Below are 144179 nucleotides of genomic sequence, written 5' to 3' on the forward strand. Positions count from 1 at the left end.
GTGAGGTAGAGGTAAGGACACGTACCCAGGCCTGTCCTGGCACAGAATAGAGTCATGGCCAGGTTGAACATAACTCCACAGTGAGTTGGAGTCCTGAGAATCTGAGAGCAGGAACCCTTGCCACCTGAGTTGAGATGATGTCTAAAGTTAGGAAATAAAAGGCATATGATGGTCTGCAGTAAAATAAGTTTCAGGTTCTTTTCCGGGTGCATGCTCATCAGTGAGGCATTGGAACAGCAAGAGTATATCCTGAGCCTAGGAGATGGACCTTTGCCTAAATCTCATCCAGAGTCAGATCAGAACACTGCACCCTTGACCCTGCTTCATGCACCTGGCTTTGGTGAGTATGGTTCTCAAGTGAGAAAATGAAAGAACTGTGGAACAGAAATGTCAGCATTTCTTGGGGAATACATGCCTAATAGTATATAAGAGGTTAGTGTTATTTTAATTTCAACAGTCCTTGATGGATTTTGCTTGGTTAGGTTAAAAAGTGGAAGTAGTTTTTTCCCAGTTCCCTTTACCTGATTCAAGTGCCTTGTGGGTTACATAAAAGATCAGGAGTACTGAGTTCCAGGTCATAGTTAAATACTGCTCTGGTTCTAGTTATATTCTTCCATATTCTATCAGCAGGAAAATTTATCCCAGAAGAGAACAAACAGAAACATGACAGAAAAACTTGCTTACTGTCTGGTATGCACCTTGCTTATCTCTTTTTTTTTCTTTTCTTTTTTTTAAAGAAAAATGATATGCTATAGAGTGACACCACTTTGAACATGTTTTCCCATCACTGCTCTACGAGCGCTAAAAACTGCTTTTGTTTGGATATTGTTATTATCTGCTAGACACTGATAGGAATGTGGAGTCGCTCACTGAGAAAGGGAAACATGGTTCTCATTCAGAAGGAATGCAGCTTCAGCCATGCAGTTTACAGCTCAGTTGTATTTGAAGCTGAGTTGTGGGATCGTGTGGCAGAAAAAATCATTGTGATTTATAGGAAAATGTCACTCTGGCTGTCTCCTCTATAAAATCTTTTTACTACTCTGGTTGAATATAAATCAGAATTATTTGTCCAACAATATCATAGTTTTGGCAAAATGTTGTGAAGACAAAAAATAATCGTGTTTGAATTGTCTTGGCTTTATTCTACAGAGAGATATTACTGGAATCTTTTGCCTTGCCAAGATCAATATCCTTGTCCTTAAAAATAGGTGTGTGCAACTGTATGTCTAAATTAATATACAAACTAATTTAAGGATGTTCACCATGAAGTTTACCTTCAAATTGCAATCACAGCAGATCTAGCTGCTTGAAATGAAGGTGACAGAATTTCAAAATCCCACTCTGACCATATTTGTAGCACTAGACTTCAAAGTCTTTGGGGTATTTTTTCTCTTTCCAGGGTGAAATCTGATCTATCTCAGTATATTTGACTCTTATCAAAATTCACCCAGGAATTTTAGTAGGAGATCAGCCTCTCTTCCCACACTGTATATTAGTTCAATTTCTAAGGAAAAATACTTGTGTGGCAAGAAGTAAATGATCAATTAATTGTTTGTCACAGTCCAGTTTCTGCCTCTGCAGTGAAGCCAGTAGGGGAATGGATGAGAGTTAAAGGGAGGTTAAGGAGGCCAGGAGACAATAAGAGAGGTGATATTTAAGGCTAGACCTGAGACACCTCTTTCAAAGCCAGTGCTAGCAAGGGGTTGCCAGCCATCAGTATTTTAGCTATTAGTTCATGGGTGTTTTCATTGTGGTTTCCTGAATTTTCCTGAGAACAGACTCAGGCTACAGGAACTGCAGGGACAGTATCTCCAGTTTGCCCTAAAACCCAAGCAAAGTCCCAGCTTTGGCTGAGTGGAGCAGAAAGATTCACGGAGGCCCAGGGACACCTCTCACTGTTAGATGTTTGTGGAGTCCTCTGGGGATGGTGGATCTTGGCCAAATGAAGATACTGGGGAAAAAGGGTTAACTTCCCTTGCACCATACAGGAGACTGGGTTAGATAGAGATTATAACCCTCTTTCTGGCCCTTATGAGTTCATGAGTTCACAAAACCTTCCCTGTACTTAAAAGACCTCTACTGCTGCTGGGTGAGCATCTGTGCATCTTCTGTTCAAAATTAGCTGTAGAGCAGCTGGAACAGGCAGCACCCTCCTGACCCATAAATTATTCAGCATACCCAGTTCAGAGTGGTGCCCTGGTCAGAGGTACCAGCCAGAGATGCTCAAACCACAGAAGAGCTTGTGCATGCAGTGAAGGGCAGAAGAGACTCACCTGTCCTACGCAGCCAATTCCTTTTTTCTTAGAAGTCCACATCCCAAATAATATTGAACAGTATTGTACAGGTGTATAGAGGGCAAAATAATCCACCCCTTGCTTCTGTATCAATGTCAAAAATTTTCTAAAAAGTGAGATATAAGGAGTAGCCCAAGGCTGGGCATAACTTGTTCTAAGGGTTTGTTCTTTGGTGGAAAATATGTCATCTAGCTGAAATAGTGATCCACAGGTAGCTCACAAAGGGAACAAAAATATTTCTATGTCAAGTAATGAATAAAAATGGGCTGCAGGAAGATTTAATCAGAAATGGGTACTGACTGTATTAGTCAGAGCTGATATGGACTTCAGAAGCAGCATATAATATATTTAATATTCAGAAATGTGACCATATGTTGGTAAGAAGCCCTGATATACTACTGCTCCTTTCTATGTTCTGTGTATGAAAAATGCAGATATATCTCTGTTAAGAGTCATTATGGCATTTCTGAAGTATCCTGGTCCACTTTCACTGCTCTGCTGAGTATTCAGGATTAGGTGGTACAGATTTCTGGCTTCTGAATTAGAGGTATATTTTGTAATAAGTTCTATTTTTGCCTCAGTCTTCCCACTTGTGCAGTGAAGGTAAAGCTATCTACTTTCTTTCTTCAAGGAAGGCCTGGTAAGGTTAAAATATTTATTTAGGATTTTTAAAATGGAAAATATGAGACAGGCACAAATTGAATTTATTATAAATGTGCATTTCTTGCCTTACATGCACAGTGAAGGGTGTTTCCCTTTGCCACTATTATGAGAAGATTGCGACAGCCCAGAACATTCAGGAAAGCAATCACAGATGTAGACTACACCCACATTTTTCTGAAGCTTTTGGTGATAAGCACTCAGTCTGCATACTACAGGAATAAGCATGTACTGGTTCACATAGAAAATGAAGATACAGCAATTTAAATCAAGTGCTGATGAATTGTGTCTATCCCCCTCTAGCTATTTTCTAGAGTATGAAAAAATCCTCAGTATTTTTACTTCCTACACAAGACAATAGGCTTCCATTTCTCTTTCTTCTGTTATGTCAGTGAGTCAGAGATGTCAATGTGATATCTTTCAAGGTCACTTCAGTAGGTTCAGATATCAAAAATCAAAGTGAGAAAGAAATTGGAATAAAACTCACATTGAAATTTGAATGATACAGAGAAATTTAAGTGTTAAAACTGTTAAAAACCTGGAGGTTTATAGTTAGCTGCTGTATTTTTCTGTATACACAGTTTGTTAGCCAATACTTCTGGCAGAAGGAGAAGCAGAAATATGGAAAACTATTATAATATGGAGAACTATTACAAGAATTCACTTAGTCTTTCAGAGACAGGTTCATGCTCAAATTTGCAGTGTGATACACAATAGATTAATATGAGCACACAAAAATTTTCCAGTTTTGGCCTATAAAGTCCAGCTTTTCAAACAGAGAGTTTTAAGTCTCCAGGCAAGCAGATCTCACTTCAGTACTTCTAAGACTCTAACATTAGGAATGTATATTTATTTAGCAATTAATTTCAGGATTTTGGAAGAAAATGTTACTCACCAAAATGCAGAAACTCTTCACCATAGCTTAAGATGCATCTTGTTTTCTCCATAACTGTCTTAGCTTTCAAGCCTTGTCACTGAAAAAGCCATGTGAAATCAGTATAACAGTGGTTTTGCAATTACTGAGTCCTCATTCTACCAGTGGATAGATAACCAGGTGCAAAGCTCTTGTAGTCAGTCACAGCCCTATCTGAGCCCTCCTTTGCTCCTGTCTTTGCCCTGGGCATTTTTTAGTCTGTTTGGCATAGAGTTGCAGTCCTTATGCTTTAAACTTCTCCAAGTAGCACAACCAGACACTCGCCCTGCTTTGTGGTTGCTGGTGCAATGCAGAACTTCTCTTTCTTCCTCCTGAGGATGAAGATTCCAAGAGTGACCCATTTGCAGAGGCAATGTCTATCAAGTCTAACTTTGTAGAGAAATGTGATAGCAGAAACAAATGAATTTAGCAAAATTACTACTTTGACTAGTAAAAGAAATGTACATCTTCAGATAAAATAATAAATCCACAGGTGCCATCACCAGTCTTGTTTCTTTACTTTTGGAGAGTGTTCTGGGATTTTGAACAAACAGACATTACAGAGCTTAGAGTTCCTCCCTTTCCCAATGTCTGCTCTAAATGGATTTTCTGGTAACATCTACCTAGGTGCAAAAGGTCAGATGAAGGTTATTTTGGAATAGTTCCTCTCATGCCTATGTTGACACTATAACCAAGCTATCCTGTCTTGAAACAAGCCGGTGCTTCCAGGAGCTACAAATGCTTACATATGGATATGTATAGATACGCATATTTACATTTATATCTATTTACACTGCTTTTGTTTAGTCTGGATTAATGAGACACAGAAAACCTGAATAGAGGCTTCAGCAATCTGTAAACTTTAGCACTGAGTGTCAAGTTTTCCTATGAAAGATTTCTCCACTTATTCTCTTCTGTGGGTGACTTTTCTGTCTGCTGTCAGCCTTGTGGTGTCACTGCAGGGAGAAATGCATAGGGGAAGAGTGCACCAAAGGCTGACGCACCAAAGGCTGAAAGCAGAGGAAATACCCAGGGACTGTTCCACTTTATCAAATACAATGAATTATCTCTGAAATACTCCAGAGCGCAATTAATGTGGCCTTAAGGCCTCTTGTGCACAACAGAATAGATGTAACCAATGGGTCTGTGGTTACTCACAACCTTAAGTGCTTCATATTTTAGGAAAAGGTAGCAGAAACAGTGAGAAAGTAGACTGATAAGATGATGTCTGATATCTGTAGAGTTTTAACAGAATTTGGTTTACTAGCAGATGACACCAGGATCTTCCAGCTAACATTGAGTCAGATATGAAGAGATAGATCGAATAGGAAACGATTTCTGCCCAAAGTGCTAAGAAAAAAGAGAAACCATTGTAATCCCCTGGCTCTGTCCAGGTTTAGAAATGGCTAATAAATATCGGTGAGCACCACAAATTTTTTTGCTTGACCTTCTGATGGGCCACATAATTGAATTGCTTTTAGCTGTCCTGGCATTCCTCACAGGGCTGGGTAGGGTACACATAGGCTCTGCCATTAAAAATAGCCCTATGAGAAAGAAAATAGCATTTTGGAATCTGAACTGAAAGAAAAATACATGTGTTTTGCCATAAGTTGACATAATTTGTCTGTCTTATTAATCTTCATAAATCAAGTTCCACAAATAAATTCACAACATGATTCTGCTGGTAGAGGGAGTCTGACATATAGCTGATAAGCATCCAATCTAGAGACCTGTGCTTTCAGTGCTTTCTTAATTACATGCTCAGTTTTTCATGCCTCCAATTAGATGAGCTGCAGCTGAGAGGAATTTTCCCAGTGCTGAGGTCACATCAGTGGGGAGAGCATGATTTCAGCTGTACCTGCAGAAATCCCCATGCACAGTCACACCTACATCTGCTTTTCACTGTACACGGGATGGAATTGCAAAACACATTACCTGGTGTGTTCAGAGGCCAGACACAAAAATGGGAGGCAGATTCTGCAAAGACTGAGACAGAAAACTCAGCAAATCCAGGTTCTATCTTAAGGCAGGCTATGAGATGGCCCACAACTTCACTTTGCCTGAGGATCCCAAAACAGGAGCCATTTCCTCAAGCTCTAATGGGTACACAGCAAGCTTATTCAGCTGTTGTGCTGACCTTCCTTCATGACCCAAAACCCTGGAAAAAGGGTTGAGACCATGCCTGCAGTCACAGATCTTTTACCATCAAAGCAAGAGCTGAGAGGACTGAGAGGACCTAGTTGTGTTTCCCCTGCTCTCTCATTCATTGTGTACTGCTGGAATCTGGAGACACAGTACAGGCAAGTGTCTGTGTAATTTATGCTCCTTTATGTCCCTGCAGCCTCTCAAAAGGAGTAGTCACAATATGATCCCCTGTTAAAATGCCATCTTAGAGCTATTTGTTGAGAGTTCTCATGTGCTGCTGTGTCACTTGATTTGTTTCTACCACCAATTCAAATGGAGTGCTGGGCTGCTTTCCTGTCTCTATTTGGATTTTAAATCCTCTCTGGATCCTACTGAAATAATCTCTGCCAGAGACAACTTATCGCTAGGTATTACTGAAATGCTCCCAAGGAGCACATTTATTTCTTTCTTATTCTTGGCCTAGACCAGGTCACAAGAAATGGGAGGAATTTAAAAGAAAATTCACATAAGTCGATGCCAAAATACTCCTCCTTTTTCCCCAAAATCTCATCTTCCCCAGGTTTAGGGGGTACAAGCCAAGCATGGCTTGCTTTGCCTGTATCCATGGTCTATTTTCCAGGAACAAAACATGAAGTGATGTGCTTTGTGCAGGTCAGATCGCCTCCTGTTTGGGAACAGAACTGGGAGAGCTTTCAGGTGTTGTGGATGGCTGAATAGACTCTCCAGTCTCCCAAACATCCTGGGTAAAAGCAGATGGTTGTTACTGGAAATTTGCTTGTTTAAGGTGTTGGCACTAGGCTTCTGCAGACTTGGGGTTTTATATAGATTTAGCTATAGATATAGATATAAAATAAGTGTTACACCTGCTGCATTTTTAAAGCCCTTCATAACTACTTCAATTTTCCTCTCTCCTCTGCAAATCTATGGTCAGGAAATTTGTGCAATACCTGAATTTAAGCACTTTTTTTGTAGGCAGCCCTCCCAGTGGCTTTTAGCCAGTTCTGACCATTCAGCAGATCCTTCCTCTAGGGCAGGACCCCAGGGACAGCTGCCAATGGCTCCACCCCAACTTATTTCCTCTTCCAGCCTCATCAAGCATCTGGCTTACAGTGGGGAGCTTATGTACCTAGTGCTTAACCAGCATCCAGGATAAAGTGTTAAATATTTGTGATACGTAGAGAATTAATATAAAAGTAGGCAAGAAAGGACTGTTAGCAAACCTTCCTTTAGACTAGTGGAAAGAAAAGGGTAAGAGTAAGTGGAAGATTTTCCTAGAGCTGGTATCACAAAGCCAGCAAGTGTTTGACATAAATTAGTAATAAAGGACTCACAGATACTGAAGACATTTTTAAAAAATTAACGTGGTAGATTCCAGTGTTTCAACTTTTTTAGAGTTAAATCTAAAATGCTTAGAGCTTTATCTCCTTCAGCATTTTAGCAGGATATACTGTATGTGCAATGAACAGAGGTTTGTATTCCTTGTAAGGAGTTGTTCAATTTTTTGAGAAAATTTGTTCTCAGGAAAATAACTGTGGTTTTCTCAAAAACATGTTTTTCTTTACATGTAGTAAACCAGATTCACTAGAAGCAGTTGACATAAACTATTTTCCCCCCCATATTTTTCAGTTCTTGAGACTCCAGGTTTTGACCATCAAAGGGCAGGAAAATGTGCCAAACTTCCACTATTCAGGATACCATCTGGTAAAGTCTCCCTGCCTGGAGCAGTTGAGAGGCTCCAGTCCAAGGGTCTGATCTGCATAGGGAGTTGCTGCCCCTTCCAGAACTCCATGGAAAGCAGTAAGAAACTCTGTGGTTGTAAAAGTTTGTCATCACTTCTGATCTTAGACTTGCATTTCAGAAAATCTAAACCTGTGTCAGGCTGTTGTTTAGGAAATTAGCATTGTCTCCACAAGAAACTGAAAACAGTGATGCATATACTGTATTCAAAATGCCAGGGGAACAGGAGCTGCTAGCTATTTTAAAGAAATGTAACCATAAGAATATCATAGGCTTGATTTTTCTTTGGTGTTCCTATTCTTCCCCAATAAATAAACTAAGCCTTAATGTATATATAACAGATTTTACTAGAATGCAAGTGTGCATGGAAAAGTATAAACCATTTACTGAAGGAAACTTGAACTGCCTGTGAAATGGAAACAATTTGAGAGCAAAATATTAAGATCATTCTTTTATTATATTTATTGGCCTTAAACTACTTATTTATGGACAGTCAGAAGAGATGGGAGAGGTGTTAGACATATCCCAGCTGCAATATGTACATTTCCATTATTGATGCTAAACCCCAAGCTATTTTAAAGAGGATTGGTGCCTTCAGCTCACCTTCTGCTTTTAATAAAAATACTATTTTCATAGAAAAACTAATAATGGCTTCCTGTCATTCCTCCAGATTCAGATTTTGCTGTAGACTTTGGTATTAGAGTAGGCACGAGGTACAAGGTAAGGCTTCCTAATGATTGCTTTTATGCCTAGCCATGGCAATAAAATCATGCTCCTTTTATTTATATATACATACACACACACACACACACATAAAAGTACCATATCCTCTTTAAAGGTTAGGAGAACATTTTAGGAGTTATTGATGTGGTGGAGATACACTCCATGCACTGTGTATGTTCTCCAGGCCTATGAAAGCCATGGAAAATTCCAGGCCTATGGAAAGACTGTGGTGTTCCTTGGGGGGAACTGGAGCAGGTTCTATATGATTAAAGAAATAGATTAAACATTTCTGTTGCCCTAACTCACTGGATATCAGCAATATAGAGAATATCACTGAGTGATTTTCTTTGGTAAATTTCATTTATTCATTGCACATCTAACACAAAGCTCCTGAGAGTTGTAGTTACTGCAAGAGATTAAATGCTTACACCTGAAAAAAATCATCTGATGAAAAATCAAGAAGAGAAATATTATCATAAGTGATACAGTCTGAATTTGACCAGAAAAAGGGAGGAAAATCCCTCAGTGGTATAGATTTGGTAAGAGAAATACCCCTTGAGAAATGCCTCTTGAGAAATATCCAAAGGAGGATTAGTAAGTTGAAAATAATGTGAGTTGCAAAGCACTCTAAGGGAGACAGTAGCATTTATGGGTGGCTGATTTCCATTACCATCTACACCCAAAGGTGCATCCAACATTCCCTAGACTCTGCAGAGAGGAACTTACTGTGATGATGTTGCATTTTCAAGGCAGTAGAAATAAAACAGGTGTGTCAGAGACAGGCAGCCACTGGGACAGTCACTGGGACACTGAAAGTAAAGGGAAGAAGACGAGGAAAAGGTGCATGCTTTTGAGCCCAGAGGTTGCTGGAGGGCAAATTTTGATGGGGGATAGTTCGCTGCTGTTCTTTATTTCAGCTGTGAGTTTAGTGAAAGGAAGCTTGAAAAAAAAGAGAAAAAACCTGTTGTAAATAAATACAGCTTTTTTTTTTTTTTTTTTTTTTTTTTTTTTTTTTTGAGTGCAAACTTGAACCTTATTAACTCTTTCTCATTCTAAGGGGAATGACCTTTGGTGGATTCAAATATTGGCTAAGTGCTCAGATTAAAAAAAATTGTGTAACTTAGGAACATGAATAGGATAGAGGATGAAACCTTACTGAAAAATAAACTGTAAATTATATCCTCTTGTCATAAACCTATTTTCCTGGATGATTTTCTCCATCATATCCACTAAAGGCATTAGCAAATGCCAAGGACTTCATTGGAAATTATTGGACACTGTGTCCTGCTGTCACTTGCCTTGGAAGCCACGTGGTGTGGCTTCTCTGCCACAATATCCACGGTGGCACGTTTCTCACCATCATTCTAGAAGATTACTCTTGACCAAAGAGCAAATCTTGGTTCTATTCCAGTTCCAGGTCAGACTCAGCCAGCCAGGGGGACACCCACGTGTGCTCTGAGGATGCCTTGGGGGAGTCACTGCTCCTCTGCAGAATGGACTCAGTTTGTGTGAAACTGGTCTGGTGTGTGAGCATATGGCCTCTATAAGTATTAAGTCTTGTCAGCCAAACTAAGGAGCCATGAAATACAAAGTGATTTCAGCAAAGGCCAAATGGGGATGGAATAACACTGGAACTGGGAGTTGGTTTTGTTCTGACTTGTGTGCAGAGCTGTTGGTGTAAGCCCCGGCATGAGCACTTGGCAAGGGAATTGTACAAAAATTACTTGCCAGAGGCTTGCAGTTTATGCCTGTATACATTTCTGTGGTGAAATTTCACACCTGCTGGCCAAGCCAACTTGTACTTGGCACTTCATGGGAAGACTCCTCACAAAGGCGTGCCTGTAGCCTTCCTCAGACGCCAGTGCTGGAGCTTTTTCCATTGGCATCCCAGTTCTGCTTTTTATTCTGGGACACTCAGTGTCTTGGAGCATCTCAGAGTCAAATTCATAACCAAAAATGTCTTTTTGGTATTCCACACCAATGTGATTTTGCGCTAGTTTCCATCATAGAAAATGTTGTGGTTTAACCCCAGGCAGCAGCCAAGCCCAGGCAGCTGCTCACTCAGCCCCCCTCCAGTGGGACTGGGTGGAGCATTGGAAGAGTAAAAGCCAGAACACTTGTGGGTTGACATTAATATAATATAATATAATATAATATAATATAATATAATATAATATAATATAATATAATATAATATAATATAATATAATATAATATAATATAATATAATATAGAGAGCAAAAAACTGAAAAACTGTGCACACAAGCAAAGCAAAAGAAGGAATCCATTCACGCCATCCCCAGGGAAGCAGGTCTCCATACCATGTAACAGTGACTTGAGAAGACAAATGCCATCACTCTGAAATTCCCCGCTTCCTTCTTCTTCCCCCAGCTTTATGTGCTAAGCATAATGCCATAAATGATGGAATAGCCCTTGGGTCGGTCGGGATCAGCTGTCCCAGCTTTGTCCCCTCCCAGCTGTGCTTGTGCACCCCCAGCCTCCTCTCTGATGGAGTGAGGAGTACAAAAAGCCTTGGCTCTGTATAAGCACTGCTCAGCAATAACAAAATCATCTCTGCATTATCAACCCAGTGTTCTGCACAAATCCAAAACACAGCCCATAGCAGCCACTGTGAGGAAAATTAACTATCCCAGCCAAAACCAGCACATAAGTGCTGAGCCTTAGAGCAGACAAATTGTTAAGAAATTCCCTGTGGAAATATATTTTTCTAATCCTCTTTTCTTCCCATGACTTCTGATTAAGGTAGATGAGGAGATGCTTTGGAAAAGTCAGAATGTATTAATGATTTGTATGCCTAATTTCTGTCCCTAATAATGAAAAATTTTCCCTGAAATATCTAAAGGCTGATTGTATAATGGGAATTTGGCTCAAATAAAAACCACAGAAGAATTGCTGCTGGGATCTGCAAATGAGCAATGAGGTTTCAGGGGGTAGAGCACAGCATTCTATGAAGAGAGCTTCTTCTCATCCCCACGATGTTCTGCAGCTGTCAGTGAATATGTAGATATCCTCCAAGATGGTCCTTTGGGATTTCATGGTCTGACTCCTAGTGAGACAACAAATAGAGTCTTTCTGCAGAGCAAAAGGCATGTGTGAGGTCAGTATATAGAGCAGTAAGTCTTTACTATTGCTGTAAGGTGAATAAATAGTTTGTGCCTTGCTAAATAGTACAGGACTTCTCACAGCAAGTCTTCCAACTCACCGCAGTCAGCTTCTGAGTTGTGGTCTTGTTTGCCTTGGAAGAATTGTTCCCAATAATAGCTGTCTGCCGACACATCCCACGGATTGTCCCACAGGGTGACGTAATTCTCTGACAGTGAGTTCTGCAACAGCTTGAGGGAATAATTCACCTTATTTAGCACTGGTCTCTGCTCCAGGTCTTCCAGTGTAGCACAAAACCACATGAAATTCAAAAGCTAGACCTGATGCCAAAAGGAAGAGCAAAATAGGGTATTTCCTACTAAGCTGCACCTCAGCATCACTGCTGGGTGTGGCTGAGGGGACCTGTAGGGAGCAATCTATGCACAGTCCTTTCCTGCAAGCACGGGGTGATGGGGATGAAGCACTGTGGTGATTGCAGCACCCTGTGCTGTGGAAACTCCCCTTGAGATTAAAGTGACATACTGCACAGGACTGTTCAAATTAGGAACAGATAGGGAAGCACAGGTAGCAGGTACTGCCTTTTAGATATTTGATGGGTGCTTCCTCATCCCTTGCACCCCTTTCCAGTGTTTTGGGTCACATTGTACCTTTAAAATGAAGTGACAATTAGCTATGAACATCACAGTGTCTCCATTGGGACACTTTACCTATCTTCTCATTCTGAATCCAGTTAGGAGACTCCAGTTTAGGTACTGACCATCCATATTTATGTGTGGCAAGAGTGGTCATAATTTTGGCCTCTGTGGAGATGGCCCTTCATGACTTAAAAAGACAAGGGATTTTTAGTCTTTCATATCCTATACATGGTTTAAAAAAATTAGCTCATGTGGCATGTTGCTACAGCTGATTCACTACATTTTCTCATCAAAGTTTTATGTTCCTCTGTGAATAAAGTTGTGAAGGACTACTTGAAAGCTGAAGTACAGTTTGGTCACCAAGTGGCAGCACAGCTTTCTTCCAGCATCCTAGAAAAAAGCAGCAGTAAATCTCAGGCCAAGTGTCATATGAGGTAAGAGAATCTATCTGACATAATTTCTTTCTTAGAAACTTTCAGTGTTGAAAGTCTTTAGACTTTGGCCTTTCACCAAAATCCACAATCCCTACCACAAAATTAGAAGATATTTAAAAAAGAGGTCCCTTTCCAGGAATGACACAAACAGAAATTAATACAGTGAGAGGAAAAAAATCTCCCACTGTTCAGGATAGATTAGACAGAATATTTCACTTTGAAATTTATGGAGCACTAGGGATTTGATCTTAGAGAAATGATTATTTTCCAATTACAATTCTCAGACCTGAGTTCTGCTCTTCCCACAACTTATTATTTCCCAGAAGTCACATTTTTTTTATTTTTGCTTGCTTTCTTTGATACTGAACAAGATGAAACCAGAAGTCTGAAGAGGAGAAAAAAACTAAGACACTTAGCTCTAAAGAAAGGCCTTTTCCCCTTTCTGCACTTAGCAAAATTTAGTAAATTACCAAATCTGCTATAAATACAGCATTTTTAACCCAGGTAAATTCTATCAATGTTGATCATCATTCTGTTTGGCTGGATTTTATCATATCATTTTTAGGCCACTGATTATAAAAGAATCTGCTCCTGCAAAAAAAATGGTGCAGCTTCAGTTCACATTTACAGCTCATTTGCTTGTGGCTTTCACAGAGAGAGCTGTTTTTCTGTTCTTTGGTGAAGTTTATTATACTGTGGGCAGAACATCAAAGGGGAGTGCTGGGCTGAGCTGTAGAGTGAGCCACAAGGGACTCACTAGTAGACTGGAACAGTCTAGATTTTTTCAAATGTTAAAGATAGGAAATATTTTAAATCCTTTTTTTCCCCTTTCTGCTGGATGTGCTGCCCAGTACACCCTGCCCATGTCTGTGGAGAGAGAGAGAGCTGCCAGCCCCCTTGGGGACAGGTACCCTCCATGGGGCCAGCAGCCCAGGATGGGACATGCAGTAGCATCCTTGGGCTGGCAGCAGCAACCAGGGTGGGGATGTTCAAAATTGCCACTGGAAGCAAGCTCACCTGAGACTACATTTTGGGACAGAAGTCAGCACACTGTATGCTGTCAGAAGAGTGGAAAACCCACCCAGGCTGATAGTGGCTATGGGTACTAGTAATGACATAAGAGTCCAAAGATTTGACCATCTTCTAAGCTATTAAGATTTTAACCTGTAGCCTGTCAGAGATGTTCTATTCAGTGGTGTTTAAGGATCTCTTTTGACAGTGGGAGAGGTGAGTTTAAACCCCTTAGGTGAATGGAGGATTAAAAGACCAGTAACTTAGGAGAGCTTTCATCACAGGAGAGTTATATGAAAAGGTGCAAAGGAAAGGACTTCTTCTTAGACCTTGTTTTTGGTGAAATTCTCCCCACTCTAGCTACAGGCTTTGTTTATATGTGTTACCAGCGCAATAGCATGAGCTAGAAGGTCACTTGTCTCCCTTTGGACTTACATGATATTACTGCTAAAGCCAGCAGGCTGGAAAATGGAAAGATTTCCAGGTCTGCCTTGCCTCCTGTTAAAGACAATCCAGGAAGCTGTTCAGCCTCTCTGCTGAGATTTATAACCCAGAGATATATGGCATCCTGTGGTTACTTGCTACCCTTTAATGGATATTCAAATAAAGAATACTTTCTGAGGGAAGAGTTTTATTGTGAACCTCTGAAACATTGGTGCTGAAGTTTGTTCTGTCCACCTGCCCCTATATGCTTGTATCTCTTTCAGAGAGCCATTGGTCTTATTGTCAGTTGTCCCTCACCATCCTTGTGATTGCAAGGTAAAGATAAACTAAGCATAAGGGTTCAAAAGGAACCTTATTAAAGACCAGGTTGGATGCTCAGCTGATGTGAGCTGGTGTAGCTAGACAAGCCAAGACAGCTGCTCCACAGCCGCAGGAGAAGAGCTCCTCAGCTTCAGACCTCCAGGAAAGTGGTACATATGCACAGGGAAAAGGGGTACTTTAAAAGTGACAAATACTTCCCTCAGTATGAAAAGCAAACAGTCTCATTTACTTCAGAAAAATGCCATTTGGATTGTAATTGAGAAAATTTGGTCATAACAATACAAGCATTTTCCAGTGATGATCATGCAGCCGGAATTTTGTCAAAAAAAAGGCAGTGGTGCTTCAGTGTCAAGGGGACTTGTTGGTGTGAAGGCTTTAAAGATGCTATGGTCAGAGTAGGAAGAATTGCCTATCAGTAAAGATATGTAACGCTTTCCTTTGAAAGGCTTCTTCAATTGCTGATGATTTCCCAGATTTTAAACCAATTCTGCATGCTGGTTGCTTATTTTCTGCTGAACTGTCTGGGAAAAGTTTCATCAAAAGTCATTCAATCCTTTCAAAAAGAATAACTGGGAAAAACTGCTTTTGCCTATAGTGAAAAAATAATCCTGTATCCATATTACCAAGCAGCCACATGCTAACAAGGGAAAGGCAGGTACCTGACCACCTCTGAGGCCCCTCACCCAACACACAGAATAGTGGCATGTCCAGCAGAAGAGTGTAACTCCTTGATTACCTGAAGTCCCACAGCCCTGCTCAAGTCACTTGGAGCATGACATCCCTGTCTTCTGTCTTAACACAACTGATGAGTCAGTTAAAGCCTGACAACAGCGAAGATTAAAACATGACACAAGGACTGTGAGAAGAGATGGGGATGAAACATCAGCAGGGCATATGGGACCTGAGAACTCTACACCGAGGAGACTGAGACTGCCTTAAAAGAAAAAAAAAAAAAAAAAGATGGAAGAGAGAGAATGGCTGAACCAAGTGGGATGAGGAAGTGTATGTGTTTGCATGCATGAGCATGGAGCATGTGTGCAAAGACAGCCCAGCCCTGGCAGAATCATAGAAGAAAAGGTAATGAAATGGGGAGAAAAAAACAGGCCAGGAAGCATCTAGGAGATAACACGGAAATTTCATTAATCTTTTTTCAGTTACTTTGTACATATAATTAACTTTGACAACCAGCTTTCAGCTTGTCACTGCTGAAAAATGTATTTGGAGAGAGTCTGAGGAGCAGTACTGAAGGGTAAGGTAGAACCTCCTCAGCTGACTTGGGCATCTTAATTGTACCTATTTACTGCTCCCAAAACTGTGTATAAGAGCACAACCTGGTTTTACCTCTTGTTCTCCCATCACCTTGTGAAGGACCAGGAGCCAACACTGTTATTCATTTGTACTGAATCAAGCAGCTCTGTTTATGGTAGGACACCATAAGTTCCACCTTTTCCAAGAAATCCTAACTTATCTGCCTTGATTTTCAACTATCAACTGGCCAATGAACTCAGTGTTTTGGTGGTTTAGCAAGGACTGAGTGTGCAGAGGAGCCTGTATCCCACAGGGGGAACTTGCCAAAGAAAGAAGTCCCAAGCTGCATATGAGACAGCCTGTTGATCACATAATGAGCTGCCTCACCCACTGCTCTGTTTCCAGTGGTGGCAAAAAAGAGATGCTGTTTAGGAAGACAATGTGAGGTTGGCTATGTCCTTTTCCCTAATAAGCAGCATTCATAACTGTTGTATTAGCAATACTAGAGGGTATGTTCCTACCTTATCCTTTTAGTATACAACCACATTAATTTGTCGAATCCCTTTCTGAACATGCTAACACTGTCTGCCTCCACAAGCTCCTGTGTTGGCAAGCTCCAGAGGTTCACTGCTCACTGTGTCAGCAAATACTTTCTTTTATCTCTTTTAAAATGATCTTTTGGTAGTTCCCTCAAGTGTCCCCTAGATCCCATACAAAGTCCTTGTAAACAACAGTTACTTGTTTGGTTTAACCAACACTTTCATCATTTGGTAGATCGTCATTACCTCACTCTATTGCCTCCTTCACTCCTGAGTGGAGTCCCAGTATTTTCAGTCTTCATAAGGGCAGCAGCTGCAACTCCTCAACTATTTTTGCTGCTCTTTACAAGAAGGCATCACATGGATTTTTGGAGTTTTGTTTGTTTGTTTGTTTGTTTTTTATGTAGCAGTAACATTACACCCTCTGTCCTGTTCCTAACAACTTTGTTATGAGAGCCAACATTTTACTGGAGTTTGTTTGCCATTTCATACTGAGCTGATGATTTCAGAGAACCATCAGTAATGGCTCAGAGGTCTTTTTCCTAAGTTATAACTCTCAGTTCCAGGTCTAATGTGGGTAGTTTTTTCCTAGATGCATTGCCCCAGATTTATCTATATTAAAGTTCATCTGCCACCTTTGAGCCAACTCAGTTTGGTGATATCTTCATGGCCTGCCCAGAACTTGACTGTCTAAAAAGAATCAGCCCCAAAAAATGCAATGACAGTGACTCCATGGTATGAGCTCATTCAGCTGTCATTTAATATTAGTTGACCTGTTTAACTTTTATAACTCCCTAGGAAAAAGAAAACCTTTCAAAACCTCCTTAAGGTTTGAAGGCTAGTTTCTGTTTCTCTAGCCTAGTGGAGCTCCATGGATTTCAACCACAAATGATTTACAGAAGTCAATTAAGCCAATTGTGTTCTGCAGGGAGAAGAGTGAAGAATACTGTCTGCAGCTACTTCTTACCTTCACAAAAAGGGACTTTTCAATGTATTGTGTCCTGGGATTGCCCTTGATAAATATTAAATTTGTGATACAGCCGTAACAACAGAAGTATGAAGTCATGTACAATGCTAAGTTGCTGCTTTGTCTCCATATAATAAAAAGACGAAAAAGCAAGGCTGGTTGTTTCAGATGAATCATGTAAACTAGAGTGAGGAGCCCTAACTGCAGTCCTGGGAGCTTTGTGTATTGCTGATGACGCTGGCAGGCGCTCCGCAGCGATCGCGGCCGGGCGGGAGGAGCGCGGCCGGGCAGGAGCGGCTCCCGGAGCTGCGGCTCCATCTGCCGGCACCCACCGCCCCGGCCCCGGCAGCTGCTCCCTCCCCTTCGGGGCTCTCCTCTTACCAAAAAAGTTACAGTAAACTCAGAATGGATCTCTTCTCCTGCTAGCTTTTCAGCCAGCCCGTAACTTGATGATAAGGTGGAAGCTTTTCATCTTAGGAACTTTATGTGACATTGTCCCTCATATACCCTGCTCAGCATTGCTGACCCTAAACCATTGACAAGCTGTAAGTCAGGTCCTCCAAAATAATGACATATGACAAGTGCTGGATTTTTATCTTGGAGTCTTCACACTTTTTAAGTCTGCCATGGCCACAAAGGCTATTTGTCCCTTAAGAGCAGCAGCAAAGTACTCCAGCAGCAACTCACTCTAGCAGCAGGATCCTTAAGAGAAATAGAAAATGACACAAGGCCAAGGAATTCATAATTCCATTTGTTTCAAAGGTCAGCTCTACTTAGTGCTGAGGGGAAATTCTGCTCTTACTTCCATTAGCGAAATTCCTCACTGGCAACTAGACATCAAAAGAAGTTGCATTTATATAACTAAAAGAACAATTTGGCTTCTTGTTCACCATTAAATTTCTCTCTGAGAAGTCAAAGTGCATGTTAGAAAGCTAAACTGTCTTTTTCTAAGAACATCTGTTCCAGCTAAGACTCAGGCTTCTTGTTTGAAAATTTCATTATTTTTATTTTAATTTCTTATTAATTTATTTTATTGATTTTTATTATAGGTCAGGGGATGGATCTTGGACTTGACCCAGGAACAGCTGTCGCTGCTGTGGGTAGGTCAGGTGAATCTTAGAACTCAGATTATTCTGTACAAGTCCTCATCCTTTCTGTCCTGCAGCTCATTCTAGGTCCATGGTGATTGCAGCCAAGGAATGAAGGTAGAGGAAAACTATTCCTGCCCTCCTCTCAGCTGTTAGAGTTGGTAACAAGTTGAAAAAGGGACTTACAAACAATTCTCTTTCTCCTCTGCTCCTAAATTTTGAGTTAAAGTATCTGGTGATGACTCACCTTGCCTCTTACTCCAACAACCCTAAGCTCTGAGCTGGCCCTACAGGTTCCCCAGGGCTTTAGATCCCAGGCCAACGTATTGTTTGAAAAACAGGTATATTCAGGAGCTAAGTGCTGGATTTGATGCCAGATTTTATACAAGAAGCAATTGTAGCCAAGCAGTGAGCTCGTATGCACCTTTTCTATCCAGTAGGCCTCCCACCCCATTTCCCCTTTTGCCATAACTTTGTATTTTATCTTGGTGGAACCACCTCAAGACTGGCTATGCTCATGAATGTTACTGAAGAGTGAATACACCACATTAGTTTTCTGAGTTGTCCTGCCTTTCTAGATCATGCTTTCTTTTTGCTTTCCAAAAATGGGGAAGAGGCAGGGAAAAGGGAAGATGCTGTTTTAGGTCTTACAGAGGCATAGAGATGCAACCTAGCTGGGGTGTTCATCTGGACCCAGGAGTCTGGAAAGACTTTCAGGCCGGAAGTTTGTGAGGAGTTAAGACCTGTCATATCATTAATGACATCATTAAATTAGGCTAAAGTATGTTTTGCACTTTAAAAATAATAACGAAAAAAATGCCTGTGATCCCCGTGTGGGACAATACATGAATAAGCAAATCTTCCACACTTCTCTTTTATATGGAAATAAAACCCTTTTTGCCTCATTAGTTTCTTTGGCAAAGCTTATTGAACCCTAACCACTTGTAACAAAGTGACGTTAATAGCCACTCACTGGTGAGCACTGCAAGCAGAACTGCTCAGGCAGGCAATCAGATCACTGGGAAGTCCCAGTACCTTTGCACAGGGGAACACAACAGTTGGAGGTCCCAGCTCTGCAGCAGGAGTTCAGAACCTTTACGATCTCTTCCAAGGCTAAACTATTCTATGATGCCTTTCTCTCCGAGGTAAGCAGAGCTTTTCTCAGGTTTGTTCTGATCTGCTGTTTCTTGTGTCACAGCACTGGTCCAGTGACAGGAATCAAACCTTGCTGAGACGACCAGGAAAAGGTGTTTGGATGAGATTAATACCCACAGTCATTCTTTTAAGATTACTAATAATGTTGCAACCATAATCAAACCCTGTATGGATACATAGGGTTCAGTCCTTAAGAGCCTCTCTGTAGCCAGGCACAGTAACTCTGGACGTAAGTGTAAGAATATATAGTCCACAATCTCCAGAATCTTTACCAACATTTACAATTATCCCATGGCAAGAAAGGTGTTAAAACCACACCTAGACATAACCTAGTTTGATCATTGTGTTCCTTTGAAAGGTAACGTGACAGGTTAGCTGCCAAAACTTAGCTCAGGTTTCTGAACTGAAAGGTGCTGTGTCCTGGCAGGCAGTATTTTGTTAGCACCAAGAATTTAGGGCTCAAACATGTCATTTAGCAGGGAGTATCTGAAACCTACAGATACCTGAAGACCTTTATTTATCCTCTTTTTAGATGCAAAGGATAGATCAACACCTCAAACAGGAACTCCACATGTACGTACAACTGGATGACCAAAAATTGTTAGAACACCCGGAAACTATGATGTTTGATCTAGGAATGCTGTTTGGCACTTTAAACCTCCCTTTGACTCATAATCCTCCACAAACATTCATTCTACCTTTTAACCCCATGTAACTAATTGCCAGAGTAATGCCACCATGACAGAGACAGGAGTGGGATCAGATCACATACAACCCACACTACTGTGGGCAGCAGTAGAGACTGCCGGACAAGGCACCAAGAAACTCTCACTTGAGAAACCAAGTTTCCTCTTCCTGCTCCACAGATCTCCTGAGACACGCCTCTGTCAAGCAAGTTGTTCTTCAGTGTCTCTGCATCCAGGTTTCCCACTTGTGAAATGGGAACAGCACTTACCTTTTTTACAGGAGCACCTTGAGCATAAATACAGTAAATTCTGAGCTGGTCAGGTTATAAGGGTGTTTAGATAAACACCATAATTGAGCAAAAGAAGATGGGAGAAAAGAGGACAGTCATGCTGAATTCAGCTTCATTAAAAAAAACCAAACCAAAACAAAAAACCCAAAAAACAAAATCAACTTTCCATTTCTGTTTACTAATTTTAGTACATAAAATTTTCTTTTTCTTCGTTTTTTTTCTTTTTTTCTGGTTTTCTTTATGTCTCAACAAAGACTATTGTGTCGTGACCAATTGTACAAATACAGCTAAGAAAGTATGCAACATGCTCTCACTTTCAAGTTTTTCTTTTTGTAAGACTGAAAAGAGCAATGCTCTCTTTGCATCTCAGTCTGAGAACTAATGGTTCACTGTTATCTTTGGTCAAAAACCAGGGAAGCATTTCTGTACGACTTGGGCAGCCTGGCAGAGGAGCACGAAACACATCAGGACACTTTTGTTCAGAGACCAATTTTGCAATGTCTAGATAAAAATGGAAAAAACAAGTTTTAAGAGTTTTAAGCTCTCTTATTTTTTGAAATTCAGGTGGAGAAATTATGCATGTCAAAATTCTTTAAAGTTATAAAGCAAATGCAAAACTATAATAATTAGAGGAAGTGCAACAGGAGTCATCATTGTCATCTGGTTTTGGAAGTGAAAGAGACAACGCAGATCTAGTGATTATCCAGTGGTTTTTCTTTTACTTTTATGAAGGCCACAGGTTTGTGTAGGCACTGTTTCTGCCTGTCTCTTTTAAAAGCTGTGGTTTACAGCTGTGTTTTAAGGAAACATTTTACAGTAGTGCAACTTTACTCACATCTGGAGTTATAACCAATATACACAGCCAGAGAAATCCCAAGAATCTGAACAGACTGATCCCATGCAGATCAATAATCCTGCAGGACCTGTGTTACTTTGGATTATTTCCAGACATTTAGCAAGGCAGAAGCAGAGTCAGGACTTCAGTGAAGCACGTGCTGTGCATATTTTCTGCCACAATTCTAACAAAATTTTAGCTTTCTAACATGCACTTTCACTTTTCTTTAGAAAGAAAATAACTGCAATAACTGTTGCTTATCTCTGCACCCTTTGAAGGAAAGTCTCCTTTGAAGCTCATTCTCCTAACTTACCAGCAGCTACCACACAGTGCCATCCAAAACGCCATGAAATATTTTCTAAGAATAGGGACCTACATGGTACCTTAGATACAGCTGCACTGAAGCTTCACATCAAATAGAGATGTTTGATGAAAATGCTATTTGGCATCTGTGGTCCTGTTCCTTTCACCTTAAATGACTTGAGCTGAATTATCTCCCTATGCCCCTCCCCCTATGCCTTCCATTCTTTGGAGAGGTCTAAGCTTGTGTCCTTGAAGTTCATAGGCTTGGAGGAATTTTCTTACAAGGAAGAAAGATTTTTTAGAACCAGCCTGCACATTTTCCCTGGAATACCTATCACAAGGATTACATATTATACCCGTATCAGTATTTGCATACATCCAGCACTCACATACCATTTCTAAGTCACACCTAACTTTTTTAGCTCCCAGTATAAAGTAATACAAAATTAAAAGGACTTTTTTTTCCTTTTTTTTTTTGAAAGAATATAACTGCATATTTTGGTTTGACTGATCCACAGATCTTCCTCAAAGTACAGCAAAACTTTGTCCATGCTAACACAAAAATTCTATTCTTTCACTCCATTTTAGCTGTGAAAGTTGTCCTTCATTACTGTAGTTTTTACCTTTATCTCTTCTTTGTCCTTTGTTTGTCTTTGATACTTAAGAGGGAAAGTTCAGCCTTTCCTCACTGTGCAAATAGTTTCCATGCTACACTAACCACACTCTGCTATCTGCACTTCCATGAGTAGATTAAGAGACTTGAATAGCACTCACCAATCAAGGGGTTTACACCTCAGGTTTGAACTTGGAGGTTAGATACAAATGCCAACTAAGCTTGGACAGCTCTTTAATTGACTCCATGTGTGGGATTCATACTCTGTAGGTTTAAATATGCAAAACATTAGGATCTGCCCTCCATGATCTCAGCTGGCTGCACAGACTGCTGCTGTGGTAGGCACAGCCAGGTTTCAGGACACAGGAGAAACCAAACCGAAGATCAGCATCTGTTTGAAGCGTTGTACCTGACTTTACTCTTCTCACCAATATTCACACAGTGTCACATAGCAAACTAGCTGTGAAAGTAATTAAATATGTGTGAAACTAGCCCCAATGTAACTGTGCCTTCTCATGAAATCTTAGCCTCAATTTTGTATGCCTAGCATCAGGTGAGTCAGAGCAGCAAGGTAATCTTTTTGATACTTTCCAAAGACAAAATTAATAACCAGACTACTGCCATAAATATATAAAGTAACTTTAATGCTTCTCAGCAGAAGTCTTTGTTATATACTTTCATCCATATACTCCAGTGTAAAGGTATTTTATACAATATGAAGTATTTTTTAAAGTATATGGCTCTAGATAAAATGTTCACAAAAGGTTTCAATGCAATGAGAGAATTAGGGGAAACAATCAGCCAGAGTACAAAATCTTTGGGAGAAAAAAACCTTCAGAAAACAGATCTATGACAGCATCCCATTATAGTAATGCAGGATGACCAAGTGGTTCCACAGTCAGAACAGTGCCACTCACTGCTGTGCCACCCACAAGAACCTGGGTCAGCAGGGCACTGCTGGGGGTGGCTGCCCCTCAGAGATCCTTGTACCTAACAAGTTTGATAAAGTAACCTCCATAGCAGACACCCTTGCTGGCTCAAGGAGAGTGAGTAGGCCTGGGAATGAAGGAAATCCCATCTTCCCTTACGCAACCACTGCTGGTCTCTGTAGAATAATCAGGTGTGCTGGCAAGATGTAGTGAACAAGTTGTTTTACAAATAACAGGGAGCCTTTATTGTCCCGGCTTATCTTTTTGGCACTATTCACAAAAGCAAAAATTATTTACTAGCAAAATAACAAAAAGCTTCACCATGTGCAAAATGACATGAGTGTCAGGGAGCAGAGTACAATGCTATAGTTTAGTTTTGCTAAATCAATTTTCTGTATATAACATCACATGTCACCATACACCAGGACATTCAAGAGAGGCTCAATTAAACGTCATTCATGTGAAAAGCAAACTCCATAGTGGGCGGACCGCTTTGCATTCCACTGCTTTCAGCAAGAAGTTGCATAGGCATCTCTCCAAATAAAAACACCTTTACAACACTGCAGCTTCAGAATGCAACAAATAACACACTGTAAGAATTGAGGTCAGACATTATTCACTATTTGGTAACATTCCATTCAAATGATATTGACTCACATAATACCTAACAAATGCAGCACTTGAAGTAGCAAGAACAAAGCTGTACTCCAACAAAGTTAAACAGTGCAAAAATTCCTGTTAAACAAAAATATACCATGTATATACACACACAACAAAAATGCACTGTTTTGTTTTGTAGTATAAATAGATCTGATTAAGCTAAATTCCTAAAAGTAATAAACTACTGATTGAAAATCCCAGTTTTCATCTAGTATGGAACACAGTGAGCTTTAAGGCTCAGGTGACCCTAGCCAGACATAGCCATAAGAGAATATAAAAAGATTTCACTGGATGGTTTCTTAAAACATTTTCTCTGTACATCAAAGTTAATAACATACATTTACTAAGTTGGAATTTCAAAGTCAGCTTGGGTTCTGATCATGCAAAGGGCAGCACACAGAACACCCCTGACTCTACCAGAAGCCTCAAGGCTCTAACTGTGTGGAGTGCACTGTAATGCTGCAAAGCACCTAATCCCAAGGCTTAACAAGAGGGGAGCTTTTTAGCTGCCTGTGCAGTTAACATCTTGGCTTGGTTTCCATTTTCTTCCTCTTCTGGTGTAGCACTGGAGTTCTGTTGTCTGCTAATGACGTATCTCTTTATCCCTAAACTATCTAATACCTTACAGTGAGTACACAGTAAAAGTAAATATCAGAAGGGGAAGAGATGGAAATTTTTTTCTCTCTTGAAGAAATCCTGATTAGGGGTCACTTGCATTTAAAGCAGATTTTAGGCAAGAAAAAAAAAGTCTTTTTAGAATTAAATTACAGTAAAACAGACAAGTAGCACTTAATTTGATCTGAAGTAGAACACGTGGGCATTAACCTCTCTTCAACTGTTATTTAGCCTCCATCTCCTTAATGCCAGGGCTGTGCTGCAACCATAACAAATAGCTGTTGCAAAGGCAAAAATCTAGAGGAGCAGAGGGAAAAAAAAAAGAAAAAGAAAAAAGAAAAAAGTGAATCACACATATTGTTCTACCATATTTTTCTATTCTAAATGAATACAGGAACACAAATGATTCAAAAGGTACCTCCCCCAACCAAAATGCTTAATAAGGTAAAGATAGGTTTGGGATCCTCTGAAGTTTTCTCAGGAGCTTCTCTGTAATAACCCCATTTTACTACTACCTCATGTTACTACTTTTCACTTGCTTGCTTCAGTAGACATTTAGAAATAGAATATGAAATAACATTTCTGCATAAATTATGACAAAAGCAAACATGTGTATGTACACTGTGTATTTCAATTCTCCTATCTAGACTGAACAAACATCAATCTCAGATGTTTCCAACTGAATGTCTTTACCCTAGCAAGCATCAAAGAAGACATCCCTCTAAACAGCAGAACTCTTTTACTTGCAGAAACACAGAAACAACTTCCATCTGGCCTCCTTGACCACATATCCAGCCATCAGAATAACTTCTCAGACAATGCCAGGGAAGTTGCTCCTGTGCAAGGACTGAACTGGATGGATTTGAACTGAAGGTCATGCCACAATGAAAGTGAATACGTAATGTGCACTGGACAGAAGAAATGAGAAACTGAATTTCTGAAAAAACATTTCTCATATTGTCCAGTGATAACAATTAATTCTTTCTCTTATATTCTGTAATATACCAATTCAATCATCCTTTGCTTTACATACAAGTGTTAATTTGACTAATTAAAGTTTTGAATAAATGCTACACCATAGAACCATCACCTGTAAAAAATGAACATTTATACATTTTCTAATCATGGTATATAAATGTCACCTTAAAAGACAGAATGTTAGCAACCTGGGGTTTTTTGGCTTTTTTTTTTTTTTTGTCATGTAGCTCACAGGACTGTTTTAATGAAATATTTCAAAGATTCAAAATTTTTTTCTGTATGTTTTGACTTCCTAAATATACACTTCTGCAAAAACTGCAAAGAAACTAAAGACTACATTTATCTTATTCACTGTTCTCCAGCTGCTCTTAATTAAGATACTGAGGCAAGTTACAAAAGTGTCTTCTCCTCCTCTATCTTGACAGGGATTTGAGGGACTTGAAGAACTGAATTCTCCCTTAAAAATTAGTATAGAAGCAGGGAATTGTTTCTTAGAGTGCCCAGTATTCTGTTGTCAGACAAAATGACTGCAGTGACCATATATTCAGTGGGATCTGAACACACTAAACTAAGACTGAAGAGGTACACTTAAGGGTAGAATTTAAAATACTTGCTTAGCATAAAGAACCTCCCTTAGACCCAGATGGAGCACCACCTCTGTCCTTGTGCCACCCAGGGATCAGATGTGCTCCAGTGTGTTACTGGCAGGTGGGTGATGTGAGGAACTCTGGCCTTGGGATACTGACACGTCCACATCACCTCTTCAGGGCCTGGCCTGCCAAAGCTAAAGGCTTCTCCTTTCTATTCTGCTCTTGCAGACAGAACGTGAACCTTACACCTTCCATTCATCTGTTTTTGTCTTAAGATGAACTGAAAGTGCTTACTGTGCAAAAGTTATGGTGTACAGAGTTTTAGGGACAACACATAACCACAGAGGGTTTAAAAGCTTAATATATATACAGCTCCCTGGTATGAAAGTCTCTGGATGGAACAAAAAATTAAAAGCAGTGGATTTGGTTCTTTAAGTTAAGCCTGACACACCTCTATTCATCCCTGAAGAGCCAGGATGAAAACTAAACTCTGATATATTTTCTGACTCAGCTATGTACACCCACGTCACCAAATACATTGATTCAGTGATGATGCAACTAGTGAGAAAAATGCATTCTGGGCTTAGGCTATCAAGAAAAGAACTCTAATAATTGCAGTAAGAGACAGCAGGGTCCTGATGTAGTAACTACATATGTGGAGCTTCAAAAAGACCTAGTCCAAAATTTTTTATCTCCATGGCATTCAGGACTATCTACATGGTATAAAAAAAGTAACTGAAATTTTGAGCACAGGTGTAAATTTCATACCTTACCCTCTGATAAAGGCTTGTTTTCTTTTTCTTCTAATAACCAAAACTGTTTTTACAAAATACCTTGCCTAAAAATTATAAGCTGTAGTGGTCATGTATTTAAAGCACTACAGTGAAGAGTATCAACTCTACACTATACTGAATAGTAAGTAGCTATCCCATATGCATTAGCTAATACCAATATTTTTGCAAGCTTCTGTTAGATACTACTTGCTGCTGTCAAAGGCAATTCTTTCTCTCACAGCTCCTCTTTCTATTCCAGTTTGCTGTTAAATTCCCAAGTTGAATGGCTGGCTGGCTACAAGTGCTTGCTACAGACCTCTGTTCCCCTGATACAAATATATGAAACACATACCGAGGCTGCTATGCTTATGTTATATTCACGACCACCTAGAATCGTCTCCTGTGAGGTGGAGTTGAATTTGCGGGGAAAGTGATGCAGAGATGTAGTTGCTGCTTGCAGTAGAAATGCTCCAAAATAAAAGACAAAAGTAGCCCCATGGAAAATAAAATCCTAAAAAGCAAATAACAGAATCAGTCTGGGCTCCAATACATATCCAATTCTTCTCATCTCAGTACAAATGAAATCCAACACTGAAACATGAAACAAGAACTGATAAGACTAACTTGAGATAAGCATCAAGATAATCCATCTGACAGCTTAACCTGGACATGTTTTCACAGCTTCTTGCAATTATAAGCAGCTCACTAACATTATTAGTGATCAAGGGCAGCTCTCCCTCTCCCCAGATCTTATATTCTTTCAAATTAAGAGGCACATCTTTATATACACATGCTGACATTTTAGACCACCTTAAAGTTAGTGGAGTTTACAGAAATCTCCTTTCAGACAGATAAAAAAAGAAGACATATACAGGCCAACTTGATCACAATTCAAGCAGTACAATACAGTCTTGCAGTCCCGTAAGTCCCTTCTCAGATATAACCAAAGCTTCAGAAATCTTCCCTCCGTGCTTAAATTTTGCTTCTCTAAACACCCAGAAACAACTCAGCTTTGATACAGGTAAAATGTCCAATGTCCCAATACAATGAGATCGAAGAACTGAGGCATTTCCACAACTCTCTCTGACTTGGCTCTACCCAATAGTCAGTAACCTGACAGTTCTTCACGATACTGTGGAACAAAATGTCCAAGACTTGTGAGGACAGGGTTTAGGATTTACTTCAAATATGCTTCTCTCCTGGCCCTCTCCAGGCAATTCCCTCCTCTATGATGAATGCTAACTGAACGTAAGGTTTAAACACCTAACACTCATTTCTGGGTTTCATTACTGACACACATAAAAAAGGTCTGGTGCCTCTGCAGGCCCTACTTCAGAGCCCAGTGTTCCAGCAGCAAGATCTAAGGCATGTTCCAGTTCAGTTTAAAATATCTAAAGTATTCTTCCAACATCTCCTTCCATTATTCAGTCTGAAAAACTGACATTTGCACTGCACTCAGTTCTTGATCCATACAACATATACTTTGTGCCTACACCTCTGAAGGTCTGCAAAAGCCACAGAGACAATTTTAAAAATATATGCAAGTATATATATATGTTTTATGGTACCTATGCTATGCAGTCTAACTCCAGTAGTAATGAGTTCATCAAGAACTTTAACTACACTTGAGTGCAACAGACTATCAGCATGCCTAGAGTGAGAACCCAGGATACTTTCTGTGTGTCCTGCACACAGCACTCACCTGCACTAGAAATTACTGTGTGACATCCTTACCTGCTGCCTGTCTGAGAACAAAGTGAGAATGTGCTGCACTACCCTGTCCAGAGAAATGCATTTTCTTCATAGATGTGAGATTTTCTTTTAATTCAAAGAATGTTCTCCTCAAACTCATTACTTGTTCTGTGTTTGATTGCAGCTAAAGCTACTTAAATCACACCCTAGTCAGTTTTGATAAGTCATGATATAAGCTGCTGCTACAGTTCCCCATTTCACTTAGATCAGGACTGACTGCATACAGGAGAGATATTTTTCAGGAGAAACTCTTTCATCTCCTTCATTCTCCTGCTAAACCCTCTAATTTCCTTCTCCTGGCAGCAATTATGGTGAAGCTATGTAGCATCAGTAAGGTGTCACATTTACATGTTAATGGTTTCTGTGACCATAACCCCAAGATCTTACGAGGGACTTTTTTTTTGGGTTTAAGTAATTGGTATCTAGTGCCTAACTCTCCCTTGCTCCCACACTTGTACAATTATTGAAACCTCATAACAAGTGTATGTAAAACGCTATCAAAGCAGCAAGATAAGTTGGTTCACATCTAATTTTGTAAATGAGTGTGGTGTGAGTCAGGCTGTAAAGGGCAGTACTTGTCATACCATCTGGTTTAACACACTGATGTACTGGAGCTCCACAAGGTCCATCTCTTCTACTGTGTAACATCTTATTTTTTAAATATCGCTATTAGTATAAGCAGATATATTTATAGCATAAAGTATTACTAAATCCAGGACTTCATTTATAGTAACAAAAATAGTTTTAGTGTTTTCAGTAATTAATTATTTATTTGTAACAGAAGGTAAAACACCTCAACTTGTCAAGTGCTGCTAAGAAGTTTAGTGTCAACAAGTTACAAAACATTTAGGTACCTGAAAACAGTGGTAAAGTGTCTTCTCTTATTTTTGTTGACAGCTGGAAGGGGCTGAGTTTAAGCTAGAGTTAAAATGATTCCTTCTGCATTTATTAAAGATCACAGAATGATTAGGTTGGAAGAGACCTTCAAGATCACTGAGTCCAACTCATGCCCTAACACCTCAACTAAACCATGGCACTAAGTGCCACATCCAGTCTCTTTTTAAACACATCCAGGGATGGTGACTCCAGCACCTCCCCAGGCAGATCATTCCAGTCTGACTGGATGCTAACTGAGTTATGACAGCTTTTTTGATAAAGTTACAGATTCAGTTTTTATACAAGTCATGTATCCATTTACTGAAGCAGTAAATTTTCTGGCCATTATATACAAGGGGACAAAATTAACAGTACAACAAACTGCCGGCATCAAGTAGCCAATGTGTAACACACACACAAGTGTTGTTAAGATGAATTTTGTATAGCATTTTCAATCCATAAAAGCCTTCATCCTTACCCAGCAACTCTTGAATAGATGCATGATTGCAAACTGGCAAACAGTTTCAATGAAACCCAGGACACTATTAATTTACTTTAGTTATGCTCAAGGGCTTTGTTGCATCATAATTTGTGAGGATGTTGCAGCATAAATCCCTGTAAAGGTCTCTGTGACTGTAACTGATTATTAGCCTAATTGCTGCCTGTACTGTGCTGGAAAGCTGATGCTGTAAGTATGTTTATTCACTTTTAAAGTGCTAAAGTTTGTTTTTTAATAGAATCCAGTCTGTTAGCACTGATGGGCTTTGATTTATCAGAGCTCCAAACTCATGAAGCTTTATGATTTGCTTTAAAGAACTTCTGTTTTAATGGTCTGTCCATGAATTACCTGAACAGAGAAATATGCACAGCTGTTGATACTGAAGCATGCAATTCCAGCTCTGATCAAGGGAAGTGTCAATAGGAAAACTGAGCTCCCCAGGAGCAAAGTGAAGGCCATTAGCAGTTACAGGCAGACATACTTCTGTTTAGAAGTTCAGAAGTTGCAGTCCTTTTGGAAGAATTTTTTTTTAAAATTAAAAATTCTGATCACAGTTATGCCACCTCTTATTATTTACTTCCAGTAATGTAAGAGAATGTGATATAATCTCATGCTTAACTACTTGAGTACTAAAAACTCAAAGTAAAAAACAGTTAATGACAAAAAAGGAGCACGTAAATTACCAGTCAATAACCTGAAGTATCTATGTAGTTGATACAGCTACAGTCTTTGAGAACTACTGGCACAAGCCATAACAATCAATTACAGCTAGATTCAGGCTCTGTCTTAAGAATGAAAAGCTCAGCAAAGAATACTTATATCTGTAGTCTCACCAACCTCCCCTAAGAAAGATGAAAATGTTAAGTCTCCTAATAAGATGTTAAGCTATATCATAGTGCAGGTTATTATGTCTTTTACCACCCAAGGTCTAAGAGCCACTTACCACTGCTGCCCTAGCTTTGAGGAATTGACCCAAAAGTCACCAGTAGACTTTCTTAGGAACTGGAGGGGACCTTCTGAGTGCTGAAGTCCAGTCTGTGCTATCTCAGACAACCATATCACACAGAATGTTCATAAATGCATCCTTTCCTTTATAATATTAGATATATCTTTCTAGATTCCATTATTCACAAGGTGTTACTACCACTTCTCTATTAGTCAGAAAGTATTTTCTGATTTCCAGTCCACAATAATTTCTGGCCATTTAAACCAGTTTGTTGTCACGCCTTGTTAAATTAGTCCTCTTCCTGCTGCTCATACATTTTATGTGCTCAGAGAGGACAAGTGTACTCCTTCAAACAGCTTCAAAAGCTCCTTCAGCCTCCATCAAAAAACAGGTCCAGGATTTCCTCTGCCACCTCTATAAGCCTATTCTTTCTTTTTCCAGTTTTGAATTCCTGTTTGAAAAACTTTGTGCTGAAGCAGAAAGCCAGGTGTTAAGACTCAGGATCAACACTTCTCATTAAATAATTTTCAGTTTATAAAACAGAGGGAATCCTTAAATAAAGAAAAAAGTCTTACCGCCTGGTTCCAGTTGACAGCAATTCTATTTGCATAACCAAAGAGGAACACAGAGAGGAACACAATGGAGAGGAACCACGCTGTCACTGCCACAAACATCACCCATCCCTGCAGCAGCGGCAGTGGAACTTGGGTAGAGGCAACCAAAATCCAGACTATTGTTCCAAACAGCTGCAAGGAAAGGAATAAAGAGAATAAACTGAGAGAGAACTTTTACTCGGTGCTTTCTGCCTAAGAACTGATGTCACACATTACATATCATCAGATGTCTCTTAGGAACCAAGAGGAAACCCTTCAGAAGTACTCAGAAAGCCCAAGTCCTCTTCTCAGAAATGATAGGCACTAAGTGGTGAAAAGACAAAGCCACTCTGAAATTCCTAAAAGCTCTTAAAATAGTCTTGAAAATGTGATTTACAAACCCAGGTGACTTGTGTGCTGCTGCTGAAAATTTGACCCTTACTGTAATTTTGAGTAAAATATAAGAAATGTGAAAACACGGTTCACACACACACAGACACAAACCTCTCACTATATACACGAATTAGCACAGAAAGAATGAACTTCTACTAGTTTTGATTCAAGCTCATACTGTTGTGCTTTGTAGTCCTTATCAGGTGAGATACAAAAAGGAGATAAAAAGACACCCATGTTTTCAATATATTTGTAATACCAAGCTGAAAGAGGACACAAAGCATTAAATTAAAGGAAAAAAAAAAGAATACAGAATAAGGTGAGTTGTAAACTATGCTGTAAAGACTAGACTATAGAGCTTTCCAGAATCGTCATAACTTGGAGAAGAATTCAGCAGTGCCAATTTTCATTTCAGCAGACTCCCCAAACAGCACATGAGTAGTAGGGATGCTATGCCAGGGATGGCCTGATGGAGAATTTATGTACTCTAAGGCTTCCCTGGTTTAATCAACTCTTGGCCTAAGGAACACTACTATTTCTTCCTGCAAATCCTGTCTCTTAATAAAAAAGGATAAATAGATGGCAATTATGATTCACTCCAAGTATGTTTGTTTACTACAGAAAGATTGAACTTCATAATGCAACCTGCTAAATTGTATCAACTAAAATCTACTTCCAAGAAGCAAGTGACTTCTTTCCTGTTTAAATTCAACAGATTTACAAACCAGGAAGTCAGAGGTTGCATTTTCAGATTCAGAGAGCTTTCTTTTGTATCACGGTTGGATAAGAGATACCTTTCAAAAGATGCCTGCTATAAAAATAGTTGGTTCCTCTCTGGCGTTACACTGTAGCAGCACATATGTAAAGATTCATTGCTAGTCTCAGTTCAAGGCTCCCATGGGTTTATGTATTACTGTTCAAGTTGTTCTCTAGGGTTCCCTTTTTAGCTGTGAAGAACCAAACTTGCTCTAGTTTCACAAGACTGCAGGTGCAAGTCTGTTACTTGGAGACCAGAGAGTGATGGGCAGTGAGGAAGCAAAAGGGATAGCAGAAACTGTCTGTTAAACAAAAAACAGAGACACGTGAAATGTTTTCAGTATTTTGAACGTGCAAACTTGCAGGGTTCCTTAAAAATAAATTTAGAACTGTACTGTAGAGACTGCTAATCTCAGCATCCCCTGTTGTGCTATTTCCCTCACACTACACCTGTCCACTACAGCTTGGCTGTCAGATGTACAATTGGTTTGCCAGCCGAATTAATCTTTTGTCCCTACTGCCTCTGGCTCTGATTTAGTGCCTTGTGTTTCGAGTTTCAACTTGTTCCTTGCTCAGGTACAATTTTACAACCTGTGAGGTGGGCTCCAGCTCGGAGGCTGGGACCCAAGCGGTATTCTGCTCTGACCGTAAGAAAAAAAAAAAAGAAATAGATGAGTTCTACCAAGATTTTTTGGTTTTTATCTCCCACTAATCAGTGGCACTATAGAGCGTCATACCCAACCTCAGCTCAAAGGTCCTTAGCCCTGCGTGCACCAGCGAGGTCTAACACACACATGACATTGAACATACTTGCAGGAGTTTGCAGAGGACGCGTAACACGCGCACAGACAAAACCTGGTGTAACTCTCCCTGGTGCCGTTTTGGGTCGGGGGAACAGGGTGGGTCAAAGCCCTGGGCAGCTCAGACAGCCCCGCGAAACCCATCCGTGTGCGGGGCCGCGGCCCCGGCCCGCGGGGAGCGCACCGGGGCGGCCGGAGGCTGCGGGCCGGACCCGCTGCCGCTCCCCCAGAGCCCCGGCCCGGCCCCCACACCTGCCCCGCTCACAAAATGGCAGGTGAGCAGCGCGGGCAGGCCCGCGGCCGCTCCCCTGCCCGGCCCCCTCGCACTCACGATCTCCAGGAAAATGACGGCTCCCGAGAAGGTGCGCAGGATCTCCAGGCCGGAGGGCAGCGTGACCCGCGGAGGCGGGAAGTAGGGAGCGGGGTTGGGAGGCGGCGGCATGGACGAGGCTCCCCTGGGCAACATGTTGCTGCGGCGGCCGCGGCTGTGCCGAGCGCGGCCAGGTGGGCGAGGAGGCGGCGGCGAGGGCGGGCGCAGGTGCGGGCGGGCCGGGCCGGTCCGCGCCTCCCCCGGCCCGGCCCGGCGCCGGCACCGCCCCGCAGCCGCCGCGCCTCGCCCGGGGCTGGGCGGCGGCCCCGCCGTGCCGGGCACCGGAGCTGGAACCGGGCCGGGGCCGGCCGCTGCCTCTCGGCTTCCCCAGAAGCGCGGCGCTCCGCATTCACGAGTCCTGAATCAGGGCAGCCGGGCTCGGGGCGCGATTTCCTAATGCCAGTTTGCAAAAGGTTGTTATTTCCCTTCTTGTTACGGTTATTTGGGCTTTGAAATTGCGTGGTTGCCTTTTTTTTTTTTCTTTCTTTTCCTTAAGGACCCTACTAGGTTATCCATTCAAACTATTGGAAATATTTCATTTGTATCTTCTTTTTATTCAGTCTGGCTCAACTGGGCACCACCGCTTAAAAGTAGTAGAAAATGTTTGTAAAAGCTCGGGGTAGAGAAAGGTACAGATTCACCAGACCACTTATAATCAATTTTTTTCTTACATTTCTTTATGCAAGCATCTTCTCCAGATGAAGGATATGCCATCCGGCAGCACTTCACCTATTTCTCCCATTGTGACTGGCTGGGATGTCTTGCCTCTGGAATGACCAAGACTGAGTTTCATGCAGTGTTGTCCCATGCAGTGTTTATCCTCCACACATACAGCTGTGACTTTAGAGATTAAATTTTAAGAAGGTTTCATGCAGCTGTGTCCAGCTGTTCTGGAAGTTGAACTAGCTTGGGCATGAAGACTGTATTCCTTTATTTTTAAATGCATGATGATTCTCAGATATGCTTTTGTGATGACAAGAGATGCCATAGCCTGAAATGCCTGTCTTCCCCATTCCAATCCAAGCCCTAGGTGGAGAGCAGTTGGCTCCATAAAACAGGACTCATCTGTGTTTCTGCCATATCATTCTGTACATAAATAGGTTTGTGATGGTTTTGAAATGCATTAATAGCTGCTTGGCTTTGAAATCATGCCTTCATTCCTATGCCTCCAGTTCAAGAGGCTGGATGCCTCTTGAACTCTTAAGTAGATGTGGGATTGAATCCCCACTTGGTTGAAGAAGGCACTAAGCCGAGCCTCCCCTTTTTTCTGAGTCCTTTACCCCATCACTTATCCAATAAGATAATTTTTTTTTTCCTCTGGACCTATTTTAAAACTGAACCTTGTGTCCCATCCTTTTATCTTCAGGAAAAGACTCTAGGCTCTGAAAGTGCATGCCTACAGGACCTGGTTTGGATGTGTTTTGGAAGGGAATGGAGTTCAGACTTTTGCCTAAGTGATTAGGTGTAGGGGGTTTGTTCTTGGAGTTGCATTCTGGAGACCATATGTCCAATCAATTTCACAGTCTGGCCCTAAATCTGTTAAGACTGCCCTGCAGAGGGAGAAGTCTGAGTGGGTGGAAAACAGGGTTGGTTAGTTTATGATTCAGAACAAGAAATGTAATTGTCCTTATCTTACACAAAGGAAGTACAAATAATACTTGGTCATAAACATTTCCAGTGTTATTAGCCAGCTGCACCAGTTAATCTGTGTGAACTCCAGCAGTACTGGATTTTACTAATGATTACATACCATGTGCAGTCACTTTTTCTTGCTTGTAAATACCATTTCTTTTTACCTGCACATTCCTTATAACATTTACTTTCTTGAAATTTAGTTGGTTTTAACAAAAAAAGTCCAAATTTCGCTTTCACAACTAGTTATAGATACACTGAGTAGACTTTTGGCTGTGCTTTTTTCCTAAATCCTAATCATTTAAATTAAAATGGCTGTTTATTTTTGCTGTGTTCAGGCAAGATGTGCTACAGTGACATGTGGGATTGCTTTAAACTGATTTGTAGACTGATTGAATCTTTAAAGAACTGGATTTTTTAAGAGATTAGTGTCAGGATTGCATTTTTTAAGTTTCCACGCAAAAGCACATGTTTGTGTTGAACTGCTTTTAAATAACATTTTTTTGTTTAACTAATTGCATCTTGACATGCTACAAGGTAAACTAATGATCCAGCTTCCAGTCCACCAGAGTCAACCAGTACACAGAAGTATATTGATTCACTGTGTGTAGGAAAGTCTGTCTATACAACCACAAGGACTAAAAACTGCTCTTAAATGGCTGTAAAAAGCTCTTCCCCTTTGTGTTCTTATGCTTATGGCAGTCTAATGTAACGGAGGCATTGTCACAGAACTACTAAACCAGTTGCTATCAGTTTCAGGTTATGAAAAGTAATTGATGATTTAATTCCATGTATAGTGATTTCTATATTATATATGGAAATTAAAATATATATTTTTGGAATGCTGTAATTCTTCTCCCCCAGGTGACCAACCATTTAAAAAAATGGAATAAGTTGCAAAAATCTGTAGTCAACTAAAATAAAAGATAAATTACTATTTTGAAAAATGTATATACATCATACTGGATATGAAAATTACTTATGTTACTTACACAGTGGTCCTATGCAGCAAGATTCAGACTACCTTTTGACCTTTTGTGACGTATGGCATGATACTTCTAGAAGAGCTGAATATTAGTAAGGATACTAGAATAATAGGTAAAAGTAATGTCAGTTTCAGAATTCTTGGTCCTTAACACCTTATCTGTTATCAGAAGCACTTGAGGAAGGGATATAATCTCATGACCTATGTTACAGTGTGTACAAGAGTTGTCTGCCAAAGTGGTCAAAGAGATGGAAAATACAAACTAAATAAATGATAGTAACCCTATTCTCCTGTAGCTCTGTTTATGCACAAGCAGATTTCCCCAAGCCAGAGTGGAGCTAAACAAGGTTATCCTGACAGTATTAGGACCTGCTTCTTTCTTCCAGTTTCTTTCTTGTTCTGGAGGAAGTTGCCCCCAAAAGTCATCTGTGTTTCTTTTAGATATGCAAAACTACTCTTTCTTAAGATGGAACACAAGCTCTCCTACTCCTTTAGTTAGTTACATATCAAAAATAGAAAGCCTGGAGCTGATCATCCAAAACAGGCTTTTTGTTTATGGATGAATTAATTTAACATGCTCCTGGAAATTTTATGCAGGATTCTGATCTCATGCTAGTATGAACTCTGGAGTCATTCCCCTTTAGCCAGAGAAATTAAATAGGCATAAAACTGGTTTCCATAAGATGAGTGATAAGGAGAGCTTTTAGCATCGTTTGTGTAGTGTATTTACTCAGTGGTAACAGAATTTCAGGGTCATGGTTGGACCTATGCATATTATGAATTAGTGTGCAAATACCACCACATTGTTGAGGTTTCTTGGGATGCAGTGCAACAGTTTTAATTTTTAACAGGCAGGGCCAGGCTTGTGAATGCATGCTACTCCTCCTTGCATCATTACAGTAAGGGAAAAACAACTGTTGAAGTCTCTTACTTCACCCAGTTAAACTGAGCTTGGGATGTGTGCTGAGGAAAGGAAGTGAAGGAAATGTGCCACCTGTTTGGCCCACCAGTGCCAGGGATGGCTGCTTACCAAACCAGTCCCTGGTGCAGCCTAAAACAGTCTCAGAGCTGCTCTCAGCAGTGATTTCTGGCTGGCTTATCAGGCTATAGTAGTACTTTGGATATGGCATCTCCCTGCAGAAGTGTCTGGCTGTGAAATGAAAGGCGTTGAGCTGGCTACTTTGGCTCTCAGGGTACCCTTCAAAGCAGGGAATCCTTTGCTGGCTGATTAGGGGTGTTCGAGGCTCCCTTCGCACAGGCACCACGCAGCTGGAGACTGGCGTGGAGCCAGGGACCCTCCTTGGTGCAGTAAGCTGGTGCTAGGGAGGTCAGGCTGAGGTTCCTGACCTGTTCCCATAACACTGTTTCCATGTTGGTAAGGTTGTCAGCACTTCATTTGTTTGACTTGGTGGCTCTGCTGTTCTCTAGCAATATAGTATAACCTGCCAAGGGCCAATTTTCTTTTGATTTACTTTGAGAAATTCCTTTTAAATGTATGAGGATGCAGCAAAGGTTAAAATGCAGAATCTCATCATAGCATTGAGGAGGATCCTGACCTGAGATGGTGCAGAAGGCAAGGTGGGTAGAGAGGGGCAAGGCAGAGCAAAGCCAAGTTGCCTAATGGGAAAATGTCTCAAGAAGTCAGTGTTCTGCTCTTGGCATAAGTGAGCCAGCAGGAAAAATGGTTTGCATGGATTGTCCTCAGAAGAGAGTGTGAACGTCTCAGAGGTACAAACTGGGAGCGTAACATTGTAAATGAGGGATGAGTAAATAACACTGGTTGTTTATGGCAGAATTGCCCAGGGGAAGCAGTAGATAGGCTGCACAGTAGCAATACTTTCTTTTTTCCTGTCCCACTCCAGCTTCATGGTATAAAAGAGGACCAGTTCAGCTGGTTGCAGAGGGACTGAAGGAATATGTGCTAAATGCTGCCATTGCAGGATGCAGCATAGTCCCGTGCCTTTGGTACTGCTGGTAGCATGGGCCTCTTCTCACTCTGTCAGCACTCAAGACTTGATGTAGTAATCTTTGCTCTTAACGTGTTGGCCTCTGATCTTATCTCTCATTGGGCAGCAGTAGGTATCCATTGTTTTCATGAACTATCAGTGCTTTCAGGAAGTCACCTTTTTCCTCAGTTGCAGTTTGTTTGCCTTTTGGGGACTGTTTGTTTTATTGAACAAAATCCTGGCTAAAATTCCAATAGAAGGCAAAGGATAGTTAGACAAAAGACAACGGTGGCTTTATTTGGTGATGACTAAATTCAGGAAGGAGAAGCATGGAGACATTAAAATATGATTATATAAAAAACCACTGTAATGGTTTGAAATAGCATAAAAATGCTGCTGCATAAGGAGGGTGTCCATAGATTTCAAAGCATTCTGAGTTTATTTGTAATAAAAAGGATTTATCAGTGTTACAATGTATATGCAGAATTAGGACTCACCTGATGACTGTTAGTAGGATGGTAAAGAGCTCTTTGTATGTAAGTATAGGCATCATGAGGGGAATCATAAGTAACTTCTATGTTTTTAGTGAGTTTCAGTTTGCTTAAAACAGCAGGGTCTTATTCTAATGACATCTGTTGTTACAGTAACTACTGGAGTTATAAGGCTGAGACGGAGCTCTTCAGCTACCGTATCACCGGCAGACCTATAATCCTTTTACTGTCTATGCATCATTTCAAAACTGTCTCCAAGGCCTCCAAGTATCCAAGTGCCTCTGATGTTCACAAAATTAATTAATTTCAGTACTAACAGAACAGTTTAAAAATAAACACAAAACTTATGAGTCAGGTACACTGTCATGTTCTAGATTCTTTATGGAATGTACAGTACATGGACATTTTTACACTTTAAATGATAAATGGAAAACCATTGGTGGGATTTTTTCTTTTAGATAAGAAATGCTGATGCAGCTTCTAGAAATTGTCTGAGCCATGTTTCTGCATCTTTAGACACTCTGTTGCTGTTCCCATATTAATTAAAGAGAAAAATGAAATGATCACAGTTGTTTGTACTGAAAGAATATTGATTTCATTATAAAATTCAAATCGTTCATAAAGAGTTGTTTCATTTTTCTTAGGTATAGGTGATTTTAAGGATATTGGTACCTGGAGTGTAATTTTCTTGAGTGAAGTGTACAACATTTTATATCCTGGAGGACTCCAGGGATCTCAATTGACATGAATGACTGATGATGTATCAGCATTGGTCTCATTTTTTGTTTGGTTTTTTGTTTGTTTGGGGGTTTTTTCTTTTTCTTTTTTTTTTCTTTTCTTTTTCTTTTTTTTTTTTTTTCTTAGAGTAAGCAGAAATATATGTTCTCTAACCTTGAACTTTAGATTTTGAGTTTGCCCATCCTCTGCAATGATAAACTCCCATAGGACAGTCAGCTGTTTTCAGGAACTGGATGCCCCTTACAGAACATGAACCTTCCTTCTAATGCTTGATTTTTCTCATGCCAGATTGAGAAATGCTGCCTGCTTATGTGCTCAGATCCTCTAAAAACCAGTCCTGATACTGATGGCAAGCATAAAAGAGTAGCTCTTTCTGGGCCGTCAAGTCCTGAAGCTACATCAGAAATCAACATGAGAACAATATCTTTACTTCAGGGAATTACTGTGAATATATTTCTGCAGGCCTATCTCAGCTATTTAGTTCCTACTGAACCTCACCTCAGATTCTTTCACAATGTTTTTGTAAGCTTAAGTATGTGATCAAGTAGGTTTTGATTCACTGGAGAGCAAATAGGTTTGGGGTTTTTTTATCTTTTCTTTCGTTCATAAATCCTAAACTAGTTAAGCTGCATTCCTGTTGGCCTGACGTCCTCCATGAAGAAATAAGTGTTACAAGCAGTATGTATGCAATTTCTGGATAGAAAACAATCTCTGGTTCTGCTGGCAGGTTTAGCTTACGAATCATCAAGGAAGGTGAGGTGGTTTGTGCTATCCTCATGATGAGTCAAACTCTGCTAAGATGTGGTTTAGACTATGAAAAATAAGTTAAAAACTATCTCACTTTTCCTCCACGATTTTTAATGTGACAACCACATTTAATTTTATTTCATTCACATGTGAATATTTTATTTCATTCACAGTTGCTGATGATTTCTTGTACTCATTAATGTCTGGCTTTGTGCTTTGTTTCCTGACATCTTTCAGGACGGACATGCTTCTGCACAAGCTTCTCCTATGTAGAGAGTGTTTTCATCCACTACAGTAAATAACTCCTGACAGTGGACTTGCACATTGTTCTCAGACGTGCTGGATCAGGGGAGAGAAAGGGATGGTGAATTGGCTACCAGGTAAGTTTTGTAATTTATTTATAAGGCAGTAATTAAAAAATAAAACTAAACAAGCTTGAAACAGTAGACTACCTACACCTTTAAACAAAATTATTTTTCTACCCTGGAATTTGATTTGGAATGGGACTTTATGTTCACATATCCTTCAGAGTGTTTACAGTCTGTAGCAGTGCATTTCAAATACTTGAATAGCCTTGCCTTTTTCTGCCTACCAGTAGTTTTGTGGAGCTATTTAAGTAGCTTAAATTTTAATCTACAGGTATTTGGAAGAAGGATGAATCAGTGGTCAAAAACACACAGCTCATTAATTTTACATAATAGCAAAAGAATAAATAGGCCAGTGTTCTGTGCATTACTTTACTAATAGGATAGTATAATTGCTGTGTAGTTAGCGTTTGTGGGGTACTTTGAAGATGTAATATGTTACACAGGACTAATGTGTTCATACATTTCTACATCTAGCTACACTCAAAAAGAAATACTTAACTTCACATGTAGTCTTTTTGGATTTCTGGTGCACAGTGAAAGAAACCAGGCTGGGATTCAGCTGATGAAGTGCCTGTGTATATCTTCAGTTACCTGGCTAGACCCTCCACTACTAACAGGAAAGCAGTAGCACTGTTTGATGAACAATTTGTTTTGTACTTTAGTAGGTATCTGGATAGAGATCATAGGAATCACTTGTGTCTGCTTTGTTCTTCATTTTGCAGAAAATGTGTTTCTGCTTCTTCAGGTCCTGAAAAAGTTCTCTCTCTCCTGCAAACAGGGACTTGCAGAAAGCTCTGGTATTCTTGAGCTATTGAATTGAAATTTCTTGTTGGATCTACTGACAACATTTTAGATTTTTTCCTGACAAACCTTAAAGCCTTTTCAAGACCTAGAGATTAACTCACAGAGGGAATTAAATCCATCAGCTTGCATGGTAGACATCTGCCAATTCTGTTTTCAGTATTATATTTTTTCTGTAATGTTTTACTTACTCTTCTACTGGCTGGCTGGTCATCACTGTGACTCCTTCCACCCTCCACACAGTAGAGTGTTCCATGCACTCCAGGAATGTTGTGGGAAACTGATCTAAAGACTTCTATTGTATGAATTTGGGAAAATTAGCATCTCTTTCTAGAAAATGTACTGCTGAGAGGTTAATAAGATAGCAAAACTTGCAGCATCTAGTAAGAGAAAAAAAAATGAACAAGGGATTCATCACTGAAATCTGCTTTCAAAAAGATATTGCTTATACTTTTTAGGATTCTTTAGGTTTGAACTATGTCCACATCAATAAAACCAAAGTAATGATTGACATCTGGCTACTTTTTTAAAGTTATGTTTGTTTTGCAAAACACATAAGTAAAGAAAAAATTACAAAAAGAAGACATATAATGAAATTGCATCATTTGAGGTTGTGGCTCTGCAGATGCATCTATGATGTACTGCCTCAGACCAATGAGAAGCTACAGTTCCTTGACTCCCCCAGCATCTGCAGGTCTGCACTTGATTAAGCACAGGACCTCCGTGGGATTTAAGCACAGATCTGGCACTGAGGATGCTGAGGTACAGCACTGAGGGCCTTAGGGATTCACAACTCAAAATGCTCATGTTCACACACACACACCTGAGCCAAGACAGCTCTGTATAGTCAGCTGCTGTGTGTCAGTAGGCTGCTGCTGCTGTCTGCAGCATTGAATGATGTGACTTCCTGGTCCCACCCACCTAAAGATCAATTGAAACTTTTCCCTCCCTATGTTGAAAGATCTGCATGGAGCAACCTTTCCAGGCCAGGAGTGGGTGGGGCCTGGAGCTTTAGCTGGGCACACTGCACACACAGCAAGTAGGCAGAAATTCTTCTACCATTTGCTCTTCCCCCTTGCCACAAAAGCATAAAAGAAACAGAGATTAAGCTACTACTTTGATCTTGTTCATTCTTTTATCCCTGTGTTGAGTAGTTTCAGTATGACTTCAATAAATAAGAAAGGAAGGAGGAAAAAAAGAAATAGCAATTTATGGCTTGTGTGCCTATGCAAACCTATTGAATCAAGACAATCTGTGGCAACGCTTTCCAAATAACCATGTTAATCCCTCTCTCTGTGACATGTTTCCTATTTTCGTCATCATACATGGTGTCAAATTGCATCTCAATAACCATTTTAGCCTGCTGAACTACAATTGCAATGTACTTTTTAAGACTGTTTGTTAAGCTACATAAAGATGCCTATATATTTGTGTGGCTGTGGTCAAGAATGTGCTAATTTTTAGAGAATGTGCTCTAGGTGCTATTTTTTTTTTTAAGTTATTAAAAGTAGTGAAAGAAGTAGAAAGAAAGAAATGGATCAGCTGAATGCCCATGTGAGACTGTTTGAAATGCTTGAGGAGAATGTATTCTAATTGGATATACTGATTCTGTGATCATTTTTATTAGACTTAGTTTTTAAAACATTATATTTACCATAGATATCTGTGCCTCAGGAGAACAGGATGATCCTGCTTGTACTGAGTGACATTCTTCAGAGTGCAGATTATAATTTCCTGGTTGTCCAAGAGCAGGAAGCATGCTAAAGGATTCTTGCTCTCTTGGGCAGCATTCTTGTTTTCACTGCACATCTACAAGTAGCTTCATCAGGAGGTTGGTGTGGCTGAACAGGGAGCTTGGTGGAGCTTCAATAGGAAAAGGTAGTATAGAGGAGATGGAAACAGGGACAGGCTACAATGGAATAATTAGATGTTTTTCCCGAGTCTGTGGTACCCTTGGGAGATACAAAGCCTAAATGCAATTGAGACTTACATGGGAAGCACAACAAGAAGAGCTTCCAGTGCTTTGTTAGTATAAAAAGGCTGAGGAAGGAATATGTGGAACCATTGCTGAATGGAGGAGGTGATGTAGTGACAGCAGACATTAATAAAATGGAGGCATTCTATGGTTTATTTGCTATCTCTACCACCAACTATCCCATGTCTCTGTGCTTAGAGAAAGAGTCCAAAGAGAACTGCCAGCAGTAGATGAATGTTTAGCTGGGGATTACTTGAGGGAGCTTGATCAGAAAACATCATGGGAGCACACAGACCACATTCAAGGTGCCAAAAAAAAAAAAAAAAAAGATTAGATATCTCTGCAGGGCCACTCTGTCACATCAGAAGGGTTATAGAGATCATGGAAGGTTCTTAATAACTGGAAATGGGTAAATGTTCACTGTTCCTTCAGGAAGGCCAAAGACAATCTGGAGGAACTATAAACTGATCAGCATTTCTTTGGTCCCTGTGGAACTTAAAGGAGTGGGTCCTCTTGGAGCACATTTCTGGGCATATGAAGGAGAAGGTGATCAGAAACTACCAGCATGGATCTACCAAATGTAAATCATGTCTGACTGTTTGATTCTATTTATGATTCTAGGACTGGATTTGTGGATGAGGGGAGAGAAGTGGCTATCATTTACCTCAGATTTAGCAAGGTTTTGACATTGTCTCCAGCAACATTCTTGTATCTCAGTTGGGATGGATGCTATGGTCTGTATGGCTAAAATTTCATTGATTTGGCTCAGAGGAGAATGGTTAAATGAGCTGTTCTCTACCCAGACAACATTTTCCTGTTTACCTAGTAGAGTGCCACAGGGATCTAGAGACTGAAACAGTCCTGCTTAACATCTTTACCAGGTACTTCAAGGAGGTGATAAAATCCCCTTTCCTCAGGTTTGCAGATGATACCAAATTGGAGGAAACAGTGAATATGCTGTGGGCAGTGCTACCATACAGAAGAATCCAGGCGGAATGGGCCAAGAGGAACCTTGTGAAATTCAGCAAGGACAAATGCAAAGTTCCTGTCATCTGGTAATGCTGAGCCCTTGGATCAATACATGCAGGGGGTGACTGGCTTTACTGCAAGGGCTCTGGAGAGTCCTGGCAGACAGCACATGGCCTGTGCATCAGGAGTATGCCCTGGCAGCAAAGAAGGTAATGGCATCCTGGTTGTGCTGGAGAGAACACAGCCAGGAGATTGTGGGAAGAGATTATGCTCCTGCTCAGCACCTGTCAGACCACATCTAGGCACTGTGTCCTTTTGAGTCCCTCCAGTAAAGGAGAAATTGGACCCAAGTTTAGCTGAGACTCTCCAGAACGACTGGAATCAGAGCCATGTGAGGTGGAGCTAAAAGAACTGGATTTATTTAGTCTGGAAAGGGGGTGGCTTCTGGTGAACCTGAGAGCAGCCTGACAGCATTTATGGGGGTGTCCTCAAGAAGACAAAGCCAGGCTCTTCACAGTGGTAAGTTAAGTGGTGGGAGGACAAGAAACAGCAAGCATAAATTGAAACAAGAACATTCAGCTTGGGAATAACGGAAAGAAAAACATGTGAAAAGTTATACTGGGATTGGGTAAAATGGTTTAGGTGTCACACATTAACAGACCATAAATCGTGAATAGTCAGACACCATTTCCTATGTTCCTGGCTCCATCCACCTTATGTATAAACCTAAGATACTTTACCCACCACAGCAAATTTCCATTGACTAGCAGTGGAAACCTTTGATGTAGCCCAAATTCTTAGTTATAGCAAGCATTTTTTTCCTGCAAAACATGGCTATAATATTTCATATAATAGTTAAGGCTCAAGCCTGTGTCCACAAGGCATGGGGCAGGCACCTACCTGCTGGGTTTCCTCTGTGGTACAGGATTTTTTATTTGGCCTGGTCTATAAGTTGATCTTCTTGGCAGAATTTATTAAATGGGACTAGTGCTGCAGGAATGGGCTGCACAAGCACCTGATCACACTTATGCCTGGCTGGCTTGAACATTGGGCATCTGCTTTGCTCCTCTGCTGTCACTCTTCTCTAGTTAGCAAAGGAACTGCCATCCCAAGTCTGCTTGTTTCAGCTGGTGTAGCTCTGCCCAATGTTCTGATAATACATAGTGGGTAAAGGGGTTGGGTTTCTTTATTTTTTTCTGTGTAAGAAATGATGAAGCTGATGTGGTAGTAGAGGATGAGGATGGAAGAACTAGGAAGTCCCAGCCTTTCCATTGTAGAAATCCAGCATGAGTTCTCTCTCATTTCCTCACTCAGCCATGCAGCCAGATGCTGCAATAGTCATTCTTTTCTGTACCTGGAGCATGGTCCAGGATTACTCAAAACTCATAGTCACCTGAAAAATCCTAAAGCTTCATTTTAGACATGTATTTCCTGATTTTGAATGTCTTGGAGAGCAGCTGGTCTTATCTAAGGCAGAGCTTGATCCTGCAGTAAAGTATTGCTCAACTTTTACCTTCCCCCAGCTCTGGGTTTCCTCCTAAAGAACAGGAAAATTGCCTATCTGTGATGGATGTAGTATTAAGGACACCTCTAAATTTTGTCAGCCAGTGGTCTCAGTATGGCCAGAGAGTTTCAGACTATGGACCTCCAGTCTGGTAAGCGTGTTTTGGTGGCAGAAGTAAAGATGAAGTGTGAAGAAGTGACTGTGCCGACCCACAGGGATACTACTATACCACTTCTGCATGACTGGTAGGATCTGACCTGCTGTGAATGAGACCAGCAGCCTTGGGCTTGAACTTCTAAAAGGCATTATTTTTCCTCAAGAAGCTTTTTCTTGAATTAGTCATTAATTCTTTATCATTACCCATTAATGCTTCTAAAACCAAAGTGTTTAGCTTAATGAGTTTATTACAATAGATCCTAGAAAGTGTAATTCTGCCTAGTTTTGAGGAGTATCAATTCGCAGAGAGGGAACAATTCAGGCTGAGTTATGTCATGCAAAGTGAACCTATTTGCCCAAATACTCTCATAGCATAGAAGGGGAGCCATGAAAAGAAATGTGGTCCCACCCCTTTATTCACAGGTCTGAATAGTTTCCTGGAGGGTGTGTAGCAACACGGATAATTTACTGCTGGTAGCAACAGGAGATTTTCTGGAGGAACGAGTGTCAGAGAAACCAGATTACAAGAGTGGTTCTGAGTCACAAAGTCACCTGGGATGCTCCTGTGTTGGTCAATGCTCAGAGGTGAACTTGGAGTCAAACAATCAGGCAAATGGTTTGGAGAATTTTCCTGTTTAGGGTGAGGTTGAGGATGTATGATTGTTTGGTTGCCTCTGCAGTGCTGTACTCAGCAGCAGAAGGAAGACTCAGAGCTGACCCTCTGCATTACTAGCTGATGGCATGTCCAGATCTTTATGTACCCAGAGGAGGACTATGTGCACCTGGTGCTCAGTAACCTGCTGGGAATATTGCTGTGTGGTGCCAAGCATCTAGCATTCTTCTTAGATTCCAGATATCCTTCCTTAATTTTTAGTGTTAAGTGGGAAAGAAAACCTACAGACTTGCATTGCAATTGCCCTGAGGTTTCTCTTGGAATCTCCTGCTATGAGGAAAGGCAAACAATGACTAAGAACTTGCTGTGTCTCAAGGAAAAGGCTCTGTCAGTATACTCAAAGATATGAAAATGTGATTCTTTGTGGGCATTCTGACATGGAGATCTAAGTAGCCAGGCAATGACCGCAGAGCCTTCATGTTCAGTGCTCATCTTTTTTAGTGAGTCCCTCCGAGCTGCATGACTAAGTTGTTCAACCACACCTGAATGTGGGTTCTTGGGGGATAAAACCTGTTCTATAGCTTCTTCCTGTGTTACTAAAGAAATGGGTGATTCTTGCATTGACATCAATCATCACTGGCTTCTGAGTTAGGGAATGAATATGTTCCTAGAATCACCAGTTGTTGAACCAGCAATGCACGTGGTATAGCTTATATTACACGTGCCTGTTTACAGCCTACAGGAACGGGTTTGCCTCCTTTACGTTGTCCTCTTTGTGCTAGACTTCTGTATATTTATCACAGATTTTGGGGACTTCAGACACTAGAACTGCTCCATCTGTTTTTAGGTTGCCTACAAGCTGTGCAGGCTTGCATGCCTATGTACTATTATTTCCTCACATTTCAGGCCAGCCTGATGGATGATGGAGTTGAAAACAGAGATAAGCGAAATCTCTTTTGTGTAGAATCATAGGATGGTTTGGGTTGGAAGGGACCTTAAAGATCATCTAGTTCAAACCCCTATACTGTGAGCAGGGCCTCTTTCCACTAGACCAGGTTGCTCAGTGCTCCATCCAACCTGGCCTTGAACACTTCCAGGGATGGGGCATCCACAACTTCTCTGGGCTCACCATCCTCACAGTAGAGAACTTTCTCATATCTAATCTAAATCTACACTCCTTCAGTTTAAACTCATTCCCTCTTGTTCTGTCACTACATGTCCTTGTAAAAGTCTCTCCATTTTCCTTGTAGGCTCCCTTCAGGTACTGGAAGGCTGCAATTAGGTCACCCCAAAGCAGCTTTTTTCCCATGCTGAACAAAACCAAATCTCTCAGTCTTTTCTCACAGGAGAGGTGCTCCTTCCTGCTAATCATCTTGGTGGCCTCCTCTAGACTTACTCCAACAGGTCCATGGCCTTTTCTGTGCTGGGGACCCCAGAGCTGACACAGCACTGCAGGTGGGGCCTCACCAGAGCAAAGTGGAGGGGCAGAATCACAGGGCTTTGGATGTAGCCCAGGGCACGTCTGGCTTTCTGGCCTGTGAGTGCACATTGCCAGCTCATGTCCAGTCTCCCATCCACCAGCGCTCCCAAGTCCTTCGGGGCAGGGCTGCTCTTGATCTGTTCAACCTTCACATGGACTGATACCAGGGCTTGCCTCAGATCAAGTGTAGCACCTTGCACTTGGTCTTGTTAAACCTCATAAAGTTCCCATGGGCCACTTCTCAAACCTGTTCCCTTTGGATGGCATCCCATCCTTCAGGTATGTCAACTGCACCACCTAGCTTGGTGCCATCTGCAAAAGTGCTGAGGGTGAGCTTCATGCCTTTGCCTATGTTATTAATAAAGACATTAAATAGCGCTGGTCCCACTACAGATCCCTAAGGGACATCCCTTGTCACTGATGTCCATCGGGACTTGGAGCCATTGACCAACACCTCTGGATGCAACCATCTAACCAATTTTTTATCCACCTAACAGACCACTCATTGAATTAATCTCCCCAATTTAAAGAGAATGTTATTGTAGGGGGCCGTGTGAAAGGCTTTACAGAAGACCAGATAAATGCCTATCAGGCAATATAATTGCACAGCCAAATTATGGAGATTATAACAACTAAGTTTGAAGTTGATCCTACTTTGCATGCAAGATTTAACCAAATGACCTCCAGAGATACCTTCCACCTCAAATTATGATTCTAACAAAAGAAGGATTTTTTTCAAGAGATACTTAAAATCTTTTCTCTGACCTCTGAAGTCATTAGAGAAATGACTGGGAAGGGAATCCCTGTGCAAGTCTGAGATTAATGAAGATCATGCTCTTTCCATCTGTGCACTTTGCGAATCACATCAGTACTTCATATACCAATGATCTTACTATTTCTGGAACGGATGAAATTATATTCCCTTCTGCATGCTGTAAATTTATCCCTAAATTACACACAGAAATGTCAACCCTAAAATGCATGAAGAAATGAAATAAAAATTCTGACCTGGCTGGGTGCCCCCTGCAGACCTGTGCTGACTTTATGGTCACTGATGACTAAACAGTATTTACTCTGCTTAGCCCAATGATGTGAAGGCTGGATTGAGCCCTGTTCCTGGTTTCCTATCCCTGATTTGCTCTCCCTACCATAAATGAATGAGGATGGGTTATTGTATATACAGCAGGTGCCAGGCACATTCTCTGGTGCTTTTATTTTCTCTTCTTGAGGAATTCACAGACAAAGTAGATGGTGACTTGGCACTCAGAGTCGTTCCACTCTCCTGTGCTGAGCATTTCCACACAGTCCTCGTGACCAGCTGGATCATGAGGCTCCCCTTGCTTCCAGTTACTGTAGTTCTGCAGTGGGCTGTTGTCTGCATACACAAACTGTCCTTCTCTTTCCATGTCATTCAGCCCAATGAAAGCTCGGAACAGGCCGCTGTTGGAGATGTAGTCAGCAATCAGGGCATTGGTTGCCTCATCTTTAGGCATGGCCAGTGATCCTCCTCTGTCCCTGCAGTGGATCAAGGCTTCTCTGTAATTCTTCTCTTCTTTCACAATGTAATAGAATTTTTCATCTGTCTCCCTGATACCTGCTATAACTTGGAAGAAGAAAGATTGCTTAATGGTATGTCAACAGATGCCGAAGGTTAGTCTATTCCAACACGATAATGAGGTGATTTCTACACTAAAATTAATAAAAGTGAAGGAGCAAAAGTATTCCCACCACTGTATTTATGAGGAATGATGAGGACATGATCAGAGATTGATGTGACTAATGGGATTGTCAAGCACTTAGCACACATTAGGACAAGAACGATTCAGTCCTGACTGGCATTTCTCCTGTGACACTTCCGTTTTATTTCCTGGATATCTAATACTAATGCACTTAAGGCATGCTATAGTCAAATGGCAGTGTCTAATTCTGGGTCACCCTATTGTTTTTCTGTTCATGAATATAAATTGTGAAAGAGTGCCAAGGGGTAGAAGCACAGGGGCACAGCTTTTCAGGCCCTTTCCATGTAGAGGAAAATGAGTATGACTGCTAAGACATTTTAGATACGGCCTAATATTCAAAGCTGCTGTAGCAACTGTGGCACTGTGGCTTTGACTAGGAAGAAAATTGTGGTTGCTCAGTAGCTTTAAAAGGCAGACCTCTCAACCAGTGAGTGTATAGCCTAGTGAATTAAGCAGTGCCAAGGAGCATGCCTGGTTGCTGGAAGTTGATTGTCTCTGCTAATGGATTGCTGGAATGGCTCTGGGCAGAGTTTGGCATGGGAAAATTAACACTCTCCCAAACAATTCAACAGTTACCTGAGGCACAGCTTGGAATTTAGTAGAGGAGCACTCTTTGATAATACATCATTCAGTTTCTAGTGTTTTTAATATAGATGGGTGTTGTTCTGTGCTGGATGCCCACAGTGACAAAGAACAGTCTCAAATTAGTTTAATTTACTGATACAGCCCTAGTCCTGGAAGCAGTGGTAGAGCTGTCTCAAAATCACTTTTATGCCAGGAGACTCCCTTCCTTTCAGTGGAGCAGTTTGCACTGTCCACCTGACAGTGCTGCCAGCAAGTGTGGCTTCTTACAACCTGTATCCTTGAGAGTTGGTCCCTTGTTACAGGAAAATTGTGCATGCACTGAGGGGAGCACTAGGGGTACTGTGTCTGTGGCCTTCCTGGGCAGCAGAAAGATCAAGAGGTTCTTACTGCTCTTCCTGCCTCTCTGGAGCAGACTGGCACAAACTTCTGCCTTATACTGCCTGACTGGCCACCAAACTTGAGCAGAATGACAGTGCAGAGTTGGTTAGCAAATCATTCCTTGTGCTTTTAATGATGCATTCTCTTATGCTGTTGATAACTTCTGTTTTGTTTTTGCTTTTAGTCATCTGGTCCTTATATCCTTACAGATGTAAGACTGTCTCTCCTTTTAGGTTTTCAGAGTGCCTGAAACAGAAAACCCTCTCTCTGGGTCATCTGTGGTCACTTCCATAGAGCAACAATGCTGAAAGGATAGCAATGGTATCTGCTGTTGGAGTCAAATAAATCCCATCAAATAAGGGTCCTTACCATTCTTCACAAACTTGATGGATGTGTTAAGACGAGCAACATTGATATTCAGTTGTCCAACAAATCTGCGGTATCTTCCACAGTCGCAGACCGTGCCTGATGCAATACAAAGGATAGAGGATTTACCTGTTTAGAAGCCTTTGTGTGTGCGTGCATGGAGAGTCAGCTGTAGCCCACTTCCAAAGCTTCTGAAGACCTGGGTTCCACTTACGGCGAGTCAGTCTCACCTTACCCCACTGGCTATACTTCTGTTGATCAAAGTGTTTAATGTTTTGGCTCTGTACACTCTGTACACTCTCTAGCAAACCAGCTTAAGCAAGTTAATACCAACCCAAATAATCAATAGCTTTCAAGCACTGAAGTCTCAGTAAATCCTTTTTTTTTTTTTTAACTGGAATTTGGCTTGGTAGAGGTTTTGTTTGTTCTGTTTTTTTCAGAAAGAAAATAAGTTGCTGATGGTTTCCCATTAAGAACCAAATAGTTATTTTATATGAAATCTCTTAAAAATAAACACAAGTCTAAGTTCAAGGTGGGTAACCATTCAAGAGTACTAGGACTGAGAAGGACTTTCTAGGTTGTCAGAGTCAAATCTCCTCCTGTAAGCAAATGCATTGCAATTATTTGACAACAGATTATGTTCTATCTAAAATCACTTACTTTTTTGTCCCATGCTCCTCTTAGGAGACAGTTAAAGGGCTTAATTCCTTTGATATTAAGAAATTTTCTTCTAGTATCCAGTTTAAATGCATACTGCTGGCCTGTGTGTTAGCTTTTATGATATCAAATATCCATGAATTTGGGTGACTTCATATTTTGTATATGCTGGTGTATTCATAGGAATCAGTCATGTCCCTATATTATCCTTTATTTTGTTCAACAAAACATTTTCAGTCTCTTCCTTATATTTCATCCATTCTCACATTTTTTCTTGTGCCTCAAAATTTCATGGAATTCCATACAAACCCACCCTGAAATCAAAGATCCAACAGACTTGACCATTCTGCACAGAAGGATGCATAGCATACCTGCTTTTCCTTTTTTTCCTGAAACCCCTGGTAAGCCTTTGGCTCCTTTGTCACCTGAATAAAGAGGAAAATATATTCTCAGATCGCAGAGAGTGCATATGTCAGGGAAACATACTCAAAAACCCATTTAATAATGTATTAACAGTGTGCTTTTGACAGGAAGCTCTGATGGACTGTACTGGAAGATGTGCCAAATTAAACAAACCACGATTAATTCTGGTGCATGGAAAAGAGAACCCTTTAATAGCTAACTCACTGATAACACAGGCATCTTGTGCGCTGCTGGTTCCTGGTACATGATACTTTAAATATAAACTGCAAAATGATCCTGAGGCTGAAAGCACTCCAGAAATCTTGAGCAGGTGAGATCTGGGTTCTCTCAGGGGCTGCGGGACAGAGCCCTTCCCCAGGTTCAGTAGCTCCACGGTGAGATGAGGGAGCAGATGTGCTCTAAGCCACTGAATTAATGCATGGAAAAGATTGCATGTGCCGGCAGCAGTTGGCTCCTGCATGGAGGGAGATCATTAAGGAGCAGCATTTCAGTTCAGTTCATGGAAATGTGATATATTTGCATCCAACTGCTTTCCCCCTCTTTTGTAAATTATAAAAATTATAGAAATACTTCTCCAAATGCTCGGCTTCTATATAACTGGAGGTGACCAGCTCTTTAAAAAATCTCAGTTATAATTTGGGTCAGGAACAGCTGAACTTTATCTGAAATTTATGTCAGCTTTTTTATGAATAAAACCTTCAGAGGTCAAAATGTACTAATACTTGCTCTGCCTTATTGATGACCATGTTTTTATGTACTTTTTACTTAATATGGTTGCGTTTTTTAAAAGAATTTAGATGTTGGCTGTCTTAATTAGCAGTGCTTGACACTGCACACTTGCCAGCTGGAATTCCAGGGTTGCTTAATTAAGAACTCGAACGTTTAATCATAGATTTAAATAGTGACTTTGCTTCCACAATTAAAATGAGAAAAAACTCTAAGGGGACAATAAATTGTTCATTCAGATTAAAAGAGAGCTTGATATAAAGGCTCAGAATTTTGGTTTACTTTCAGATAAAGAAAAGAAACTTGTAAGAGTCTTCATTTTTGTCTCCTTTGGGGATTGAAGACATCTTAGGAGATAACTCTCTGAATTTTCAGTTTTCTAGGTACTTCTGAAAATTAATCCTTCAGGTCAAAACCTTTTCTTTTTGTCTGATACTGAGGCTGGCTAGAGGCCATGAAAGGTGTGTTAAAACAGTGATTTGAGAAACTCTCCAGAGAGACTGTTCCACCCACTCAACAGTACACTCAAGTTGATGTGCTGGTTAGAGACCCCAGAGCTCTCCCAGCAATGGTGGTGTCCCTGATCAGCTTTCAAGGCAGGTCTCCTTGTGGCAGAAGTAATATTCCTTCCTAAGTAGCTGTTTAGAAAGATCAGAAAGGAATGTCTGAGCTTCTTCTCAAGATAAATAGAGCACAATTTCATGAAATTGTCATCCAGGCAGATTTGGAGTCTACCTTGATTTGCAAGTAGTTGCCATCTCTGCTTATCTGAATTCATTCCTTACCAGGACAGGGATGTCCTGTGCATTGGTTACTCACGTGACCCACAGCAGTGCAGGTGACAAGGATGGTATCCTCAGCAGCAGCAGGACATTGACTTAGGCTTTCAGTATCCAAATCTCTTAGAGTGTTCAGAGGATTGACTTCACAGAAACTGAATTTCTCCCTTCCTCTTTTACCACAGAATCATAGAATAGTTTGGGGTGGAAGTGACGTTTAAAGGTCATCTAGTCCAACCCCCATGCAATGAGCAGAAATACTTTCAACTAGATCCGTTGAAGAGGATTGATGTCTTAACTCATAAAAGAAATTATTTTAGCCAAATTAATTGGATATATTGTATGTGGAAAATAAAACTAGGGTATTTCAGTTAGCTCTCATCACCAATCTTTATGCATAACTTTATTTGAAGAGTACTGGTCATACCATTATCTAATATTGGGCCATATCTGGAGTTCTCATAAAGCACATATTTACCTTGAGGGAAAAAAACCCAAGAATATTCCCAGACTGGAGCTTACCCTTTCCACCAATTGGACCAATTTTACCAAGCATTCCCTGGTCACCAACATCGCCCACTGGTCCTTTGTTTCCTAAGAGAAGAAATGAAGAGGAAATGAGTGTGGGTGGTTGCTGTAATTTCTTTTCTGAGGCACTGTTTAGGTCTCTGCTGCTGCGTTTTTACTGAGTGTGGCCAGTCTGCATGTGTGGCAAAGTGAAATGAGTGCAGCTCTGAGGATATCTGGAAGAGTACAGCCAGATCTACTTCTCTGGTGTACTACAGTAGGACATTGCAAAGAACCTTAATAGACTTGCCTGTTGAAACATCATATTGTCTTAGAGAAAATAGAAACTAAAACTCTAGTGATTTACTTCACAGTCAAACCAGGCTGACAGCTTTTATTTTTCTCCACCCCAGGCAAAACACTTTTCTAAGTCCTTGCAGCTTTGCTAGGAGTTCCTTCTCAAAGCAGGACTGCAAGTAGGGAGCTACTAATTTTTCTGTATATGTTTTCCCAGTCTTCAGAGCACCAAAACAACAGGTGTCCTTTTTGATTGATTAATAAATAGTGTAAGTTCTGAAATAGCTGTCTAATGATGACAGGCCAGTGTAGGGAATCCCGGTTTGCAAAAGGAATTTAACATCAATAAAATGCTTTGTAAATGGTTGATTCCCTGAATTCCTTGTAACTTGCCTAATGTTCATTTTAAGGTAAGAAGCAAAATCACAAGAATGCATTTAAAAATGGAAAAAGTTTTTTATTATAATAATAATAGCAGAATGATTTTAAATTTTTTATAAAAGTAAAAACTTTCCTGATTAGTCTTAAGCCACAGTCAAGGAAGAAAGACCTTGGATATGCATTATCATTAAACTCTAAAGATAAATTAAGCTTTCGAATTAGAGTATGCAAACAAGGCTGACATGATCACATCTGGTGCCTCCAAATGATCTGTCCAGGTCACACTGTGGATATGGGACATATTTAATTGAGCCAAAGCCTGAAACATCTGCAACTTCTTATCTTGGATGCTGTTTGATCAGAGGAACTTTTTTTTTTTTTTTTAATTTATGGCTTTGTTTGCTTTTCTACAGAGTACAGATAACTGAAACCAAATTTTATTGAGCACCTTGATGTATTGCTAGGCAATAATGCTCAAAATTCAATTTCAACTAAAGGCAAATTTCAGTAAGAGTAATCTTTCTGATTATGTATATAATCTAGGTTTTCTGAATCACAATCATGTCAGCCATATATATTTGTCTTTAGTATCAGTAGGAACTGAACTAAGCTAAATATTTTTATGTTCACCAATTAATGTTTGACAGGATTGTGAAATCCACTGGTGAAACTGGAATGAAAAGGATAAAACACCAATCATATTCATCAGTACAGTTGTGTGTAATTATAATCATATACCAGCACAGCCAACAAACCATCATAAATACCTTTTGGTCCTTTTGGTCCAACCTTTCCTTGTTTGCCTATTTCTCCTCTGTCTCCCTTTTCTCCTTCATCCCCTTCCAAAAAAACAGAAAATAAAACATCATAGTACACTTCTCTCAGTGCAGTATGTACTGCTATACACACTCAGAAAGAAAAGTTCATGGGATTTCTTTTTTTTCCTACTGATTTCTTTTTATTTCATATTGAAAGCACAGTAGCCATGGGATAAATTTCCAGAAAAGAGATGAGGAATCTGACAATCATTAGGAAAAGCTAAAAACTTTCCCTTTCAGAGAGGCTGTTACAACATGAGAATTAGACAACAACAATTTCTACTCCTACTCTTTAAGCATTATTAGCTATAAAGTAGATAAATGAGCCAGTTTTTTCGTATTGGGAAACTTATGCGCATAGAGGCAAACTGCCAAGGGAGGCAACAGGTGTTTATTAATCATTCCTAGTGATTCCATTCCTAGTGACTCTGTGTTCAGGGTATGCAGATGTGTTCGGAATGAGAGGAATGTAAATATGTTGAAATAGATCTTGACATAGACCTTGGCACTTAATATGACACAATTCTTGCCTTCATTTTTTGACAGATGGCATTTGTGTGTTGATACAAGAAACTTGTTTTGCAATTACTGCAATGCTTTATTTTGAAAGGTCATACACAGAGTATCTGTAAGAGGCAAAATCATTACATTTATTTTGGTAATGCTGAGATTTCTCTAAATGAGATTGAGACCCTATTACACAGGTTCGTGTATAGCTCTGTAGAAGCACTTTCACTGTTGGAAGAGACAGTCTCTCATTGTGCAGTGTGTAGTCTAAATGAGCAAGGCAGCAATTAGTCAGAAAGAAATGTTATTTCCTTCCACAAGTAGCATAAAATGTTGCCTTGCATTATGCAGGTAATTGGAGGCACAACTAAAGATGACTTTCTCATCTTCGTTTGGAACCAAATCCTAAGAAGAAGATTTATTTTCTCCCCCCCAGCAGAGATGGGGAGGAGACACACAACTCGCCTGCACCAAAGGGCCATCACTGAACACGGGCAGCCTTCTAGAGCCTCTCCTCTTGTTCCCTGCCCATGTTGGCAGTGAGCCTTGCTGTGCAGTGGGAAGCAGTGCCACAGCCTCTTGGCTCAGCCAGGATCTCACGTGGCAGTGGCAGCCAATTGTGTCTGTGCCTGTTGCCCAGAAGGGGACAAGTCTGTCGTTCAGTATAGAGAGCCAAGGGAGGGAAGTCTGTCTGAATGTCAGCCAGAGAGGTGAGGACAGAACAGCAGTATGTGACAAGACCAATAAGCTGTCTCACCAAGGGTCGTGCCTCCAGCCCCAGCAGAAAGTGTTTGGGGAACTGAGCTGTACTGAGGGTGACTGACCCAGGCAGCCACTTCCAGCCTCTCACAGCAATGGTTTTAGTGCTTACCTGAGCCAAGCACTGCATCCCCTCCCCTCATGAGCAGCCACTAGTGATTCTTCCCTCGACCAATTAGCCTGGTGCCTTTTAAACCCATTTATATCGTTGGCCCTTATAATAAATATCCTGTGGCAAATGGCTCGATGATTTTTTAATGTGCTGGGGAGAAAGTACCTTCCCATGGTTGCTTTAAAACTGATCATTACATGACATGTCTCATTTTTTTCTGATCAATACTGTCCCCTCATTCCTGATTTACTTTCTACTTCTGTAGTCAGAGGTAGCATGTCATGGGCTGTTCTGTGCAATGATAGTAGATGAGAAGTGCTGCACGTTAATTGCAGCACATAAAATGTAGTTTTAGCTGCTTGGCACCTTTCTATTCCAGTTACATGGCCTGAGCTGAGTCTGTCTCTTTATGCTGGAAAAACCCTTCCATGCTGGGACTCTCTTGTGAAGGGCAGACTCACCCTGTTGGTCAGGATGCCCTTTGGGGGGAAGGTCAGTGGCCCAAGCTGAGGAAGATAAAGGACTGAACTTCAGTTCATATTGAATGGAGGAAGCAGTGCTAAAGGGATGGACAAAGAGGAAACCATGTGGTGTGTGCTTGCTCGCTCGGGCTCTTTGTTTTTAACACCAGCTTCCACAGGTAAATAGGAAGAGAGAAGACTAAAAGCAGTCAGCAACAGAAATTTTAAACATCTCTATTTTCACTAGTCTTAAAAATACTGTAAAAGCTAAAGTATATTTCTAAAAGCCAAGCTCCTTAAATATTCAGCTGACGCTGTGGGTCTGAGCCAAGAGCTGATAAGAGGGTGCCTGCTTGTACTGTGTTCTAGTCCTGCTGAGAAGGACTTGGGGGTATTGGTGGATGAGAGACTGGACATGACCCAGCCATGGACACTCACAGGCCAGAAAGTCAAACCTGGCCTGGACTGCACCAAAAGGAGAGTGGGCAGCTGGTCGAGGAGGGGATTCTGCCCCTTCACTCTGCTCTGGTGAGACGCCATCTGCAGTGCTGGATCCTCCTCTGGGGTCCTCAACAGAGGAAGGACATGGACTTGTTGGAGCAAGTCTAGAGGAAGCCACCACATTGATCAGTAGGATGTAATACCTCTCCTGTGAGGGAAGGCTGAGAGATTTGGTTTTGTTCAGCATGGGAAAAAAGCTGCTTTGGGGTGACCTAATTGCAGCCTTCCAGTACCTGAAGGGAGCCTACAAGGAAAATGGAGAGACTTTTACAAGGACATGTAATGACGGGACAAGGAGGAATGAGTTTAACTGAAGGAGAGTAGATTTAGATTATATATGAGAAAGTTGTCTACTGTGAGGGTGGTGAGCCCAGAGAAGTTGTGGATGCCCCATCCCTGGAAGTGTGGAAGGCCAGGCAGAATGGGGCTCTGAGCAACCTGATCTAGTGGAAAGGTGTCTGTTCATGGTAGGAGGATTGGAACTAGATGATCTTTAAGGTTCCTTCCAACCCAAACCATTCTATGGTTTTATGATTCTACTGACCATCAAACAGCAGAGCTAGAGAATGTATGGTTTAATTTTGCAGTTGATCTCAGTGCTAAAGAGGGGAAATTTTTTTCCAAATCCATGTGTGAAACCCCTGTGGAAAGTGCAAAAGTCACTTCAGTAGCTCAGAAATTCAGAAAAGATCCTAGATGCTGATAAAGAGCTTGTGAAATGACATTCTGGGAACAGGTTAAGAGCTGATCTCATCATGGTCTGCAAACCCATACAGGTGGAAAAATGTGTGATAATAGAAAGGGAGCAGGGCCTGATTCAAAGACTGGAAAAGCTGGATGAATCTTGACTAGAAATGCAACATGGCATTATTTCACAAATGGACCATGTTCTCTGACAAGGAAGGGAGATGGGGGAGGATTTTCATGTTCAGCCCTTCCCTGTGCAATGAATTCCTTTGTATAAATTATGCTGTAATTCTGGGTCTGGTATAGAAGCTGCTGAGGATGGTTCCCTGGCCTGCAGAAAACAAACCATATTCCTGCTGACCTTCCAAACCAGGGCTTGTCGTCCTGGCGGTCCTCCTCACCTCCCTCAGACAAGCCAGTTACATTCTCTGCAGGCTGCTCGGTAGAGTTAAAGCCTCTGGAGGGACTGTTTGCTGCAGAAGGAAGACCTCTCTGCAAGATCCCTTCCCTTCCCTTCCCTTCCCTTCCCTTCCCTTCCCTTCCCTTCCCTTCCCTTCCCTTCCCTTCCCTTCCCTTCCCTTCCCTTCCCTTCCCTTCCCTTCCCTTCCCTTCCCTTCCCTTCCCTTCCCTTCCCTTCCCTTCCCTTCCCTTCCCTTCCCTTCCCTTCCCTTCCCTTCCCTTCCCTTCCCTTCCCTTCCCTTCCCTTCCCTTCCCTTCCCTTCCCTTCCCTTCCCTTCCCTTCCCTTCCCTTCCCTTCCCTTCCCTTCCCTTCCCTTCCCTTCCCTTCCCTTCCCTTCCCTTCCCTTCCCTTCCCTTCCCTTCCCTTCCCTTCCCCTTCTTTCTCATTTGTGAAACAGTTAATCCTAAAAATAGAACCCAGGAAAGAAAGTCAATATACCAGTGGAGAAGCTGTGGTTACTTCCTAAAGATGTTTTATTCCTGTCTCAGTTTTAACATTTTGAGCCACTGAAAGATCCAGGGACTTTTCCGAGGGACTTCGGAACAAGATTTTCACACCTGGGGCTGCTGGAGCTGAAGCGACATTGTTCTGTATGGACCATCAGCCTGAGAGCTCACAGATGAAAGGAGTGAAAGGTGTGGCAAAGTTTGTTCCGGAGATTTCCAGAGATCAGGTAGTGCCTCAACTTTTATTAACACCTTATGTCATCCAATTTTTTGCTTAAGACATCTAAAAGTCTAAGAGAGATGGAAATAAGTTCCATCACCTGTTTCATCTTGGTGTAAAGAAGTCTGCCACACTGTCTTACTTTTCATATCCAGGAAAATGGGAAGAGCAATAATTTGTCTGTCTGTAAGAGAGGGTAATCCTGCTTTTCTCCCCATCTGTCATCTGAGAATAGGTAGGCCATTACAAAACAAGGGTAGAAATAAACAGCATTAGTTAATAATACCATTTATTGTTAATTTAAGACTAAATTAAGCCCAGTGCCTGCTGATATGGTTCATGCTGTGTCCTCCTTTAGCTGCTGTGGGCTGTGATCTCGAATTTTGGCATGAAAGGTGAACTCTTGGGTTGTGTTTCCCTCTTGTGGTCTTGCCTATGATTTGCAACCAGGTAGGAGAGCGTGAGAGTTGGCTGACTGTTCTGGGCAGGGGTTGAGTTGGCTTTATTTCTGGTTTACCATAAGTATCCCTCCCTTTCCTCTGAGACTTCATATGGACAAGCCCTCCCACTGCATTAGCCATCTTTTTTTTAAAATCTTCCGGGAAAAAAAAAAATATCTGTCCTGCTAGTACTCTGGATTGGGTTTTTGAGTTCTGTAGTACTATGGTTTGTGCAACATGAATTTTCTGATCCCTGACCTCAAATGCTTGTTATCTATACCTAGAGGTTAACCTCTCCTTTGTGCTGGATTGCATTTAGGGCAGTGAAAGTTAAATTTTGACCTAATTAGCAGATTGTCACTTTAAAACTGTAGTCGCAGGTGTCTCAGATAATGTACTGCACTGGCATTGGAAGCATGGGTGAAGAAGCACTTGGAGTCATCAACTGAAATAAGACTATTTCTCAGCCTTGTTAGTGTTTCTGCAAGTTAATTGGTTTCTTCTGTGTCACAGGTATGAAATACCGGATTGCTAAAAGAAACACCTGAAGCAGTAAATTACTAGACTCTTCTAGCTTGGGACTGTGCAAGGCAGAAGAGCAGACGCCAAAAGAAGTAAGTAAATTTTGCAGCCATTAAAAAATTTTAATTGTAATTGAGATGGGACCACAGACCTTCTGTAAACAAGCTCAGGAAAATGCTGAATACTACTAATCACCAGCAGGATTTTTAGGCAGTTGAAAGAGGCTCTGTCTTTTTTGGAGTTTGACTAAATAACGCTAAATAACTAAATGTTGAGAGGTTACCTTTGGAAAGAATTTAATTAGTAGGAATTTACTGACCTTCAAGTGACTTAGATTTCCCTGCTGAATCTTTTGTAGGTAATTTTTCTGGTTTGTATTCATGAACTGAGGACATTTACACATTCACAGATATTGTTCACATATAGTTAGTGACTCTCCAAGTCTTGTAATTGAGACCTGACTGTGGTTCTTAGAGAATCTGGGTGTAATTCCTGGGGGTTAGGGAGCCCACATTTATCTGGGCTGACAGCATGTCTGCAGGCTGTCTAAAGGCTAGAGCTTGGGGGAGACTCCAAACTGGGCATATGCATGCGTACTTCTCAGCACACTTGGAGCTATGCTAAGAGACTCCCTGGGACCACTTTGTCAGGTCTGCTGGTGTGCCATGGCCTCAGGTCAGCTCCAGTTCCTGTCTCCTGTGCAAAAATACTGCAGAAATGTTAATGGTCTCTCGTCCTCTCTTTTGCGGGTATATCTCCCTCCAGAATCCAGGGCACGCCCACCCTTTCAAATGATGGCAACATCACTTATGCTGGGCAACATCACAGTTGTTATCCTACACCAGATACTCTAAACTGAAAAATTCCCACTACCAGCCAAATAGTCCTTGAAAAGCCCTGGGCCTTAATGGCTAATTTTCTGTGAGGGGGGAGGATGTTTAATCTTGATGAGAATACCACATGGTAATATTCTCAAGCAAGGCAAGCAGCTTTGCACTGCTTGCCTTAGATGCATTTATCACTTCTAGGCATAGCCAATGCCCTACCACAAAGGTTTTGTATAGAATTTGTTACGTGTGTGACACAGTTCTGTTGAGCTCCATGTTTCATACTCTTTGTCCCAACTGAGGTGGCAGATGGACCCTCCCCACCTCCAAAGACAGAATGTGAAGAGCACAGGTGATTTCTGCCTCTCCTGAGCATAATTCTGAAGCCTTGAGAACCCTACAGTAGCAACTGAATGCCTGGCCTCCTGGAAGAACCTTACAGATAACCACAGGATTAGCTCTGCAGCCTGGGACACTGAGTCACCCTGAGCAGGGAGAACCTTTGCAGCACTTGGGCATGCACAATGTCTGCTGAGAGGGTTTGTCACCAGAGGGAGTCACAGACTTTGAGAAATGAGCAAACACAGCCCAGTTTGTATTTCCAATGAATGAGTGCGTCACAGTTACGTCAATGGAAAGACTGAAAATTTCCTCTAATTTCACTTTCAGTGTCTTTTAGATCCTTAGCAAATTTCCCATAACAGTGTGCATTCTTGCTTTCATGCTGCATTTGGCTAATGAGGACAGGATTTCTTGACATCAGCTGCCTGACATGACGCTCCCTTCCCTGTCCTTCCTCCTCCCCTCAGTTCCCAGCACTGTCCTGCACTCCTCCCTCCCCTCTGTCTGATTTTGAGCGCTCTTTTGACCCTATTTTGAAGAAATTAATCTCCCTAAACAGAGGAATATCAATAAGGCAGATAGATATTTTTAGTGAGTGAGCTGAAGCTGCTCAGTGAAGAGCCTAGCTTGGTCAGAGCCTGGTGCTGACAACACATAGATCATGGGTTCAATCCCCAGAGGGTCCATTCATGCGAGTTGTATTCAGTGATCCTTCTGGGTCCCTTCCAATCAGAATATTCTGTTATTCTGTGAAATAGCTGTGTCAGCACAAGGTGAAATGAGGACCATAAGGTCAGAGTGGAAGAAAAAGAAGATGTCTGGCCTCCCATTTTTTGTTAGAAAACCTGAGAGTTGAGTAGTATGTTCAGCTGTAGTGTGAAGCTGCACCCATGGTCACCTTCCCAGATGTCCTGCGGGAACATGCAGGGCTTCTGCATATGCATCATTCTTACACAGGTTATTATTCTTCATTCAGGATCAAATTAGACAATACAAGCCCTTCCCTTGCAAAATAAAAAGAATCTTCAAGAAAAAAAATGAATCCTCTGATTGCTTTTCTACTTATAAATATCTATTTTCTTCATTAGAAATACCCTCCTCTCCTATTGCACTGCATGAGGCATACCCAAGCCTTCAGTAAGCTCAGTGAACCTCTGCTGACTTGCATTACTTGAAAGTGTGGGCCTTTGTGCATGAATGGAACATTCATTATTTCTTTAATAACACAGAAATAATTTCAATCATTCTTGATTCTCCTTTTACTTGGTCTACCTGATTTGATTTTCCCAGTGTTGCACTGCCATTCTGGCATGATCTCAGAGACCCATGAATTATGGTGGCTTCAGTAAGGAATCAGACTGGTAAGAAAAACAGACCCACTGACTTTTGAATTTATGTATTTAAGTCCCCACGTACATGCTTTGTAGTTCAGGCTGATAATCTCCAGAAACTTACTGTGTGTTAAAATGAGAAATTCTAGAAGCCTTGAAAAATAGAATTATATGTTGAAATTAAAGGCCACTTCAGATAAAAAGTGAGGCACTAAGAGGGAAGTTTAGTTATAGATTTGAACAGCTATAGGATGTGGTAAGGCATTTTATATTTTTGGAAGGCAACGTGGATAGCAGCATATCTGGTTTCTGAAAGAGTTTGAGATTTTCCAGGAGTGGAACTGCGTAAGTGCAATTAAAGCTGAGAGATGGACAACTGTACTGGTGACCACAGTAAATGCTATTTTGAGGTACGAGCCAATGTCACAGAGTTTATAAGCATCATTTGTCAGAAATAATGATAAGGAAACATTTTACATCTGAACTGCTGTGGGGAACTCCCAGTGCTCTTTAGATTTCATCTCATTCCAGTTTCTCAACCTGGATCTGATTCAAGACATTCAAAGTTCTTGACTCTGAATTTCAAAGAAAATGAACTGGGATCAGGGACAGATAGCAAGATCTAGAACTAGTCTTCTGAAGTGCTGAGATCCCATGAATCTATGTGAAACCAGCTTCTGCAGTGCCAGCCCCTGCTCACATATTTAATGGGAGTTCAGAAGTCAGAGTTTTGTATCCTCCTCTGCCTATTTCTACCCGCATGTTGTTGCTTATTGATTTACTCAGAGCAGGTCAATTCCTGTCTCATTTTTGTCAACAGCCCACTTAAAACTTCCTTTGCAGATCAGCTCGCAGTCTCTACGGGAGAGCAGGCTGAAAGAAAGGACAGAGCTGGGACATCCTTCAAAGGCAGAGTCCAGGGGAGCAGAGCCTGATCCTCCTGGCACTGCCATGGCAAAAACCAACAGCTGGTGCCTTTGCTCTCACTGTGTTAGCTGCTGCCTCCCCAGTCCCAGACCCTTTCTCAGCAGCAGCAACAGCCAGCCTGCTTTGCTTCCAGGCTTGGAAGGGTAGAAATTAAGCAGTAGGGCCATGACTACTTTTGCTAGGCCAACAACCTGGCTTTCCTGGAAAATTCATTGTTTCATTTCTTGGTTCTCTTTGGACTCAAGAAGTCAATGAAATACATGGTCTTTGTTGCCCCAGTTGCTCAACTGTGAATCGATGTTGCCTAATGTAACTTACCAAATGTTAGTTTTCAGGTTTCCTGTGCCACAGTAGCCCAGCTAGGTCAAAGTTGTTCCTAACATCTCAAGTCAAACATCAAAAATCACTAGTTATGAACACTGAAAATCTCTCTCTTTTTTTTTTTTTGGGGGGGAGGCAGGGGGGGGAGGGGGTGGGGGGGGGAGGGGGGTGGATGGGTGGGTGGGGAGGGATAAGAGGGACAGGGGTGTTCCTAGGGCATTTCAATAAGAATCCTAGAAAATGCCTCACACATTTCTGTTTTTAACTGCCATATAAGCCACCTGGCTGTGTGCCTCAAGTAGTTTTTCAGGAAAGCAGAACAGGAAAGCCATTACAGTGGGCTCTTTCATTTGAAAATATTCCTCTCTTTTTGAGAAGAGACCTGAGTGTTGCCTAGAAAAGGAAACTGAGAAGTATGTCAACTTTCACCACTCTCTTATTTTATTCTTTTTAATGTTCTGCTTTTCTGGAGTGCCCAATCGGCAAATTTCTTTGCATTAACTCTTGGCAAACAGGCTTCAAGTTTCATTTGCTTGCCCCAGTGAGGGGAACCAGCAGCTGGGGGGGGGACAGTAGCACCTGGCACTGTGTGAGGTGGGGCTGGAACCCACGGGGTTCATCGCACCAGGCACTTGGAGCTTGGACACACTGCTGTCCTTGCAGCACAACCTGCAAAGCCTGACAGGACATTCACTGCATTGCTTCTCTTCCTGGGAGACTGCAGTCTTCCAGAGTATTTTCTAGCTCTTACTGTTGTACACAATGGCCTCTGGTTTTGCCTCATGCTTTCTGGGAGTTGGTAGGACTGTCACAGGCTGTTTGAAGGCTTTTCTGATAATCAGCCTGTAATTACCCTTTTTTGTTTTCATCCGACTACTCATGTCATACTTCTCTCATGACATCTCATGAGAGAGCAAAATAAAGAGATGTTTTTGAAGGGGAAGAACATCTCATGCACAACGTAACTTGGACAAGTTACATGTGGATTGTGTAAGTGGCCTATCTTCACAGCTGTTCTTGAACAAGTGATTTTCAGTGTGGCCATGAGAAGAGGTTGAGAGCTTGCTCCTCTAGCAACTGTGAATACCTAGAGGATTGAGTCAAGCAGCCTCCAATAGTGCAGGCAATAAAGGGTTATAAATTCTGAACTCTCCAAGCCCTGCCCCCCCATTTCTCCCTCAGTGCTCTCCTCTCTACTGGACTGTGTGGTGGAAATAGCAGTATCTATCTCTGCTGCACGGGACTGGGGTCCATCCCACCTGTAGCACACAGACTGGATCTAGCCTATAGGACAATTTATGCCTTGCACTGGAATAGGTGAGGTGGGACAGTGTAGGAATTGAATACCAGCTATTGGATACCTCACCCTTTAATTCCTTGCATTTCTGGTAGCTTTGGCCCATTAGATGCTTCCACGTTCTCATGGAAGGAGGAAGTTGCCACAAAAGGAATCTAACTTGTGGTGGTAGATACAGCTGGTCAATGTAGTGTGAGAGATCCGCACCTCTATCTTCTGGGAGCACCGCTGTGTTTTACCATAGCTGAGATGCTGAGCAGGTGGAGGTGAGGGGATAAAACTTGTTCAGGATGAATCAAAATCCATTTTTAAGAGAACAGTGGACAAAGGGACACAAGAGATGTGGCACAGGGAATAAAAACTACAGCAGCAAAAGTCAGAGGCTTGTCTGTTGTCAAGGTTAGAGTTTAAACAGTGAAGTTCTTCCTGTGGCTGTGGTCATAAGCTTGGGATCATGTGCACTGAGTCATAGACATAAGATGGATGAAGGAAAACTGACAGCAGGACAGACTTTCTTCTGGCATATTAGGTAAACATGTTTCATCCTTGACTACAAGGGATGCCTGAGAATTTACAGGGTGGTTCATACACTCACCCTGCTTGGTCTTTAATTGCCCAGATGACTGGAAGTTAAAACAACCTGTGCCATTAAGGTTTACTTGTAACTGTCCTGGATGTACTCAGCTCTGGTAGGAACTGAAATTAATCTATAGGATCATATCACAATCTCCAAAATGTATTTAATGACCTGCAATGGATATGAGCCAGTAATTTGGAAGTGATTTATATTCAATACTCCTTCTACCAAGCATGGATCTTGGGGATGGTGATCTAAAGTAGTAGATTGAGCTGTGCCAATAAACTGCTGGTCTCATCTTGTGTCTTGATGTCAGCCAGGAAGAACAGGACTGGTAATGACAAAATCCTGACTTTCTCAGTACCGCACTTAAAAAGAATAATAATAGCTACCCTTCAAATGCTCCCTATGCAAGGTAGACCACAGAAGCCAACTGGAGTCCCAGCTACTCTGTATTGTCACGAGACCCCCTCATTAGCCTTGTGACTTGTTAAACACAATTCTGTCAAACTTTGTTCTTCAGCCTGCCATTACTTTGGTACTAGCGAAACCAACACCCACCAGCTCCCTTGGGGATCATTACATCTCTCTGCATTTATGCTGTGGCAGCAAAAGTTTAAGCTTGGATTGTAATCATAAAGAAATTAATTTCCTGATTAAAAATGGTGCTTTAAGCAACATGCATTTGAATAATCTATCATAAAAACAAATGAGTCTGTAGCAGTGCTCTTGACTTTATAATCTTTTTTCTGCTTTAAATTTAAATAAGCTGCATTCTTTTTTCTCTCAGTTTGTAGCCTATAGAAAAATACAATGAGTTACTGAAAAGAAAGCAATAGTTTGAAACTGCAATAGCCATGATGTGGAATATATATTTTAGATCCATCACTGCAAGATAGATTTGTATGTCAGGGACCTAATAAGATACACTTCAGGCAATTCCACTGGTGTTAGTTGTGTTACAGAAAAAGTAAGTTAATGCAGAAAATTTGGTTTCAGATATTTGCAAAGTGTTTTGAAGATAAAAGACCTGTACATGCCAGAGTTGATCTACTTGTTGAAATCTGTAGCAAAGGTTCCGTTTAATTCAACAAGACCTACTGGATCAGGTCTGATGAATGTAGCAGAGATATATTTACAAGTAAACATTTGAAAATAATGGCAGCTTGGTCATTTTAAATATTGTATATCTCTCCCTATCTGTAGATGCAAAGCAGACTATTAAGAGTTCACAATAGATGCCTACTTTTAAGCAAATCCCTCAGTTTGTATCTGGTAGCTGTTTTCATTGTGTGATGAACACAAGAAATAACAGAAGATTTGTGTGGTTGGAGAAAGATGCAAAAAGACACCTCTAACTTATATGAAAACATATGACACTGTTCCTGAAACTAAAGAAATGAAAATTTAAATCTCCTTGCTTCTTTGTTTCCCCCCATTACAGTTACAGTTTACTAGATGTTTGTACAGTCTACAATATTTCACATCTTTCATGCCCAGCCCATGCCACGAGCCCTCCAAGTCTCTATTGATAAAAAATCAGCCTTTATCAGTACTGGTCTCAGCATTAGCAACCTGATAATTCCTCACCTTTTGGTCCAGGTAAAATTGTGTGTGTTGAGCAGACATCTGTTGTAGGTCGATTGTCAACATCAAAACCAAAAATCTGAACTTGCAAGATAAAAAACACTACAAGGGTCCCATATTTCCTTAGCTGTTGTTCTTTCTTGCTGCTCATCCTTGCAGTTTCTCAGGAAATGCCTTTCGTTGTTAGAGTCTTAAGAAATGCAGCTGACTCAAAAATAAATGCTTCACTAACTGGAGCAGTGGAAAGCTTGGGAGCTACATGCAAGAACAGCTAAATAAAGTGAAGAAAGGAGTTTGACGATGTTGTAGTTATTTCTGTCCTGCACATTATCCAGGATATTTATTTAACACTGACAGCTGTTTATTCCAATTTATCTCTTATCTGTGAGACATTTAGCTGCTTTTGCCATGGAAAATTTCTCCAACATATGGGAGTATCTCTCTTGTAATTTTTTTCTTCTCGGCACTGATTCTTCATGCCCAGCTTTTCACTTACTCAAGGGACAAAAGACTTTGGTATTCTATCCAAGTGTGTACTAATCAGTTATAAGATACATTTGGCTGGTTGTGTGCTGGAAGAGTAATGCAGACTGCATATAACATGTAGAGATACTTTTCCATAAAAGCTTTCCACCAAGGAGACTGTTAGTGACAACAGACGAGCTGCCAGTCCACTGTCGGTAGAAATCACTGGTGCTGTATCTCACCTCTTGGGTGCCAGATACCCACAGTCCCCAGAGCAGCAAATGAAAAGTTGACATTACCCACGGGTCCTTTAGCCTGAAACCGACAAATGATGGGTTTATACTTACAGATAGCTCCACAATTCTAGCCCCAAGCCCAGATCATGTTGGTAGACACAGTACGGAAGGGATGAACTTCAGGACAGAAGACGCAGAACAAGATGAACTTGAATGACTGCGTCACATTCTCCCATATCACTCTTCCCATGCACTGGGAGAGGCCATGTATCAGGACAGTGGTATAGTATAGAACCCAACAGAACATTATCTTTGGGTTGTCCAGAGGAAGCTCCAGCTGGTTTGAATCCTGAGGTAGCCATCAGGTGTTCCGCTGGGTACTGGGGCCCTGAAACCAGCGTAGGAGGCTTCTTGGATGGAGGAACAGGTTTCAGGCACTCTTCCTTTTGGAAGGAGCTATGACAGATCTGTGTGCAATTCCTTCCTAGAAAAAGCTCTAGCTTTCTCTTAAGGAGAGCACAGTAACCAGGAATAGGAGGATGTTCAAGGTAGCCTGGCAGAAAAGAAAGGGGAAATTACTTTTTGTAATATTTCCATGAATTTTGTTAACTTCTGGTTTCTCACACAATGAGACAGCTACTCAAAAAGCTGAACTAGGCTTTTGAACTATGTAGTGTGTGAGAGAGTGTTTGCTTTCCATTCTAGGAAACAATGTATTTCCTGTGTTAATAGCTTTTGAGAGGCTTTCCTCATTATTTAAGAGAGTATTGGTTCCCTAGTCCCATGTTTCAGCCTTTGGGCATACAGAATGAGTAACAGTACCAATGTAAGAGTGCATACCTTTACTTAAAGCCTGAAGGAAGTCTCTGACTTCAGGCTTTCATCTGTGATAAAATGTTGGCCAAAGTCCCAAGAAGGGTCAAGATACTCCTCTCCCTTTTGCTTTCTAGCCTGCTCACAGACTGTTCCCCTTTCCAAAACACTTTTTTTTGTTGTTAAACTGTATACAGTGCTTTTAATAAATAAATAGTGGTCTCTGTCCTAAAGAATGTCATCTAACTTACCCCCTCAAACATGGCCTTGATAATGGGTGCACACAGCTAGAGGGGGAGGAAAGACCAAGCCAGGATTATAGTTGAGTCGAGTCATACCAGAAATAAACTTGTTCCTCTGTGATTTGCATTGGGCACTGTGCCTCTGACTTGTACACTGTAAATCTGTTTTATTTAACTTTTTCTTCTCTTCACTTTCCATTTTGTGAGCAGAAGGTCAATGTAAGAGTAAGAATAGAGAGCGTAGGAGTGGGAAGCTAGTGTGCTTAGGGTTGGAGGAGGCATTTTGGGAAATGTTGCCAAACTGACATGAATGATGCTATCTGTTCCACGGTACTGTGAGACTTACAGTGACTTGTTTGTTATTTATCAGGGATAAAGAGGGGTAAAGTGTAAGTGAGAGAGGAAACCATTTGTTTAACTACTTCAGTCACTATCTGGGACTAAGCAGGGAACATTTTTTCTGACAGTGGTGTGATCATTTACAAATGTTTTCATTCCACTTTAGAAAATAAATCAACACTCTACTCTTCCCTGACCCCCACCTCCCACCCCCACCCCACCTTCCATGAGAGTCACAAGCCCCCTGAAAATACTGTGAAAAATTAGATTTAATGGATCTAAACCTTAGTAAATGAAAACACTCAAAATGTAGGACATCCAGATTTCAATTATTTCTCTGTCTGGTTCAAACCAGTGCTTGCAGTAGAGCCTTAAGGTTATATTGCTTTATTACAAGGGTGTGTGCTAATTAGTTATATCTTCCCATGTGTTGGACCAGGAATGCTGTCCTGGAGCTAGAAAACCTGCCTTAACTGGCAATCCATCAAAACTGATGTACTACCACGAAAAGCTTGGGTTTTAGCAAATCAGTATTTATCAAACCAGTTTCACTGAAAAATCTTCAAGCAGCTTCATTGCTGATGGAGATTTAATGAAGCAGAGTGCCTATTGTGCATGTTAATTCTCATTGAATCGGGCTTAAAGAAATTACTGTAGGCAAGGAAGAAAAGCAAACTAGGCCACATTGTCCAGACATAAAAGTCACAAAACAAACGCTTCCAAGGGCATGAATGTTTTACGAAGAAACCCTGAAAATGCATGAAAAAAAATCCAGAAAGATTCTGTTCTTTGAGAGGAGCACTAGTCAGGTAGCCTTTGTCTTGTGCATTGTCTCTTTGGAGTCTAAGTAACTTCCTTGGAGATTTGCATAACCTTCATTTGCTTACTCTTCAGATGTTAGTAGTTAAATGTCAACAGACTATAAGGAGCACAGACAACATGCTGAAATATTGGTCATGAAAAGGTGGCCAGATCTACAGCCAACTTTCATCATTTCTAGAGTCACAGATCCTGTGGTTGAACTGCAGGTTAATACATCCTGCTTGTAACCATGGGCTGATTCAGCCATAAGTGTTGAGAGTCCACTGGCATCCTTTCTGACCCAAATTCAGCAATAAGGAATTTATTCCTTATAATTCCCCTTCTATACCTTACTGTACTGAATAAACTTGGGAGCACCTGAAGAGGAAAAAAAAAAAAAAGTAGAATATTTCTTTGCTTTGGGATCCTGGATGGTTTCTCTGCTGGTGTCAGAGGTCATGATGCTTTGGGGTGTTTCATTCTGTCGTGCTGGATACATCAATCATGGTGGCAAAGATTAGAGAAAATGGAAAAGGAAGGGCTGAATATTGTGGTTTGCAATGTGTAGGGAGGAAAGTAATCCCAGGGCTATTTTGTAAAATGCTTTTTTACCATGCAATGGCTACTCGAGTCTGTAAACAGTTTCCACCAGTTGTTGTTCTTCTGATTAGGATATAAACAATGCCTGAAAATAACTGACAAAAACAACCAACCTAAGGACAAAATTGTCTAAAATCTTATGTCTTATATGTTTAGTAAACAGGGCTTGTAGGATTCTAATGATTATAGATCATCATCCAACATCTCCTTGGATGTTTGAGAGGCTTCATCAGCCTCAGCTGTATAGAAATTTATGCTCCACTATCAACTATGATCTCTCTGATTTCCTGCTCATGAGTTTGGCTCTCTGTTCAGTTGGGTGCCTTGAGGGTGGGTGTGAGCTTTTTCTGGTCTGACACAGGGATGGTACTCTGGGATACCCTTAGGTCTGTACTAGAGCTACAACCCCTTCTTGGGATACTCCTACCTCTCCTTTCCCACTCCTATTCCTCTCAACTTTTATCCCTTAAACAGAAAAGCTGACACAGGTTCCAGCTGTATGTATCTGCTGTGAGGCAGGAGGGATTTGGAGCTGGTGCCAAGGGAACAGAACAGCTGGTCAGCACTGAAATTTCATAAGGAGCTCGGGTTGCAGACCACAGATTCAGAGAGCTGCTGGATGCTTTATGAGGTACAGTACTGAACCCTGTACCCCATTTGGTAAACAGACCTCAATTATGTGTAACTTCTGTTCACTCAGGTAGCACTGCATTACAACCTTTTGTTTTTAACTTTTGCACTTAGCAAGAATGTCCTAGCTCACAGTGAATGCTTGATAAACACTTTTATTGTGAACACTTGGATTGAGAATGCTTCTCTGTCTGTTAGTCTGTTAGACTTTCAGTTCTACTGAAGACGCCTTTGACATAATGGCACCAGACTTTCAGAGAGTCCAAAGACAGATACTTATTGCTATTGTTTACAATGCAATCACTGAGAGAAGCTATCCAAAAATGTAAGGCATTCACATATGTATTCAGAGATGTAATAGAAATGAAATACTCAATGTGGCTTGTAATTGTGTTTATCTTAGTTCAGCCTCTTCCTGTGTCAGAACAGATTTTGCAAACAAGAGGGCAATGATTCAGTTCCAGGGGAAGACTGACAAAATAAACCCCAGCTTCTACTGGCCTGATACAGTGCTGAACAGTGTCCTACCCTGGGAAAATATTTCCTGCTTCATTTTCATAAATATTTATGTAATTCCTTCTGGGAAACATGTCTTCTTCAGAAAACTAAACATACTGCGCCCTGACATAAATTTAACTCTTTGTTTACACATGGGAGATTATGGACATGTACCCTGCCTCGGATTTTTACATTCTTATCTCAGGCATTTCTGTCTTTTGGGGTTCTTCGCTCTCCCCCTAGAGATCACATCATGTCTTGAGCTGTGGAGCTCATTTCTGGCTCTGGAACTGAACATCCATGATGCTCTTTGGAGGGTTGTTATTTTGGGCTGCAGAAATAGGAACCAAATATAATGTTCTGCCTGGAATCACACTTCTGTCCTGCCTAGTTATACCTTTCCCACTCTGGTTTGAGGCTCCTTTCTTAAAAAAACAAAAATCATGTAAGCAATTAAACAGAGGATTGCATGGCTAATGAGTAATAAGTATTTCTATTTAGAAACAGACCTGGACACACAGCTGTGAACTGAAATAGCACTGGTGTGCAGTCTTTTGTGTTTGCTTTCTAAGTTTGTAGTATGGATTAGTGGCAAAGCGGTGCACAAGTTGCCCCAAGAGAATAGATATATTGCCCACCATGACAACCTGAAAAAGGTTGATTCTTCTCTCTTTAACACTTCTAAGGGAACCGAAAAGTCTCTGACATTGCAACACAAATTGACAGAACCTTGTGCAAAGCCTTGGATTAGGGCAAACCTGAACTTTGCTTTCCAGCATGCTCTGAAACGCTTGCACGAAATGGTGAACTGTGTGGGGTGCTCTGAAAAAAGCCATGTATTGGGGGCAGACATAATCACAGGAGACGGCAGATGTTAGGCTTGACTCCGGGAGAAAACCCTAAAATAACTAAGTGGTACATAGGTGATGTGCTGATCAGCGGATTTTGTATGAAACCTGTTTATCATGCAGAGCAACAACAAAACGTCAAACTTCAGGCTCTACCAGTCATATTTGATCTTACTCTCCTGGTCCTAGAGTTCAGCAGCTGTGTCTTGCATTACCTGTGTTATATGTTAACCTTATAGGTTATTATTATGCAGATCATCTAGATTTATAATTATTTAGTTTCTCTTTTTTTCTTCCTTTTCAGTTCAAACTCTGCTGCATACCTTCTGAAGACAGCTAGAGCCAAACAGCTTTTAGCACTTCCTTCAGCGGTTTGCAAAAGAAACACCAACAAACGAGGAGGTAGCTACCTGCCCTCCAAAGTCCAGCTAAAAGGGAGGGCGGGGATGTGACGAAAATGAGAGAGTGGGAAAACAGACAGAGCTTGAAAAAGTTTGTCTCCATCCAAGTCCAGAGGCTTCTGGCCTTGGTCACTGCCTGAACCCTGCTACAAATGCGTCTCAAGACGTCTGTCCTGCCCATTGAACTCTATCTTACGTCCTAAGTTGTTTCCCTGCTGTTTGGGGACGCACAGTGTTGTGTAATGTGTTGTAACATTGGTTTCATGTCTGTGTGGGTGTCTTTCTGGCAAGAAAAAGAAAGTTTTGAGCCTCATTCTTCCATCTTCCTAGCTATTGTCTGCCAGACTGTTTGCTAGTTTAAAGGAGGCAGGGTGATGGTGGTGGCTTATTTTCCACTTGACAGCATAACAAAACTAAATGAAAAAAACTCCTTCACTCAGTTCATACTCAGAAAGCCCTCTGGTTTGTTATGGCTTTTTTTAAACATTCTAATGAATTAAGTCTTTTTACAAGTTCAAGTTTTGTGAAATGAAGAAAGATTAAAAATCAAAAGATTTTAAAAATTAAATTTAAAATAAAGATTTTAAAAATTAAATCATACTCAGTGATGATTGTTGCTGGTACCTCTGGAGATTCTGACATGTGATTCGAAAACTGGAAGGCTGGATTCCACTTTCTAATTCATATGCATGCCTCTGAACTGTGGATACTTGCTTAGGTGTACAATGGGATGTCATCATGGCTGGGTTTTAGTTTAATAGTGGTTTAACATATAAAGTACAGTACTAGCACAGACTGGATAAAAGGACTGCTGTGACTTCTACCAATTTGGAGTAATTCACATCACTTGGAATAATGAGCAGGAGCCACCTGAGCCACCTCTGGCAAGAAAGAAAAGGAGCTACAGGGCTTATAAAAAGATTTCCGAATAGTATAGTAATGACTTTGTCATTGATGGAACCACAGAGCTTTCTGCATTTTTCCCTGAGGCAGGATTCTCCTAGACTTCAAGTTTTTGGTTGTCTTGTCCCCACATGGGAAGTGACGCCTACTTGGATGCTTTGGTTTTTAATCTACGTGCTCTCTGGCTGCAGCAATATAAGTACAAATATAGAAGAAACGTTCATAAATCAGCGCAGTAATTCTCATCACCAAAAATTGGGGTATGGTTTTGTTCAATGTATGGAATTTTATGACAGCATTCAAAAGAATTTATGTGTTTACAAGTAAGATTAAATCAGTTCCAATGACAGTGTCGGACTGTGTCCAACAGCACCAGTAAAACAGTATGTAGCACTGTCATTTCTCCAAGTGTTTTGGAGATTCCAACTTTGTTCTTATGGGCTTCAGGGTCACTTTCAGTCTAAGGGACAGGCAATTACCACAGTCTGCTAGGTCCTTGCAATTTGGTCAGAGCAGCATGGGTTGGGAGCAAAGACTAGATCCTGGCGGGTTCTTGTACTGTTCTGTGGCAAAGAGGTCTTACCTTCAGGCAGTTAAATGCACATCCTTAAGTTTTTACCAGCCAGAAGTAGTTAAAATACCTGAATTTATGAGCTGTTGGGTTAATGGTAAGAGATTACCTTTCATCTTAACTGGACCTTGGCTTTACATCACAGAAGAGGTTTGCCATGCAAAGCATCCACAGTGATGCATCACAGATCAATTGTTCTCTTTCCAAAGACCAACAACCAAATCAAAAGCAAAAAGGCTGTGCAAAGAGCAGGGAGAGCTTGAGTGTACAACCCATCACAAAGATCTGACTGCCCTTCTCCTTCTTCAGCTCTTTTCTGTTGCAGTATATGTCTTGATCCCTTGGCAATGAAAATGACTTCACACAGAGAAGGAGGCTGTTTGGCTGATATCAGAGGTGATTCCAGCTTCATGCTGTTGACACGGTACATTTAATGCTGGATCTGTGCTTACACTCCAGCCATGCTGTTGCATCCACATTCCTGGGCTTGGATTTGTGCCCTTCCTGCCCACAGTCAGTGTGTGCACATGATGGTTTGGCTGTCCACCCTTGTACCCATGCAACAGGATGGCGCAGTGCCTGCTTACAGAAGTGGGAAGCCAACTTCACAAGGGTACAGATGAGCACTGGAAATAGATTTTGACTTGCATCCTGCTCAATGCTGCCTGTGCCAGTTCCCCACCTGGAACTGGCTTATTTTCAACGGTAACTTAAAAAAAAAAAAAAAAAATCTAGGCTTAATCAATCTGAAAGTGAATTACTGCCAATTAGCACAGGGAAGATATTCACATGTTTTACTTTAAGAAGGATTTGTGGTGGGGAATGAGTCAGTAACTGAATGCTTAGTGAGAACTTCCTCAGATGTGATGATTGTACCTGCTGTCATGCTCTGCCATACAGACAGGCTCATGTCCAGTGAATGCTGCTCCATGGGGGGGTGGGCAGGCCATGGAGTCAGAAACTGAATGCTGAACAGGCCTTTTTCAAGGAAACAAAGGGCAAGAGCTGAGATTTGTTGATGAGAGTCCCTGAACATCAGGGCAAACATTATGGCTTTATAGTTCTGAAGGTTCCCATTAATCAGCACTTACTAAATAGTAAGTAACATGTAATAGACTCACAGTAATAGAACAAGGAAAGAAGAGAATTATCAATCTTAAAAAAAAGCAGGGATGAGCCAGTGAGAAGTTAGGATTTATCTGTTTTTGAAATTCCGTGAGATTAGAACCAGACTAGAAACATCTGCTGCTTTGATTTTGCTGCTCCTGGGATTCCTCAGTCCTTTCCTCGTAAGTGGAAGACTTCAAGTGAACAGGATCTGGCCTGAAAAAATCCATCAAGCTGTATTCATTACTTAGGTTTTCTGTTTGTGCTGATTTAAAGATTTGGCCATTTTGATTTTCTTTGGATTAGATGAGCTCAAGGGAACTCTCCAAAGAATGTGTCACTGGTTTTCTGTTTGTGGTTTTTATGTGATGCAATTCAATAAAATTTCCATGAAGGCAGTCATTAATTGTCAAAACCAAAAATACCCCTGAACCCCTGTCTGCAATTATCCACACTGTGCTATATTTGGCACACGTTATGGTTTCTGTCATTAAGAAGGCCTCCTTGTAATGCCCCATCATGGATAAAACACAGCCACAAAAATGATGCATATGGACAAAATATAAAGTGAAATTATGGGTTTCCATACTGAAATGGAACTAGCGATGATGCATATGCCAGACACAAATGACACACAGAACAGAACTGTTGGTAAACAGAGGGAAAACTATAAATATGCTTAAGACGAGACATCACACATTGTTTCAAGTGACAAACTTTGTACTAAAAGAAAGAAAAAGATCACTAATCTAGACAGACAGATCTGCTAAAAGTTGTATAGCTGCATGAATCATTCCCCAAAGAAATCAATGTCAGGATGACATTTTTCTCCAGGCAATACTGGCAACTGCTCGTAATTTGGGTAAACTTTCTCTGCCCTATAAAAACAAACCATCAAACCAAAAGGTAACCACTGAAACAGCTACCACTCAACCAAAAAAAAAAAAAGTGTTTTGAACTGAGCACAACATAAAACTGCATGAGTCAACCTACGGTAAACTTTCAGCAAATAGGATGTGTCATCAAGATCAACTTCGGTGTTTCCAATGAGCATAGGCTTATACAGAAGACTTTTTAGAAACAGACTTCACTCCAAATAGTAATTCCCTGCTTTCAATAAACCCTGACTGGCTGCAACCAGTTATTTCTTCTGATACACACAGCCAAAATAACTGACACGTAAACTGAAGCCTATGGAGCTAGATTAATTACAGGGATTATGTATAGTATTCAGAGCTTTTAAAACAGATGGGATCATTACGGTGATACAGGCTGGCTTCCTACTGTTGTGGTGGGGGTGATGTGAGAGGCAGCAAATGCCTCGATACTGTGTAAGCACTGCCTAGCAGTAACTAAAACATCCCTGTCTTATCAACATGTTTCCAGCACAAATCCAAAACACAGTCTCATATTGGCTACTGTGAAGAAAATTACCTCTATGTCAGTCAAAACCAGCACATCTATTATTGTGGTTTAACCCCAGCCAGCAGCTAAGCTTCTGGCAGCTCCTAACTCACTCTTCCACCAGCAGGAGTGGGGACAGAATCAGCAGAGTAAAAGCCAGAACACTTGTGGGTTGAGATAAAGACAGTTTAATAGGGAAAGCAAAAGCTTTGTACAAAAGTGAAGCAAAACAAGGAATTCAGTCACTTCTTCCCCGTGGGCAGGCAGCTTTTCAGCCATCTCCAGGAGAGCAGAGCCACATCATGTGCAATGGTGACTTGGGACAACAAACAGCATCACTCAATTGTCCCCCTGTTCCTGCTTCCTTGAAGCTTTGTATCCGGAGCATGATGTTATTTGGTCTGGAATTTCCCTCAGGCCAGTTTGGGTCACGTGTCCTGGCAGTGTTTCCTCCCAACCTCCCAGGCACCCCCAATTTCCTCCCACCATGGCTGTATGAAAAGCAGAAAAGGCCTTGGCCCTGTGCAAGCCCTGCTCAGCAATAACAAAAGCATCTGTACATTGTCAACTTTGTGTTCCGCAGAAATCAAAACACGGTCCCATAGCAGCCATTGTAAAGAAAATTATCTCAACCCCAGCCAAAATCAGCACACATACGTAACATAAGCCTGGGAATTTCATGGAATGGTTCCTGCTCAGAGCTGCTGGTGGTGATTGGAAGATGTGTCATCTCTATATTACTACTTCAAGAGAGTGAAAATACAAGTACCCTGTTCTAACGGCTCCATGGTTTTATAACCTGCTGGATCTTCTGAAATGGATATTTAGTAAAGGATACTCAATAAATAGTATATTAAATAAACAATTATATTTGAAGAATTCATAACTTTCTGTCAATTTTAGACCCAAATGACAACTAGTTCTACATCCTTTTTCCCAAAAGCTGATTTATCACCTGATGTATTATAGTTAGAGAGCAGCTTTCTTCCTGAAGTGTAACACTTACCAGTGAAGTTTTCCAGCCTACAGCAATGCTTGATCTGCTTCCATTAGATAATAGTCCCAAGGCCCACTGATTTAACTTGCTGTAGTATAACTAACTTGCTGTTCTTGAACTCAAAAGTCTCAAACTCCACAGCTATTTAAGTTAGAGTCTTGTCTTACCTCTGTCTTTCATTTAGAGAGGTGGCTGAGATGTTTTTTTAACAAAACAGGGTTGATAATATAGAGATGTTTTTGTTATTACTGAGCAGGGCTTATACAGAGCCTTTTCTGCTTTTTATGTGACTACAGTGGCAAGGAAGCTGAGGGTGCCTTGCTTTCCTAGTGACCTTAGTTGCTCTCACATGATGCTCCATTTTGTCTCTCTTGAAAAAAAGGGGGTCTCAAACCAGGACAGAGTTAAGATAGTTGCAAATATCTTTATCTGAGGTTAAAACCTCAACATTTTGCCTAAATAATCTTTTAGATGACACAAACAATTTGTATGATAAAGGGAAGAGTCATCCCCCATTATGCAGAGGAAGACAATTTGGTTTGTAGATCAACCAGTGCAGTGGTTACAGAGAGAGCAAAGATGATCCTGTGAGTCAGTCTACATCCAGCAAAGCTAAGAAGTTTTGGCACAAAGCCACAGTATTGCTTATGCAGTTGTTCCCAAGAACAGTTCAGGTCCAGAAGTTATGCCTGTATTTTTCCTTTGGCTTTCTCTCATAACTCCAGACTGGAGAGTTGATTCTGTTAGATTTCCACAAAGCATTTGACTTAGTCCTGTATGTGGGAGAGAAAAATTTCACCATGAATGAGAATAAGAAAGCCAGGCAGCTTTTTAGACACACCTTGTCATACCTGATAGGCGTGTGACAAGGTTTGGGAAGGATGCAGGATGCAAATGGAAAAGACATGAGAGCAACAGAGAATATATTTTTTTTTTTTTCTTTTTTTTTTTTTTTTTTTTTTTTCTTTGGTGGAAAGAAGAAATAGGGTAAAGAGAAAAAATAAAGGGAAGATAGGGAACTAGATTGAGTTTCTCCAGCATGTCTTTCAATGCAAATGAATTAAAAACTCCCCTTAACTTCCCCGAGCTTTGTACCAAATCCTTGGTGAATATAGAATGGAAAGAGGAGTGTTTAAATATGAAGAGCCCACTTCCCCTCTTCACCAGGTTCAGTTCAATAGGATGATGCAAATTCACAATGAGAACAGGTATATGTAGAGGAACATAAGAATGGACATATCAAAGGCCCTTCCATTAAAAGAGACTGCTTTTCACTTACTTTGGAAAGTAGAAAAATTGCAGGGTGAAATCACATGACAAATGATATGATCAAGATAGTGAGACTTATGCAGAAAGGTGTCTCTGAAGACAATTTTGCATTTTTGCCCAGCAGTACAACTTTTTGTCCATAACAGCTTTTGTTTTGGCATGGCTTAGCAGTCTGTATTGTTTTCTTAAGAAGTTTCAGATGTTTCCAAAGAGGAGAAATCACAAAGAAGAGTTGTTACATTTAATGCAGATGAACATCTTATCTATTGTCAACATCCCCATGAGGAGGCAAGGTATAGTTTATTTCACCTCTACTGGAGCAAGGCAACATATTGGATTATTCAGTGAATCATGCTGGAGGGCAGAAAAATGGGCCAACATTCTCAGTATTTAATCAAGTTCACTGAATTTTTCTAATTTGACTTGATTTTTTTTGTAAGAAAGAAAATCCAATAAAAAATAAAACAGTCTAAATGTCAGATCTCAACTACAGAATATTTCTGAATGTCAGAAGACCAGAAATTTGGCACTGTTTCTTCAATTAAAAGGTGTTTTTTTTGTTTGTTTGTTTGTTTTTTTTTTTGTTTTTTTTTTTTTTTTTGTTTTTTTTTTTGTTTTTTTTTTTGTTTTTTTTTAGTCATAGATGTATTTGCTGACCATCAGGGCTTTTCAACTCTGATGGAAAATTCCTGACTAAAACTATTACAGTTGATATCTGCCAGAGAATGTGACAAATGCTACCAATAATTCAAAGAATCACCTAAAAATCAATTGTTGATATGACCTTATGGATACAAATTTTACAAATTATTAGCTTCCAAGCAAATTCACAAAGCTGGGCTGTGTCTTCCCTTTGCTTCCTGAGAAACTCTGCTATCATCTGCATCAAAGACTGAAACTGCATGTTCTTGATAGTCACTTGGGAATTATTAGCATAACCTCTGTTTTTCTGTCCTTTTTTTTGTAATGCTCACTGACTGGAAAAATGAATAAACATGTAACTGTAAACGGCCCTTTGGAAAATCCAGAACTTTCACAGAAGTGTCATGTGAATGATCACTTGTTCCCCATGTCTCGACTTTGTGGTGGTCTGGGAGGCAAAAAAGACCTTCCTCTGGCAACCCCCAAAGATAAATAAGTTAGAAAAATAGTTGTACTTGTGTATTTTGTTTCCTAACTTCAAAGCGTTTTGAGAGAGACATGAGTTATTATGTGACATTATTTTTTTTTCTTCCTATAATAGTTGCGGCAGATTCTCAGCATTTATTTTGCACATTTAAATTCAGATTTATTCAGGATGACCAGACAAGAAACCTGCTGAGGATTCCTCTCACCCTGTTGACAGTGATAGCACTTTTATTAGGATAATCTGGACCAGCAACTTGTAACTCATGCATGAGTATGGAGGAAAGGAGGAAATCTTTCTCCATCCTGTGGTAGGCTGCAGCTTATATTGCTTTAATCATCAGGGTGGTAGTTGTTCTACCTGCACATCTGGGGGCCCTGACCGATTTGAGCATAAAATGTTCTTCTTACTTCATCCTGAGAAGTTTCAACATATTTGGCAACTCCAGCAGGGCTTTGAAATGTGGTTGAGGAATGTGCACACATGTATGTGGCAGGACAAAAAGGATGAGCTCTTGCTGTAAAAAGAAATACATAACTTTTGTCTTGCAAAATTGTTTTTCTAAAGATGTTTCTCCCTATCTGAGCTCAGGGAAGCTGTGGCAGGTTGCCAGCACTACAAGATAATGCTGGTGTAGCTTCACTGCAGGCAGCACAGCACAAGAGGTTACAGACATGCTGGAGCTGCTCTCTGGGTAATGGGGGCTGGGCTCATCTGCCACAGTTTAGGAGCCCTCTCCACCCCATTTTCCATCAGTTCTCTCCACTGGAAATAAAGTGTGTGTGGCTGGTAGCTAAGCATATAAATAATTGCTCAGAGAGCTGGCTTATGTGCAGCTATCACAAGCAGTCAGCATCAATGTCCCACTGGTGATGCGGATGTGGTTTCATGTAAACAGAGTGGACTTTCTTAAACAAAATAAATTAGCAACATACACTTGAAACTCACACCCTTTTTAGGTGTAAAATCAAGTCCTCTGAAATTGAGAATTGCCATATATTTGCCTATCTGGCCAATCCAAATTCAGCCAGGTAGTTTTGTGCCCTGCTAGAATATTCAGTTGCCTTTTTCATGGACTCCTTCTTCCCTTGGTTCCTGATTCATATGAAGTTAGATCTGGTTACAAAATCAACACTCTGAAATAAGGAAGTACCAAACCTGGAGTTTCCCAATAATCCTCCATTCTGTAATGTTGCATGCCTTCCATTACCCATTTAGTCATGCCCAGACTGAACACAAAGTGTCATAGTGTAAAAAAACTCCCATTGAATCCAATAACCTGAAAGGATCAATGATGTGCATGGACTGTGATTACCAATGCAGCATTGCTGCACTTAATGGATCAGTTATCCATTCATATGTACCTGTCACTTTTCAAGACCTTAAACCAAAGGCAAGTATAAGCTCCAAGGCATGGGAAGGAGAAAAACAAATAATAGGTGGGCTGTACACAGAAATTGAGCCTTGTACTGAGCAGTAGAGCAGAATTGTAGGAAAAATGGCAGATACTTTAAAAGCAATAGGAAGATAACCCATCCAGCCTCCAAATCAATTTATAAAGAAGCTTTAAAAAACAGCTTTAGCCATAAAGAAGACTAAGTATTATAGGCACTTCTTTATTTTGAGTCTTGGACAAGGCTTCTGAGCTGAGGCTTAGCAAAACTCCTCTTTGATTTTGGATTTCATAGAAAGCCAAGGTTGGAAGCAACCTTGTGAACCCAGCACTGCCCCTATAACCCCTAAACCCTAAATCATATCACCCAGTGCCAGATTCAGACACTTCTTAAACACCTTCAGGGCGTCATTTGTCACTGGCTTGCTGCCTAACAAAAGCAGACCCAGACATTTAGTGTTTTGCTAAGTTAATGCAAGTAGGTATTTATAGCAAATTGTCCCTTTGCTATGACTTTTTCTTCATATGGATATCTACCCCTAAGGCAGAATTAATAATTATAATATTATTATTATTATTATTATTATTATTATTATTATTATTATTATTACTATTATTATTTTATGATTTTTCAACCTTAATTTTCCTTTTTCACAAAGAATAATTTTCTGATATTTTGCATATTGTGGCATCAGTGGAGGTGAACAACTGCAGTTGAACTGTTAAGGCAAGTATCCTTCCACGAAATTTGGTTGAACTCTTAGGAGAGAGCCCTTCCCAGATAGCTTTTCTTCATTGTAACATACTGACTAAATATGACAAAGTATCAACAGTGCTTTGCTGGGTGTGAATGTGTCGACCCTTTCCCAGTAAAACCTTTTTGATGCAAGTACCCAATGGCATGGGAGTTCCAGTTGTTTGTAACTTTAAATTAATGGTTAAAAGTGACTTGATTTTTCAAAAGATTTTACTGTAAAACATTTTCTTGTCTGAAGCAGCATGACGCTTGACAAAGCTTTCAGGCCGAAGAACCATTTTGATACATTTGAATTTTAAAGAAACAGTTTAGTACCTCCATGGGGAAAATTGTAAGGAGGACTGGTTTAGTTTGCTTTTCTGGATGTTGGCTTAGTTTTCTTGTTTTAGTTCACCAGATTTTCCCCACTTGCTTTACTTGTTTCCACAAAGAAGTGCACCGCTCTGTTGTTTTGGGAATACATCTATTCCTGGGCCTTGGTGGAGAATATGTGAAAAAGCTGTAACGCTACCCAGATTCTTCCCTTATCCTTCAAAGCAGCTCTAACAAATTGTGTCTTTAATCCCTTCAGCAGGCATATGTGGTACAAGATGAAGGAATAGAGAAGGAATGCTGGGTTAGAGTTCTAGCCAGAGAAGAAGAATCAGTTATCTATAGAAACATCATTTAGTTTCTCTTCATCACACAGTAGTCTTCCATCAATAACTGTAATGTATACTAATTTTTCCTTTTGTACCTATGCAAAATAGATATTATAGGCAGGTAGAAGGAAGATGCATAAGACTCTCTGCAATCAAACCTTCAGAAGGTAGGAGACAAACCTCTTTTTAACAGCTTGAGTTTCTTACGGTTAAACTGAACAAGAACAGTGGTAAAAAGCACACCTGAAATTCATTACATGTTTTGATATGTCACTATTTTCAGTATTAAGACAGTAATCTTTGTCCTGTCCTCTGTGTGCTTTCTTCTATGTCCTTTCTTCTAGACAGGCATGTCTTTTCTTTGAATGAATGCAAGGCATATTTAAAGTGTCTATTTATTTAATCTGTATATTACTTGTTTTTAACAACTATTAATTACTCAGATCCCTGTGCTTGCTTATTAACAATGTAAACAAAGCTCTGGAATGCAACAGAATTCCTCAGATGCTTAAACCCAAGTATTTTGCATTCATTTCAGAATCAAGTTCTTTGTCATTTTCCTTGTATCCTGCTCTAATACAGCAATTTTTGACACTTGAATTCAGCTTCCTTCACCAGAGAATTTGTGTGAGTCTATATGTGCCATGAGCATGTTTTTACTGCAATGGTAAATCCCCAAAAGAGGAGTTTGTAATAGAAACACTGACTAATCTTTAAATAACTACAGAACCAGAAGGCTGGGCAGCACTTAAAAAACACAAGGACATATTTTAAAATTAGACCTACCATTCTTACCTTTATAAGGCCTAGGGGAAATTAAAAGAAACCTTCAATCTGGAGGCAATGCCAGCAACACTGACCGTACTGCAGTGGTAAAAAACTTGGTCTGAGACCTTAGATATCCTCAGTTTTCCTACAATCTTGCCATCTACCTAGTATCAGACAGTCAGGGGAATCCTGAAAACAAAACAAAGTGTCACAGGAGGTGGCATCATGATTCAGAAGATGACAATCTTCACCCTGAGTCACTTGTGCCCTGCTGGGGTGCTCTCCTGCAGGTGAATCCCAGCACTGAGGCTCTGAGTCCTGACCACTTCAGGCTGTAAAATATTGGGTGACACTTGTCACGAGAATAGCAGCCTTTATCCTGGCTTTGGGCTGTATTACAGACTGGGTAATTACCTTAAAGTTCTGGTTACTTTAATTGCCTATGGTTCTTTCTTCTGTACTTCCTTTCCTTTGGTCTGTGCCAAGTTGCTGGCACTGCCATAATAGTTGCTGTGTTTCTAGTGGTGTCTGGCTTTGCTTAATTCTCAAGGGGACCTGGCTGGATTTCATTAATTGCTGAGTTGCTGCCTCAGTCATGTCTGTTTAGCTTGTGACACTGTTGAAACAAAAGCTGAGCTGCCTTTCCTGTTTGGAAAGTGCCCAGCCTACTGCAGTCCATATGCAAGAGAGAATACTGCTAGCCTGAGGAAGACTGGAAATTTGTGCTATGCCAGTAAATAATCTTGACATAGCATCACAGACACCAAAAAGCATAAAGTACAATAGGCAGAAGACGCCATTCCCACACAGAACACATAATGGACTTAAGTCAGTTCTTATATTTTGTTTCTAGTGCATATCTTAACACGAAGATAAAATTGTCAGTCACATGTATCTACATCAGGAACACTTAGCACAAAGTCATAAAGAATGAGCAATCTCTCTACTCTCGCAGGTTATTTTTAAAATAAGAAAGCTCTTTCTTACAGTTCCATAACTTAATAGTAAGCATTGCAATTAATGTTAAAGATCAAAGTTTGCTAGGTAACTGAAATACAAATAAATTGAATTTTCCTAAATCTCAGCTGAATTGTTATCTAGAATGCCAGCTATTATTTCTGATTTGACTTCATTCAGTGGAAACTACTTGATCAAATGCAAACATTAGAATGAGTCTGAGGCTCAGAAAGCACACAATATCTGGGTTTAGTAGGTTTTTATGGTGGCTTATAATAGAAAGACTGATAGAACTTTAGCCACTGCCTTGCTATCAAATTCCTCTGTAATTCCAAATTAACATGCTTCATGTTATCTGCCACCTCAGCTGCTTGGTTTACATTTATTAGGACATAAGAAATGCTGGCTCCCTGGTAATTTTAGTAATTCTGATGTCTGCAAGTGGATGCTTTGCCGTTTGTTCTTCTATTCAAAGAATATAGCAGAAAACACTGTTTTACTGATCTGTAAGAAATCTGATCTCAGTACGTCCTGGGTGTTCCTTGACTTGGTTCTGTTGATTTCCAAGAGCTGAGAGTACACAATGACTCACAAGACACATCAGCACCTCGCGAAATCATGTCCTAATATATCTGTGTGGTGCTTGGTGGTTTCAGTTGGCAAAGATTCATGCAGATATTGCCTTTCATTGTATTATATATTCCCACCTAAGTGGTTTTGACAGCCTTGAAGTTTCCTTTGAGCACCAGACTCAAGTGTTTCTGAAGCAATGTAGAAGTCCTTCAAGGTACCACATTTCTTGACTTTCAAAATGAAAACGTTAACTGCAAATTTCACGAAGTTGTGGTGAAGGAAAATAAGCAATATTATTAAGATTGCAAATCAGAGCAGGTTCAAAAGCTCTGAGTCTTAATGGACCTTTTAATATGCTTGTTGAGAGTTAGGGGGCTATTTCTAAGTCCTAAACACAATGCATTTAATGCAGAAACTAAAAGAAACATAGCAGATACTGCCATAATCATCAATTATTTCATTCAGTCATTTAGGAAGCAGTCAGCCTGCCTTTAGCTTTTGCCAAAACTTCCACTAAAGTCAACTGACTGTTTAAATACTCAGCATATCCTTTTGCTTTATTTCCTTGATTATTTTTGAATATATACAGTCTTGTATTGCATGTACCTGTGCACTTCTACATGTCCTTTTAACATCTTAATCTGAACTGGTTTTATAGTGTCCTTTAGCAACTATAGAACTGTTGAGTTGCTTGTTTTGTGCAGTTACAAAGGAAGAAGATGAAAGCTTTTAATACTAGAACTTTAGAAAAGTCTTAAGAATGTCTTAAGAAATGCCAAATTTTAAATTTAAACCTGAGTTTCAGGTATATTTCAGGTATATCTTTTCTGGAGATGGGGCTTGCCATCGTTGCAGAGCTGATTTTAGTTATCCTTTTATAGCTGACTTTAAACCCAAATCTATATATCTCTACATTATGCATGATGACTCTTTTAACTTGAGATATTGATCTGCCAGAGAGGTTAATCTAAACTTCAAATAACACAATTTTTCAGTTATTAACAGGATACAAGCTACCTCCTCTTCTTTGCTGTTAGACTGTTACTGTCTGTCCAAAACTCCTCTCTTGCACCAAAAAGGCCACTCAATCCATACAGGAGCATTTGACACCCACACTTCAGCTGTTCAAAAACCAAGAGCAAGTGCTGTCCAAAGAAGGGCAACATGTCCAGAGAAGGGCAATAGAACTGGTGAAGGGTCTGGAGCAGAAATCTGAGGAGAAGCAGCTGAGGGAGCTGGGGGTGTTTAGCCTGGAGAAAAGGAGGCTTACGGAGAGACCTTATTGTTCTCCACAACTCACTGAAAGGAGGCTGTAGCTGGTGGGGATCAATCCCTTCTCCAAAGCAATAAGTGACAGGACAAGAGAAAATGGCGTCAGGTGGCACTCAGGGAGGTTTAGGTTGGATATTAGGGACAATTTCATCACTGAAAAGGTGGTCAGGCATTTGAATGGACTGCCCCAGGAAGTGGTGAAAACACTAGCCCTGGAAGTGTTCAAAAGGTGTGTGGATGTGGCACTTGGCACAGTGGGGTGGGATCAACAGTTGGGCTCCATAATTTTAGAGGGCATTTCCAACCTTAAATATCCTGTGGTTCTGTTGCAGCCCCAAAGGACCTCACAACAAACACACGTGACTTCAGTCCAACCTAAGAAATTTAGGTGCACTTCACAGTGTGGCCACCTCTATCAGCATGAGGCTAAACTGAGTTTAGATAACAGAACACTGAAGTAAGTTGTTCTCTCACATTCTTCAAAGCACTGCAGAATGTCAGCCAGACTTACATCCTTCCACACTTTTTAGCAGACTTCAGCTCATTTTCTGTATTCATTTGTGCTGGGTAAAAATTCAGTGTTTTTCAAAAGCAACATCCCAGTGAGAAAGAGACACAGGAAGATATGTATTCCAGGGCTTCTTGCAGAGGGTCCATATTAAAAGGCTGCTAAATGAAAAGGTTGTTTGCTGTGCTATAAAATAAAGTCATCTTTCTGCAGACCTACAGCCCACCGGAACAAGGGGACAGGATGAAGTGTGCCTTTTCCAGTATTCCCCACCCACTGACCCAGAGCATGAAACCCACAGAGTTCTTGGAACTGCAAACAGTGTTTGAATTCAGACTAAAACTGGAAAACAGAAACTGGCCCTTTTTTTATTTCTTTTTTTTTTTTTCTTTTCTTTTGAGTCACATCAGTCAATGCTATTTACAAAATCGGTTTATGGAGACCACAGGTGGACACTCTGACTCATTACACATGAATACTAAATATACCCAAGACAATCTTGGAAAATCCCATAAAGAAAGAGGGAATAGAGGGAATAGCCGTCTGATTTTTATATTTGTAACATTGGGGTTTGGATGCCAGTAATGGAAATTACATTGTTTTCACAAAAAGCAGGTGAGGGACAGTAAGGGACTGAATGATTGCCAGGGTGTATGTGGCTGGAAGGAGAAGGCTCGAAGCTGGACACGGAGGTCAGTTTGTCACGCTGCCGTAGGTTGCTGTTTGCACTTGTGGCAGGCTGTGGTGAGGTTAGCAATGCATTCCACAATTGTTGGGAGTTAAGAAAATGTTATGTCCCTTAGCCAGGGTAAAAAGCACACCTGCCCAGGAAGCCAGCATAAAATTCAGTACTGTGTCAGCCCTACTTCATTGCTACATGGAGAATTTGAATAGTACTCACAGCCTCATATCCTGCCACACATTTTAGTCTCTCTGATCTTGAAAACCAGGGAGGTCCAAGGTCTGTAATATATACAGGAAAGCAGAAAATGGATCCCTTCATGTTTGTCATCACTGAATTCTGTTTTGATGGATGTTTCAGTTCCAAGCCTTCCCTTATTCTCACTGCTGAAGGAGAGCTATTGCTGGACTCCCTGGAGTCCCTTGCTTAGTGCTGGGAAATGTGAAACTGAAATACTGAAACTGAAATAAGTCATATTGGTTCTAGCATGAAAGCTTGTTTAATATGTAAACTGAGAAACAACAGACTCTGTTAAGAGGAACTAAATGAGGAAGGAGTTAGTGATTTCAATCTTTACCCTTTCCTGAATGACCAGTAAAGTGAAGAAACTTGATACCAAAAAGCAAAGTTTTACTTGTAGGTCGCCCAAACCTGTATGGTGTTTCTCATTGCCAAGATCCCAAGTCACATCCTATCTTGTCAATGCAAAACAGTTCCTCACTACTCCCCACTTTGAAACATTCCCAATAACTAGAAAGATTTCTGCCACTGCTGTCTTGTTGGAAATAACAATGTGGTACTGTGAATGCAGACACAATGAAAGTAGTTACAATTGTTCTGGTCAAAGCTGTACAGAGGTATCACATTTTAGTGAAGGAGTTTGTATCAAGTGGTTCGTTAGCTGAGCTGATATAATGAGGGCTTACTTGACTAAGATCTGCTAATTTAGCTTGGCTTGCTGATAGTTTAGCAAAATAGATACAGCTTAAAAAAAGTCACTCTTTCGGTAAGTTGAACGACTGAAGTTCTGGAGCTGGACATGGAAATACCCAATCAGTCTATCTGCTTGGCTTGCAGCAGTCAGTCTCTAATGAGCTCTCTCTTTGTTCTGTGTGTCTCTCTAATGCTCCTTTCAGCCTGCTGCTAAAGTGCTTCTAATGGCAGTTTCTGGTTTTTTCACTGTTTTCAAAGGAGTCGATTCTTCAGCATATTACACCCGTTTCCATCCATTCACCTTTAATACTACCTACTTCAGTAGGCTTAAACCAAAATAAAATATTGCTTTAAATTTCAGGATGTTGTTGTTGTTGTCTGTTGAATTTAACTCATCACCAGTACAGAAGACACAAACAGCACAGCACAAACGGAAAAGTTTATTGCAAAAACAGAGGGATGGCAAAGGAGTATCCATTTTTTTCCCCTGTGGAAGAATGAGCGTCTTTGTTTGAACCTTAGGTTCAGCAATTTCTACCAACTTACTGTCTGCAAATCTTGATTCTGTGTTGATCATTATAGTCATATGAAATTATTTAAAAGGTATTTTGTTGCAAAGGTCACATGAAATCATTTAATAAAAACTTTAAAACTAATTTCCCAGCTCATCTCTCATTGAAACACACTTTTGGCTTAAAAGAACCTGCTGAGTTGTAAGAATGAGCAGGACTGGGCATTTTCCCAGTAATAAGATGGCAATAACAGGAAGGAATGCTTGGCTATGTTATATGTTAAGGGAACAATGCTTCCATGAATTGTATGTGTTTATATGCGTAGACACTTCATGGTGACTTAGTTCTGTGGGTTTTTTGAAATTACCCAGTGCCGGAAAATCACATAGGTGGTGTGCAGCCATCACTAAGACTTTTTAAAGTACCCTCAACAAAAAGTAAAAGGAAATGTAAGTATTTTTGTGGAGATGAGATGGAAAGAAAACTTTTTTGAGGGTAAAGAGTAATTTTATGAGCTTAACTATGTTTCATATAAAGCTTTGCAATGGATCTTCAATCCAGTTTCTCTCAGTGTGCACTTTGGTCTCTCTTACAAAGAAGAAGCATTACTGAAGATTTCCTCTCTTTCATGAAGTAAAAGGTCAAAAGACAACAAAAGTTTGAGTGTGCTGATACTGAATACCTGAAATCTAATCTCTGCCTCAGAAGCAGAGATCACACACTGCTGAGCTACCAACTCCAGGTCTGCTCACTGCTGTCTCTCTGAACTCTCTGGACCTCAAATTCAAGTTACAGAGCGTCCTGATTTCAGCAAGAAAGAATGGTGCACTCCTTATTCCCAACCTGATGGTTAGGCTCTGTCCTGTAAAGCAAAAGCCATGGACTTGGGGTCTGTCATCCTAGAAGGTCCATATGCCAGCTCTCCTACTTGAGCAAATATCTGTAGCTCTCCTCTTCCCACCATCTTTAAATCAAGGTGGCCGTGGCTTTAAATCAAGTGCACCCTACTTGTGTTGTGAGCGCATTCAATTTATCAAGCAATTTATGGCTGCATTTTCCTTTTGTATGAACCCCAAACAGCCCTAGGAAGGAGAATGGCTTCTGAATGCTGAGCTCATGACAAAGAGGCTTGTGATCAGAAGTAGTAACTAAATGTGCTGATCCAGTCACAGGTGCATATTTGGACTAGATAGAGTTTTCCTGCATCATTTGGAGTCAAAATCATCCATGTAATCACACTTTAGGGGTCTTTTTTGTTGAAAAGGAAGTCTGTCAATGAATGGGTGAATTGTTGTATCATAGAATCATAGAATATGCTCGGTTAGAAGGGACCCATCAGGATCATCAAGTCCAACTCCTGGCCCTGTACAGGATACCCCAAGAGTCACACCATGTGCCTGAGTGCATTGTCCAAACACTTCTTGAGCTCTGTCAGGCTGGTGCTGTGACCACTTTCCTGGAGAGCTGTTCCAGTGCCCAACCACCCTCTGGGTGAGGAACCTTTCCCTGATACTCAACATAAACCTCCCCTGACTCAACTTCAGGCCATTTCCTCAGGTCCTGTCACTGGTCATGTGAATGAAGAGATGTGTACCTGCCCCTCCACTTCCCATCCTGAAATATCCATTCACCTTCTTTAGCTATTAAAACATGGAACTATTTACAGGACTTCTGAGGCCCAGAATTCGTCTGAGTGAGTGAGAAAGTTCTGTATTTCAATGAAAAAGGTATGAGGCCTTTCAAGAAAAAAACCAAACCTGTTCTTGTCTCAAAGGAAATTGCTCTTTAACTGCTCTGGCTGCTGTGCATCCTTCAAAGGAGGCCACACTGCATCAGCTAAATGACTGAAAAAATAGATTTTTTACCCGACTGTGTAGAGTTGGACTCTCAAAATTGTTTTAAACAAAGTTGAGACACCACAAAACTTCAGTTCAGTATGAATTATTCTTTGTGCTGCTTCCACTAAGGAAAAATGCATAAAGTATTTCCTGTGCTGAACACAAAAATTCTTCTAACTTTTGGTGCAAAGGATTTGTGTTCAGTTCAAAGGCTTTGTTTTTAAACCATAAAAATTTCCTGCTAGACACTGTGTGTGTGTTTGCTGCGTTTGTACGAGGCAGCAGCTCCTGCTGAGACTGGAATGACATCCTCCTTTTTTTCTCCTCTCTACTTAATGCACTGGTCTCAATCCACGGATCTGGGAAAGACATACAAAAAAAAAACCCAAGGAGAGCGTGTACAAAACTTATAAGCACTAAATTTCCCTCCATTCAAATCCTAGGTCCACTGCTAATGATAAGAAACTAGTACAGCCTAAACTAACACCTAAGGACCAGGAAACGAGGTGACCAGATCTCTTGTCCCCTGTTGACCTCCTTTAGGCAGCTATTAAATATTGGCAGGTGGAAAATCCCGGGGATAGGGCTTGATTCACTTTTTCCCAGAGTATACTGGTATCTCATAAGTGGAATATAATAGCATAATGCTGCTTGTTCTCACAGAATCTACTGAGTACCAGCTTCTTGAGTGTACTGTACACTGAGCTATTTACTCAGCTTTATCAATTACACTGGAAAAATACAGCATCTTTTTTTTAATCAAATGCAGACCAGTGGGTTTATATGTTTGCATGTGCTGTAATGATTAACTGTCTCAGCAGTTCATTTTCTTTTACTTAAATTTTAAATAAAATTCAGTAGAAATATAATACTCTGATTTGTATTCTTCCTTTTACCCACATCATTTCTCAGAGCTGTCAGATCTCATACACAAGCCTCCTTTCTTCTGTCACCAGAAAATTACATCAATATTCCACACCACCTGATGCATCATCTTGACACTTTATCCAAAGATCAGAGAAAACATGGATGAAGTATGAACCAAAGTGTGAACAGTTATAACTGTTGGTCCTGGAAACAATGCATTTTGCAAAACATATTGTCTTTATTATAACTTACAAGAACTGTCTCAAAGTGAAAAGCCTGGGTGTGTGCAGTGATCTCACACACCAGGTATTGCCTCTAAGATATAAACACTGAAGGAGCTTTGGCAATGTGTTGTTTCCTGAGTATTGGAAAGGGCACAAGCATAACACAGTCTAAATCTAAGACCACGTTAGGGTTTTCCTTTAAGGGATGTGTTATGGAGAACACTGGGAAAGCTGAGAATGTGCATCTGAGCTATTATCTGCACTGATTAAAAAAAAAAAAAAAAAAAAAAAAAAAAAAAGAGAGAGAGAGAGAGAAGCAAACTTCTTAAAATAGAGTGGAATGCATTGTTTGTGTTTATTTTTTCTCTCCAGTTCCATAGTTCCATGGAATGCAGCTCTAAGCAGTTGATTCACAATTAAGAGAGTCTTCAACTGGAATGATTGAAGGTCCCTTGAGTTTCTTTACTGGAAAACCCTGCCAGCAGCAAAAACTTTGCCCAGGAAAGGAAAATGCTGTTGTGATTCAAGTGTGAATTCCGCTGTTAAATGAATTTAAATCCACACCAGGTACTAGCAAAGTTTAACCTTGGGATACTTGCTTCAATACTTTCCTTGTAGATAATGAATGCCTGAAGAGAAACTTTTGATACTATGCAGTGTCAATATCTTTAATATCAAATTCACTGTGGTGTGATATATCTATGGTGAATATAGGAAACCAGAAAAAAGTGGTCCACTTCTTAGTTGAGGGCATTTGGCAAGATCTTTCAATGGCTACACAGATAGTGCCAACCATTCTTGGAAGAAATACCACCACAGAGGGCAATTAATGCAGCTTGTTTATTTTCTGGCAGCCTGCAATACTTATTGGGCCACTGAGGGAGAGCCAGAGACTACTTTAATCTCCAAGAATTAGCAATAACACACTGTGGCAGAATTTTAGAGATTGGACTAGATCCATGTTAGCTTTATTGCTCTCAATAAACATTGAGACCACATAGAGACTCATATTTTCCAGCATAGCCATGAATGCCACCAGATTCTGAAATTGAACATTTATTTTATATTTTATTTTATTTTATTTTATTTTATTTTATTTTATTTTATTTTATTTTATTTTATTTTATTTTATTTTATTTTATTTTATTTTATTTTATTTTATTTTATTTTATTATTTCTATTTTGTTTCTTTTAATTTCATTTTTAAAATTTCATTTCCTTTCATTTCATTATTTTATATTTTATCATTTCTGTTCTGGAACTACTCCCCCTGTGCTCAAGCCTGCCCCCTGAATTTCCTGTGACTGAAGAACACATTTCCTTCTATCTTCTGCCTCTGACTGGAACAGCCTCAAAAGATCAAGAAACAGACCAATGGACTGTCCTTGGTGTTTCTCTCAGGAATGAAGGTTTTATTGCCAGCGGTTTTAGTTTCATTGGAAGAGGCAGCTACAGCCAAATGGGAAGATTAAATTATTTGGGGACAGTGAGTTCACCCAAGAGAGGAGGGGTGGAGAAGACAGTATCTTGGCAGACTGAGTCACTTTTGTGTTGGGAGAGCAAGTGCCTGGACCAGGCTGTGCTGGAAGGTACAGACTAACCCAGAAATGACTAAAACAAATGGTCCCTGAAACATGATTTGGAGCAGAGCCTACAGCACATCTGAAGCACACCAGATAAATCCTAGAAATGGTTGGAAAAGACATCAGACTGAAGCAAAAGGCTGAGTCTTGCTTTAAGTGCTTGGAAAAGGCTCACTAGAAAAATCGACTGGGTACTATGAATGATTGACACCACACGACTTCTGGGAAACTTGGTACCTGATAGCGCCTGTGCAATGGGCAGAGGACATGCCTTGCTTAGATAAAAGTCCTGTGGTGTATTTAAAACCCTCAGCCATCTTTGAACTTGGTTTCTCATTCCCCAGGAGGGAATAGTGTAGCCAGGGGGAAGATTGTTGTTCCAGATGTACATCTGGGTTTCTCTCAAGCCCTCCCCTGATCAGAGGGTCTTATTTAAAGATTCTCCCCAGCCATTGCAAAGGTGCTCAGAGGATTTAAGCACATTCATTTTATGGTGAAAGAGTCCGCAGGTGTATTTCCCTGTGTTTCCTCAGCTGTTTGGTGCGAATACCTCCCCCACTTGCTTGAACAGAATAGATCCCAAACTCAGCCCTGCACTTTAAGTTCCTTGAAAATTTGAGTTTTGCTACTTCCTCTATACCTAATCAAACATTTCAGACCCATTCTGCACTTATTTGCTTCTTCTTAGACCTGGTAGTTAAGGACTATCAGGGAGGCAAGAAAGGTAGATCTATAGGAGATACCTCTTTTCTCTCTGTTTCCTGAAAAAAGACCTCTGGCCAGTATTAGCAGGAAGTCCTTTTCTGTCTGTAAGCCTTCTTGTTATTGTTCCTGGCAAAAACAATAGACAGGTTTGGATAGGTACTGGGCAGGTCTTCTTTTGAAACCAACATCCCCAGCTAAAGCTCTCTTGCAGATTGTGTGGTCTCCTGAAGTGCCCCAAACACACAACACTTCCCAAGAGGTCCAATTATAGTTTATAGGAGATTTCTGGAACTGCAATCAGAGGAAAAGGCTCACATGCTTATTGGCAGAAAATAGCAATACCTCCTTATCAACAAGAAATACAAAGCTCTTGCCTCATAGCTCTGCCAAGAGTTTGCTAATTTGGTTCTTGTCTACTCATGTAAATACCCAAAAGAAAATGTTCTCTAAGCACATGGCTTCATCCCTTCACCTCTGCTAACGCTCTTTCTCCATGGTGACAGTGGGTGAAATGGACCTAAAGTCTTCAAGAGTACTTGGAAAGCCTCTCCCTAAACCTTTCAGAAATGTTGCCTGGTTCTTCCCTGAGGTTTTCAAAACTTGCAGCTTTTGTTATTTCAGTGTCAGTAGAAGAGAAGCAGAAGTTGAAGAGTTTATTCAGGACTGTGGCTGTTCCCTAGAAAGGACCCTGAGAAGCCAGTGATGACCTTTGGCTGGTCTCCAGGTAAAATCATTTGTAGCTGACAAAGGTTCTTATAACCTCTACTTATACAATCCTAGTGACACTGAAGCCATGGCTTTTTCACACAACCTCTCCCGTTATTCAAGTCTTCCAACCAGAGGGTATTTCCATGGTGCAGACTACAGCTCTCTTGCTGTCTTTTAACTTAATTTCTTTCTTTTCTGTGCTCAATATGGGTAGAAAATGGCTAATTTTGTTGTTGCTTTTTTAGAAGGTCCCTTTCTTCAGACTGTTATCCTAGTTCTTTCAGTTCTTTCTTTGCATAATGCTTAATTCCCCTCTTTTTCATTTGTCTATTTGCTTTTTGTTTTGGGTAGATAAATATCTACAAAAATGCTCAAAATGGCCCTTGGGGGATTCTGAATAAAAACCTTGTAATCTCCATCGTCATCAGCTCCTTTATCCATACTAACAAGGCAAGATCAGGTATGGGTAAAAAAAACAACCCCAAAGCACAGCTAATGCAAAACATGTATAAAGCAGAAGGTAAGTCTCTGTTTTGTAGGTCTACAGCAGCTTTTGCTGTACAGCTATTTCAATAAGCAGATTTCCACAGAGACATGTAGCAATTCTGCAATACAGTGAGAGCACCTCAATCAGGAAAATTTCTTTGTGGAAAGGGTTCTTAAACATTGGAATTGACTGCCCAGGGAGGTGGTGGAGTCACTATCCCTGGAGGTGTTCAAGAAATGATTGGATGTGGCACTTGGTGCCATGGTCTAGTTAACAAGGTGGTGACCAGTCAAAGGTTGAACTCAATAATCTTGGAGGTCATTTCCAACCTAAATGATTCTGTGATTCTGTAATTCTCCCTGGCACTTGACCATGCTCAACTGTGTGGGAAAATTTGGGCTCAGTGGACCCAAAGACAACTGTGAGTAAATGCCATTTCCCATTCTTCAGGCCTTTTGTCTCAGATCTTTCATTCATGTGCAGTGGTGGATGGCTCTGCAGCATGTACCCTTCAACCCCTTCAGGCGGAACTCTGATTCCTGTGGAGCAATAGACCCAAAACTTTATTGGTCTGTGGCAATACAGACTGAAAATACCTTCTGGAGCAAGATAATTTTTTCTCCTTATCAGCTTGGGTTATGGTAATGGCTCTCATGCCTGGCTACACCTAATCCTGAAAGCTGGAGAGTCTGTAGTGCTGTCCATAAGCCACTTCTCTAAAGCTTCAGGCTACAGAGCTTGCTTATCATTTTTTTGGATTCCAGGCTTCTGAAGCTGTTTTCTGTAACATTAGGTTTAGCCACTGGTTAAATATATGTATTTGGCAAGGTATATTTCGGGTTAAGATTCTGAAGGTGTATGATGTAATGAATTAAATGCTTTCCAATCCTGAATATTTAAAATATGCCATGCTGTATTTAGCATAGCTGCAGAGAGGAAGAAAGAACATTTACCAGCAGACTGGGTAAATCAAAAGGCCAGGGTAGTTTTTGACAAACTTTACTTAACTTGCATCATTGCTTTTATGCATTTTCAATGGAGTATGATAAATGCAAAGTGGTCATATTTCAATGTAGCGCTCTATTAGGGAAAAATTTATGATTTCAGCCCAGAGTGCACGGGTAACAGGATAGCCTTGTTAGCAAGATGTGTATCTGAATAAGACACAAACCTCTTACACCATCATATCAATCTGAGAGGACACAAATCTCTGAGTATTTCGCTTTGGATCTGTGGATTTGCTACAAGTGCATCTCTGTTTGCCAGCATCAGATCTCTTAGTGGAATGGAAATTTGAGGTTTGTGATAGTCCCCAAAGTGGACCTTATCAGATAAATTTGCTGGACACTTATTCCACTGGAGTCTTTTCAGAGGAATTGAAAAGGTATGCTTGCCTAGCTGTCTGAATTGTCTTCTTGTGTAAGCATGTACCAAGTAGATATTTACCCTTTTATTTGGTCCATATGGCAATAATAATTGTCATAAGCTTTTATTCTCCTATGTTTTTTTCTGATGCAATTACTTTGGAAAGAGACAGAGGGATATGGCCAAGGGATCTTTTAATATGATTCCATGTGTAAGCTGATTCTTGAAGCTCAGAAATCTGCTACAGAGAAATGGAGGAGTAAAAACTGTCTAGAGTATATTTTTATCCTGCCTTTATTCTGACATTTTAAAATTACTTAGCATGACATGTAACACTGAGACCAAGGTGAAACAGAGATGAGTAACTGGGGAAGCCTGCACTGTGACTTTCTCTAGACACCCAAGAGAAGTAAAATCCAGTCTGTGCTCAGAGGTATATGTCTGTTTGACTGTGATAGATATGACAGGTTTTCCTCCCTAAGACCAACTGGAAACCAGAATTACTCTGCTGCCATTCACCCTATTACAGCATTACCACCTGACCCAAAACAAAATAATTGAAATGTGTTGAATATTCACGTTTTTATCCAAGTAATTTTTCAGCCTTAGTATGGCCAGACCAAAACCTCCCAGTTCAATTTTGAAAAAATAGGTAAGCCATATTAGTCCCAGGGTGAATTCCCCCTTTCAGTGCAATAACTTCTGGGTTTACTATCCCATGTGGGAACAAAAGTTTATTTTACATCATATTTTCATGACTACACCCAAAATTATCAAAAATACCGCTGTGGAGACAAAGCGTTTTTGTTTTTTTTTTTTTTTTTAAAGCCATTTGAGTAACAACTGTTTGGAAGATCCAGCCATTAAATTAAGATGTACTCGGTCAATGAGGCTCTAAAATGATGACTGAAAGACAGACAGAAATCTTTCAGTGAGAATTGAAGGAGAAATACTCAAACTCCTAAGAATGACAGAGATATAACCTTCACAAACTGACAAAGGAAGAAAATTATCTTTCTTGACATTTTCACACCAGTGCCTTCCTGGAGTATTTTGTAACAGTCAAACATAATGTATTGGCAATAATTAGGGGAAATTCTTGTTATGCAGGAGACAAGGCTACATGACTTAAAGGTCTGTTCTGGCCTATGATTTGTTTAAATACAACTAGTTATTTTATGCCTTTTTTTCTTTTTTTCCAATTCGGCATAGTTTAACAGTTAGTCAAGATGGAATTTGGTTATTCCTAGTATGGAAGTGATAGATAAATGTGGGTAATGTTTATTTGAAGATTTCAGTGCTCTGCGTATCTTGATGTAGTTTCTTTCATGGTTTTGCACATGAGGGATTCCACGGAATGTGAGATGTGATTGAGCTCATGGTCTGAGGTTAGACATCATGATATCCAGTTCTCACAAAAAAATACAAAGCTGCTTTGAACAGCCTGCAGGAGTCCTTTTCCAGGGAAAACACCACATAGGGTCTTCTCATTTAATGCCATGTTTTTCATTGTGAATTTCCAACTGGTCATGAAGACAGTAAAGGTCATTATCAACTGGGCAGAGAATGTGCATAGAGGGCACAGAAGACCAACACCAGCTCTGATCTTGCAGTTTGTTCAGCAGCTGCCCTGGGTCCTGCATGCACTGGGTATGTTGGGTGTGCTGGATGTGTTTCATATGGTTCAATAACTACCAAGGATGTGTAGGAAACCTGATTTGCTCTCAGCCATTTTGTAGCTGTTTCTATCTCTTTATGCATGCACAGGCAATTACTCATTTGGTGAAGAAAAAGATCCCAGTAATTTGGAACTGACTTGCTTTTAAACTAGAAAAATACTTTCTGTACCTCTTGCTTAGTGGCACTCAGGAGTTCTCCAACAAGAAAAGCACAGTGTGTGGAACAGTTCACCTGTGGAATGGATGAGCTTAACAAACTGATCGAAAGAAAGTGATACTAAACTTGCATCTTGCATCACCCTTTCTCCTTGGGCTTCCTTACTTCCATGTCCGCAATTAATGGGCTGTGTTTTTAGTGCTTTTATAGCATTTTGGGGGGTGGGAGTGATACCTGTTGCAAGTATGTCTGTCAGTGCAATACATAAAAGGGAACAGAGCAGCATGTATGACCTAAAATATTATTTTTGTACTTTTTATATATTATGAGATCATATTTATCCATAAAACCATGAGAGGGCAGCATTCTCTCTATCATCCATACTCTCTTTCTGCTAGAAAATTAAGAGAGACCTTCTTTAACATTCATCTCATAAACCACAGAGAAGTGTTATATATAATTCAGAGCTTGGTTCAATATTCTTTGTAATCAATAGGAATGTTTCCCTTGATTTAAATAGGTGTTGGACTGAGGATTCAGTTGTTCAAATGACATCAGGAAGAACAGTCTACATAATTTAAACCAGAAGGTATCAAAAATAAGCACAGAGAAATTCTTTTGGTGGTGGTTAACCATAAGGAAAAAATAGCAAGAATATTGCTGTATTCCCCACTTCTTTGTATCTTTGAATGCAAACAAAGATCTCTCTTTGGAAAAAGTGGACGAAAGTTGCTGGACTCAACACCGAGGTAGCAGAGTGGTGTTCTACAAATTGTATGGCATAAAAGATAAGCTGATGCGTTGTGTACACAGACAAAATAAACCACACACCTTTTTTTTGTGCAGTTTGTTATTAATGGGTAGAACAGCAATTTAGAGTTTCAGGGAATGATCTAACAATCAAAATGGGACATATTCAAAATGGACAAGGACCTAAACTAAACTAAAGGACCAAAACTAAACCTAACTACGGCCATAAACTAAAACACAAGAAGCTCCACCTCAGTATGGGGAAGAACTAGTTTTCACTGAGGGTGGCAGAGCACTGGAACAGGCTGCCCGGGGAGGTCAAGGAGTTTTCCTCTCTGGAGAAATTGAAAATCCACCTGGAAGAGTTCCTGTGTCACCTGCTCTAAGTGACCCTGCCTTGGCAGGTTGGACTAAATGACCCCCAGTGTTCCCTTCCAACCTTAAGTATTCTCTGATTTCCATGTGTGGGTAGAACTAGATGACCTTTGAAGGTCCCTTCCAACACAAACTATTCTATGATTCTGTGATCTTCTGTAAGTGAGCACAAAGCATTTGTGCCATCCATGCTGTACAAGCAATCAGGTTTGCCAAGCGAAATGATCTCTTCAGTTCATTAATGTGGCCAATACCATTAATCTAGCCAATAGTTTCAGTGCAAAATGTTACGGCTGTCACATGATCCTTTGAGTAACATCAATACAGTATTGCAACAATAAGTGGGGTGTTGGAAGCATTAATTGTCCATTTTTTGCAAAATTTATTTTGCAAAAAAAGGAACAGCTTAAGATGGAGAGAGAGGTTTTGAAAAAGTTAAGGAGATTTTTTTACATCTAAATAACTGCTTCGGAAATAAGTTAGGTCACAAGAAGCTACAGTTTTTTAGTCAGATGAATATTTAGACATCTCACAGTGTCAGTCCAATGGAGAGTAGGAAGCACTAATTAACATTCTTGCTAGCAGTTTCAGCAGAAAGGAATGCTATTTAATGAACATGGAAATCAAGTTATTCTTTCTATATGGCTTGACATGGCGACCCAACCCCAGCCCCAATGGGTTTATGATGAAATTGAATTTTCTTACTTGTTTACTTCATCTCCTGCTTGTAAGGGAAATTCCTGCATGTCTCTTACCCACAGCATTTCAGTAATTTCAACACCCCTAAAATGATGCACAAACTTTTCACTGCGAATACCCTTAGGAGGTACCACAAACTGTGGTTTTGCAGAAAAGTCATTGAGACAAATGCAATAGTGGGCAAATGTACACAATTCCCAAAGTTTGCCCTGAGCAACTGTTCAACATGTGAGAAAGCAAAGGATTTCCACAGGGGTTGGCAGTAAAACAAAAACGTTATTTAACCTAGAACTATTTTCATATTGGTGCTATTTGATTTATATGTACTTGCATTTTCTTTCATTGATATGAGCTACTTAAAAAGGTTGCCAATTTTTTCAGAGAGAAAGAAGTTGTACCTATCTAGGAGTTTTAAATACAACCATCATAAAGAAAAAAGTTAATTTTTCAGTTATGCTTTGAAGACTACTAAAGGTTGTTAGCATTTGTTAACTTCAAGTATTTTCACATAGTTTCCACAAAAAAAGAAAAATATGAGGGATTATTAAATTTCCAATAACTTGTCATATAAAAATGAATTTAATAACAAGTGAGGTCTGCCAATATGGCTGTATATTTTTTTACAGAAATAACATAGCTGTTCAGATTAGCCTACATTTTACATGGGGTTTGAATTAGCACTTTTTCAATGGATTGCAAAAGCATTTTTCTCTGCTATTCAAGTCCATACTGAAGCTCCAGTTCAGGAAGGTATTTCATAGTGTGAGTAATCCTATTCAAAGCAGTGGGCCACTGTCTTGGTGCCACTGACACACTTAGAGCTGCACATGTACTTAAATATCCCAAGAATGAGGCCTTGGTATACAATGACGCCAGCTGGAGTATGGGAGACTCTCTCATGATTTGAGTTTCACCTTGTCTCAGATGGAGTCATGCGCTTCACTTGCAAGGCAGAAGCCACAATACATTTTGTTGGTATAAGACAGTGAGTTACCACAGTTAAATGGTAAAGGTGACAGGGGCTTAACGAGGTTCAACAGCAAGGTATGTGCTGCACAGGGGACAGTGCCAAGAAAAGCTCTCAGGAGACCCCCTCTATAGGTCATGAGGTTCAGAAGGGATCCCCTTGCATTCTGAACTCCTTCCCAGCAGGGATTTTCAGGAGCGGCTGGATTTGGGCTTAGACCCAGACTTGGTCAATGGTTTATGTCTGATACACAATAAAGCCTTTATATGGCTTAGCTAAGATTTCAAAGTTTCAGTACTCCTATTCCCAATTCAACTGGGTGGATATCTGATGTGATAAGGATTCTCTCAGCCCTGAGGAGTAACCATGAGAGGCATCCCTGCTCAAGGGGAGATCCTGGCACACCACTCTGCAGCTGTGCAGGAGAGTTCAGCAAGTCCTGGGTCCTGGGTTGTCCACTAGTTATGGGATAACTTGACTGCATTATAGTGATATCTGCATACCAGCCATATTTTGGCTGGCATATGCTCAACTAGTCCTTGGCTACTGAGCAAGATGCATAGCCCTTAGCTGTTGTGTTGTCATCTGTCTCTCCAGAGTCCAACAACACAGATGCAGCCATTCTGACTACTACTGATGACTATTGCTTAAGCAGAAAAAGGGTGAGGGAGTGGCACAGCATCATACACTGGAATTTTGATTTGATGTTTGAAGTAGTGCCTGACACTCTACTCTTCATGGGTGGGGTACCACTGCCTCATGCTTGACCTTACCTAGACCTTATTTATTTGGAAAAATTTCAAGAGGTCACAGTCCCATTGTAATGAATGTAAAAGAGGGAAGTATGCAATGCAAACAGTCAAGACAGGCCCCAAAAAGAGATGTCACAACTTGCAAGGAAAGTGAATATGGTAGTAGCAGCAAAAGCATCATAGCTTTATAGGTCTTCCTCTTTAGATAGAAGGTGGAGTAAGGTGGGGGTGGGAGGGGTGAAATAAGAGAAAGATGGCAAAGCTGCCTGAACATAAATGGAAATCAGGGGAGGGAAGAAACCGCTCTTTACTGTGGGACAATGAGATTCCATTGAAGAAAGCATTAATTTGGGTTCCGACCTCCCCCACTGTCGAATCAACTCCAACCACCAGGAGGCAGGGAGAAGGCAGATGGAGAGATAACCATCACTGTCTGGCATTTGCTGTTGCCAGAGTGTCTGGTGAATCTCCTTCACTCTTCTCATCAGCATGTCTGGATTTAATTTGGTTTTCTCTTTTCTGCACAGTGCTGCTGTGGAAGGCCATGGATTTTCACTCATTTTAACAGTCAGCTGACATATTCAACAGAGAGCTTATTTTGCTAAATAAGCTACAAAGCAAAACACCAAGAAGTCTATTGCAGTGAAATAAAATATGGACTCTAATTGATGCAGTAGTTTTGAATAAATCTTTCCATTGTCACAGTCAGCATGCTAAATGCCAAGGCCTGTCAGCACCACTTCTTTGTTACCTACCCAAGGTAATCATACAGCTCTTCTCATTGCAGAATCCAGCTGTTAGTTTGTGGGGCTTTACTCAAAAAGAATTTTTAAAAAGACAAAAAATAAATGACAGGCTCCATTTTGAAAGATTTTCAGATCCCATCTCTTCATGCAGAGCCAAAATAACTTGAGACCAATGTGGCTGTTTGGCTAGGAGTGCATGAATGAGGTGATGTCCCAGCAGAGAACTGAGGTCAGCTCGTTCAAAAGCCTTACACTGGGCCACTCGGCCCTTTTGTGGAGAAATGGCCTTGGGGAAGTAAACGTCTGCAAACAGCCATGCCACACATGGTTTATAAACAGTAAATTTGCTGTCTTTAGTCATGGAATTGTGATGCTTTTTGTCTGTTTGCAACTTCAAACTCTGCATATAAGCAGGAAAAACAGCCACTTTGTCCTTGGAGTTCCTTGAGTCTATATGAAAGAGAGGTATCCAATGCACATTTAAGACTGAAATTTCACATTTGTCCTTCTGAGTGGTTACCTAAGTATATTTACACTCTGAACATGTACAGTCATTCTATAGGCAGAATGGGAGGAAAAATGAACCCCCAATTTATGAGAAATGGGAGGCAGAGGGAACAGAAAAGGGAGTGCCACTGATTGTGGTTTTCTGCTATTGCAGGCCAGACATCACATGGCCCCTTTAACAGAATTAATTGTTTAGGGGAAAAAAACACTCTGATACCAGTCTGGCCTCAAACTCTGTGCTGTGCACTTCACTGACTTCAGCAGGCATCTCTGAGTGATATGTCAAATTGTAATTAGACCTCTGAAATTAGAAGATAAAGAAAGGCCTTTTGTGGCATTTTGTGCCAAAAAGATTTAAATAATTTAAATATTTAGCCTTCCAGAATTGATAATATATTTTTTCAGGAAAAAAGGTGATTTTTTTATTCTTTCAATTTTCTTCTATTTTTCACAGGTGGCCCTTTCTTGTTCTCCTCTTACACTGAAGAGTCAAAATTTGTCCTGGTAAATTTACCTGTAAAATCATTTTAGTTCAAGATTCTGCTGTTGTGAAAAAATCACTTCTTCTTTTTTTTTTTTTTTTTTTTTTTTTTTTTTTTTTTTAATCAAGGGGTATTCAGGCAGGTCCTACATAAAAGTATTATTGGCCTAAAAAATCTTTCCTAAAAACATTTTAGAATTTATTCATGATAGTCTGTAGAGGGTGTTTTTTTTCCAGGCTACTATATGGAAAGGATGAAATTTTGTATTAAATTCTGACAGCTCAAAAATTGTATGAAAAGATAATAATTTTGTATTAAATACTAAAGGACTTTCCTCCATGAGGATGTAAGCAAGCTCCACAGGAACTAGTAGTTATGCCGCAGAAGGATTTTTCAGGCTTAGAGAGCTTGGGGGAGGGTGTTTGAGTGCATTAGTATTCATTCCACATTCTTGCCTGCTGTTCCACATGCACTATTTTATGCCTCCATAAACTGCTCTGGATGCAGATCAAAATTATTTAAAAGAATTCGCAGGGAAAAAAAAAATACCAGAGCAGCAGTTTCTATGTATTTCCACATTGCCTTCATTTTCATTGACATTTACTGCTAGCCTTTTTATAGCAATATGAAAAAAGATGGCAGAAGCAGAGAAGGGAAAGGCTTTGTCTGATAAGAAAGGCTTTTACATTTTAGGGAGAAGTTCTTGCAACAAATCAGAATGCTGTTAGCTTTCCTTGTGCAGCCAGCATCAACAATTTAAAGCAGCAGCACTGAGTTCTTTAACTGAAAGGCCACTTTTAAGTTGTTGCTGTTATTATTATTACTATCCTTTCTTGTTTGCAAAATCTGTTTTCACATAGGAAAAAGTATATTGATCTCTTCTGTGTTAATATTTTTTAATATGGTGAACATTCATTTCCTCTCATTTTATTTTCCGCTTCTCAAGCCTCCTGAGTCATAAGCCAGTCCAAGAGCAGACTGCCAAGGAGCCATGCACTTACTGGGAAATTTCACTAAAGATCAATACGTGGACCTGCAATAGATGGATTTATCAAGCAAGTTCTTCTTTACTCCTGTGAAAAAATAAGCTTCTTACTAAAAGCTTGGGAGGAACCTTTAATTTCTTGTTCACTGAAAGGAGCCTGCTTATGGCCCATCACCACTGAATCTAGGGTCCTTCTTTAATATCTGTCCTAGTAGTGATATTCTCGAATCCTGATTGAAAAGGAGCATGGTAATGTACAAACTTGTCTTACAGTATGTAAAGTTGTATTGCCTACTCTCAGAGCAGGCCAGAAGAATCCATGTAGCTCTAGAAATATGGAAGTGTATGGACATCTCCATGAAGGAAAAAAAAAAAAAAAAAAGCAAAAAAAAAAAAAAAAAGCACAGAGCTAGAAAGTTAAGGGTAAGCTTCAAAAGCGAAATCCCACTGGGAGAGGACAAGCTTAGAAGAAAACTCAGAGGGAAGTTTATACATTTTTGGAGGGATGAATAAAGGTGGATTCAGGGAAGAAGTGCATCTTACACACACATACACACACAGAGAAGTTCAAATGTCCAATGTTTAAAACTCACATTGCATGACACACAGCAACTTCCAGTGCTAACTGAGGCACAGTATGGTAGATGCAAAATCTTTAAAACAGTATGTTCCTTTGTGGACAATAATCACTGACTCTGGACAATCTCTTTAAAACTCCTGGTCCCTGCTGGGTGAAGCACTGGAATCTGTGCTGTTGCTCTCAGGGTGCCACCCTGATGCATTTTTAGTGAAGAAGAATAAATATGCATGAAGTTGACAGTTAGTTTGGCTTCCACCAAAGCTTAATTTAGCTCACTTCTCAGTGCTGAATAAAAGAAATTAAAACAAATAATTAATAGTTCTTTTAACACAGTGAATAAAGAGCAGCACATGATAAAAATGCTAAATCTGGGGAAATTTCAGAGATGGAAGATAAAGACTGTGCAATGCATCCCACATTGTTGAGGAGGTACCACATACTTTACAGGGCACTGATGGACTAAACAAAAGAAAATGTCTGGTCAGAGGAAACAAAGGAATGCACTGCAGCATCCAGGAAGGATGTAGCACAGTCCACACCAGCTGGAATGCCTCTCCTGAGGAGTCTGAAATTCCTTCCATCTCCTGCCCACTCCTGGTTTTGGTTTTCAATCTTCTCTGCCAAAAAAAGGACAAAAGCTTTATTATGCTTGAAGTCTGGCCACAAACAAAATTACCTAAAAGGTGCTTCAGAGCATTTAGTACATGAGCATGTGCTATTTCTGCAGGGACATGGCAAGCTTTCCCAGCGACTTTTGCCATCATCCACAAATTGCATATTACTTCTGTGTTACTTCACAAAGGTCCCTCCTTTATTTTCTTGGCTTGCACCACTGCACTCACTTCCTTTGAAGCCAGAAGCTGCAGAGCTGACATTGTACAAGGAATTTCAAAAAAATTCTGATAGCCATTTTGGGGAGGAAATATCGGGGGTTCATTACTGACTTTGTTACTTCATTGTGATTGTTTCTGTGTATAGCTGCAAATGGGGGGTTTTTCTGTGGTGCTGCAAAGCCTGCCTGAGGAAGGCAGCATACGCAAGAAATTGTAGAATATTTTTAAAAGCACAGCAAGTAGAAGGCAGGGAAGTTTTAGTAATATCTATACACACGTATATTACACATATATTGCATACACTTATGCCTGCCCATCAAACACTCATTGCTCCCAGCCAGAGAGGGTGGATAGAGTAGTAAGTAGAGAGTCTTCAATACTCACTCAATAAGGGGGATCTATGAATGATGAAGACATAGAGGTGGTTGGGGGGAAATGGGAAAGCTGATGCTGGCCTTAGTGGCATGGAAAAGGAAACAGAAGCCACATGAAAAGAGACATAAAGATAAATAGTAAGGGAAAGGACCATGTCACTCTCAAAGGTGTGGACAAAATGCTTTAACTCAGTTCAGTGGGAAAACAAAAGGCTGTTGGAGAAATTCAAAACAGCATGGCGTTTATATGACAGACAGCAAAGCCAGGAACTTCCTATAAATAAGGAGAAGAACAGTCCTCTGTGTCTGAAATCACTGTATTTGTAATGTTATCTACATATCTATGCAACTCATAGAATTGTCATGCAGATTGTTTGATATTTGCAACCGAAAGATATTGCTTTTATACCAAATATTATTTTGTTTGATTCCTTTAAAAGAATGTACTGTCTCACAGTGGCTTTTCTGTCTAACCTCAGCAAAGTCTACAGCTGAGGTTCCAGTCTCTTACCTCGCCTGTATTTCAGATTGCTCAGCATTGAAAACCCCTGCTGTACTGTAGGTATTTACTGTCACAAGAAGCAGCCAAGGCCCTGTGTCCAGGAGCAGCCAGCTTCTTCTCACAGATGACAACTGCCTTTAACTACTTTCCTGGTTGAAAGGGGAGAGCTGAGCAATCCACAGGTGGTGAAACCATTTGGACGCAAATTATACAGGCTGTCCATCAAGCTGCACAAGCCAATAGCTGGTTCACAGCTGAATGAACCCAGTGTGTAAGAGATTTGAATTCAGAGCATGTAGCAAAACCCCTCAGATCTCCATGCAAAATTCATTGAAGGCTGAAAGTGGCATCATTTCTGGCCTGACAATCCTGTAAGCGGAAAACCAGAAGGAGGGAAACTTGGTGCCATGTTAATACTGCCCAAATATACACAATGAAGTCAGACTGAAAGCAATGAAATTGCAGATGCTCCTCATGAGCTAACACGACCATTTTCCTTAACCAGTGACCTTCAATTACAGAGTAGCAAGCAAATTAGTAGAGACAAAAAAGAAAAACCTGTTAGCCAGAAAACCTTACTGGCTAAAGCTTGTCTTGTTTCAGTTCCAGTTTCCAATGCTTTCGGTAAAATATGTGCTGTCTCTCTTTTGGAGTACTGGTGTTAACTGGAAATGTTGATTCTAGGAACAATGAATTCCTTCTTATCAAAGGGGGTTTACAACTGAGTTTTTCAGAAAACTTAAAGGTTTCTGAGTACTTGAAGGATCTGAATCATTGCCTCAAGCCTCCTGATGTCACAGAGATCAAGTTAGGAAAAAAATTCAAGGCCAAAAATTGCAAGGGCAAGAATGGATAAATAAAACTGCCATTTCTCAGTTCACAGCTCTTCAACATTCCTTATGCTCATGCTGGTTTGCCTGTAGGTTGGAGCGACTGTGAAGCAGGCTGGGATGTAAATTTACAGTGCAGCAGTTTGCTGGCCCCTATAGAAAGAGGGGGCTTACCCTGAACCACAGTCATCTGAAAGGTAGGAATCTGATCTGAAACATTCACAAATCCAGAATTATATGGTGTCAATCCACCTTGAAAGGGAACTAGAGAAGATGACATTGTCTACTAGCAAAGGGTGTCCACACAGGGAACAACTGTGTCCAGCACACTTCAAATTCACAAGCTAAATTAATTCCCTAGGTAGACAAGGCCAAACAGCAAAGAATATATGACCTTCTTCACTTTGAAGTTGGAGAAGATGTTTCTATTTTTTTTTTTTATGGTTGATAATGCTATACATTTTTGTGTCCTAATTTTCCAGTTCCTCCATTGCAACCTTTGAATCCTATAATCCAAACCAAGTTTTGTTTTGATAAGAAAAGCTCCATATTTCCTTCTCTGGACACAATTTGACAAGTGGGATTTTCCTTTTTGTATATTTAGCCCCATGTATATGCCTCAGATTTACAGAACAAGCCAAAGGCTCAATAAAGAAAAAAAAAAAGAGGCAAAACCAATTGCAAGATAAAACGACATACAGTTAAAACAAAGATAAACATGTAGGTAGAAGCTTTCTCTTGACAACATTATTAGCTAAATAGTCTTTCTCTTTCTTCAGTATACATAGGCATGAAATCTTTTCCCTGAGGTTTCTGAGTTATATCAGAGAAAAAGGATAGGGCAATAGCTGCAGAAGGTTTACTCCTACTTTGATCAAATCTGAGACACACTTTGCTGCTACCTGCACCACCACACTGCCTGCAGATTAAGTTTTCTTTAAGCCTCCATTTTCAGTGTTCTCAGGATAGTTCAGATCAACAGCTCTAGCAATTTTAAGAGATTCATTTCTAAGGGACAGCTGTAATAGCATAGCAGAATTCCAGACTTTTGCCTTCTTGCAGCTACCAATATGTTTGCTTTCAGAGCCAATTGATCTTTTTGAGATTCCTCTTCCCCTTAGTTTGACAGAAATCTCTTAATGACGAGTCTCTGAGTGTTCTCTAAATGCAACATGTGGTGAACTCCAAGTCCCAAGCCTGAAGCCACAGTCTTCCCACTGTTTGTTGCTTGGACTCAATAAACATCACACTGATATATTGAGATGACTCAGTGAGACAGTGTTCACCTGCCAGCACCAACTCACTGGTCGGGACTTGTGAATTTTTCCAGATATCAGACAGGCTGGAAGAGCAAAGCCATTTATAGACCTGGTGATTATAATGATGCATGGGAACAAAAATAGATTTACAACAATAATAATATCCAGGACAGCAATACAAATAGTGAGGATAAAAACCAGGGAAAGATAAATACCTGTCTGGAAATATGACTACTAGTGAATCAATAAGTTGATGTCCTAGCAAAAGCACAACACTGCAGATTGAAAGCAACCTAGTGTTGGTAACCTTCAGTCTGCCCAATGCAAGTTGTCCTTTTTCTCCAGTCTTATGTACTGTTACAAGTTGCAGTGAACCATTTCTGTTAACTAGAGGGCTGTTTCTGCATCACTTTTAATTAATGACTGTTAAAATAAGCTAGTTGTATTCCTGTAACATGGAATGGAGTACTTAATGTCTGTAATACTCAACACTTCAGGTTTGTAAGTGAAAGAAGGAAACCAGATTTTTTAGTTTCTTTTCCTATGACAGTTTGTAAACTATACTACAAATAATGAATAATTTAAGGCACTTAACTTTTAAAAAATAATTTCAGGCTGTGTCCCGTCTCTGTTATGGCATGTAGTCACAAATGCGGTTCTTTTAAACACTGCTGAGAACAACTTGGTTGTAGCATGGACAAGTGTTTATTACAGGGTTTACTGTCTTGTCCAGTGATTCTATGCTCTGCAAAAGCACTTCTTAACTAATTCCCAAAGGCAAAGTGGCAACATAGTAAAACACTAGTGAAAACATTCAAACTGCAGTTTAAACCTTGTTAAAGCACAGTTCTTCTTTGGAAAGTGACACTGAAAATGGCAGTGTGGGATCCTGTATTTATTGTGTATGCATCATTTCAGGATCAAACATGCTAAGTACAAGCATACAGTTCTCTGCTAACATCCACAGCCACCTCTACAGACTCCAGTGAGATTAGATAGTTGAAACTTTCATTTTCATGTATGGTCAAGATGATGGTCTCCTTAGCAGCTGTCCCAACATGCTATCATCATTGAAACAGATACACCTCACCCCCCCCCTCCATTTAGCTGAATGAGCTTGAGGAGGATCTGTTTTCTTCTCATTAACCTCTGTCAGTTTTTTCACTGCTTAGGGATGAAAAACGTCTTTTCAGAGAAGTCAGCATATCTAACTCTGAACAAAAATAGACACAAAATAGTTGTGTTGAAAAAGATCCCACTTCTTAACAACAGCACCATTTTCAGCTGAAGAATTTTAATGACTTTCTAATTTGTTTTCTGGCCTGATTAATTGCATAAAATATTTCCATCTCTAGAAAATTCTGATGTGAACACTATTGTCCATACACATTAAAATGTTTAAATAGGCTTATGAGCTGTAGTTTTATTTCTCCACAGAGCCAGCTGTTTGACATTTATGGCTAGTACCAGCAATGAGAAGACATAACCCCATCCAAAGCCCATTGAAATTCACTTAACAGTGTTAATGAACTGCAGGGAGCTTGCCATGCATTTGGTGCTTTTCTTTCTGATGTATCTGAGATGAAAGCAATCAGCCTCACGCACCCCCCAGGATCCCCTGACTTGACACTGGAGCTGCTTCCAATCACAAGAGACACATTGCCATGTCCAGCTCTTGGCATTCGAGAGGATAAAAGAAATTTAGCTTAAACTTCTGCTTATGAACTTAATAACGTGTGCTGATGGAATTGCTGTAGCATTATGGTTGACACTTGGAAGTTGGTCCCTGTATGGAGAATACCACACTCACACATAGCTATCCTGACATACTCAAAGATGTCCAGAAACAATCCTTCCCACTGCCCCACAATGAAAATGCGGGAATGTACAGGTAAAATTTGTCTATTGGCACTCCTGTGCTTTTATCTGGGCAGTACATTCACAAATATATTTAAGAATAAATGCTAAAGTACTAAAAGGTTCTGAAAAGATTACAGGAACATTTTCATCATCCATTCCAGGTACAATACCAACCAAGTGGTGACTACTACCCATCAAATACCAGCCATGCTCCCCAGGTGGTAGGCTTTCTGTGCCAGTTTTCACATCACTTCTTACAGAGAACTTACCACTAATTCAAGTCTCTTGAATTTTTATCATCCTGACAAGTGTAACCAGGTTAGGTTATGCTCGATGCATGTTCAAATGGCTATGGATTTGTAAGGAGGCAGGTGTGAGGCTGTCCTTGAGGATGATGGTTTCCAGACAGTGCAGCTGAATTTTTATGAAATAATTTTTATGAAATAATATGCAGGCTTTTCCCACCTAACTCTTGCCAATCCTGCTCAGCCTTGTGACTCAAAGGGGCAAAACTGCACAGCCCAGTGCCAACAGGGGCCCCAGTTTCAAATGCTCAAGAGCTGGTATATTCAGCGCTGAGGTTTTGGTCTAGCCTGTGAAAAGGGAGAGAAAACCATCTGTGAAATCTGGAGGCACATCAGGTTTGGCTTCTACCTCGGGAGCCCACAGGCTCCCAGAATCCTTCATAGCTATCTGTAGGCTGGGAAAAGAAATCCTTTCTCCGCACCTTTCCCCCGCTCCACACCTGGCACGCACAGGTTCCCCGGGGCTTCCACGGAGCCCTCGGCGCGATCCCGGGAAGCACAAACAGCAGGGTTTGATCCTTGTGGCTTTAGAAAAACGCCCTTTTCTAACTTAAACTGGGGGGGAGCAAGAACAGCCCCCTGAGAAGGGCTTCTCCTGTGGGCAGGAGCATGCTGAAGACACGACTGTCGCTGGACAATCACAGCAAGGGGCCCGCATGGCCGCTTTCCCCGGGCCTCCGCCCCGGGCGCAGCCCCTCGGGCCGCCGCAGGCCGGCGGCGCCCGGCAGCCCTGGCGAGAGGCGGGCGCCGTCCCTCGCATTCCTGCCTCAGCAGGGAAGGGGAGCGAACGGGGACCCTCCTTCTTCTCGGCCTCCCCGCCCTGGCCTTCGCCTCCAGGCAGCCCCGCTGCTGGGAGCCCCCGGGGAGCCGAGCCAAAGGACCGGAATCTCCCCTCCGGCCCCGCTGCAGAGCGGAGCGCAGGGCGGCACAGCCAGACAGGCAGACAGAAAGCAATTAAACCCACCCCTGGCCAGCCCCTGACACTCCCTCCTGCATTTTCCAGTCTGTGGTTACGGCTCTCAAAGGGTTCCATTAAGTCACCAAGTTTTACAGGTTCCTTAAAAAAAAAAAAAAAAAAAAAAAAAAAAAAAAAAAAAAAAAAAAAAAAGAGGGGGGTGGGGGGTGGTGAGGGGGAGTGCGCGAGAGAAAAGTTTGGTCATGGCAGGGAATGTGTGATCAAAGCTGAGCCCGAGCTTCCTGTTACACCGGGACTATATATATATCGTGTCTTTAATGTTGGGAATGTAAGCAGCTGCTGGAGCCTGGCGCTGACTCTGCCTGATTCCCAGCGCGCTGAGGTTTCTTCCACCGACCACAATGAACAAGTTCCTGTGCTGCACGCTTGTGGTGAGTCCCTTCGCAGAGGTAGATAGGCTCTGGGATGCACTGCAGCTTCTGACATCAGGCTGGAGAGACACACGGCTTTTCTTCTCGGGTTTTTGTTTTGGGTTTGGGGTTTTTTGGGGGGGGTTGTTTGTTTGTTTGTGGATTGCTTTGTCTTCTCTCCGTTTTCTTGGTAAACCCTTTTCATTTCATCCCTCCAAACTTTCCTGGTGAGTTTGGAATGTGATGGACACCTCCAGCTCCAGGAAGACAGCAGGGATTTTCATCCCATTCTCAAGGTAGTGGCATGATTTGCTTTTATTTTGCCTTTTTTTCCCCCCCCCCCGACTTCCTCCCTTCTTTTGTGAGGCCTCATCATACTGGTCAGAAGCAAAACCCTGTGTCGAGTAACGAAGTTAGAAACTGTAGGCTGGAATGTTTGTTTCTGCTTTACAAAAACTCCATCCCTGCCTGCCTCTAATCTCTGCTGCAGTGACACTCTTGGTATCTCAGATACTGGGCTGGCTTTCTTACCCAGGAAAACCACTGTGAAGTCCACAAAGAAACCCTCACAAATGTGTGGTTCTTGTCTTGGCTTAGAAAATTCAGCTTCATATGCAAGAAAGTCATGAATTAGTAGCTGTGTCAGTGGCTATCACAGAAGAAGTTGGGTTATTAAATCTGATATAAGTCCCTGCTTTAATAAGTTTTTGTTTACTTGGTAATTTAGTATGATACTTCCAGATGCAAATTTAGGGATGTTAGCAGTGCAGTAAATCTTTCAAAATGTTATTTAATCCATTTAGTCATATGAGTTCAGTTTAATTAAAACCTGCCTACAGACAGATCCTGTGTAACATCTATTTGGAGGCTCTTCATCTTTTGCATAAGGAAATTTTCAAAGAAAAACATTAAAAAAATATTATTCAGAGCAGGCTCTTGCTTATGCCAGTACAGTAACTTGCTTCTGGGTTGTTTTGGTGAGTACAACGGCATTAATGTTGTGGCAGAGCATTAGAACTGAGATCCATTTATTCTGAAAGCTTTTTATAAATGCAACGAGATTTCCAGGATCTGATGAGTAATGCATGTTTATTACTCTCTGTTCAACTTTCTGAAAGAGCTTTTTGAGAAACAAACCCAACGTCATTAATGGTGCAAGGGGAGCAAAATTTGTCAGGCTTGTGGTTGGCAAGATTAAAACACAGGACAACTTTTTCATCCCATGTCTGATATTGTGCCTGCTTTGTCAATATGAAATCACAGGAAGTTAATCTGGGAATTTCAGCAGTATCTGGTTATCAACCTCGCTTCTTATCTGCGGCTGTCATAAAAGAATCACATCAGGATTTTTGTTTTGAATAAATGCAATGTGCCTCTTCATGTTCTCCCACAAAGTAATAGCATTTGGTGAAGTTCAGCATAATCCTCTGGCAGACGGGTCTTGGAGCTGGAATACATTGGTGGCAGTACATACCAAAGAGATCATAATTCAACTGCTTTATTATTATTATTCCATTTATTTAAAATTACTGTGAAATTTAAGTAAAATTACTGAAGTTTAAGTACTGTCAGATGTACTAGAGGTCAGAAAAGTAGCTTTAGTATCTGTTTTACAACAAGCCTTTTAGGAAGCACAGCTATAGTTCAAAGTTCTGTGCCTTTGGCTCACATACCTTCTTACCTCTTTTGGAGACAGTGTATCTAAAAAGACTTTTAAGGCATGTTGTCCTTTGGGCCTTGGCCTCTTTGCTAAGGTTTCAGAAAGGTTATACCTGCTGTGGTGGTGCACTCATGTTTGTGTTGTTTGCTCGGAACACTAAAACTGCTTACAAACATTATGAAACTGGACTCAATGGAAAGAATTCCCCAGAGCTGAATTTCATTACTTGTCACGTAACTATCTTGACCCTTATACTTGACCTTTCTCTATTTTGGATCTTCGGGCACATGTGACATTCTTTTTCTGGCCTGCCTGTTGGGTTTGCTGTGTGTAGGCAGCAGTGGCTTTGCAGCCTGTGAGGGTAGGAGTTATCTTTCTGTCTGACTTTCTTTCTGTCTGCCTGCATGTGTCTTGGTTAAAAATAAAACACTAAGGTTACCAGAAAAAATTTTAAAAGATATTGTGACAATTGAAGCAACACGCACTGTTCAAATCTCATGGAAAACTTTATTTTGTTCCTTCTGTAAAAACACCTGTTTGCACATAGTACTGGACATACATTCTCTAGCTAGTAGTCAGCTGTTATTAATTCTGTCAGTGCAAATGCAGACTGTTGTTACAGTGGGAACATCCCAGGTTAGCTCTAAATCTTGCTGTCACTCTGGTGAATAACGTTCCAAAATGTAAGACACATGTTTTGGAGAGTACCTGGGTAGTTTTCCCTCCTTTGTCCCTCTACAAGTTCCAAGGCAAATGTAACTCCTGTAAATGAAGACTCTCAATTTAACACATCTTAGATAAGATGTAAAACTGCTCTTAAGCTGAATTTCATTTTCCTACCACTGAAAATGAAACAGTAGTTTAAACCCCTAAACTGCTTTGTGAATGACAATAGTGCCTCAAGAAGTCTCTATGACTTTTTGACATATTGCTTTACTGACAGAGAAATGAAGACAGTGTTTCATAGCCTCAGTTTTGAATACAGCTCACTCAGGAGATTCACCAGTTGAACTCCTTACGTAAAAGAGCAGCCTCCACTTTATAAAGTGTCTTCCAAACAAAAGTAGGTCCTGTTATGTCCAAAGTGAGTGGATTACAGTGAAGCAGTTGGTAGAATGGTGGAAGAGCTTTAAAAGCTGAATTCAAACCAGTGAAGATTACTCCATGTTAGATTTTCTTGTGTACCTGGCACTTGGCCATGGTCTGCAGAAAGGTCCTTTGTCTGGGCAGTGCTCTCGTGAGCCTGCAGCAATGCGCAGGTCAGCAGCGCTGCAGAGTTGCTGGCCCAAAGAGGATAAATCTGGTGACTGCATGGGCCTCCAGAACAGCAATATGGAAAGGATGAGAGCTAGATGGGAGCAATTCCTCCCAGGATGACAAGTATTTTACAACGGTCGTTTTCAATAGGTGGATGTGGATCTGATCCAGCATGGCATCGTCACATACTGGATCTGAGATACAAGCTATTGATGGGGAGGACCTTGATAATATCATCCAGTGCTATATTTGCCAGTGGAATTTTTCTGGGCCTGTGCATGATTTCAGTGAGGAATTCTGCCTAAGGGTTGAGGATATGTGAAGGCCTCCTGCCTTTGCTTTGTCCAAATACTTTGTGTAGAAGGCAAAGTAGGAGAGTTGTGAGGTTTTACTTTGAACCCAATGGAAACACTGGGAGCAATCTGACAGATGTCTTGAACGATTATTTATCACACAAGAAAATATGCTTTGGAATACTTATGGAATGTAAAACAGAAACAGATTTATCTTTCTCAGCAAATTAAACATTCTGCTTTGGTCTACAACCCAAAACCACAAAGCCAAACTATATAATAATATTTTCATATGCTGAAAAGCCACTCTCTTTTCTACCACAAAGCAGTGATTTAAAGGGATGATGCTTGAAGGATTTTTACTTCATGTGCTTTGTCTTCTAGTTCATTTTAATTCAACAAGAGAAATCAAGCAGTTCTTTGCCTTACATTTAAAGATGAAAGAAAAGGGCATGTATTTTTTATGCCCAAGATCTGAAATGAAATTTTACAATCAAATTTTATGTCTTTCAAAAGCATCTTCTAAGGAATCAAACAAATGGACTGCGCAGGCCTTTTATGTCAGCATTGTGTATGCTGACATAGGGATGGTATGAAGAAATATAGCTTCAGGCCTAATGTGCTGAGTGACACGATGAAGAACTGCTGTCTAACCTTGGGTAATTCATCTTGAATAAGTTCTCAGTATTTAGTTGCATCACACTGACTTACACTAGATTTATATTTCAATATTTACAGTTCATCCCAATTCCTCACACTGAGACAGCCATTCTGAGATATGCCCAGGATTTTCCCCAGGGAGATAGAGGAAGATTGAGTTCTTCAGTCTTTTTAGAAGTGACCCATGACATTATAACTCAATTTCAACCAATAGGTTGTTAGATGTAGTTAATGATATTAGGTTTTGTTCTGGTTTTCTTTTGCTGTAACAATTTTGTTATTGATAGAATTTCATACTCATAGAACAAGACCCCTCTAAGCTTTGGGAGGTTTTTTGTTGGGTTTTTGGTTTTGGTGGGATTTTTTTATTATTTTTTTTGGTTTGGGGTTTTTTGGGTTTTTTTTTAATTGAGCCTTGCATTTCACTAACCATAGAAAAAACTGTTTACAAATGAATCAATATAACAGTTAATTTGTCAAGATGAAAAAGATACTGAGCATTCTTCCCTTAGGGCTGGCATATGAAGAATTGGCTGGGGGGTTTAAAACTGAAAGAAGCTGCCTGGATCTCTTTCAGTCCATTTGCCGTCTCTTCCAGGAAACCAAATGTTGTATTTGCTTTCAGAAAGGCATTGGGAGCTATATTTGTGACACATGAGTTTCTTACACCTGCTTCTCAATGGAAGGTTGTTCCCAATCTTCTGACAAGAGAATCCCCTTTTCATTTGCCAGCATTATCGTTTAACGGATAAAGTTCTCTCTGAGTTCACTGTCCATATGTACTGAATCCATAGCTTCTTTTGTGACTTGCCAAGCTATTGAAAAAGTCCAGATCTCCTCCAAGAAGAAGCTGTCCGTTTCCTTCTAAACTTTCTCTGTATCAGTTCCTAGTGAATTAACCTTTCCTAAACAAGGATGAACAGAACTTTACACAATTTTCTGAATGACAAATCCACTAATTTGGTTGTGTGCAGCACTGATGAATGCCAGCTTTGCTTTCTTAATGGTTATAGGATGAACATACTCATTGTCCCTAATTCTGATTCCAGTAGACTGAAGCCAGACTTGCAATTTCTTCCTTCTTTCAAATAGCATGACACCTTTTCCAGCAAGGACAAAACAGACCAGTGCTAGCATGATTATGGAAGTAATCTTGCTTTCTATGAAGCTTTTGGGGAGACCACTGTTGAGAACTAGTAAGTTCTGCTCATGGCTCTTTCCTGTGCTCAAATAGTGCTGTTTCTTACGGAGGATGTTCAGGTGCTTAGTATGTAGACCACCTTTAAATATGGACATTCAGATCAATCAGAGGTTTTGTGTAGCTAAGAAACTGCTACCAAGTTGGTCGTAGCATAGTTTAGTAGAGGAAATGTCAGGAATGACATAAAATGCATTTAAATACCATTTTAATTTGTCTTAGGAATATGCTTTGGAAAGGCCTCTCCTGATCATCCTTATTTACCGTATTTTAGTTTCCACATCAGAGCAGCCCTGGAGTGCACAAAGTGGATTTACCAAAGTAAACTGAACTGATGAAAGCAAATCTAGAGATGGACCCCAGAGACACACCAGATGCACTGTAACCACTAATGCATGCTTGTCCATGAGAGCAGATTGAAGTTAGTCCAAAATATCCCCTCAGAATAATACATAATGTGGATGTCAGGTGCTTGGCACCATCTGTTTTGCTCTGCAAATCTGCTGTAACAGGTGATGGAAATTCCTAATGTAAGCACAAACTCAGTGTGTGTTAGGCCAGGAGAAAGGACAACAGTGATGTTCCCCTCCAGCTTATTCTGTGAACTGGGGGACAAAAGAATCTTTTCATTCTGTATGTGCCAAGTTGCTGCAGTAAATCTAGTGAAAATTACATTTCATTATCTTCCACCATTACTACTGAATTCTTGCAAAACATCTGAAAAATAGATTGACTTTACTTTGGCAATTGATGTAGGTTTAAAGATAACTTCTGATTTGCAGGTTGCATATCAACATTCAGAATACTCAGGTGTGCTATGTGTTTTCAGCCTACAGTGAGGACAATTTTACAGATCTTTTTTCTTAAGTATTGTCAAGTAACCTATAGTACTCTTATGAAGTGTGGTATTGGGGATTGAGGTCTAGAAATGTACTTAGCAACATACTAATGGCTTTATTTGGTCTAAAAAGTCCATGAAAAAAAATGCCCTAAAAAGACCCATAAGCTGTCTATAGCAGTGGTTGATATCTGATGCATAGAAGAGATGGAAGAAAAGGACAGAAAAATATCACTATTTTTGTGAATTCAATTTTTTATTTGGGATTTCTTGATCAAAAGGTGATGTTTATGTTTAATAGTCCTTTATTATTTTCATCCATTACTATGTCAGGTAACATCTTGAACTCAACTGTCTGCAATGTCCTATGGCAGTGAGTTGCACAGCTCACTGTGCTAATAGGCTCATAGTAGTCAAACAGTAGTAATGGTAATCTAGCTCTGTGTTGAAAATTATGTATAAAATGTTCTGGTAAAATTTTGAAATATTAATTGCATTTATATCTTTGGTTTGACTGAAGAATCTTTTTGTCATAATATTTTACTTAATAAAATAGTTGGATCCTGCATACATGTCGCTCTGCCACTGAGCAGTGGATTGCTGCAGCTACATAATGTGTTTCTGGGGAAAAAAAAAGGAAAACAAATGTGATGTGCTTTTCTTTTAAAAGCACAAAGAAAAAAATCAAATGGGAAGACTGATTGTTCTTTTAGTGACGCTGATTTATTAATCCTATTATTATGGGGTTTGGTTATGCTCATTTAGATAAATAATATTCTAGTTGCCATTATTAGTTCATAGTTATTGGTTCTTCCAAGGATAAAACTCTATGTCTCACACACATATGATTCAAGTATTGTTTTGCTCAATTTTTAAAATCAATTCCCCTCAAACTGAAATGTTGAAATGTTTTCAATTTTTATTGGCTTGTTTCCCACAACTGTAGGTTCTTCAGGAAGCAAGTGCCTCCATTTTCCCTACAAACCCCTATGCTTCTGTACTCTGATTGTTGAATTCTAATTAATTTTAATGGTGAATCATCCCCTGCAGCAAAACTCTTTACTTGCCTCATACATGGTTTCCAATGTAAATAATTGAGTAAGAAAAATAGATAAAATCTTGTTATTCTTGCTCCTACATGTTGCAGAGTAGAGTTAACAGTTATGAAATGATTCATCTCCCTCTTCATTATGTGAAAATGTGTCACCAGGGGCAGAGGCACAACCCAGAGGAGCAGATTCTACTGCAGTGACAGCTCTGGATTTGTGGGGAGCTGTGCATGACAGAGCAGGAATACTGGTGTTTCTGCACGAGAACATGCTGCCCATATGACTGGTTGCTGCCCCTAATAATTTTCACAGTGTCATATTTTCACCTTTGTTGGGAATTGTCTTGGGTTTCCACAGACATCTGCGTGAAGTGTGGGTTGATGCTTGTCTTTGTAGAGCCTGTGCCACATGTTGTAGTCACATATGTTCTGTGAAGGGAATGCTTGTGTCCATGCAAATCTTGGACTCTGGGATGCTGTATTACCCATTGCTGAATTAAAACCATAGAAGAAAACTTTACTGTTCATATCAACAATTAATGAGATTACCAGGACTTCCTTATTACTAGAGCCATAGCTGTAGATTTACCAAGGGTGGGGGCATTTTTTCCTCAAGGTAAAGCCACTCACTGTTAAAAAAATGTGCTGTGCCCTCTTTGTTAAATAGATCACATGAAACAGATACAGTCATTTAAGGAAAATAGAGTTGTTCATCAAACTTCAAAGATTAAAAAGGAATTTCTCACAATGAAAGGTATTGTGCATTGAGACCACAAGAAAAGTGAGATCTCCACCTCTAGAAATCAGATAAGTTATCAGACTTAGTCAAGGGTAGCTACAAGAGGGAATATCCATACTATCTGTATTTCATTCCTCAGCCTAAGTAGAGCTGAATGAAAAGTGGATTCATAGACACACAACAGGAGAATGCATTTAAGAGTATTCGCTTAAGCAATAAGAGTTCCTAAGTTAAGCATCTCATATCATTTGTTGTTTACTGTGAATTGTGTTAATGCAGATGAAGTTTTAAATTGTCCTTTCCAAACTTAATAAGACTATGGCTTTAGAAGAGCCATGATGTGACAGAAGTGAGGCCCTTGAATGAAGCACCTCAAGAAAACAGAGACTTAAAAAAAAAAAAATTAATTCCGCTTGTACTTTGGGGACCTTTGGAAAAGAGGAAATACATTTTTGAAATTGAATTGGCAACTCTGTATTAGCTGATAGCAGTTAAAATAGCGACAAAGACAAGTCAGATCTATAATTTTATTGGATACACAGAAAAATATCTTAAGTCAGAACCAGTTTACTTCATCTTTATAAAATGTACAAGTTTTGGAAGAGAAGTGGCACATGCAGTCATGCATGCAGTGCTGGGACAGAGCTAGGTTATCGGTGAGGAGAGTGAGCTCTTGGCAGACCCTGTGGGTATCAGGGTGCTTCTTGAGAGTTATTTTTGTGGTAGACTGGTGGAATCACAGAACAAAATTTTCAGTTTTAAGACCAAAACAAAATTATTTGGGGGTTGTCTCTCCAGCAGGGCAGGGTGTCTCAGATCACTAGGTCCCCAATCACACCAGCAAAGCGGTCTGTTGTAGGAAGCAGGAAGCCTGTAGCTGTCATGGCATGGCATGGCCCAGTACTTAACCAGCTTTTCACGCCAGCTATGAGCCTGTGGCTTTAGGTAGGAAATGAAAGCATTGGCCTGGTCTCTTCCAGCTCATGCAATTATGTCCTTAATGTGCCCTTCATAACCTGCATCATTCTTTACCTCTGTCTCAAGCTGTGTCTTCACCTTTGATGTAACTGCCCCATTACATCCCAAGAGCTTCTGCATATCAGTGCAAAATTAGATGGAAGGCATTAGACAGTAACCTCTATTGTTCTAGCCATTAATTTCTGGTACAAAATAGTGTAAGAGAAATAGTGTAAGGAGTTACCTTTAAAGGTATCTGCTGTGATGGTACAGTACACTGATCAGATTCATATGCTCAGGCACAATTTATTTTGCATCTGAAGTACTCAATACTTAAGAACAAAAAGGTGTTGTGTGTTCCCACCTTTGCTGTGCACTGGACAAATTCTCTGGTGCCAGGCAGTAAAAGGTCATTGCCCAGTGATATTCAAAGGGTGTAAATTGGAGAAGAATAGGATCTACATCTATGGGAGGAATCACTTAGGTTGGGAAGATTTGCTAGATAAGATCCTAAAACTTTCCCATTCTAAGGTAGACACGGGAGGGTCTGGCAGCTGGCCAGTATCTAATTCCTAATGCAAATACTTGTTTAAAGATAGTGGCGTGAGTAGACTCATAAACTCATTAAAGTTCAGGTTTCCTTGTGATTATGGTGCTCCCCAAAACTAAAAGGAAGTGATGATTTATTTTCCTGTTGCTAGCTCTTGGACATTTCTGTCAAGTGGAGCATCCAGGATGACTCTCCCCCCAAGTATCTCCATTACGATCCAGGGACATCTCGCCAGCTGCTGTGTGACCAGTGTCCTCCCGGGAGCTACGTGGAGCGGCACTGCAGCGCCAGCAGCCCGACGCAGTGCGCTCCGTGCCCGGCTCAGTACTACGCCGACGAGTGGAACAGCAACGAGGAGTGCCAGTACTGCAGCGCCGTCTGCAAGGAGCTGCAGTTCGTCAGGCAGGAGTGCTCCAGCACGCAGAACCGCGTCTGCGAGTGCGTCCCGGGCAGGTACCTGGAGCTAGAGTTCTGCTTGAGGCACACGGAGTGTCCGCCCGGCTTCGGTGTTGCCCAGGCAGGTGGGTCCCGCTGCTCCATGTGCACAGACGTAATCTGAGCTCTGCCGCACGTCCACGGCTCGTGGCAGTTACAAGATTTAGGAAAGCGGCTTGTCCAGGTGAAATTGCAGGACAGTAAATTGTAAAGCCAATTGAACCTGTTCAAGTCTGCATCATTTGGACTGTAGCCAAAGGAACGGTTCTCAGAGGAATACCCTGCTCCTGCTGTAATATGTTACTTAATGGCAGTAGCAAATGTAGCAAATTGCACTCTAATGAGAAACATGATGGATTGCCTCTTTTAAAGGAACATTATCTGGAATGTAGTATTTGTGTGTGTGATAAATAATAGTGTTTTTCATTTTGAAGTCTGCTGTTTCAAGCAGCTGTATATCTTGACAAACACCAGGAGCACTACATTTGACACCAAGTATATAATTATAACAACATTAATACAGCTCTAGCGTCAGTACAATATGTGGTAATAATTAATTATCAGCATCCTAAGTGGAATTCTTAGGGAAACTGTTATTATTATCAAGCAAACAACCATTTCTTTGTCAAGCAGGCTGGCGTAGTGCTTAAAGTCTGGTGGGGATATAGAGCAAAGCAGCACTTTCCAGTGGAGTGTATTCTTCACTTAACACAGCATAAATTGTTAAACCAATAATTTGTTTTTCCCTCAAAACAAAATACATCGTTTATTGTTTGGCAAATGCCGTGGCTCAGTTTAGCTCCAGTATTTAACACAACCTGAAAGAATTGTAAACTGTCATTGTACCAGAGCTTGATAACTGCCTGGAGAAGAGCACTGGGGGAGGAAATGCAGAAAATCAAAGTGTCTCAGACACCTGCAGGCAACCAGACTACAGAATGATTTCCCTAGGAATGACACACCTGCAGTGAGAAACACTAGAGCTGGCCTGTACATTTCAGAGCTGAGATGAATGACAGACTGGGAGTCCTTTTCTGGTTTATGAACCTCTCACTGGAGAACAACTTTGACGTAAGGAGAAATATCACTGCTGTAGCTGCTCACTAGTCCTTGAGTAATTGGTTGATGAAGCTTTACCCTGATGCCCTTCCACTGCTAAGCATTTCCACTGGCAGCTACCACATTTCCATATTGTAAACCTTCATTAACCTAAACTATTATACCCAGGGGCTTAGGTTAATGAGGTTCCACTGTATCTCAGCAGCCAGTCAAAAGGGGCCAGAAACAAAGTCCTTAGAAAGACTTTGGGAGGTGAACAAAGTATAAATTTTCTGAGCAGCCAGCCTGCTGCATCTGTACGAGCACAGTGAACCATGGGAGACAAATTCCAGTCCCTCAGTTCAGAATGAAGTAAACTTTTAAAGATGATAAAATGTTGAATTTTGTAATATCTTGAAAAGCTGGTTTCCAAAAGACCATCAGACTGAACCAGCTAAACCCAAGCAGACCTCAAAAAAGGAATTAAAACATTGTAAAAATAATTGCATCCCCCTGTGTCCATAGTCAGTTTTTGACGTGAGACAATGACTAAGAGTTTAAAAAGCATGTACTGCACTGTGTTGCTGGGGGTTTTTTGCCATATGATAGCCTAGAACTTTGTAATGATGCAAATTCAGGTGAAATAAAACCTAAGAGTAGAAAAATATGATTCCACACCCACAGAGGAAGATGGTGTGGTCTAGTGCGTCATTTAGGGCTTAAAGCATTAGAAACCTGTTTCCCCGGTGCCTGTTGCTCATGATTACACTGGTATGTCACCTTGTTTTTGTAGTCTTTGTCAGTGCAGATTAAGGCTTTGTTCGTTTCTGCCGCGGCCGGCCCTGTACGAGGCAGGGTTTATAGCAGCACTGGACGGGGAAAGCAGCACTGGACGGGGAAAGCAGCACTGCTGCGAGGCAGCTCTGTCTGCCCTGTGGCGGCTGCCTTTTCCCTGGGAAGAATGGGGGATTCCAGGAGTGGCAGAAGCGCAGACAGACAGCAGCAACTCACGCCCTGAACAAGACCAGTGAAATAAACAGTGAAGAAGCTGGCAGAGCTGGAAAGTGACTTTATGCTCAGTCCTGAGAACACTGATGGATTAGCCGGTATATTTCTCCCTTGTGCTGCAAAGATTATGCAGCAAGCTCTGAGCAGAACGATGCACCTTTTGCAGGAAAACTCCTTTCTTCCACTCCCTTGCTGTCAAAACACAACAGCAGCCTGTCTGTAGCAGGGAAAGTTGCTAAAATGCAGCTGTCTCAGAACAGCTGATTGCTGCCCGTGCAGTGCAGGGGCTGGCTGGAGCTTTGACCAGCCCAGAGCTGCAGGCAGTGCACATTGCACAAGGGCAATGTTGTGGCTGCATAAAGCACAGGATATGAGAGGAGGTTGGTACATACAGGGTCTCTGGCAACTATAAACTCCTTCGTTGTCTGTTGAAGTGCTAGGTCAGGTTGTATGCAAGCACTAATCTTGATTTCACAGCTGATTGAAAACTTGAGATGCATTCTCTTTTTCTTGAAGGACTTCCCAAATAAATAAAAGATTGCTAAAAAGCTAACATTAAAATAAACATCCACATGAAAATACTTTAAAAATACACTAGATGGAGGTATTTTCTTATTCAAATAGTTTCCAAATTTTTCAGATAAGTTTTAAGCATGTGTTTATATTCATGTTCAATAATGCAGTATTAGATATCAGACTCCAGGCACTTGTTAAATGTTGGATGAATAAGAGTGAATATACAGCAGTTATTGGTGCTGTTACTTTCCTGCCACTGGTGGTTAGACTGCAGAGTTTCAGATTTCATGGATTCATTTTCTTACTCTTTGTAAATGTGCTAGAACCACATGTTGTCATTCTGTTGTTTATCAAATATTTAGTTCTGAAGTAAAACTATGCAGTAAAAATCACAATGCAAAACATGTATGCCTATTTTTTTTTTTTTGGACACTCCTTTCTTTGCTTTTATTAACGCTTTATTTAAGCATCAAAGAAAATTTCAAAATTGTTGTCTTCAGTTGATTTTTAGTTGGATTATACATTTATCTAGAACTGAAGTTACCCATTCAAGTAAGGTTCTGGGCAATTATTGCAGAGTGAAATTCAGAACGCATTTTTTGCCACTTAATTACTTTACAGAATATATGTATAGTTGAAGGATGAAGATCAGACATAGTGTAATGCCTGAATAAACTCAAGTAATTGAGGCTTTAAAGATATTACTTTACTAAATTACTGATTTAATCAGTAAGCACTGATTTTAAACTTGGTAGCAAGCATATTTATGAGTACTATTTACTGTTTTACATCTTCTCCTAATGCATCTTCCATCTTTTTTTTCCTAAGTGATTCCTTAATAGATCACAAACACGAAAAGCAGAAGCATGACAATTTAGAGAGGAATGTTTTCCTTGCTTTCTGTATTCTTTTTTATGTTTTTTTCCCCACTGTTGAGGTTATATGTAATTGGATGCATTGTTTTCCTGTTTCCACAGGTACACCTGAGAGTGACACTGTATGTGAGAGATGTCCAGAGGGATTTTTCTCAAATCAAACCTCCTCCAAAGCAGCTTGTCTTAAGCACACAAACTGTAGTGCCCTGGGTTTCAAAATAGCTTTGAAAGGAAATGAGGTTCGTGACAACATCTGTCAGGAAAATACAGATACGACACCTCAGAAATGTGGAATAGGTGTGTATCATTAAGGAAGAGCGCTCTTCCTTTAAACTAAACATACCTTTAGTTATTGTTAAAATTAATTTACCAAAATCTGGGATAAAAATACCTAGCTTTTTAGCTCTTTGCCTGCTATGGTGATGGCCACAATAGAATTTTAAGTATTGTTGCTCAGACCAAAAAGAACTGAAGCACAAAGAGAAACAGCACTATAAAGACAACTTCTTAGTATGTTTTTTAAACACTTTTTTGGTCATTCTTCCTGCTTGGTTGTTTCTTGGGTTTTTTTTTTTCCTGAGACAGGCAAGGTAAGAGATCAGAACAATTAAATCTTCTCTTTCTCATTTCAGATGTAACCCTGTGTGAGGAGGCTATGTTCAGGTTTGCTGTTCCTACTCATCTCCCACCTAACTGGCTGAACATACTAGCAGACAGCTTGCCTGGGACAAAGGTTAGCACAGAAAATATCGAAAGGATTAAACAAAGGCACAGCCCTCAAGAGCAGACCTTCCAGCTTTTGAAACTATGGAAGCAACAAAACAAAGAACAGGATATGGTCAAGAAGATTATCCAAGGTATTTTATTGTGATAGCATGTGCATTATAAACAACCTTCTGAATGGCATTTTAAAAATTGCTTGGATCAAATACCCCCTGGGGATGTGTTGTGCTTGGAGAAGGCCCTGCAGGCCTTCACTAAGATACATTGATGCAGGAAGCATAGAGAAATCAAGGGGAAGCAGGAACAGAATTCCACTTCTCCAGATCAGTCAAGAACTGAATTCTTCCCAGACTTGTAGCCCACCTTGGGGCATGTGTTGTGCCATGGCCAAGGTCCCCTTTTGAGACTTCACAACATACAAAGAATTGTGATCAAATGAGGAAAGTGTTTTCCACTGTAGTATCTGAGCAACCAAGGTTACCGGGAGCTGGTTCCCTGCAGCAGAATGTGCAATTTGTCTTCTGTAAAGTAAAGGTTGATATTTTGGACTGGGACAATTATCCACAGGGTGGGGGCACATGGGAATGAGGAATACATAGACAGGTTTTCCCTTCTTTTTCCCTTCTCGTACCTCTTTGTCCTGTTGATTCATTGCTTTGTTTGTGCTGAATCTACCAAGACACAATTCAAAGATGAAATAGTGCTGCAGTATTAATATCAAGGTTTTTTACAACAGTCAGGCCAACTCTTTTCATGTAAGCCACCATCAACAACCACCACATTCAAATGACATTTAGTGTGCTCAAAATAGATTTGAAAAATACTGAAGAAGTGTTTTTTTCATCCGTCTGCTATTTAATATGTATGCGTATGTCAGTCTGTGAAATGTCTAGAGTACTTCAAAATTCAAAATCACTATTTTAACAAAGCTTGCCTAGGCATTTCTGAAGAGAATGAGCTAAATTTTCATTCACTGGAACCAAATACTAGGAATCCTATCACATACGCACAACATTTTATGGGATAGATGGGCCCAAAAAAGCAAAGATGAGAGAATTTTTTGAAGTAAAGAAATTTGGAAAGTAAATTCACCTTGGAATTTTGGCAGGTTTTTTGCAGGCTACAGTAAAGTTGTAATGTGCTGTACTTACTTCACTTTTTGCTTTGTATAGATATCGACCTCTGCGAAAACAGTGTCTTAAAGCATGTTGGCCACCTGAACCTCACCTTTGAACATCTCAACATGCTGATGGGAAGCTTACCAGGCAAGAAGGTGGGAAAAGAAGATGTTGAGCGCACAATGAAGCTATGTCAACCCACAGAGCAAGTTCTGAAGCTTCTCAATCTGTGGAGAATAAAGAATGGTGACCAAGACACCATTAAAGGTTTAATGTATGGATTGAAGCACTTGAAAATGCACCACTTTCCAAAACGAGCCATCCAAAGCCTAAAGAAGGTGATTAGGTTTCTTCACAGATTTACAATGTATAGATTGTACCAGAAACTCTTTTTAGAAATGGTAGGGAACCAACTTAAATCTGTGAAAGTAAGATGTGTCTAACTCAAGATGTGTTTCTTTCTCCACTGACTATTTTTCCGTAATTGCTGCCAGCAGTAATTAAACTGGAACGTTATTTCACCACATTTTGATTTACTATTTATAGAAATGCCTGACTGGAATAGTTCTAAGTCTCCTGCAGTGGTTTCGAAGGTGTTTTTTGATGTGGTTTTTGTTGTTGTTGTTTATATTTTTTCTTTAATAAAAATCACTTTTGTAAAAGCTATTAAACCGAGGGTAACACTAAGAGCCTGATCCTGCATTTTTGCACATTCAGTTGAAGAGTTGAAACATCCCACTGTAGTCACTAGATGAGGAAGGAATGCCAGAACAGGCTCAACTCCAGTATTTGCTATTTATATTCTTCTAGGAGTAAACATTTTTGTTGTACATATTTATTACGTTAAATGGAAATCGTATGAGACTGAATTTTAGGAAGAGAATTTGAAAGCACACTGTATATTTTCTAGTTAAACAAAAATGATTCCATATATTTTTCTGGCAAAGTTTTGTAGCATGCCCTAAGAGTTATTAATTTCTTTACATTTTGTATTTAAAAAATGTATTATTGCTTAGTATTATTTGTATAAGTTGTGGTATTTTTTGGTAAGGATGTTTTAATTTATCCAATGATTTTAACTCAAATATGGTGAAAATGTAGCTCAAGTGACCTGAATATTTAAATATTCTGTGAGGAAGTGAATGTACCATATTTAAGAAGCTGGATTTTTATATAGAATTTCATAATCTTATTTTATAAAGCAATTAAATTTTTCAGTTTACTTTTTGACTGGTGTTTTACTCTTGACTCTAATGTAGTAACTAATTACAAAGACAGATTATGTGGATTTTGCACTTTATCTTGAGCTTGGGTCTCTGCTACTCCCTGTCTCGTCTAGTAGTTAATATGTGAACCAAGTAAATATTGATCAGCACTAGATTTTCATGGTCACTGCAAAGGTGTAGAAGAAGCTAAAAAAGGCTTAATGTTTCCAGTCTAAAAGGCCCAGGTGGCTGTGATATGACCGATTACAGCACCATAGACACATTTGGCCCAGCACCACTCTTGACCCAGTGACATTCTTGGAGAGCTCACAACCTTTGCCCTAACCACAGCTTGTAATTTCATGGAGGAAAGATGATGCATGGGCCTGACAGGCTTGGAAAGCCTCACATATAGCCACTGTGTTTAAAGGAAGAGAGTACAGCAAGGTCACATAAAAAGTAGTCATTTACCATTTCCCTCAGCTACAAAATGAGGCACGTACAAAGTTCTGAGCCCCATAAAAACAAACAGAGAGTGGATGAGTATCATTATCAAAAGCTCAACTTTAAGGACCAGTGGTCATTCACAATGCAAGCCAAAGGCTTTGATAGCTTCAGAGAAAGACTGTACTCTTGGGGTCTTTTCTTTAAATCATATGAGCAGAGCTTGAATATTCAACATATTCTTTTCCATTGTGAAAGGAAAGGAAATCCATAAGCATTTAGCCTTGTATGACAAATATTCTTCTATTACAGATGAGAGAATCTTAATCAGAGAATGAGAAAGAGATTCCTGGTTGATACAATAGGTGCTTATCAGAATTGCTCTTCATATAGTGAACACAAATGGGACATACTGATTTAAAATACTTGGGATGCATTTTTCACTAAATTCTCATATCACTTTTTTATCAAAGGGAATAAACTCCCTTTTAAATTTCACATGCTATTAGCATCTCATTTATTGGTGTAGCTGAGAAATAGTGCTGAACATGAAAAACTTTCCTAGTTTTGTGTTGATTCATTTGGGATAATTTACATACTTCTACAAAAGAAAGTGATTTTACATGTAATTAAAAGATTATAACAACAGACTCTCAAATTTGCAAAATAGATACCAGATGTTTCCATGACTCTGACAGGTGTGGAGGTTTGGGGTGTTGTAGGTGTTGAAGTGAGAATTATGATCTTACTGGCAACAAAATTAAGATTACACACACCTTGTAAACAATATTATCTTAATCCTTTCTACATATGCAAAAATTTTATAATTGATGGTTTGGTTATAGTATCAAGTAGCACTATAATTTAAAAATTCATCACAGAGATAGAGCCCTCTAGAAAAAAGCACAGTTGCTCTTAGTACATTTTAATTTATACATTTATACTTCAATTTTTGAAGTAGTTATATGTAACACTCATTGTAAACAGTGCAGTGTTTGTGGTCCTTCAGGAATGACAATAGTGAAGAAGGTGCTTGGAGCCAGAGCCTACAGTTCAAGCTATAACTACCATGTGAACATGCTATGCTTCACTACAGTAGAGTATGGACTGGATTTCCTGGGAAAATTTAGCATTGAACTATAACCTGTGCCTTTCAAAATAGGATTTTCCCCCCCTAAACTCCAAGTTATCTGTGTTTAATGAATTATACCTCTTAAAGCTGATTCTGTTAATCAGTTGCCCATGCTCAGGTAGACACTTCTCAGCCAGTTTGTGTGTCATTTATCAATTCAGCTTCACTCAGCTGGAATGACTTGAACACATCCTGACCAGGCGACATTTAAACTGTATTCCCTTCCCCAAAGAGCCTCCAGCCCAAAATAGCCAAGACAAACAAAAGCAAGACTCAGGATAATGAGGGAGAGGATGAGGCAAACAGAAAGTGGGAGGAATGCTTGGAAAAAATGTGGGTTTGGGGGTGGTAGCTTGTTTTATAAGGAAGGCTGCAGGAGAAAGAAGATGCACAATGGGCAGCAGGTAGGAGAGGGGTCCCTGTGTCCCTGGCTTGGAGGAAATGATGCTGTGGGGAGGAAAATGTGAGGTGTGAGGGTTGGGGACGAACAACCAGAGATGGGCCTTGGGGTGACTTGAAGAGGGATTTTGTGCTCAGGGTGCCCTGATCTTCCAGGGTAACGGTGCCTGCTTTCCTCGCAGCCTGGCTGCTGACCAGACACAGGAAGCAAATGTTTTGCCATCCTCTGGCCAGAGGTGAGGCTGGCCTCGCCTTGGGATAGAAAGGAGTAGAGGAACAGGGAAGCAAGAGGAGTGTGCTGCCTCTGCTGCCCCAGCCAGGGGCAAGTATTGTCCTGTCCTGTCAGCTTCCCCTTCACTGAGAAAAAGGAAAAGCAGTTTGGAGAATATTTGAAGGACACTGTGAGATGGGCTTTAAGGCAGGTTCTTTAGCTGTCCTCTGCCCAGTTCTGCTCTCGAAGCATGGAAAAATTCTGAGCTATCAAAAAATACCATGGGTTTGAAGCACAACCTTGTGATTCCAAAACCTTTTACAACTCTGCTTTTTGAATGTTTTTTTATATGCATTTGTCCTCCCTTGAGGCAGTCTCTTGAGTCCCAGAAAATGCTTTGGAGTATGGGGAAATTAATGAAGAAACTAAACACTAAGCTCTGTAATAATATTTTTTTATGCTGTGCACATCACCAAGTACAATAGGCCCTGACCTGGTCCCTGACCATGGCCCAGGAATGCTCTCAGAGTAAAAATCAATAGTATAGTCTGCCATAGACTGAATGTTTTAAAAATAAAGGCAGGTATTAGCTTTTAAAAAGCTTAGAGAACTGAATAATGACGTTTCAAAGTGATGTTTTGAATGTGCACAAAACCGAAGAAACAAACACTCACACACTCGTGCTCACACACACCTTTACATCAGGAACACAACTTATCCTGGGGCTTCCACAGACTGTGGTGGGGATTGCAACTCAACCAAGATCTTCAGCACCCTCAGACATCCACCCTGCCTGTCCTGATATGGGTCAGCATTGCCACATCCAAGGCAGAGGTGTCTGTTTTTTTCGTGAATCATCTTCAAAGTGCCCAAATTTTCAGCCTTTGAGTAATTCAAAACCATGGCTTAGAAATAAGCAAATATTTATAGAAAAAACTACCAGTAATTTCTGCAGGCTATGGGAAACTATTCAAATGTCAAATATGGGAAATGCCCACCCTTCAAAATACTTCTTTGATGAAATAACATGGAGAAATTGGACAAAAATAACTGCAAAAAGAAAAAAGTTTTGCATTTTACCTTAGTTAGATGAAAAAGAAATATTGAACATAAGCTCCGTAGAGAGGAGACAAAAAAATAGACAAAGCTAAGGTTGTGGTCATTGTGTGACTATTCCCAGTGGAGTTCAAGGACAAATCTATGGAAAAGGACTGTAAGAATGAATGCAGAGTTGCAATTAATTGAATAATTCTATTTTTATATTAGACTTTTGAACTGAGCAAAACTTGAGACGAAGTAAAGCAGATGAACACAATGTGAACGTAGTTTATTCCACTCATCATCATCTTCATCCCTTGTATTTTTGGCAAGTTTGCGTAGGATTCCTCTGTTTGTCTTTTTGCATTTAAAAAAAGTTTCATACTACCAGGCTATTTTTTTAAAATCATCCTGACCTTTAGTACCTAGGAGGTTATTTAAAAGGAACCACATGATGAAAGACTGTGGCTTTGGCAATATTTCTTATATGAAGAAGACAGGGTGTGGTTCAATAATGGTGAAGACAGAACTTTCTGGAGAATATTTTTCTCCTTTATTTCTTTATCTAAGAAGGAAAGTCTTCATTCTCTTTTAAATAAATAAACAGATTTTTCTGGCAAGTAGGATATATATCACTCTGGATATGCAGAACTTTGTCAGCAGGCAAAACAAAATTTCTGTCTATTGACAGTATCAATGGTTTGATATTTGGGCTGTGCTTCGGCTCTGCCTGTGGCACTATTTAGATGAGTGAAAGGACACATTCTAAAGGATGATTAACCCATTTAATACAATGGAAATTCAGTGTCAGTAAGAGATAGATCAGGTCTTTGTATTCTTTGAAGGGACAAGACTGAGACATCAAAGACCAAGGTGCTTAAACACTAGCGGTTTTGCAGAAGCCTCTTTCTTCTGGCCGCAGTTAGGGAAGAATAACATAGGCTCACATTTTTGGGAAGGGTGTCCACACTTGGGAGATGTGACAATGCTCAAAGTAGGGTGTGTTTTTTGGATTGCAGCAAAACAAACTGAGAGTAGCTGGCAGGCTGGTGGAGCCATTGGGAAACTGGGCTATTCCCGTCTCTGGAGCTAAAGAGGAGCAGTTTGGTTTGACGTCGTGTCAGTTGGGACCCAACACAGGGATTCAAGGAATGGGTAGTTACTGTTATTGCGAAGTGTTTTTGGAAGTCTGAGAAGACTGACATGTTGAAACCTCAAGAAAACAGAAATGATGCAGAAAAATTTTGCACCTGGCACCTCAAAACCAGGCTGTCTCTTGAAACAATCACAAAAGCCAAGTACTCAGAAAAGGAGAAATTTCTTTAGCAGTTATTGACAAAGACCCCATAGCAGTATTTGGGTGATGTGTTGACAGAGGATGCTCACAGGCAAGCAATGGCAGCATCAAAGCTGTTCAATGCCCAGCTGTAGAAGTGATGACCCACTGATGCTCCCAGGTTCTCTCTGTACCCTCCATGGACTTGACAATTTAAACACAGTACAAGGGAGTTCAGTCTCACCAAGGAAGTTCCTGCAAAGGTCTATGTGCTGAAATTGGGTCCCTTCCTTCCCACCCCATCACTGTCTGAGTGAAACATGGTCTGATAGCTCAGTTCTCCCTTGGAGTGCAATCCATCCAAGTGATTATTTTGGGTGCAGATAATTGCTTCACTTTCCTGCCACACCTGGAGATGCTGGTGTCCACCTCTCCTTGTCCAACAGCACACACAAAAGGGAGGTGGCAACAGGAGTGAACTTCCTCCTCCTCAGCCTCAGGTGATCCTACCCACCACTGCTGGAAAGAGGCCCTGACAGCCTGAAGACAGGGCAGGACACACCAGCCTCCAGCCTCCATCCTGGAATGGGGCTACACTAGTGGCTGAGTGCATATTAAACAGTCACAGAAAAATGGGAAGGCAAGAACTGCATTTGCATTTAAAATGGCAGGCACAGAAAAAATGTACGTGCTCAGACAAAAACTGATGTCCAGGAGCCACAACCAGGGAAGTATCAAACCCCCTTTGTACAGCTCTATCAATTCAAACTCTGAGTTAACTATTGCTAATTTAGTGTTCTCTTCAGTTAAACTATTTGTAGAGTATTTCTACATGCACAAAGAAATTAATTTCGAAAGGAACAGCATTGGCCTGAAACACACATGAATGTTCATGTCCCATCTTCCTCACTCCCTTAAAACTATTCTAATCACACAATAGCCCTATTACAGCTCTTTGTGCTTTCATGCTGCTACTCTTTGCTGATGCAATTCCTTCGCCAGCTCTGGCAGAGAGAAAGGCTTTGTTCTTACATCGCATTTTACCCCTCTCCCATTCAGCCATGCTGTCATCCAAGGTACATAGTGAGGCTGCAAGGAGCAGCAATTAACCACAGAGCCACTGCACTCTAAATAACCAACCCTACAAAAAATGATTTGTTACTGCAAAGGCTCCATCAGCAGTGATCAGGATGGCAGAGCACTGTGCTATTGCTCTGTGCTACGCTGTATTCACAAGCTGCTTTGGAAGTGCAGAAATTGCACCCATTCCCACAGAAATGTCCCTGTTCCCTCTCACATGATGATAAGAGGGTGGTTATTGCAACATCTCACAGTATAACCCTGGAGTGTATAGGACAAACTCAAACACCCACAGAATTCAGAGTAAAAGGACTCTGACAAACAAAAAAGCTTGCATTATATGTATGGTAATGACTAGGAAAACCCTTATGCTAGGAAAATACAGCCCTGTGAAGAATCATCATTGCTCCCACCATGCAGGTATTATAAGACACATGCTCCAGTTTTGCTGAAGCAACAATAAATCTTGTGACACACACAAAAAAAAGCATCAGTCCTGTTGCCCGGTTAGCCTTGCTTAAGGTTAAAATACCTACAAGCCCATTCAACTAGAGTAAGTATTTAATCAGCGGTTTTCTGAGTTTGCTTTCATGCCCCAAAGATACCATTCCCACAGAAAGTTTACCTGTAGAAAGAAATGTTTATTTCCAGAGCTGGCTATTTATACATTAAATAAAAATAATTACAATAATAAGAATAAAAACCCTGTAGTTCTTTAATAGCCATTTCTGTTCTTTTTCTGAAGGAGAACACTGAGTTTCAAATTCAGCCCTGGAGATATTTTTCACTCTCTCTAGAGTAAGTTAATGTTCAATCCTGAGATGCCTGAAGGGAACCGCTTGCCAACACTGGAGGGAGGCTTGGAGTAATTTCCCCACCTCCTGGGCAGTTTACTACTTTCTTGGTAAGGTATCCTTTGGGAAAATAATGGGTCCCTGGCCCTCATCTACATAATGCTCAACGGTTGTTTTTAATGTTCCAAGTGTAAGGTGTTTTCCAAAAAAATTCCCATTGAGACATAACAAGCTGGCAGTGTTTCCCTGAAAAATCCCAGGTACTGAATCTTGTGGGAAAGGATGCTGACTCACTGGTATTGATGGCTCATACTGAGCTCTGATACGAAGAGTTAGGACAGTTGCATTATTCAGGCAGGAAGAAGAAAGCAATAGAAATGAGAAAGCGAGAATGAAGAAAAGACAGTTTTATGTTTCCTTATGAATGAAGTCACACTGTAAGAAGAGTGAGGTTAGACTCATTTGTCATACATGGCTTTAGCTGATCTGCCTGACTTTGTTTTATTCAGGTTCACTGTGTTGTGCCTAGGGAATACAAATTCAGTGTTGAATTTTAAGTTGTAGGACATCTAACTCTGCTTTTATTCCATGCCATTAAAAAAGTCCTCCTCTCCTTTCTCTCTACCAGACTCTGAACACCCTGTAGTACTCCATTCTCTGAGTAAAACCTGAAATGGATGAGAAAACACTTCTTCAAATGAACATTTTAGAACTGTCCCTTGTGGGAGGGCATTTGAATTATGGTATGACTTTATTTATGTGTGATTTATCACGAATTCGGGTGCACAGCATATTCTCAAAAGTAAAAAGCAATCTTCAGGCCCATGTCAGGCATGAAAAGATGTGTCTTGCTTTTTATATTTCTTTTTTAATTATGATTTAAGGTTCATGCCTGGAATTTTTCACACGTCCAAGGCTTACTTGCTTCTGTGGGATTTGTAAATGTTTTAAAGGAAAGAGCTACTGAAAAATAAATTGCCACAGGCAAGTAAAATAGAGCCAGTCTGCACCACTGCCAGTGCAGTTATTTCCAGCATAGATAGATAGTCATTGCTACAAAAGGAAATATTGTCAACTACAGTGTTCAGACAAAGAATTATAAGGAAAAAATACTATTTTGGTGTTTATCCAGAGTAAAAAAAATCTCCTTGCTTCTGGAAAGATGGGCTGAGAAGAAATGGATACAACTTAGTTTTAGCCCAGCTATACCATGTGGGATTACCCGAGCGATAACCGCAGGCACTGGGAGTCAGCCCAGCAGCCGACATCCTGCCTCCCAGCCTTCTCATCCCCCGAAGGCAACGCTGAGCACCGACCAGAGAAATTCTTGTGGAAGCTCAGATTTCAGATCCACTGGCTTTTCACTTCTACCTCCCAAGCAAACATTTGCTGGTTGTGCCAGAGGGGAATTTTGAGTCCACAGAGACAGGCACCTGATTATCCAAAAACTTTCTGGATTATGCTAACGTGTCTGGTTTCAGTCTGGGCTCTGCAAATTTTCTGTGAACCCTGTTTCAGTTCCTCTTTTCTTGTGAATTTCTCTGTGAACAGACCTTTCAGTGGATGCCTGATTCTGGTCTTGCTCAGACTGATGTTGCACAGCTCTATATCTTGATTTATGGCTGTTTTCATTTACTGACAGCATAAGTGAACGACCAGGCTCTGCAGCCTACCCCTGATCAGCGTTGTCTTGTGCTGCTAGAGCTCCACCAGTAGAAAGGGCCCCCCGGATAATATGAAAGAATAATTAATGAACTGTCTAATTCCCGGAGATGCATTTCCAGCTAGAGGACAAATCAGGAGTTGCCACTAAGGAGCAGCCTCTGGGAACTCCTGTTACCTTACCTTACTTGCTTCTAGAAGCAGCAGGAAGCTCAAGGAAAGGTTTAGTGCCTGCTTACTGCTTGTTGATGGGAAGAACAGAGGAAAAAAAGTAATCTCAGCTTAAGTCCATGGGTCACTTCACCAGCTCACCCTGAGTCAACAGTCTGGTTTCCTTTTAAATGCTTGATTAAATATAAATATGCTACAAGTAGAGAAGCAAAGTATTTCATATTATCTCTGTCAATTGCAGTGAACACATTTCACTGCTCAGTCCAATGGCTCTATGCTCAGAAAGATTTAGCACCAAGGTTTGTTTGAACATGGCCAGAGAGGGAGTTTTGGCTTGGATGGTCACTAAGTGCATCTGTCTGGCATTCTGCTCTGTTCCTCCCCACAGTCACATAGCCACCTGACTCACAGAGCCTGCTGCAACCACGGGTGGGCAGACACCAGAGGGGTTCAAGGATTTAATCTGATGTGAAATTTCCCCTTCCTCTGCCAGCAGGGGTTGAGGCAATCTCAGCTGCAAAAGAAAGAGAGTTTAGATCATTCACACAGGAAAATTTGAAAGCACTCTTGAATTCAAAGTAAGGGGTTAAACTAAGCTTTTTGCTCTGAAAAAAACTTGTTTATTTGAAGTTAAATGGGTAATTATGTCTCCCCCATGCCCCAAGCCAAACAAAAGCAAATGTAGTATGTTTAACTTAAAGCATTTTAAATTAAAACAAAATTAAAAAAAATAAATTCTTCAGATAATTCTGTTTTTATTTTCTAAGCATAAAAGAGATGAGCTGACATAACATGGACATCAATTCCACTTGACTGCAGTAAGTGGAATGGTGTTTGTTCACACAAAATCTGTATATACCTGTAAAATTAAGGGGAAAAATTATTTAAACCTTCAGAAATTATTAAATTGTGTGTAAATTGTGTATGTTTATGGTTAAACAACAAATGGTTAGATCTGTTTGCTTAGAAGGCAGGGGGACCAAAAAAAAAGTGTTATCTTACACAGTGTAAATATATTGTCGATATATTTTCTTAGTTTAAATGGATGCAGAACAGGTTTCCTTTAGCAGGCATTGTCACAAAATTTGTGGGACATAGACAGAACTACTTAGTTGCTCTGTGCAAAATTATTAGAAGTTGTGAGGTTTTTTATCTTCTTTTCTTCTGTTACAGCCATGACTAAATGCTTGGGAGATGTAGTTTTTTGTGTTCAGACTCAGATGTTTATTAATTCTTATTTATAGTACATTCTCACAAGTTGTGAGTTCTAGCTAACAAGGTGAAAAATAGCTCTGTCTCTTAAAGGTCTTTTAAGCACTAATTGTCCAATAACAAGATGACACCTATATTATTTTTTACTTTTAACCCAATAACCAAATACCCATGGTCCACAATATGGATTTTTTTCAGCCAGTTACAACATACCACCCAAACCCATGAAGAAGAAGGTAAAAGAAGGACTTAGTCAACACCCTAAATCCTCCATCTTACTTTATGCATATATTGCTACATACTAAAACCTTAAATCTATGTTTTCCACCCTGTCATATCACACACTTCTATTCAAATTACTCACTCATTATCCCAGTGCTACCACTCAATTTCAGAAGCCTGTTCCACGGCCTCAGGTCAAATGTAGTGCTTGCTTGAGGGTCAGCGCCTGTTAGCACAGAAAGCCTAAAATTCTCAGCTTCCAGGATTCCACCAAAAAGTACTGGCCTAAAACTGCCTACAATGAAGACTAGAGAAAATGGGGACTGAAGGTATCCCTAGGCTTCTGATTACAGCAAGTCTCTTCTGTCAGTTGTCTACATCTTCTGCCTGAGAGGACTGTGAGGAATAAAATGAACTCATTTACCCTTGGCTTAGACCATATTTTTCTTTTAAGGTCCCGATTTTGTTACATTATGATATGTTCGGTTTGTATAGGTCCCCTGTTCTTAGTGCATCTCTGTTTTTCTCTGCCTTGCAGGCTGTTCTTTGTGGGATACCTTGTACAGCCTCTTAATAAGGTCAGATTAGTGAACCAAACCCACTAACCATCATATCCAAAACAAATAGGGCCCAAAGTTGCAAAGTAAGAAGGATTTTGCCTGCACTCTTGCATCTCTTCAGAAGAGAAGCCAAACTTTTAAGAGAGTTGGCAGAAGGTACTAAAGGAGCTTTTCTTACCAAGTGAGAGCAAAAATTGGGTGTTGATTGCCTTCAAAACAGCTGAAATACAGACATTTTTATATGGCTTTTTTTTTTTTTTTACTTGAGTTATCCATTACTTTTTATTTCAGACAAAATTCATGTTCAACAAACAATGAAAGTGGCTTTTATTTGCCATTGTGTAAGACTGTTTCTTTCTCAGAAGTGGAGCTGTTTTCTATTACACAAATGAATAATTCTGGAAAGACCATGCATGAAGGAAATCAGTTATTTAGCCCTTTCTGGAAGAAAGGCCCTTCATTTTTTAATAACCGCTGATGTTTCTGCTTTGGTAGCCTATGTGCATTCACACTGCTCTGAATCAAAAAAGGCCTTTACACTTGTGGAGTGTGACTTGTCCTTCTTCCTGTGGCTCTGGAATAGATGATGAGGAATCATGTAGTGATCAACGATTTCAGAAGAGCTGACACACTGAAGATATTTGAGCCCAGACCTATATCCTGGATCTGAGTCACCTTTCAATTCTGGCACAAATGTGATTAGAGACCAGGTTTTCAGCTCTGCCCTGGTGTCTATGACCAAGTACACCAAACCTTCTCCCATCTTTTTTTCTCCCAGCCATGCATTCCTCAGTGAGGCTGAAAGAAAAAAAACCTTGTGTTTCTAATCTGAAGCCTTACTGGCCTCATGGAAATGGAGAAGCAGTCTGAAATGGTCTTCTGCAGGCAGTTCATCCAACTTCCCATGTTGAACAGCAGTTCCATGACTAAATAATCTCTTACAAAATGGCTGAGAAGAAAAAGAGTTCTGAGGGAAGTGCAGGAGACTAGGACGGCAAAAAAGAGTAGACAATAGTGAAGGAGCAAGGGTAAAATAGGAGTCACTATAATTAAAGGGGCAGTTTGGAATAGGATGCTATGTCGTAGCTCTCACAAGGGACATCTCATGTGTGTTAGACACCCTCTTGGTCATAAAAGAGATGTTCCAGAGGGGGCTGTTGTTGGCCTGCATGCTTAGAGGTGAGGACCACAACTGCACCCTGAGAAAGAAAGAAGGAAAGTAGAAGTGAAACACACTGACAAACTGAACCAGAACCCAAGCAGAAAGAAGAAAGCAGTAAATTTCACCTTCTTTCACCAAAAATATGCAGGCTGAATATGCATTGCCTTTACACGTACTCATTTATTATATGACTCCTGGTATTCTGAAGGTTTAGCATCCACTCAGGAAATTGAAAAAGTTGTTTATTGACTTCCAGTGTTCCAAAAATCAGGAATCAAATTCCATTAATTGCTGAGGTTACTGCAAGATTTCACAATAGCAAAATACCAGACAGACTGTCCCAATGGGCTATGGGCACAAACTGAAAAATAGGAGATCCCTTATGAACATTAGGGGTTTTATCCATGTTCCCCTCTGAGCATGAAAAAAATGCAACAAAACAACTTTTTTTTTTTTTTTTTTTACTGTGAGGATGACTGAACTCTGGAAGAGGTTACCCAGGGAGGTTGTGGAGTCTCCGTCCTCAGAAATATTTGAAACGTTTCCAGATGCAGTCCAGGACGACTGGCTCTAGGTGGCCCTGTTTGAGCAGGGGGTTACACCAGTTGTCCTCCAGAAGTTCTTTCTGTCCCCAACCAGCCTGTGATTCTGGGATTCTGTGAATGCCACAGTGAATCTTCATGCTATGTTGGACCTTGGCCAGAAGGAGCAGAGGCCATACATGGTGTAGGCCTATGTCACCTGGTGACCTGATCCAGGTCACCTGGCGTCATCTCCAGAGGAGTTGCAGCACATTTCACAGTCACTGTCCTGCTGGGGAAGCAACAGTGCAACAAGGTGTCAAACACATCAGATTCCAGTTTCCTCTGCCTCTCTGGGACTGTTTTTCCTTCCCCAAGAAAGCCACTTGCATCTCCTTTTAAAGTCTGTACTTGAAGAAAAATTCATCTGTTTATTCTAACAAAGAGGACCTGAAAATACATAATGTGCATATATGCTTAGGTCAGAAGTGCACCTGCCTAAGATGATAATTATTCTGTATTTTTAGCATCAGGGTGGGCAAATCTTTCTATTTTCTCAGTTGAAAAAAAAATCCTTCCTGTTACACACCCAGTATTCACAAGGATTGTTATTCTGAAGGCAGTGTCCACTTAGCTAACACATGCGCAAAAGTTGCTTTAAAGCAGAGGGATAAATACCGCCTGGCTTTATTTTAAGCTTTTCATTTCTTTACTAATATGACATTTCAGCATGGTTGGAGTGATTGCTAAATTTTTCAATCCCTAATTCTTCAGTTCAAATGCTGAAATCCTAATGTTGATCTGATATGTTCAGTTCAATGTTCAGAAATAGACACTAGGTGTATTCAGAATTGCACTATTGTTTATCTTGATTTTGCTATTAAATAATCCTCAAACTCTCAGTTTTAGTGAACACAATTTACAAGAAAATCCCTCATTTGCTTATATAAAACAAGCTTAAGTAAATGTCTTTAAATTCTTTCATGTTTTCTTTTTCTGATTAAGTAGTGATAAAAATGAATTAGGAATTAAACGATTTCTAACAAAAGCCTTTTTTCCAGACAGTAGAAGCTTCCACAGATTTAAGATGAAAGGATTCTACCTCATTAGACAGCTAAGTCTTGCCAATCTGTTTACATGGAGAACAAATGAAATACAAGAATTAAGATGGTTCCAGAATTCAAGTGTAACAGCTCTGCAAGATGCTACAGAAAACAATGCAGAGGGGCTTCTGTTGAAATTTCTATTTAGTAAGATATGATAAATTCATTTGCCTGATCCTGAATCTCAAGCTCTCTAGTCTGGTGGCAGAGATTTGTTCCACTTAACCAGCTGTAGCAAGTGCGATCTTGACTGGACTGAGGGACTCTCATGGCTGTGAGACAGTGCCAAACAAACAGTCCACACTGCTAGTGCCAGCTTTTGGCTTGGCACAGGCAGACCAGGAGTCTAGAACTCTCTACTATCCTGTCTACAGGTTTAGATAATGGAAGAGATTTATATCACTTCCCTCTTCCCCTCTGTGTACTTCCCTGTCCTCCATTTCTCATTAGCTCACTTTATGAGTTGTGTTCAGTAACACTCCCAGGTGGTTTTTAAAAACATGCTGGTTTAACATTTCTTTAAAAAAACCCAACAGATTCCCATCAGACATAATTTTACACTCACTTATACAAATGTTGAATTCCCCTCATTATTCCTATTGACCTTGGCTTTACTTAAATCCTGTGGTTGAGCATTAGTGCTTCTGCATAATATAAGATCATTTCCCTCTGGTAAAATTTACATGGCTGTGCCTGAAAAATGACTAAGTATCTCCTCGTTCTTGCAAGAAAGCAAATAAGGTGTCCTTTACCTGACGGTCAATTCTTGTTTGTTTCCAATCTAGACAGTCCTGTGATTATTTGCTCTTTGGTGTAGTGCTTTGCATAGTCCATGAAGACAATTTGCAGATTAGAGCAGTGGAGTCAGACAAGAGAGGAGGAAAATGGACAGAAGAAAGCCGAGTATGGAGGACCTGAGCATAGGAGGGCTATGAATGTCCATTGAAACTCTTTCTCAACATGTTCTTTTGACATAAAATTTGTTTCTGGGTGTCAGTGCGTGC

At 40.5% G+C, this 144179-nt stretch overlaps 3 protein-coding genes and 1 long non-coding RNA gene across 7 annotated transcripts; 2 read left to right on the forward strand and 2 right to left on the reverse strand.

Annotated features, from left to right (window-relative positions):
• Window positions 1–22787: 22787 nt before the first annotated feature.
• On the reverse strand, window positions 22788–33845 carry MAL2 (mal, T cell differentiation protein 2). The gene is made up of 4 exons (XM_066176940.1): window positions 33656–33845; window positions 31358–31528; window positions 27062–27220; window positions 22788–24665 (listed from the first exon to the last, which is right to left on the reverse strand). Exons 1-4 carry the CDS (start codon window positions 33788–33790, stop codon window positions 24585–24587), a joined length of 546 nt encoding a protein of 181 aa, XP_066033037.1. The 5' UTR covers window positions 33791–33845; the 3' UTR covers window positions 22788–24584.
• Window positions 33846–33987: 142 nt separating this feature from the next.
• On the forward strand, window positions 33988–74593 carry LOC136285588 (uncharacterized). 3 transcript variants are annotated; one of them, XR_010719491.1, is made up of 7 exons: window positions 33988–34107; window positions 40471–40613; window positions 44295–44865; window positions 59731–59915; window positions 60862–60962; window positions 72050–72206; window positions 73856–74593. It is a non-coding gene; the product is annotated as an uncharacterized lncRNA (long non-coding RNA). The 3 variants fall into 3 exon arrangements; XR_010719490.1 differs by lacking the exon at window positions 72050–72206; XR_010719492.1 differs by lacking the exons at window positions 72050–72206; window positions 73856–74593 and adding an exon at window positions 62000–63280.
• Window positions 46246–68336, reverse strand: COLEC10 (collectin subfamily member 10). Of its 2 annotated transcripts, none has more exons than XM_066176926.1 (6): window positions 68083–68336; window positions 55705–55776; window positions 54275–54346; window positions 52196–52249; window positions 51171–51266; window positions 46246–49696 (listed from the first exon to the last, which is right to left on the reverse strand). In XM_066176926.1, exons 1-6 carry the CDS (start codon window positions 68228–68230, stop codon window positions 49311–49313), a joined length of 828 nt encoding a protein of 275 aa, XP_066033023.1. In that variant the 5' UTR covers window positions 68231–68336; the 3' UTR covers window positions 46246–49310. The 2 variants fall into 2 exon arrangements, with proteins under 2 accessions (XP_066033023.1, XP_066033018.1); XM_066176921.1 differs by having other exon boundaries at window positions 46246–49702; window positions 68083–68335.
• Window positions 74594–113585: 38992 nt separating the features above from the next.
• Window positions 113586–130211, forward strand: TNFRSF11B (TNF receptor superfamily member 11b). The gene is made up of 5 exons (XM_066176968.1): window positions 113586–114091; window positions 123422–123791; window positions 127245–127439; window positions 127775–127999; window positions 129038–130211. Exons 1-5 carry the CDS (start codon window positions 114062–114064, stop codon window positions 129424–129426), a joined length of 1209 nt encoding a protein of 402 aa, XP_066033065.1. The 5' UTR covers window positions 113586–114061; the 3' UTR covers window positions 129427–130211.
• Window positions 130212–144179: the final 13968 nt, after the last annotated feature.

Source organism: Chamaea fasciata, unplaced genomic scaffold, assembly GCF_029207755.1.
Source record: "Chamaea fasciata isolate MVZ Bird 193981 ecotype frontalis unplaced genomic scaffold, bChaFas1.0.hap1 SCAF_1, whole genome shotgun sequence".
NCBI lineage: Eukaryota > Metazoa > Chordata > Aves > Passeriformes > Sylviidae > Chamaea > Chamaea fasciata.

Bases quoted from the DNA above. Each gene is read 5' to 3' on its own strand.
- MAL2 (XM_066176940.1), bottom strand. From the start codon at position 33,790: ATGTTGCCCAGGGGAGCCTCGTCCATGCCGCCGCCTCCCAACCCCGCT. The intron at 31,529-33,655 runs GTGAGTGCGAGG...CTTTCCTTGCAG, and splicing joins CCGTCATTTTCCTGGAGATC to CTGTTTGGAACAATAGTCTG. The intron at 24,666-27,061 runs GTATGTGTTTCA...CTGCTCCTCTAG, and splicing joins ACATAAGCATAGCAGCCTCG to ATTTTTGCCTTTGCAACAGC.
- COLEC10 (XM_066176921.1), bottom strand. From the start codon at position 68,230: ATGAGCAGCAAGAAAGAACAACAGCTAAGGAAATATGGGACCCTTGTA. The intron at 54,347-55,704 runs GTATTTATGATG...TTCTTCTCTTAG, and splicing joins TGGACCAAAAGGACCAAAAG to GAAACAAAGGACCAGTGGGC. The intron at 51,267-52,195 runs GTATGCTATGCA...GTATTGCATCAG, and splicing joins AGGAAAAAAAGGAAAAGCAG to GCACGGTCTGCGACTGTGGA.
- TNFRSF11B (XM_066176968.1), top strand. From the start codon at position 114,062: ATGAACAAGTTCCTGTGCTGCACGCTTGTG. The intron at 114,092-123,421 runs GTGAGTCCCTTC...TCCTGTTGCTAG, and splicing joins TCCTGTGCTGCACGCTTGTG to CTCTTGGACATTTCTGTCAA. The intron at 128,000-129,037 runs GTATTTTATTGT...TGCTTTGTATAG, and splicing joins GGTCAAGAAGATTATCCAAG to ATATCGACCTCTGCGAAAAC.